Below are 114,154 nucleotides of genomic sequence, written 5' to 3'. Positions count from 1 at the left end.
ACTATATTAGTCATTCACTACACAAGCAAATGCTCTCTGGTTATGCCTACCTTAATTTCCTTCAAAAGCAGCGAGTTCCCATCTGTTTTAGGATGGCTCAGTGTGGGACAGCAGCTCCAGACATGAGAGCAACAGCTCTTGTCCAGCAGTGCTTTACTGTAATACAAGGCGTTTGCCTCGGTTTAGGTTGAGGGAAAATGTTTTGCTCTTGGGGGTGGGAGGGGTGGAAATCAGGTCAGATTGTCTGTCAGGCATAACTGAGGAGAGCAGTGCCCTTTGCGATCTGCTACTTCAACTTTTTAACAAGTTGGGTCAGCTCATTTTGAACCGCAGCTTGGGCAATTTTTTGCACTTGCCTTGCCCATTACATCACTTGTGGTCTTGGAAAAAAAGGATTTTCTGGAGCAGCTGATGCCAGGAGACCCTCATAGAACTTTCCGCTGCTTATGACCTGCTTCTCTGCAGCTGCCATAACTCTGCAGCTCTGGTATGGAGATCTAGCCCTGGGCACAGAACCTGAGCAGTCCTGCAGCTACCACCCAGCTCCAAGAAGATGATTGTGCCACCCGGTGCTGGACAACACACTGATGTTACACCAATACGGCTGCTCTGACCATACAGCCGAGCCAGAGGCCAGGGTACCACCGTCACCGTAGCAGGAACTGGTGTGCCAGGGTGCATGCCAGGACAATGTGACGTACTCGATGTTGGGAGTAGGGAGCAGACGGGAGGGCTCATGGAGGCTGTGATTCCTCTCCCATTAGCTGGGAGAGCTCCTCTTTTACAGCAAGCACCAGACTTGCCATATTGGTGAAATCAGAGCGGGGCTATGAGTCCTGGGGCAGAGAGGGAGAGGAAGGAGGTGCTTTGAAGAGAGGGAATCCTATACCCCGAGGCAGTAGGGGAGGAGGAGGATCTTATTGCTACTGTCTCCTGCAACTTCTTGGTGGCATGATGTCCCCTTAGGATGGCCCCAGTTGCCCCTGCCATGGGATTAGAACATCACCGGGTTAATGGCAGGAGGGAAGACCTTGACCTTTATCCACTGCCTCTGGAAACAGGGCTATGATTAAACACCCAAAAGACTTGACAGTACTGCGGTTCTCGGGGTACCACAGCACTTTGGTTTTCGGTATTGCAAGAATCAGATGGCCTCACCCACTGGTAATGCCAAACACAGAATGAGCTCAAACGGAGTAGGAGGATTTTGTGAGAAGGAAACTGTCTGAAGGACACTATATAGCAAGGAAATGAGCCCCGCTACTGCAAACGTGCACCCAGGATCCTCGGTCTGGACCCCAGTGCACGGCTCCCTGCTCCCCCAGCTGATGGTTAAGCCCTTCCATCTGTGGTGCTCAGGAGGCACAGTGAAGCAGGTGCTTGATGGATAACTCCTTTATCCAGGGGCTAGTTACAAGATAAGTTGCATAATAAAATCTGCACTGCTGCAGCCCATTTCCAGACTTCCTGTCTCCAAAACTAAGCTGCTTAAAGATACAGTTCTCAAGATACTGCCTTCCTTCCCCAGACAAAACATGCAAGTATCATTTCTATAGCTTGTGACCTCAAAACCTTACAGCCAAACAATTAACAATATTTGAAAAACTTCTGAGGAGCTCTGCACTGAAACTTGTAGTCACCATGGCATCATCAGAGCAGTTCTCATCGGGAATAAGAGAACCTGTTTTTCCTGGTAACGTTATGTCCCAGCATCTGGTTGCCTCACCATCCCCTTGTGCTGCCAAGTGAAGCTGTCCCAGGCTCAAAGACAAGCCCAGCACCCCTTACCTCCTCATCTCCCGGCTGCTGCAGAAGGTGCTGCCTGTTCTTCCTCCAAGTGTGTCTCTGGTTACACACACCCGGCACTCATGGGATCGTGAAGCAACTTTATGTGAAATAAATGCTGTTTCTGGCTACTGATTTTCATTGTATGTGTGAATTCGTGTTGTGTTCAGGAAGTGGTGGTAACCCCTGGGACCGCAATCAAAGTGCTGTCTGGTGTTCAGCTCTATGTCTGTGCATTTCTGCAAACCCTCAGCTCCTTGGGCTACGGAGCCCCACTAACATCCCAAGAGGCCTCCTTGCTTCATTTTATGCAAAACAGAGTATCTGCAGGTGGCCACCCGTGTTTTGTAGGTGCCAACCAGTCATTTAATGCTGCTAAGCTCTGGTCAGACCTGATTCTCCTTTTCAGTACGTATTCATTATTTTAAAGCCATTTCCTACCTACTTGTTGAATAGAGTCTAGTGGGAACTGGATGGACATTACTGTGAACTGCTCAAAATCCTGCCTGTCGTCTGTCAAGACCACGCTTTCTACTAGCATAACTCTGATGTAGGGGAATCATCCATTTAACAAACAAGGCTATCTCACAGAAATGAGAATAACAGTTCAGAAAAACATGTAGTCTTTTGTCATCAACATAATCCAGTCTGTCACTTCTAGTGGTCCTTTTTTCTTATGTCTCAAATGTGAAGCCCTCTTGCTGGAGTTGGCCTGTAATTTTGCAATGCCTGACAAACCATTATGAAAAAAATCTGTATAAATCTGTTTTTACATTGTCATCCTGGGTTGTTGCTCTAGGAATCATAGTTTTTACTTTGTCTGTTCATTTGCTTTACTTTTTAAGAGTCAAACTGCTATGACAAATGTCTGGGTTTGGGGTCTGCCACACTACAGTTTTGTCCGTCTGACACCAGCTGTCACCCAGCCTCACAGTCAGTTTGAAAATCATATTTCTATCCATAAAATAGTAATCTGGGTAAGTTTCATCTCTGCCAGCTCCCTTTCAGCAGCTGCATTTAGTGGTTTATGGGTGGTTTCAACCAACACAGGCCAAAATGAAGACACAAAAGTTTTTTTCCCCTGTGGATTATGGTGAAATATCCCTTCCCTGAGCACATAGACACACAGGGTGCTCGTAGGTACACTCTGGCCATTCGAGATGGGAAGATTTCAGCGTTTTCCACCTTTCTGCTCTCTGCCTTGTCCCTCTGTCAAGGGCTTGGCCTTCCCCATGCCACAGTCAGTAGGAGGGAGCATTTGCAAGCTCTTCAGGTGCTGCAGGTCACGGTTTGGTGTCAGATTAATCCCAAATGAATGGCAGCCCAGGTTAACATGCCTCCATCTGCTTAGTTCACCAAGAATCCACCTCTTGCCTGAACCTGTGCTTCAGCAAAAGCCCTTGTCCTTCCTACCAGAGCTGGTCCCTCTGTCCATTCTGCTCACTCCATGCACCTCAGAGCAGTGACACTTAAACATCCTTGACCCTCTGCCCCAAGGACTGAGCAATTCCCTGTCCCTTGAAAGTTGTCTTCAGAGTCCTCCTCACCCATCTCTGTCCTCTGCTCTTTCCATGAGGGCATTGCAGAGACAAGATCATGGGCTCAGAACATTTTACCACATTAAGCATTGTTCCTTTTTGATCAAATGCGATCCGAGCATTTATTAATCCACTTGGATAGACTGCATATTTCTTTTGTGGAAGTAAATTCATTATTATACATCTTGTAGTTCAGCTGTTCTTCTCTCTCTTCATATAGCTTTTTAAATTGTTGTTGTTGTTGGTAGCAGTGCTCACAATTATACGGTGACTTCATGTATTTGGAAATGCCCTTCTTGCATTCTGGCTGACAGTCCGTGTTTTTTGCTGCAGCAAAATCTGATGTTCCCATGAAAACTCTGCCTGAGCTCATAGTCTTACCATCATCCTCTTAGTCACCTGTGTACAAAAGCCACAGGGACACTGATTGCGTTTTCCCCTGCTCTGCCGTTGTCCCAGCTGATGGAAGTAGCCACAACGGTACGGCTCTGCTGTTGCTCCTGCTCCTTTGAGCCTTGCCTGCCACTCTGCCTCAGTTCTCTTCTTTAAAAGAACTCTTGGTGCCAGTCACAGCTTTAATGCAAGACCTTTAGTTATCTCCAGGATCTTCATTCCTGGAAAATTCTCCCTACCTTGTCAAGGGCTAATCCTGGCTTGTCTACCAACCCTTAACCGTTTTGCTTTGGTCTCAACTCCTCGCACTTGTTAAAAAGCTTTATTTCTTATCAAAGAGTCGTTTGAACTCCCAGAGTCACCCAGAGAGCAACCACAAGCCCTTCTGTAGTGTCAGCCTCTCTCTGTCACCTGGGTTAAAAGCCATCCCTGTGAAATGTTTTGGTTTTAGGTGGCAGACAGGTCCCTCATCTTCTGCATTAGGCTCCAAGAGTCAACTCTACTGAAGTTCTTGAAGGGTAAAGCCTCAGAGGTGGCTGCCCTGTCCTTGCTCGGGCACGGTCCTGTGCCATCATGCCTCTGATAGGCCCAGTCGGGGCAGAAACCAGCTCCAAAGTTGAATGAACAACAGAACTGTCCCTCTGCAGACCCCAACCGCTGTCCCAAGCTGAGCTCCTCAGAGGGAAGTGGTCAGCTCTCCCCCAGGACTTCCCTTCCCTACTGCTGTCTGGAGCACCCAGTCACCACCCCATCTGCAGGCTCTGCTCAGCCCTCTCCTTTCCCCCAAGGAACCTAAATTTTGTGTTTGCTGGCACTTCCAGCGATGGAAATGCCTGGTGACTACAATTCTGTGGCTGTACACATGCAAACCCTTCTAGTTTATGGCACATGAGACCTTTGCAGCTTTGCAGGTGGCCACCGTTCCCCCCCACTGAACTAGGGGTCCCCCCACAGTCACCGTTCTTGGGGAGTCTCCCAGCCTGCATCTCTCACAGGTCACTTTGAAGAAGAACAGGGGTGCTCATCCTCCTCAAGCCTTTGAGTGGGGCTGCGGACTGTGCTCTCCTCCCATGGAGGGAAGGGCCCCGGCAGCGACCAGGAAGCCTTTCTGGGCTGGGTCTCTATAAAATTGTCCTGCTGAACCAGTTCCAATTTGTATAAAATTCTTCAATATTCATCAGGGCCAGGAGCCCATTGAGCTGGGTTGACAAGGTGAATACATTAACTGCCTGTTTGTTTCTCCAGCCTCACTTTTCCTCCGCCACGAGGGTTCTTCCCCTCTTTTAGACAAAAAGGAACAACTTCCACAGGAGAAAGGAGCTCAGAGCTTGGTGTGGTCTGCTTTGAAGTGGGACCTGTTATGATCCAGCCCCACATTGTTTGAAGAGCACCCGGTCGAGCCATGCCATGGGTGCCTGGTCCCCATCGCCACGTTAGCCAAGCAGCTATCAGGAAAGATATATCTCCAGGCCCAGCGTTGGGTGGGTGGGTGGACATGGTGGTCTCTTGAGGGCCCCCTTTCTCAGGAGCTGAGGTTCAAGAGACCTGGGGCCAAACCAGGCAAGCTGTGGTGTAGGCTGGACATCAGGAGGGCATTGCAGTGGCAGATGTCAAACAAAGGAGACACTTCCCTCTGGTCTGGAGTTAGGAACTGCATTTTCTAGGAGAAATGAGACTGCTGCTCGTCTTCTCAGCATTTCTGGGGGACTGTTAGAGTTGGATGATGATGAGTTTTTTCCCCTCTTTCTAGCAAATGACACATTCATGGACAACTACACTTTTCTGCAGGTGAGTAGCTCTTGAATGTTGAGATATTCAGTGAGTATTCAGAAAACCCCCAAGGTTTCAGCTTTTGTAATTTGGAAAGCACTGAAACTTTCTGATCTATTAATTGATAAAGAAAACATTTAATTTCCATGCTACATGAGCAAAGCTATAAAAACAACTTTTAGCTCCCAAACTGGGAAAATAAAAGGAGTAAGAAATGACAAAGTGACCAAAACATATCATTTCACCAGCCTTCCCCTCACTGACTTTTTCACATCAGTTTGATTCCAACCAGATTTGTTATTTTTTCTTGTTACGGCAACAAGCAGTTCAAAGGCTCTGCTGTTTCTCTAGCCCTGTAGTTGTCTCAGAGAGCTCCCTGGGTAGGGTCTGGCTCTCATGTATCCCACTCACATGCGACTCGCTTCCCTCCTATTGACTTGTGTTGGCTGCTTGAATCCCACCTGGCATCTCCTGGGCACCCACGCAGAGTGTGGCAGAGCCAAAGCCAAACCCTTGCTGTCGGTTCAATCCACAGTTTCTCCCAAATGCAGCATGAGGCCTTCAGCTATAAAACCTTTTTCAGCAGAAATCGCCTTTCGCCGTGTGTTTGCACAGTGCCTGAATAATGGGCTCAGGCAAAAATAGAAGTAATTGTTGTCATTGCGGCTTCTACGGTTAAGGGGATCAGAGCAGGGCAGCAGAGTGGACTGTTGTGGTGGCAATAGCCGGCACAGGAAAACTAGGATAATTTCCACTGGAAAACCTGTGTAAGAGCAAACAAGGTGCTCTACTCTGTTGCTTTCAAGGGTATCAAGAAAACAATCACTCTCTCAGCTGTGATGTCCCATTCTCTGACATTCATGGCAGGAGAATTCAAAGCTGAAGGAATCTCTTGGCACAGTATGTAATTTGCCTGGGGAAATTAGTTTCAAAAAGGATCAGAAAGTTAAATACTATTGCTGAGCTTAAAATGAAGGCGAATAATTTCATAGCCAAAATAATATTTTTCTATGATAAATTATGTAGAAGGCAAGAGTAATAAAATGTCATGCTCCAGGGTATAAAACAATCCCTGTAAAGGTCAGGAAGCACTTTTAACGTACGTGCACATCACCGCATGCTAGTCCAGATGCATTTTAATTTGTTTGGCGTTTGTGTCCTTGATTGGATGTGATACTCTTCTTGCCTGAAGTTCCCCAAGGCCAAGCACCTTGTCGGCTGGACAGGGACAGAAACCTTCTCCGGCTCTCTCAGATTATCGCTCCATTCCTTTACACACGACGCCGGATTATTTTTGTTATGGATATTACACCTGTCCCATTCTTGCAAGGCTTGACGCACGGTAAATCTTGGTGTCAACTCGCCCTCTGATTTATGACTCTACAAATTTGCTGTTACAACACTGTCTCTAATTGTCACAGGATTAACTTTTCAAACCAACCTGTCCACCTTCTGTGTGCTGCTTACTTCCTACAACACTGAATTCAACAGGTTGGCTGCCCATGTGCGCAGCCACGCACATGCACCCTGCGCTTCGGGCTCGGATCATCCTAGGTCACTTGTTTTTCTGTTTTCTTAAGCCAACAGCAAATTAGGTATTAAAAAGAGAAACTCCCTTTTTTTCTTGCTTTTCTTCCTACCCCACATCAGCTACTAGATCTTGTCCCTGCCTTGTGCTTAGTGGGGGAGTAGAGCCAGATCAGCTCCAAATCGCCCAGCCTGGAGATCCCATCACTGTGATCCTGGAGATCCCATCACTGTGATCCTGGAGTGGTGCTTGACAAACTACCACACCTTGGATCTGTTCCCTGACTCCACCATATCCAGATTATGGTCACATCTGTTAAATCAGCCTGTAAGCAACCAGCTTGGCCCCTTTGCCAGGTCAGCTCCATTCCCCATGGTCCAAGCCCACATCTCTCTGCTTATCTGAAGGCTTCTCAGCTGCCTTCCAGGCTCTTCTACACGAGAAGGCGCTTGGTGCTCATTTAGGGAAATTTACCAGGCTGGTTCGAATTTGGGAGCTCTGAAATACACTTGTAAAATAAAAACAGACCCAACCTTTTTACAATGGCTTTCAGTGATGCTCACAGCATCCCGAAATCCTCAGGTGGAATTTGCTCGCCAGCTTTGTAAAATTATGCTCTGGGAGAGGGGAAATAGGGCAGAATTCAAGCTAGGAAAGCCAACTTAACATTACTGAAGTTTTAAAACAGGACAGAGCTGTTCTCTCAAACCCATACTATGAAAGCAGCCGGGGACCTCATAAAATACAGGATTTTGCATGGGTGGAGGCTCTGCCAGGAAGAGTTTATAACTTAAAACATCACAAAATGTACCAGAACCAGCACGAGCACAGTCACTGGAGCAAGTGCAGTCCCGTGACCCCAGCCCACGCACGGGGAGAGCGAAGCAATCGGGAAGAAGAGTGATGTGAGACTTCCCAGCACAGAGGTGACCAGCCCGGACTGACCCCCAGACACATGCAATGGCACTGGGGTTGAGCTTTGGTTGACAGCACCGACACCAGCTGCACACAGTGCTCTCCAGCCCCTCTTGCACCCTTGGTCCTGCCTCCTCCTGTGGTTATGAGGAAGGGGCCAGGCCAGCCCAGGCCAGCCAAGGCTGGGTAGCTGCACCACAAAGGGTGCAAACCCACCGCGGCGTTGCTTAAAAGCTTCTAGGAGGCATCCAGTGAAGAGGGACACCTGCAGAGGGGATGTGGATTTTACTCACTCACAACATGACGCTTCATTTACCCTCTTATGGCTCCAGCAGCTGGTGGGAACTCCGTGGTGAAGCCCAGACACCCGTTTCTGGGCCTCTTTGTGGGATGTCCAACAGCTGTTCCCTAGGTGGCTTCTTTTTATGTCAAAGCCAGAAAACATCCGAGCACGGTTCGGCAGCAGGTGGGCTCTCTGTGGCTCTGGACATGGAATTCAAATCCCTCCTGCCAGACATCTCAGGCTTTTTGGAGAGCTGCTGAAAAAAAATCTCCTTCTCATTTTTCTCCTCCTCTGGTCTATAAGCGGTTACTGTCGTGACATGGTCCTGGTTTCTCCTCAGTCTTCAATCAGAGATGCTCAGAATGCCTCTTTTAGGGCAAAGGCAGCGCCATCTCCGTCACCCCCACCTCTCCTGGAGCAAGCAGTGACCCTCTGCGCCCCCACTCCAGCACGAGTTCCCACCACAGCACTGGGACATCTTTACAGCTTTGGTTATCAATTTGGATCGTCGGCTGACTGTGCCCAAACCATCAAAAAGAAATCCCCAAACTGTCTGGCTTTGTATTTTAAGTCCAACTGAAACCATTAGATCATCTTTTCAGTATTTTGGGTGTCATAGGTCATTGTACAGGTGATTTCAGAAAGATGGACCCAATTCAAAGCAGTGTATTTCACGATGGCACCACGTTACAATTATACAAAAATTTACAAATGGTTTAATGAGTTATCAGGTTTTAGTAACGTTCTATAAATGCTCTATGGTCTTTGATATATCCCCACAAGAAAAAGTCATAGGGTGCAATTTCAAATTGGGTACATCTTTTTGAAACACCTTGAATTTCACTTGAACACTGAGCCCTGTAACTCGGGTCAGAATAAAACCCCACGGCCCTCGGGAGAGCGGAGCTGCTCTGGGCTGAGATGGGGAGCGACGAGGTGCCGGCGCGGCCAGGGAGGGTTTAAACACTCGCAGCACGAGCTTGTCCCTCCAGCCCAAAGGAAAGGGGACGACCCAGGCACCCCCGAGCCCTCTCCCTCCCCAGCTGGCACAGGGCACCGAGCTCTCGGCCCCGGTGATCCTGCAGCACTGGGACAAGGCAAGAAATCCTCACGGCTCCACCTCCCAGCTCCCAGCCCAGCCATCCCTCCCAGGAATGGAATCAAAAACGTGCAGCTGAAAATGAGCTAATTTTGCTTTAAAGGCTGCAAGCCCTGGTGAGTGTACCGCTCCCCTGGCAAATTGTCGCAGTGTGCGGTTACTGCCGCTGCGAGAGAGCTGCAGCTTATTTCAAGGTTGAATTTGTCCAGCTTCTCGTCCCTGGGACATTTACATCTCTGGAAATAATCTGGGGATGTCACAGTCTGTTATAGTGGAGCTGTTGCTTTCCTTGGTCAGATCTCTAGGCAGGAGCTCGGTTTTTAGCAGTCTGATGTCACTATATACCCCCTTCTTTACATTCTCTGATTTATTTAACATTAGGGAAAACATATATTGCATTTTCAAGCTTTTCTTTGCAATTGCAAGGACCAGATACTTTTTTTTCTAATGACGAGAGCTGAGAATCTCATGCATTTGCGTAACTGTGACCAATGACTTCACAAACTCATTTAACTAAATCGCTGCCCAGAATTTATCAAAGACTCGCGAGGCTGATGTACATGACGGCTGCTGACACCCAGCACAGAACATATGAGCCCCAAAGTACCTAAAATTATCTTGCGTTAGCTTTTGAAAATATGTCTCCACCCTCCATTCAGAATGACAACTTTTGGCAACAACAAGAAAACAGAAATGACAGATGGCAACAAAATCTGGTACACAAACATGACAGTAGGCAATATAATGAACATTTCACCCACTCGTTCATTTATGCTAATCATCGCTTTTGAGCAACCTGAATTGTTATGCCAGACAGCGGCGGATCTGAAGCCTGGCACAGCAAATCTCAACGGGCCACCAACCTGAAACCAGAATAAAACCCCTGCCGGGCAACTCGTGAATGAAATTAAAGTATTGTTAAACTACAGCCTGCTTTGATGGCTGCTGAAAAATCCCTCCGTTCCTAAAAGGCTCAGCAAACTCTCCTCCTGCCCCAAAACCCACCACTTCCACAAAACAGAGGTAGTTGTGTTTTCCTGCTACCCAAAGCTTCAGCGAAACTCAGATGAACCAGCAAAACTTGCAGGCAAAGGTGAGAATTAGCATCCTTGTGGTAAATGCATATTGTGCAACTAAAATGTATATTTTATAGCAACAACAAAAAAAATTTAAAAATGCTTTCCTCCCAGGGTAAGCTCCCTGGTAAGAATTCAATCCCTGTGGGAAAATGTTTACTCTTTCATTTGAAGCCCACTTATCTCATGCTGACATTCTCAGTGGAAGGTGCTATGTCACCCACAAAACTCCTCTTATTTCCTATAAAAATGTAAATCAGCCTATTTTTTCCCCAACAACCTTACGTAATGAACAGTATCCTTGCTTCAATTATTTTGAAGAAATGCTTTTAACCTCTATTTTATGCAGAAATCTGTAAGATTGAAACCCTTTCTTCCCTGATGTTTCCGTGTTTGCTCCCATGCTTGAAGATGCAAAGGTCTATTGACGTTCCTGTGGTGGGTAGGACCTAAAAAAAAATCTCAGAGAGCAACAGCAACACCATTATATTCTCCTGAAGGTAAAAAAATAAGTTTTCCCACAAATAAATTGCCAGTGCTTTCAAGAAAAAAAAAGAGGCAATCTTGAGCAATTGCCCTCAGAGCTGGCCAAGATGTGCAATTATACAAAATTGTATATATTTGTAATTATAAATGAGGCCAGTCTTCCATGATGAAGATTTCCAGACACTGCCCTTTACAAGACCCAATTTTCATTTGCTTACAACACTGTCAAACATTACCTATCGTTGATGAAATGCTCTCTTCTGGGGCCAGAATCACAGTGAAAACTCACAAGAAAGAAGTAAATTTCAGCCCAAACATTTCAGTTGCTTTTGAGGGGAAAAAAAAATACTATACGGTCTTGGTAGGTTTCCAGTAATGACGTCTGCAAGTCCTATGCTCAGCCCCAGGAGAAGGGATTGGAGATAATCTTTGTGCTGATGATGCATCTCGTATCCCCCTCATGAAGATCCACCCAGATTTGTCCGACCTGGGGAAAACTGAGCTTCTCTTCCCTTGTCATCTCCCACCCTGGATAAAGCATCCCAGCCTGTTTAGCAGTTCCTTGGGTGGAAGCCACTCAATTTCTTTAACTGTCCTTGTTGCCTGTCTCCACTTCTTCTAGCCCTTCTGCACAAAGAAACATATGTATTTTGAGACAAGAGGACGTCAACAGCAGGGACTGGTCAATGTACAAGCCCACCATGGATGGAGCTGTGACAGATCAAGGCTTTCTGTATTCCTCTTCGCTTCAGTCTCAATCATTCCTAAAAATAATGAGCCAACCAGCTCCCAGCCTTGGCAAAGCTGCTGCTGGAGAAACACTGATCAGCAGGGCTGGGGTCTCCCAGAGACCCCCACGCTGCAGGGAGTGGGTGTCCTGCACCGTGACCAGCAGCTCAGCCCACGCTCAGGAACGATGCTCAGGAAGGCTGTTTTTGGACTCATAACGCTCCTCAGCTGGTTCATGCCTGTGGCTGCTTCCCAGCCCATGCACCATCTCCATCGATGGCAAGAAGATGTTGCTTCATCTGATGTCCCCAGATCTGACCCCATCTCAGATCAACGCCCTTTTGGAAGTCCCTATCCAAGCAAGCACCAGACAATATCTCTTTGAGACACTTCTTCCCTACGCTTTTAACAAGACCAACCTCCTGTGTAGACCACTGATGTCCATGTAGACCAGGACACCAACAGACCATCTGATGGCTGCGGACACTGCTGCAGATTTGGGGTGACCCCAGCAGCAGGACAACCTGGGGCTGAAGATGGGGGCTCTGGCGGGGTGCAGGCCCAGCAGCACAAGGCAGCACCAGCAGCGCGTGCGGCTCCCCACGGCCGTGGCCGTCTGTGAACTCAGCGCCTTCTCCAGCCTCCCATCCGTCTGCTGCAAACAGCACGGACAAACGGACAGTCAGGCCTGCTGCGTTGAGTGTGGGCCCCATCACTCCATAGGTACAGCTGCCACAAGTTAGAAGATAAGCAAATCCTCAGGGTTGTCTCTGTTTTTAGGGTTTTTTCCACGGCTTTGCACACACACAAAGGCTTCCTATCCTCTGCCACCCGTACTCCCCCCTCCTCTGCCCAGTTTCGGAGTTAGGAAGCCAGAGGTGATGCTGCTCTGCTTTGCTCCAGGTGAACTGGCTGGCAGGTCATCTGGTGGGAAGGGATCTCCCCTGGGACAGCGTGAGGAGGTGGGAGCTTCTGCCTGTTTGTCATGGAAAAGGGATGATGTCGCATCCTTCTGACAGCACACGCAGCTCCTGAACCTGGGAACATCAGCTCCTGAGGACACTGCTCTGATGCCATGGATGAAGAAGGCTGAACTCCGTGTCCTCGGCCACCCAGCCGTGCGGGTCCCACAGCCGCGTCCCCGGGTGCCCCAGGGCTGCCTGGCCGTGGGTGCCTGGCTCTGGAGTGGGGTGCATGGGGCCAGGACGTGGGTGCAGATGCTCATGGTTGTTTTGCTGCAGCCCTGGGGCTGGGACCCCCGGTAGCCTCCAGCTCTGCCAGCGCCATCCCCATGTCTCCAGCTGGGGTTTTGCTGGACGTACTCAAAGTTCACCGTGCTATAAATACCCGGGAGCAGGGCTGCCAGCACCCTCCTGGCTGGGGGGGCTGCTAAAACCAAACAGGGTTTAATTGCAATTAACCCTTTGGGGACTGAAAAAGAGGAATCCTCCCATTTGAAATGTTTCTAAAGCCAGAAGAGTGCAGCAAACTCCTTCTGCAGGCTGATTCCCGCTGGGAACAGCCCAGGGATAGGTACGGGGAGTGGAGGAGCATGGGGGGCTTGTGCGACCTTGCAGGGGATGGGTGTTTCGTGGCCAGGCACGTGCACAGCCCCTATGTGACACCCTGGCTTGGGGAAGTTCTCACATTGGGGACAGGGCGGTGTGGGGCCAGCATCGCTCATGTGCCCCCATAGAGCAGAGGCTGCCTGTGCCCTCCGGGCTCCCCACAGAGCACAGCCCCACACCCTGACCCAAATGGCCCCACAGAACGTGACCCCACACCCTGCAGCAGGTGCTCCCACAGCCCAAGGCCCCATGCCCTGACCCATATGGGCCTATACACTATGGCCCTATATGCTATGGCCCCACATGGTGTCCCCGTCCCCATGTGCAGGTCTCACTCCTGGCCGCAGCCAAGCAGGAGGGCTAAAACACATCTAGCACCCCAAAGGGCAACAGACGCACACTAAATCAGGACAAGCTCTGTCTCCAGCTTGGGGACAACCCCAAAATGTGGAGTGCCTGGCACTGCCAGGCCACCCAAGGCAGAGCCCAGCGTGTTGCCCACAATGGGGTGCGAAGGGGCACAGAGGCACGATGCTCCCTGGGACGCCAAGCACCGGGGCAGACCCCTGCTACCTGCAGCCATACAAAATACAAAGCCTTTTCCTGGTGCCGAATGTGTCTTTTTAACCATTTCCCTGCCATGCACCTCACTGTGCTGGGCCGGCAGTCGAGCCAGTCTCCAAGGAACAGCCTCTTCTTCCACCTTCCCTGTCCGGGCTGCAGGAGACAGGCAGCTCGGAGCTAACGGCAGAGGACAGACCCGCACACCAGCCACAGACACCCGGGAAGCCCTGACAGGCTGCGTGCGACCCTGCGGCTCCTGCTGAGGGTGGGCACAGTTCAGTGCATGCATGGCCCAGGGACAAGGTGGGACCCACCGGGGTCCCTGTCCCCAGAGGTCCTGCAATGCCCAGGGCTTGTCCCCAGCTCCAGCGTGGTGCAGAAACCGAGCGGGGCTTGGCCTTACAGCCCCCCAGGGCCCCGCGGGCTGGGGACAGCCCTCTCCTTTCGCCCCAGGGACCCTCACGGCTGCGCTGAACCACTGACCTCACACCTGCACGGGCTGCAAAGGGACAAGTCACAATGTCCAGCAGACTGTGATACTGAAACAGCCTCATTTCAGCCTTGGAAATGTCACCTTTTGGGTACCTTTGGGCCAAGTGAAGGTGCCTTCATCACCTCCCTCTCCTCCCCATGACCACCGCAGTGCTACGCTCCCAGGACACCAAACACCCCCTTGGCACAGTTGGACACTGCAGCCATACACAGAGTTTGCTAAACCAGTTTTTTGGATTACTCAGGTCATAGCTCCTGATGCCAACATGGGTCCTGCCCCACCACGATGCTGCACCCCACGGCCCCCGCTGTGCCCAGACCCCGCACTCCCGGCACCGCTGGACTCTGTGCACCGTGCGGTGCCGCAGCAAAGGAGCCGGGCGGGTGGCACTAGGGGGAGATAAAGGCCGGGACATGCGGGGCGCTGCGCCTTCCCCAGCCCGCACTGTCCCTCTGTCCCCACCGCCACCCTGGCCCGAGCTGCAGGTTTCCGTGTGTCGCAGTCCCTTTGCTTTGCAGGGTATTTCCTGACATATTCGGTCTTTGGGAAGCACCTTTAGCGATGAGGGTCCTTTAGGCATTTACACCTTCGTGTAATAGGTATAAAAGCAGGAAGCTGCCTTCTGCCACGTGCAGATAGCAGAGGGGCACCCAAAAATGCACCCAGGAGGAAGAAAACCAGCACATGATGCACAGAACACGGTCCAGCGGTGCAAGAGGGTCGCTGGAAGCAGAGTGACACACGCTGCAAGAGCTCAGCTGGAAACTCAGCCCATTGCTGCCCTGGCTCCCCTTTCCTGATGCCCCCACAGCTGCATTTGGCATCAGCACAGCAGAGCTTCAGCCCCCGCGCTGGAGCATCAGCAACCTGGGCACCTGCAGGGCTGAAAACCAGTTCAGGGGGATCTCTGGCTCCAGGCACCTCCCCAGTGCTGTGCCGGGTCCTCTCCTGCCCTGGCTGCTCCCCTCTCTGTGGGCTCCCCGTGACCCCTCTCACTGGAGATGGGAGGATTTCACTGGGCAGAGTCTGGGGGAGCCCCTGGGAGAGAAGGAGCTGAACCAGCAGGACCTGACCCCTCGGGGCTGTTTGTGCACAGCCGGATCTCGCAGGCACACATGGGTGCAGCCGTGGGTCCCGCGGTGCGAATCGGCACCACGCACTGGGGTAAGCACAGTGTGACGGTGGCTCCAAGGGGCAGGAGCAACACAAAGGGGGCACTTTTCACTTGTATTTTCTACAAGTTAAAAAAGGGAAATCTTATCTCCCTTTTCCAGGAGGAGGGATTCAGAACCCGGCTGGCACAGCAGTTTCAGAGCTATAACCAAAACAGTATCAATAAAGGTTTGTACATCACCCTTGATGCCATCAAACCATGGTGCCATGTCTGTGCTCAACAGGCACATCCCCGAGCTCCCCAAAAACACTCACACAGCACCTGCCTCCAAACCCACCAACCTGCCCCAAAACCAGGTTTTCCATCCCCATTGCCCACAGTCTGGATTCGCAGAGGGTTTGGGCTCACAGCCTCCCCAAGCCCCAGGGCCAGAGGGAGCTGGACGTGGTGGAGGGGTTTCAGGCTTTGCTAGCAGCTCCTTGTGCAGAGCAAAACCCGTCCTTGGGTCTGTGCCGGCCAACAGCACTTGCCGAACCCATCCCTCTCCCCGAGCACGGGCTTTCCATCTCCTCCACCACGGCTCGGCACAGGCCCTGTGCCTGTGAACAGGTCCCCATGCCCCTGGTCACACCGTGGCACGCAGCGCCATGGCTTGCTGTGCAGCCAGATCTCTAATTTGAAAATATTTGGAATTATTTGGAGCTCCAGCTCTCAAGTTTTCAATATCCTCACTCTTGAAACTTCATGTCTGGCTGTGGTGGAGGGAAACGGGGAGGTTGGGGTGGCTGGTAATGCGATAGGGATGTTGGCCTTGGACCAGGGTGGCTGGATGCAAAAAGGGAGGAAGGCAGAGGGTGCCCGGGCTGGGTTGTTATCCGAGCCCCTGCGGGAACAAGGTGTCTTTGCCATGATGTGAGCTGGCCAGAGCAAGAGAAGGGAAGGAGATCCTCCGTCAGCGCTTTGCTATGTGCTGCACTGCCCATTCCCCGCTCACCAGACACAGGGACTCACTGCTGCGGAGGCAGGACGCCTGTCCCCAGGGCTGTGTGGTCTGGAGCTGCTGCACACCAGGTCTTTGCTCCCTCCCAGGCCTGGAAAAATCAATTCATGCCCCCTCCTCTGGAGCCGCTCCCTGTGCTCAGCCCCCACTATGGCTGTAAACTCCGTGGAGGCTCCCGTGCAAGTCTGGGATTTGCACTGTTTCTTACCCAGCAGATCTATGTATTTACAGAACAACCTGGAAGTAAAGGATCATTTTTTTCTGATATTTTTGAATAAAATTAAATAAGGACAAAAGCAATTCTCTGCGATTCTGCTCGTGGCACCCAGTGCAGCGACTGCAATGCAGCTTCCTCATTGCGATACACATCGTGTGCCATCAAGGGACACAGGTGCTGGATCTTGGGCTGCAAATGGGCAGAGCTTGGGTTTTATTTTAACCATCTCATAACATCCCATTGCCCCGGATAATGACCTATTCCTGTAACCCATCCTGGGACACAGCTCTCCAGGAGACCTGAAGCATTTGGACCCTCCATCTGCCCCTCTAAAGCAGCAGCACCCTGCGGACCTGGCCACCCCTGGGCACCTCCCCACTCACTGCCTGCTGGGTGCAAGAGGTTTCCCCGCATGCAGCCACGTTGGCTTCCGGGGCATTCAGTGCCATTCCCTGCGTGGAAGAGGAGCCGGCTGCCAGGGGAGGCTCTGATGCTCCACGTTCCCAAAGCCAGGCTGGAGCACTGACTGGTGAAACAGGCAGCTGGTCCCAGAGATTCAGCTTGGAGAAGACCCCACCAGGCTCCCAAATGCTCCCGTGTCTCTGACTCCTTTGCCGAAGCTGAAACCCGGGACCTGCTTGGCAGCGGAGCCCGGTGGGGCACGGCCCCTCGCCGCAGCCGGCTTGTCCCCCTTGCGCTGCCTCTCACTGCAGTGACGGATGCGGCCGCTGGAGCCACCTCGCTGTCTTTGAAACCATGCAAACGTGCCCAGCTTTCTGTCGGAAACCACACACATCATCCAGGCTTTCCAGCTCTGCCGGACCCCGCAGCTCCCCCACACCACCAGCAGCCCCTGCGTGCCAGACAGGAGGGAGCCTGACCCGGGCACCGGCACCAAGCTCCGCGGTGACCCTGACAGCAAACCCACCCTCTGCACATTGGCTTAAACCCCTCACCTAGAGCAGCCTCAGCTGGGACGGGTCCCTGCGCACAGCACCACAAGGCCAGGCCTCTCCTAAGACTCTCCCAAAGCTTTTCTATAGGGAACCCCCTTGGGCAAAGCTCTTGGCTCTGGCTCTGCCTTCCCAGCCCCGACCTCTCACCCATCAGGGAGCCTCTTGCCAGCATTTCTCCCCTTTTAACACATCGTAAAAGTTTCCACGCTGGTTTTTTGCTTTTAGCAAATCATTCCCAAGATCGCATCATCCTGCCATGCGTTTTACCCATTTGTTTCCAGTCCCCCAGCTTGGATATGGCCTTTAAAAAAACTACATTTCTCCTCCAACACGTGTCCCCAGCAGTAAAGCTGGTCCCTCGGCAGGGAGAGCCAGGCTCTCCCCAAAGGCTCCTGCTCGCAGCCGCCTCGTGCCAAGCCCGGCATGGTGGCTTGTCTTAAAGCGTCAAGTACAAAGCATATGCAGGACAGATGGATACGAGGTTTATAAGATAATTAAGCACGGTAATGAAGTTCATTTGCATCTAGCTCTTAAATTCCCATAAACTCCACAAAGCTGTGAAATGAGAATTGCCACTTGACACCACAAAGCAACAAAAATTCAGTTACCAAAAGCAAAACACCGATTAACAAGTGAGAACAAAAGCCGGCTGCGGCCCTGCCGAGCGAAGCCCCCGCAGGTCCCCGCTGGGACAGGTCCCTGCCACGCGGCACCACCGATGGCTGCGGCTGGGGCAGCAGTAACTGAGCACAAGCTGCTCACGGGCTTCGGCTGGACTGAAATTTTATGAAACCAGGGAGAGAGGGGGAAAAGAAATATCGTTTCAAAGAAGGATTTGGCCACAGAGATGGAGGAAAAGCCTTTTAAGTGGTGTGAAAATGCAGCCAGTGGGGACAGCTGTGAAACGTGTCCCTGAAAGATCTTTTGGCTTTTCTTGTTCCCAAAGATCCCACGTAAACCAAGCAAACATAAGGCGCATCTTTCAATATCCCAAACATCGGTGTATGATGTGTTCTTGACCATGAACCAAAGCACAGAAAGAGAAGAAACGTTAACCAGGGGTTACATGAGGAGAAGACAATGTAGAACTGAAAACAGGAAGACCGGATTTATTTGAAACGCCTCCATAAGATTTATTAAAAAATATCCCTTGGCAGTTGACAATCACCACGATCTACAACAGGAACCTGTCTGGATAACGCCGAAACAGTTTTCGCCTACAGCAGAAGGCGAACACCCAGAAAGCCTTGAGCACGGCTTACACACACCCATGGGCATTAAAAACCTGGGCTGGCACCGAGCACCCTGGTGCAACCGCTGCCTGCAGAGCCCATGGCACTGCACAGGCATTAAACGTGCACTGTGACACTTACCTCGGCTTTGGGAAAAACCTCCTACTTAAAATATGAGGGAAAACAATAAACCGGTGCCCTTGGAGAAACCCTCTGTGATTGCAGGAAGACAAAGCTCTCGCTCTGCTGTGACCCACGGGGAGGGCGGGCGAAGGGAAAGCTGGACCCGCACCAAAGGTCACGTCCTCGCTGTCGGCCCGCGCGACGACAAGGGTTTGGGTTGGTGCTGCAGGACGCGGTGGCGGCGGGGCCGCGGTCACAGGAGCAGGGCACCCGGGCACGGATCCGGAGGAAACCCGCGGATCTTCCAGGTCAAACCCTTCCCTCGCAAGGGCTCAGAATTCATTAGGCTTGCATTTTTTTTTTTTTTTTTCCCCCAGTGAAACCCAATGAACACGCAGTGCGATGCTGAAAAGAGACCCCGAGGGACACAGAGGGTGTGTGTATGCGTGACAGACAGAAACACAGACACAGGTTTTGCTGCTGGGCCACCTGCAGACATCCAACACCTTCAGCTGTTCCGTCCAGACAGGTTCAGATTTTGAAAGCACCGTGGCTCCTGTTCTCAGCCAGCCGCTCCTGCTCAGCCATTTCTTCTCCTGTGGACTCTTACTCCAGAGTAACAATGCCTCACTCCACTTTCCAAGTGGATTAACTTGAATAAGGCACTGGTATTCCAGAATAAACCATCCATGCTCTCAGCTAAAGAAAAAAAATCCCCTATTTTGGCCCAAGCAAGCTCCCCGTGGGGAAAAACTCTCTGCTGAGACCTCCCACCAAAGCCAGCAGCGACAGCACGATGGCTGCAGAGGTGCTGCTGGCCCGGCCGCGGCACAGCCCTTCCCAACAGCTTAGAGCAGCATTAAAACGAGGAAAAATTACGGAGAAGTTGTCTTCTCAACTGGCGTTGGGAACACGGCGGTCATTTACCACCAACCGACACATCAAAGTAAAGCCAGTCGATGTGACAAATTCCTTTCACATTTGAAACGCCTTCTAACTATGCACCTAATCAAAAACAAACTCGGTGGTTTCATGGTTTATCAAAGAAACATTGTAAAAAGCCAGATCCGAAACAAAGGGCTGAAAAAACTTCTGTTCCAAACTATTATTCTTCAAAACAATGTGCAAACGGCACGGGACTGCGTTTGAAGTCATGCTGGAGCAAAAATAAAAAAGCAAACCAATTTTAAGTTGACATAGTGTATTGTGAGTTACTTTCTCAGCTTTTCTACATCTAAGATAGCATGAAATGATCTGCCGTACAGCAAAATAGTTTAATACACAATTGATTACAGAGCCGTAGTAACGAGTCAAGAGATAATACGCATTTTATCTATATACATATAGAGCTTAATATTTTCACAGATACAACTTTTGTCCGTTTCGGTTTTGTCAACGAAGCAGAGGCAGAATATTTACAGTGAAGCCGCTGCGAGGAAGCCCCGTTCCCGCAAAGCCCCCGGCAGAAGCTGCAGCTTCTCCCAGCGGTGGGTGTAAACAGACCCGTTCTCTCTCTTTCTGCAAGAAGGTTGGGGAGACGGTAGCGGGAAAAGGGGCTTCGCTGGGGTGGGAGAGGAAGAAAACAGAGATATCATGAAGAAACAATTTCCAGCTAACCTGGAGACATTAAAAAGTTTTAATTTGCCCTTTTTCTTTTTTTTTTTTTCCTCAACTGGAAACTGTTCTCAATTAATGTTTAAATTCATAAATCAATAATTTTTCAGTAATGTTCTCAATTAACACTCTTGGTACAATCTCCACGTGCGCTTACGCGAGGCCAGACAGCGCTGACGTCCCGGGCAGTGCAGTGGGAGCAGATTTTAAAGCAAACGGGTCTGTCGGGAGCCCGCCCGGGGCCGCGGCGCTGCCCGGCTCGCAGCCGCTCCGTCCGCCAAAGCCAACCCCGCTTTGGGTTCCTCACTTCAAAAACAATTTCTGGCAGGGTGTTTGTCACCGGGTGCCGCAGCTCCTGCTGCACAGCAATGGCTTTTATAGGGTCGTGTGTGGGTGTTAATACTGTACAAACCCCGGGGGGACAGACCCCAACCCGCCGCGCAGCCCGGCCACGGTCAGACAGCAGCACCTCCATCTCTAGTGCGTTTGTAACAACCACCTGAAACTTGCTCCTACCAAAATGTGAAATGAAACCAACAGGCCAGGAGGGAAGACGTATTGAGAAAGGCATCCGACAGGCGCCGGGCTGACCGCGGGCCAGCTCAGCGAACGCAGAGCAAACCTCCCCGCAGCCGCAGCCGCGTTGCTGCCCGGGCACCGCGGCCCCTCGGCAGCTCCACGTCTGCTCCTTCCCGACTCACCGTCTTTCCCGTCACCTACATCCCGGCCTTCTCCATCTCAGTGCCATGGCACCGAAACAGCCTGGGGGTGGGAAAGGAGGAATCCAGCCCCTCCGTCAGAAAAGACAACATTTTGTGCTAAGTTAAAAACACTGTTTCACAAAAGGAAGGAGCTTTTCCGAGCAATGCAATATATAAACCATCACACCAACCCGGGGGAGAGAGGTGACCTTCCTGAGAGCACAAGGAGGGGGCCCGCCTGCCTGTTCCTGGGTAATTTGGTGAGGGTGGCCAAGGTCCTTACTGTTTTTGGATACTGCCACAGCCTCCTCACAAACAGGAGACACTTGCCATTGAGCAGAAGAAATTCCCGAATATTGAAACTGTCTCTCAGCAGATGTTCAGAGTTGTTAAGGCTCTTGGCTTCAGATAGCTCATTACTTTGGAAGTTTAAAGCTCTACTTGCAGTAGGGTATAACAAGTCGGTCTCAGCATATGTATATATCTCAACGTGGTCTCTAAAAACTAGAAGAAATTAAATTGGGGAGAAGGTTCCTCTGGCAACTGTGGACTCCTGAACACATGAAGAGGAACGTCTGCCGGTGCCGGTGGGACCGTGCCGGTACCTGCGTGCGGCCAAATCCAGGTTCTGGCAGCGGTGTAGAGCAGAGCACTGCAATACTGCAAACCCCCTCCTCTGGACAGTTTCTAGGGGCAACAGCAAGATGGAGTTATACAGCTAATAGTAGAAATAAATCACAGACGAAGCTCTGGTCTCACGCGAATAAAGGCAAAGTTTCAAAGACACTAAATAGGCATTATCGTGCTGGGCTCACTTGCAGATGTACCACACGCTGCATTTTCACTGTCCTGACCTTAAATCTTCCACCAATCAATCGATACAAACCATCTTTCAATTGCAAACTAATATTTAGCCAACGCATTAAGTTAGAAACTAGCGAAAACATGAGTGACTAAGGGAGAAAAGAAGGAAAAACTCAAGGAAGTCGCTTTGTTTCGACTTATCGAAAGATGATTTGAGAATCGATGCTCAAAGTGGGGAGGTGTGAGCGGCGGCACCGGCAGCGGTCACCCGCTGGGACGCTCGGCTCTGACATCGCTGCGCGCCGCCACTTATCACAGATGACAAATTGGTTAGAGGAGCACTGGTTAGAGCCAAAACTTAAAATTTTAGTAAGTGTTCCCAGGCATGACCTTCCCTGCAGTTCTTCAGATTCAGCAAACGCTGCAAATTCTGGAGATTAAAATACGTGTTGTTGCAGCGAGCCAGAAAACAGGGAGAGAACAGAACGAACCACGTAAGGGCTCAGACGTGAGCAGCCGACACGGCAGCCTCGGGGCCTTCCCACAAGTGTAAAACATCAACAGCTACTTCCTCGACACTGATTCCTGACTTGGAGACATGCATGTGAAACAGCTGCTAAAAATGATGTTAAACATATTGCATCTGGACTCGTTAAATTATTGCATCACCTCAGGCCGGGCAGCTTGGTTAGGTGAGCAAATATTTAGCAGCTAGAATAAGAGACCAGGGAAAAAAGCTTTAAATATCTTCTATTGATCTATTTTTTCCAAAATAATCTTCTCACAATCCAATGTTGGCTTTCAAATGTAAGTAACAAATATTTCTATGCATGTTGTACAGCCACTTATCTCTGCTGAAGACAAAAAGCTTAGCTTGTCTTAAAGACTCAAAAAGAGGTTTTAAGCAGGAAACTTTTTTTTCCTTATGAGAGCTTTACCCAGCATCTATAAAGCACCTCAAAACTCATCCCTGCAGCACCACTTGAACTGAGCTGCTGTTAAGACAAAGTATAATTCACTCCAATTTCAGTTTCTGCTTGAACCTCTTCAGAGCCCGATGTTTGATTTTAAACAAACTTGAAAAAGACAAAGGTAATGAGCTCCTGGTGTCTGATTTCCACTGACAAAACTCCTTCTCATCACTCTGGACAGAGTTCAGAGGGTGGCATTAAAGGAGATTAAAAAAAATAAGTCCATTTTAATGCTCCCTGATCCCACCACAGCAAACGCGCACCGCTCAGAAACCTTCCCCAGCAGCAGCCAAGCAAAGACATTGCACCTGGAAATTACAGATCAGCCGTAAAAACAATCCAAGGTCTCATTTAATGTTCCCCTTCTCCTTTTCGCACTGATTTCAGACCTGGAAGCACACGTTATCGTACAGAGCGTCTCCCGCGCCGTGTACGTTGGCACGGCGAGCCCAAACCTGCCGGCACCCGCGCTGCCCATGCTGCACTTCTGCGGACCGTGGCCTTCACCTCCGCGGTTTCCTTTACAATTCTGATATATTTCGCAGCCCTTAACTGAAAATCTTCAAACCATCAAACCACTGAAATTGAAACTGGACAACGACAGTGTCTTAAGGAATTAGCGTGTAATGGTTACAATTTCTAAGTTCCTTACAGGACTTTGCAGAATCCGGTCACCACTGCCTGCAGGAGATATTCTCAGCAAAGTGAACAGTAATTCAGGTTTTTCTCCTTAAATGTCGTCTCTCTAGAAATCCAAACAAGGACTGCTACAGCCCGTGTAAAGAGCTCAAAAGGAAAAGTGTTGGAGTAAGTGACTTTCCTGCCCAAAGTGAAGATCTGCATCCAGCTGGCCACGTCTCAGGGTTGTTCCAAGACCCCAACCTGCAGCCGCGTGGGCATCGAGAGATGGAAGCACCAGGGGGGATCCCCGCACCTCCACCTTGACTGCTTCTCTTTCCACATGAAAACCATTCTGTATTTACAGTCAAACCACCCCTGTGATGCCTGCAACAATTGGGAAAGACACATCAGTAAATAATTACTGCATTTTTAGCACTTTTGTAATATTTTACTACAACAGGACTTGCTTCAGCAAATCCCAACACTGACAGCAAACACTGGATTTTAATTCTTACCCCCTTCAGCTTTTGCACACTTACTAAAACTCAGCGTAATAATTTTTTTCCACTTTTGGTGTGATGAAAAAAATATTTTTTCCACAGAATTATTAAATTTAACTAGTGGGATGTACCAGTTGCTCTTCTTTATCTTCTGTCAAGCAGCTTAACAACAAACAGCAGAAAGCTACAGCTGCGACCGCACAAATGGACCAAGATACCAAACCAAACGAACTCTGTGTTAGGAAGCAGAGAGAGATGCGACCAGCAGCGAAAGCAGCACCTGAAGCGCCGACCCGGCAGCAGCAGAGCCCAAGCGCTGCCGTGCGGTACCAAAGATGCGCTTTGGCAAAGCCGAGGAGCCGGGAGGCAAGAACCACTCGCACGTCCTGTCCAGACGGAGCAAACAAGACCACAGCAGGGAAGGAGGGAGAAAATGGACACGGTCCTTACATTTGGCAAAAAAGCCCATCCCAAGCTGCACAGTTAAAAAGCTGATCGCCTTATAACCAACCTCAGGCGCTCTCAGCCTCTTGTGATGTTGCAAAATAAAGACATGAAGTTAATAACTGCTCCCTTTGTTGTATTCAGAATTAAAGTTTTAGGAACGGGTTAGAGTTAGCCATTTAAAAATGCTAGATACCCTGGAAGCTTGGCTCTTTAATCAAGAATAAGTCCTAATTTAGCTAAAAGCTGGTATGGGTACAGTGTTTGGTTTATAGCTCCTTTCATTTTTGCTCTGGGTGCCTCCTTTCTGTGTTTTAGCCCTGAAGTGAGAGCATCCAAATGCTTATTTTTTTGTAAAGCCCTTGGGGATTCTCTCCTCTCCCCACTCATTTTGTCACCTCAAAAATCCCCCTGCACCTTGTATAGGGACCCAGCAGGAGCCAGACAGGCAGCAGCACCGTCCCGGTGCTCGCAGCACTCGCGGTACCTCCAGCAAAGGGGAACAGTCCCAAATCCTCGGAAATAACAGGGAAATCTGTCTCTCAAAATCAGAAATGCCAGAAGTAAATCAATGGGAATGCCATTTACTTGTTTTTCAATGAGAAATCTGTCTCACAGAAGTAGCTGGGAGAAAAACAAGCACTTTTGTGTGTTAGCAGCAGATTAAGACAACACTGCAGAAAATATTCAGCACATTCCTTGTTACTCTAAGCTCTAGAGCAGCTCCTGCAAGTGAACTGTGGCAGACGACAGCACAGGGTTAGCAAATATTCAGCAATCGTTCCCCCCTGCTCTGGATAATTTTTAAATTATCACTATTAAAACACCCTAAAAAAGGAAGCGCAGCAATGTACCGACTATTCCTGCAGAATACAATTCCAAGTACCCAGCCAACTCCTGAACTTTTACACGGCGTTTGAATTGTGCTGCTACTAACAGAACAAGCACAAACAGTATTTTAATGAAATGAACTTTGATCAAGGCCTCCCACAAGCACACACGTGTCACAGCTGCAGAGAGGAATGCGGAACCGCACAACGCCATTAGAAACGCCTCCAGAGTAATTTTTTCGAGTATTGGGACATCTTTTCAAAGGCACAAAGGGAAGGTGTAAAGGTTCAGCTCCCACTGTTTTACAATAGAAAACACGTACCTCCTTGCTCCTTGTGCCTGGGAAAATCTCACTATTTAAGCGTACATTGAGAGCTTAGATTCTGATTTTGTTAGATTAAAGAAGAGATTTAAAAGCTCCGAAAGCAGACCTGCAGTCTCAGCTGCCCAACGCTTGCTGCTGTCCTGTTGGCCGTAAGCAAACAGGGCTACCACTAGTTACTCCGTTTTCACGACTCTTTTCCCAGGTTCAGAGTTAAGGCAGAGTAACACCGCCGGCAGTTCCCAGAGCAGACAACAGCCCTTGATTTCGGAGTCCACTAATACTTCCATATTCAGTCATTTTATTTGCTTAGTGCCAACAAAAAAGAGGCCCTGCTATTTTTTTTTTTTTTTTCGGTATTCTAATGTTACCAGAAAACCAACAATACTCCCCCACAGCACCATACCACGACAGCATGGGAGCGTTATGTACTTCATAGAGTGGAGGATGAGGCGGGTTTGTATTCCTGCAGCGCGTTGCTTGAATAACGCGAAGGAAGGTGCTCTGGGTGCGGGACCTTACTCCAGCACCTTCTCCGTTTGGGTTTAATCACCGGGTGCAAACCTCCCGCGGGACGCAGGGCTGTTGCGGGTGGAGGTTCAGTTAACGTGCAGCGTCTCACGCGAGAGAGAAGCCGGCACGTCTCCACTGAACTCTGCCCTGCAACCAGCTGATCAATGAGAAAGAAATGCTGGGTAGAGTCGTCTATAAAATTGGGAGAAAGAAAGGGAGATTTGAGACACTAATATAACACTAGAAGGCATGTAAACAATTCTGGACCACGTTAGCTCCTCTACTGTAAGAAAAGAAATACTGACATACACTTAACTGAAACAAGAACCCTAAAAATGGTTTCAAGAATACATTCTTCAGATGCAAGAGGTATTTGCAGAGTTATACTACCTGAAAGTTGGAAGTGCAACCCACTACGGGGAGAGGGGCAGAGGGGGCAAGTTTTAATCTACAGAGAAGGAAGGCTGCTGTAAAACTGTGCGCTAATACAAACTTTATACTGTGGCTTGTCAGGAACAGCCCCCAAACAGGCTACAGCATCTGTGGCAGAACGGTATGGGGACAACTATCCCCTGGTTTTTGTGTGCTGGCAGATTGAGCAAGTAAGATTAATTTTCAATAGCTTTCCTATCAAATGCAATTTAGATACGCATAAACAGCAGCTTCTGTGAGAACAGTGCGCAGAGTCTTGTTGAAGTAACTGAAATCCAGAAATCTCACAGATTTACACTTGACAAAGGCTTCAAGGGCTCCATGCTGACCGTGGAGTGTAGAGGGATCTGAAATAGCTGCATAGGAACTTCACAACATATGCATTTATTACTCAAACTCCAAGAATCACATGGGGAATAAAAAGAAGCATCAATATATCCTGACTTTAGCCCAGGCGGAAAGAAGTAAACCCCACACTAACAGCCAGACAGCCCAGCATTGCGTTTCAGCAGCTCTTCCCTGACTAATGAACTTATTTGGGGCAGATAAATTCTTTCATTTTATTTGGTGTCACAAGGAATTAGTTGAGCTGGGACAGTCAAGTAATTAATATTATCCAAAGCAGAGCATCAAACGTAATGACTGGCGATGGAAGCGCGCAGAGGGCAGAGGGGTGCAGCCTGAGGCGCCCACCCTGCAGGTCCCTCTGTGCTCCCGCAGGTCTCCGGTCCCAGGGACCTGCACAGAGTCACCTGCAGGACTGGGAAATTATTGTGCTTCTCAGCTCACTAGAAAGGACTCTTTTCCCTGTTCCTGCTTTCAGTGGCACGCAGGGAGCATGCTGTTTTATTCCCTGCTGCAAAAGCACAGTGTAGGGGGAAAAATCCTGAAAAATATTGTGCAGCACCATGGATTCAGTACAGAGGGAAGCTGGGATACTCAACTGTGTTTGGTAGCTTTGGAAGTTTCACCGGTTTTGAAACAAATATTGCCTAGATAACATCCTCACAGTGGTTGGTAGTTCAAAGAGGCTGAAACACCATCTTATTACTCTTATTAAACCAATTAACAATTCGTCTCTCCTGATCCCTTCCGCATGCACACACAAAAACCCCCAAACAAAATAAAAACAGGAATAAAATAAATAAATAAATAAAGGCATTCCCAAAACATTTATTTTGCTTTTCTCTCGCTCTCTCTCAAATCAGACCAGCATAGAGATACCAACTTCACCTACCTTCATAAATTTCGCTAGGGTACGGAGTAACATGAAACTGCTTTAGACTTGTAAGACCTGAATTGTAACACTCTTCATGGTCACTCATCTGCTTCTGGAAACCTGTCCTGAGAGCTGGTGAAGTCCAAACCCTTTTTCCATTCCCACATATCAGTAACTCATCAGCTATATGGAAAAGAAGTGTATCCAAAGCACACAATGGCACATTAAGGTTGAAGAAAGCATTGGTAAGAACAAAATTACAGCAGTTGTTCAGCCTACTCTAACTAAATGTTGAGCCACTGCAGAACTCCTCCTCCAGCCCAACACAAAGTCAAATTGTGTCACCCCCTCGCCAAGACATTCTTTTGTGGTACGTTACTGGCACTTTATGTCAGTCTCATATGGTAGATACATGCACATTTGTTTACATACAAAAGGTCTGATAACAGTAAAACATTGTTCAGAGAGATATAAAAAACCTAAGGAGTTGCATTAGCCAAAAAAAGTATTTTGTGAGAAACAACAATAAAAATGATATAACCACAGCTTTTCTTTTTTTTTTTTAAAATTAGATAAATACCCAAAGCTATGATTTCACTTGGGGCCTCTGTACCTCGACAGGGAGTCCAATGGAGTATATCTGAAGGCACTTAATATCCTCTACTCAGCTGTAAGATGGTTGCATGGGGAGCTGGGGAGTTTGGGATGTGATTTGGGGCATGGAGGAGAGAGATGGATGAAAACACCCCTGAAGAGCTGTGATCCACACAGCAGCAGGCGCTGAAATGAAAACAAACGTACAACCCAGGTGTTGAGAAGGTCTCTCTTGAAAAAGGAAACTGCCAATTGCAAAATGTCTTTGTGTTTCTATTGACAGAGCACTTCATGCAACTCTGACAGTGCATCATACACTCTTAGAGATATTTAGCTTTGTCAGTTCATTGACCTCCTCAGTTCCCACTTCCTCACAGTCAGTCTTCTCTGTGGCTGTGCCAAACCTGCACCTCTCCTCTGCTCTCACTGTGTCTTTCTGGAGCTTCTTGGTGGAAGGAAGGATGTCCTTGGCTTCTGAGTTATCTGTGCCATGGGCTATCTTATCAGAATTCTGTACAGAAGGCACCAGGTTGGCAATCTCGTCTGTCGGAGATCGCCCAATGCTGCCATCCACTTGAACCCGAATGTCTGGAGATATAGACAACTGGTGATGTGGCACGATCCCATTGTCCATGCATTTTGGGTAAAGGTAGGTCTTCATCTGACCTTTCCCCTTCACATTGACTGTCCCCCTGTAGTCAAAGTCATACCCCATCTTGTTGAGGATGCGGTAGCTCTCCTCACTCACCTGTATACGACACTCAACGCCAGTGGTGTCCATTCTGCTAGCAATGTTCACAGTGTCACCCCAAATGTCATACAACAACTTGGTGGTGCCAATGACCCCAGCAGTGAGGGGGCCATGGTTAAAGCCAATCCTAAGTTTAAAATTAAACCACAGCATGTTGTTGTTGAAGTCATCCACCACTCGCATCATTTCTTTGGCAAATTCAAAAAGGGTCTGCAGATGTCCATGGGGATGGTTGCTGTCCTGACACTGCGAGGGGTTCAGTCCTGAAGCAGCCATGTAGGTTGCCCCAATTGTTTTGATTTTCTCGATGCTGCTGTAATGCGGTTTGCTTAGAAGCTCATCAAAATCTCCAATCAATTCATTCAGGACTCTGTAGCACTCTTTGCCTCCCTCATAGTTCTCCTCGTAGAACTCGCTGAAGTTCACAATACTTGCAAAGATTACTCCACCGCTGTCGTGGTTTTTGGAATAGCTCTGGGAAACCTTCAACTGCTCAGCCACGTGGTACGGAATAATATTCCTCAGCAACCAGTCAGCTTGATCCCTCATGCTCTGAATTTTGGTGCGATGAAGATCAGCCTCCACATCTCCATGGTAGTGGAGACGGTAACTGACCTCAAACTCTCGATTCAGGAACCAGACCAGGAGGAGCAGAAGGAAGGAAACCAAAATCACTTCCTGACCGATCAGGTCTGCCGGCCTCTTCATGTCGTATGGCACCGAACTGTTGCATGGGCTTTTTCTGGAGCTGGAAGCAGAAGAAAGGGAAGAACATGAAAGGTGCATTTAAAACTACAGAGATAGGGCATGGCCATTTTTGCTCCATGGTTAAAAATCCTCTTCTAGAAAAAAGTGTAGGAAGTGTACGTTACATACTAAAATATAAAATAGGCTTTGATAATTTTATCTGCTGTTAAGCATGCTAAAGAATTAATTTAATTCTTAAACTCAGTGAGTGCTTCCTTAAAGGGATATCATGAGGTTCAGCAACACAGAACTTGCCCAGCCTTTATGGAAGCTCTATTTTCAGGACTTCAGCAAGGGAACGGTTTTCGTTATTTCTAAATATATAACTAAAAGCACCACATGTAAATATGTATATAAAAATGCTTAATAATGCCTGTGCATGTGTTTAGATATATGTGTGCACATGTATATCTGTATAGAAGGGGTATGTATGTAAGTTTTGTGGAGTTCATCTTTTATCTGTATTACTTCCAATATTCAGAAGCATCTGCTTTATATACATGTAGCACTTTTCCCTTGTCTCCTCATCAAAGACCAGTAACTTTTGCAGTGGGCCTTCAATGTTAACACATGATGGTTTTGGAAAAAGAACCCTGTACAAGACACTTGATGGAGAACTGCGTGTCTCCTGCTTGAAAGCAGAGAATATGGGGCTCTGGGTTGACATCTTTTGTACATTATAACCACTGAAGCTTTTTATGGTGGAGACAGAAAGTTCCTCAACGTGCCAAGATTAACAACAACAAAAAACCAGTCATGTCTCGCATACATGGAGAGTAGTATTTCAAATCCTTTTGACAATTCGTCAACTGCCTGTGCAGATTATGAAGCACTGAGGGCGGATGCTTCTGGTGCCAAACCACCCTTAACAAGGAGACATCTGCATCCCACAATCTCCACTTTCTAGAGAGATGCAAAGACACCAGTTTAATCTGAGAAGACAACATCTATGCAATCCTGGAAACTAAGTCTAAACCCAGACAGACTGGCGTGCAGTGATTTCTCAAGTCACTTCACTGCAGTTTTTTCTATGAAATTATGCCAAAGCTTAAGACTTGATATGAGCAGACACATGCTGAAGTTTTTCCAAGTTAAGAGATGGTTTGATGAGGGAAAGCATCACATCAACCTTTCTCCTTGAAAAACAGAAAGGCAATGTGTGTTTCAGTGTCTGTCTGTATTTCTCTTATGAAGGTATGTTGCAAAAGAGATTAAAACTCTAAGTACTACTGTGGCGATAGCTCGAGAAGACTAAATTTTTTTTCTGTATTTCTAAGTTAAATTTTATGTCCATAGGGGATGACCTTCCACTTCTGAAACTGAAGTAGACATTTTAGCAATTGAGCTATATTATGGACCCAGTTTATTTTTCCGGATGTTCATTCTCAAATATCTGATTGACAGAAAAGTGTGATGAAGCAAAAACATAGCACAGTTGTAAAACAGGTGAATGTGCACAATCTCTGAAAACATTTGTATGTGCCACGGTCTTTGTTCACATCTACTAGCTTTTATCACCGTAAGCCTATAGGAGAAAAAGTTTCCTGTAAGTAAAATATTTACAATAGAGAGCTTACAGGTTGAATTTCAGATTAAAGCTAAGACCGCATATTATGTTGGAATCACTCCTTTTGCTTTCAAATAAATAAATATACTTCTCCCGGGAGAAGCAGAAATATATTCATTTTATTGGTTCGATATTAAAACAACATGATGGAAGAATGAAAGGGAGCGCTTACTCCCAACTCACAGAATAGGTCCCTACAATCAAGTTCCTGTAATTGCTGGTCTGTTGCTGCACTAAGACTCCTTCCTTTCTCCCTTTTCTCAACAGAACCTCTGTTTTGAACCTACTCATTTTCTCCCTAGAAAGACAAGACAGAGACTAAGACAAAGGCCAAGTTATTAATGACTAGAATGGTAACAATCCCTGAAATACAAGCTTGCTACCTATTTTGCGGGTGGCAGAATATCCTCCCAGTTTGACGAGCTTATAGAACAAAATTAGGGGAGGATAAGTAAGAGAAAAGTTCTTAAGAGAATAAACAAGGCTGGAGAAGGTGAGGAATTAATCTGAATTAAGAAGCACGACTCAGGTTCTTTTCAGACCAGTTCGTTGTTTTCCGTTATCTTGTGGGAAGAGATCTGCTAGAGGATCTGAGCAATGACATGTTACTCCTTTGACAGTATGAGTCTGATACAGATAATCTGCTCTAGCATCAGACATCCCTGCCACAGGGATTTAAGTCATTAAAGGCTTTTTATTTACAGTATATTGTACAAAATACTCCTCGAAGTACTTTAATTCCCCTCAAATGAATCAGGGAAGCATCACAAGTTTTAAGTCTCAAAAAGTGGCTCATGTCAAATGCAAGATCTGCCTTTTGAGAAAAACCTGCTGCCTCCCATTCGCCGCTCCTGAAGTACCAGCATCTGCGAGCTCTCCATCATCTCCTCAAGCGCTGGCCTGACCTTGTTTCCCACGTGGGCGTACAATCTCAGAGATCTGCATGTGAAACGAGTGACTCACTCGCAAGCTGACCTGATTTCGTTAATAAGCTAATGGGTTAGTATCTCAAAAAAGAAGGTGCAGTATCTTTTCCAGAGTGTGGAGTCTTGATCACAATGCAGCTGCTACAAGCTTTAGTACAAAAAGCCACAATACCAGCCTGAAGGAGAGAGCAGTTACATCTTAATTGAAAATCACATCTCTGGATGTTGCAGCAACTAGGTCACAGGACCTATAGGACTATAAATCATCTTACACAGTCAGTTAGCAAAGATGACCTGAAGCTGCCCTCTGGGATGAAAAGACCCCTCCACACACACCCCTATAACAGAAAGGATCACGCACACCCACATCTTCCTAAGCTTTGCTTTTTATGAGGTGCTACAGCAGAACACTCATTTTAAAAATAATTCCAATTGAAATCTTAAGTTGACAATGTTCCTTTAACTCAAACTGGTGAAGTGCTTCCTGGCACAGATGCTGAACTATTAACTTGGCATCTTCATCCAGGCTGTGTGTTGAATATGGAACAAGTGAGAGCTCTGGAGATAGAATCTCCTTTGGCTTGATCACAAATCATCAAGATAATGGCTTTCCACTCAAAGATTTTTGGAAAGCCATTTTGCTTCTGAGCCAGTAACCTATGTTTGGATTTGTATATCTTGCTATATTTAAAGAGGATGCATGCCTCCTAAATCTTAAAAAGGAATGCAATGGTGGAACAGTGTGGCAAGGGGAAATCAAACTGCTGCTTTCGATGAAGAACATATAGTGGATGCATATAAAAAAGCCCCTGTCATCAAGTGAGTTTGGTCTTCCACCTCAAGTGGCCCATCACTGGTCTTCCACTCACCAACTAGAAAATGAAACACCCTACCTACTCCAAGATAAGAAATGAATGAAAACAAGAAATATTTCCTGCTTAATAGACAAAGTTTATGGTTTGAGCTGAAGAACTGGTCTGTCTGGAAAACAAGGCAAATTCCATATTTTGATTTATTGAGCATAGTGTGGACACTCCAGAGGTGAGCTGTGTGCTAAGACTCCATTACCATCACTCTTCCCATGCAACATTAATTATTATCTCAATTCTTGATCAAGGAAAGGGAATAACTTCATTAAATGCATGCAAAACAAGTAAGTTTGGCCCTCTTAGAATACAGGAAAAGCTCCTGTGCTGACTGGTGTGAGGAAAGAACCATTTTATTTATCTCACTGAGAAAGAAACAGCAAAAAAGTTTGTTAGGATAAGGGAGTTTCAACTTTTTACGAGTCCATCACCAGGAAAAAGGGGAAATTCTACACAGAACTCTAGAACTCTGGTATTCAACAATGTACATTAAAAGAGCCCTGAAAAGAGAAGCCAAATTCTCTTGCAAATTAATAGTAGAAGCGGAATAGGAATAACTATCTTGACTTCCAACACGTAGAAGCATTGTGTTAATTTGTGTGCCTGGGCAGCTTCGGCTCAGTGGAGCCCAGACTGGTAACAAAGATCCTGCTGGAAGGACACAGCTCTGCAAAAAAACAGCGACAGGGACCAACCAAGCTGGCCAAACTGCTGCAGAAAAGGCAGCGTTATGTAGTATTAACTCGTGCACAATACACATGCATTTTTTTCCCCCAACAGTGATGAACAAAGCACAAATCTGTACATCTCACGATAAAGAGTTTAAAATGAAGTTTAGAAATGTTTAATGAGCCAGACGTTTTGGTCACTGCCTTATTTGGTATTTAAAGCACAAACTAGCATTTGCAAAGCAGGCAGAGTGTGCTCCACGCCTGTTTGCAATAACATCTTCTGCATGGTCTGGTTTGTTATCTGCTTTTACCTTTATTTGGCCTGAGTTAGAAGTTATGTATTTATGGAAGAAAAATATTTGCATACAAGCAATGCTTGATTAGCTGTTTTTTTGCCAGATTTCTAATAAATGATGATGTAGAAATAGTAACCAACTGAAGACTGGGTTGTCAATTATTTAAGGCAGAATGAATTACTTATTAGTGATCAGCAGCTGTTCAGGAGCCTCCTAAGCTGTTGTCAGCACTGGGCAAGACGTTTGTAATTCTGAGCAACACAAAAGGTTCAGTGATTTCACAAACTAATAATAAACCACCTAAAGGTCCAAACTCAGGCTAATCCTAAGACATTACTTCAAGTGATCACCACGCTTTAATATTTTGTATGTTGCCTTTTCAACAGATTCCCTTCAGTGGTTCAGTTAAAAAAAAAAAAAAAAAAAAAAAATCAAGCCACGTCTGTTCTTTTGGCTTTAACTCTCCATTGTGGATTTAGTGAACTGGAATTCTGTTACAAAAATGAAGTTATCTTTCATGAATCAAAGCCATACAAAAAGGAAAACTCATGTAGAAAAAAATAAAATAAAATAAAAAACCCCCAACCAAACCAACCAAACCCTAACATTGTACTAAGTGCTAACTTCTTGGTGAATAAATATCTGACGTGAAAACACAGTGATCATCTTTGTGACTTAAAATCCATATGTCTTCTAAACTACCAGAGCATTCATGTAGATGACATTTTTTAAAAAGAAATTTTGTTTGGATACATGCTACCAGGAAAAGCAACATGCTCCTAAATACACATTTGTTTAGATGAATTATTAAGTCACATCTTCACAAGGTCATTAGTTCAGTCAAGTACAACATCGCCCCAGTATTGCTCCCAAATCTGTAATCAGCAAACACATACTTTTCTAACACCAAAGATCAATAAAACAATTGAAATAACCAATAAAACAAAAAACCACCCAGACTGCCCTCACAGCTGGCTCTTGCAGCTCCACTGCCCCAGGGAATTCTCAGCTGGCCAGCTGTGGATACCATCCAACTCAGCACACTTCTGGATGGTGCAGATCAACCAGGGAAATCAAATAAATAGCTCCTGATGTACAGACAATGCTTTAAAAACTTCTACTACTAGAAAAAAAACAGATGCTATTTTATATAGCTTCTCCATAGTCCTGTTTTCTAGAAATCTAATTTAAAAAGAAAATAGTACTACACAACTCTGACTGCAGCGTCAGCGCTCTGATGATTTCTGGTCATACCCAAGCTCTCTGTAAAGGAAATTACACACACAAGGAGCTTAAACACAACTTGCTGAACCAATTTGTTGAACTCCCAAGTGTATTACTGTGGATGCAAAGTTTTGCTACATATAATTGACTGAAAATGTTTCTATCCATAAAGATGGTAATTTTATATACAGCTTACCTAAAGTTCTGTGCCAAGTCTAGATGAAGAGTTTCCATGGAGCTGAAATAAAAAAGTATTGATATCAGAAGGAAAGTTAAAGCAATAAACAAAGCATCCTGCTGGAATTTCAGTTAGCATTTTAAACTTTTCTATTATGTAGACTGTAGGACCAATAATTGCATTCCACGCTTGATCAGCTTCAGACAAACTTTGAACGTGACTTATCTTCATTTTTTGCTTGGAAGAAGCAACCAGTCAGACAGATGCAAACACCTCTAAAGGATAACTGATGATAATGCAGTTGAGATGATGCCTGGAATGAGTAATTGTTAAACAATCCAGTCTTACCTTGGCAACGTGGAAAAGCAATTTCAGAACTCTAAAACCCAGTTATGCCTTCATCTTATCTGACCACACAATACAAGGATTAAACAAACAAAACCCGAACAAACAAAACCCAAACAAAAAACCAACAACAAGCCAAACAAAAAACCTCCCAACACCCTCCCAAAACAAACAAAAAGCCAAAAAAATAGAGAGCCTATTTTTGAAAATGCCATTACAGAAAATAAGTAGTTCAAGCAATTTTTGTGTTTATGAATTTACGATTTCTCTACCACAATCAAGTATCACAACTCCCAGGATTAGTTACTACTGGAAAAAAGTAGTAAAGAAATCTGCAGAATGGATTTGCCTGTGATGCACACTAAGCTGCAACTCTAACTGTGACAAAAAACATTATCCAGCCTAATGATAAGAGAGGAGTAAAAAAGTTGTTATCAAACAAAAGTCTCACTAATTCAATTTGTATTATTTTTGTTCATGATCAATTCTATAAATCACTTTTTCAGATCTGCAGTTTAAGTGTTTACTTTAAAAAGACTAAATAACAACATACTCCATGATTTCTGTACTTGGCCCATTAATGGTCACTGCTGTTCAAACCACAGGTGGAAATATGCTATCATTAGCAAAATTTCTTAAGATAATGTTTCTTTAACATTTATGCCACCCTTTAGTAGTCAGTGAAAGCTGATGCTATGAACTGATACAATAGCAAGGTCTCCACCTCTGTGCTCAGGAACAAATAATCCCAAGTTCTGCATCTTCCTTTCTGCACAAAGTCTCAATGCAGAGCTTATGCACAAGCCGGTTTAGTAATCACACATACCATTTGTTCTACAATTTTATCTTTGCATAAGGAATCAGGAGTTACAATTATGGCACCAAACCTCCCGATCGTCTTCTGTGACAAACTGCCTTTGACATGGACACGTGGAGGTCGGTTCAGTTGCTCAGGAAATGTCAACCGTGACACCTTCGTCATGCTTTGCCTGGGCTGCCTGCCTTTGTACGAAGGCTTTTGGTACCACGAATATATGATATTACCCTATTTTAAAAGCCTCTGCCATGAACCAGCATCTCGTGATGCTCCACGCAGATGCTCTAGCACACACGTAGCTTAACGAGCGGCAAGAACCCTGTTTGGGGAGAATCATGGAGGAATAGCAAGGAAGCCAAGAAATGGCATCAAGGGTTTGCTCTTCACTAACTTCCCAAAAAAAACCAAACCTGGGGCTGAATTCTCAGTGAGGCGGGCAGTTGGATAGTTTGAGTGTCAGTGTCACAGGGGAAAAAGGCAACAGATGGAAAGTCAATGTTGTTACTGGGAGAGGGTCTGTTAGTGCGCTGGAGTGGAGACAATGTTAGGTAAGATGGACAACTGAAACCAAAGAGACAAATCAAAGAGAAGGCATCCAGAAACTAAACACTACATCCTTCCACTGAAGCCAGAAAGAACTGCCCTGCACTTAGTGCCCGAGTGCTCTGCAGAGAGACAAAAAAGGAATTTGTCTTCAGTCTAATAAGATCTAGAAACCGCTTGTCAGCTGACTCTGGTTCCAAGTTATTTTTTCCCAAGGAAAGACTTTCTTCTGACATCCTTGCAGCCACTTCCAGCTGTGAACAGGTGTTAAGGAGTGATTTTTATTCTCCCTGTCTTTTTTTTATATCAATTAGATCAAGATTAAAAGAGACCATTGAAGATACCTGAAGAGAGGATTAAAAGCTAAATAATCACACAAAACATGTATCTGCAAACTCTTTGGTTTGTTTGGATTTTTTTCATGTTTTTCACTGTACGATTCAGCAGACCTCTGAGAAAGGGCTTTTGATAGCAACTAGAATAATCCAGCTTAAGAAGTCCTTGCAAAGCCCACACCGTAGTAAGAGTGCTAAAGGTTATGAGGTTTCTTAAGTCACGGAGAAGCGCAAGTTGATAAAATTTTGACAATAGGAGTGGATGGCTGCAAGGACTTCCCTTACTCTCTTGGCAAGAAAATAGAAGGAGAATACTGCAAACAAGTTCTCCTATGGGGAAAATTGGTTATTAGAGGAAAAACTGAAAAGCCTTAAGGTTATTGCACAGAAAAGGCATTAACTTGATTCCTCTGGTTACTGTCTTGCCGTGTCCTTTGAAGAGGCAGGAAAGGGAGAAAGGAAACAGGGTATTAGAATCCTATTAAATGTAAGCACCTGCCTTCCACAGTGGAAAACTCCTTGAGGAAGTAGGTAGAAGATTCGTGGTTCCTAAGGGCAAAAATAAATCCAGAGGGGTGTGTGGGAACAACTGGGCTCTCCGGCACCATCAAATGCCTCAGAAATTTCTTAATAAAATAGATTTTCAAATAAATGGTGAAAGGCAATTCTACGGGTCTGATGAGATTGTTTTAGAAACACATCTGTTGAGGACAGTGCAATTCCAAGACAGATTACAGAACAGGGCCCCTCAGATATCATCCTGAAATCCTTAAAAAAAAAATGCAGAATTCTTCCCAAATCAAATTATTAAGTTTTAGATGCTGGAGAGATTCATGACAGATACTAAAATCCCATGCATTAGACCCTCACTTCACTGGCAGAGTAAACCGAATTTGTTCATCCAAATGGCGGTCTCTGAGTGGTAAGGCGTGATGCTCACCTGTCCGGACACAAGGAGATGTAGAGCAGGACAAGCAGCACTGCTCCTACCACGGTTGCCAGCAGCGATCGCATCCAGGAGCTCAGCTGGCAGAAGTTACAGTACTGCACAATGGTGATCAGAATCGCGCAACACATGAACATGGTGTACTGCAACAAAGAGAGAGAGCGGGGTTAGCGTCTTCTTGCTGGCTGGAGCCCTTCTGCACATATATACCAGTGTAAACTAAAGAATGTGTGAAACGAAAGAGAAGGATCTAATTACATCTGTATTCTATGCACAGTCAGTAATCCCTCACAGTGTCTGTTCCAGGAGAGAGCACTTGAAGATGGAGGTCTTCCCTTCAAAGACCAAGAAAACTTTTAGCACAGGTAGTTTGTCACAATTCTCCCTAGATGGAGTTTTTTATTCCTGCATTACACAACTGTTATTTCAGTAACTTTCAATACCTTCAGCTTACCTTTGCAAAAAACTCAGTGCTGCCTCTTCTTAAAAAAAGAGGGAGAAAGGAGGAAAAAAGGAAAAAAAAAAAAAAAAGAAAAAATAAGAAAGAAAAAAAAAGAAGAAAAAAGATAAAAGAAAAATAAGAAAAATAAGAAAAAAGAGAATAAAAGGTAAACATTTATGGTAATCTCTTCTCATTTGCTGGGGTTAGACCCTATCTGTTTTAAACCGGATGTCAAAATTCCACTGCATTGAAAATGTGGAACACGTTCACCCTCAGAAACTTCATCCAATTCCCTTCACTTAAAAACACCTCGTAGAGAACATTATCGTACTGGCCAGCAGCAGGTGAAATCGAAAAGGAAAAAAAAATCTGGTTTGATAACAAAAGGCAGGTATCAGCCATTGTCAACTGATGCTCGGTAACCCAACCATTGTGTCAAATGGTGCCAATTTGAAAGGACAATTTTAGATTTTCTGTTCCAAATGCCCTATCTCAAAAAAACCTCAAACCTTTCCCTTTCCACATCTTTACTGGATAAAGAAAAGGAAGGTCAGGATGGATATGTTGCCCAGAATGCCTTCATTTCCCTGAGATACCATCTTACGGCGATCAAAACTCTCAAGCTGATGTGCAAATTTTGGTTTTATCAAGAATATGCATGGCCATCCAAGCTAAAACAGAGACTCCACAACTACATTATGGAGTTCTGTTCTAGCTATATACTGCATTTTACAGTATCAAATATTCAGTCTCTCCCATTTTAAATTTCCTTTACAGCTGAAATGCAGAGACTGCAGATTAGCAATACTGTAGCATAACAAATAAGCATGTGATTCAGAAGTAGACACAGTGTATGGAAAAAACCTTACATAATCTACCATTTTTAAACCACAAGCACAGATTTTTTTCTTTTTTTCCGAATGACTCAAAAATGGATAAAAGGAATTTCAGAAGTGTCCATAAAAAAACATAATTTAAACTTACTTTTTTTTCCCCCATTTCAGGTCTCCTAAAGTGGCAGAGCACTGGTTCTCCCTCCAAGTGATGCCCCAGCATGAAGCCAGCCTATAGAGGGTCAGGACGTGCTGTGTTTTACTATGTACGCATGGCTTTGGAAAGTTTTTTTTTTCATTCTTGTTTTCATTAATTTTGATTTTAATTATTTTATATCCAGGGAGGGTATAAAATGCTATGAATAAAAAAAAACTTCACAAAACCATGTCATAGTAAAAGATGACACTTACCTGACCCTCTATAGCTTGACTCCATTTCCTAGAACTCCATGACTGCTGGAACACTGAGCACAAGACGAGTTGGGACATCTCTTGGAGAGTGAGCCAACCGCTCCACGACTCTGGAGGACCTGCAAGAGGAAAGAAAGCCAAGTTCATTCTCAGTTGGTGATGAACACCATCATCTCCTGCTGCTGCCTGAAGCATTTGGACCAACAGCCTGATCCGGACAGCTATGGAGAATACTCAGTGAAAAGGTTCTTCCAACATTATTTTTAAACGTTTGGAGAGATGATCAAGGATGGTGATGAATGGGATGATATAAAAATCAGTGGACAGATCTGAGAGATTTGAAGGTTTTTCAGCTCCCTTCAGTGTGAGGAAAACATTCCTACAATTAGTTTATCGGTAGTCATGAGGGAGGAAGACCATCATTAAACTGAAAAAAAAAATTACAGCTTAAAAATAGTAAACTAAAATTCACAAAAGCTAAAAGCTGCAGAATGATTTTAAATATGAGATGTGAAAGAATATTAAATACACTCTTCTGTGACTCTGATAACCATGGAATAATATTTGCTTAAATCAGGAAGGACCGAAATATGGCTGGTCCACACGTTTCCATGGAACAAACACTTCCCAACATCCAGTAATAAACTGTGATAGGAAGAACAAAGAGGATCTGGTCGTTACCTACGCCTAGGGCCATGAAACAGCTAGAGACTTGTGAAACAGAATTCCCTGAACATCCTGGAAAGGAAGGATCATACACTGTGCTACCTAAGAGAAACCTGCAGAGAAACAAACTTTGATCTCTGGTTCCAGTCCATTTTATTCACAATTTTTAAGCATTGATTTTATACTACAATTAGTGTTTAAATTAAACTATTCTTCCCCTTTCTCATTATTTAACTTCTTGTTCCCTTCTTCTGAAAGTTTTTATTAAAGGAGACACCAATTTCCCTTTGGACTTTTCTGTAGCTGGGCTAAATATGCCAATTTCTTTCTGTTCCTTTTCAGAAGAGACCTATTGCTTTCCTTTAACCATTCCCACAACCTCTGCAGGGTAATCATTTCTGTGTACTCAGGTCTCTCTTCTTTGAGTTTCTCCATCTAACTCTGCAAAGAAAACACATCCACTGCTAATACCGTTCACGCTGTTGAGATTCACTAATGTGCATGCCAAGTTTTTAAGTATACACAGCATCTCTGACTGCAAACTATAACTCAAAACCAGAATGAACGCAGAGTCTGAGATACACTGCTCACATTATTTCGGATAAACACCTGCAGAAGTGTTTGGTCTAAGAAAAAATAAGTATGTATGTAGGCAGGCATTTATAGGTACCCCTCTCCTCTTTCGTATGACAGTTTTCAAACAAGCAAGTAACTGTATTTACATAACAAACCAGGCATTTCATCATACACAGAAGCCCTATCCCTCTACGGGATCTGTATCACACAGATGTAAAGCAGGAGGGAGGTGTTAGATCCAAAACATCAGATTATGAAACAGAGTTCGACAACTTACATGTATATTTGTTTCAAAATCAGAGGTGAAGTGCGAAAAAACTGCAAGAGCTGGGAGAGAAACGAGGATTGCACCGAAAAAATGTCGAGGCAGCCAGCCAGATATCATCTCCAGGAGACGCTTGGTACAAGTCATCACCTCCTCCAGAAAGAACGCCATTCTGGAACAAATGAAATCACAGATCCAGGCATTCATGTCAGCGCATCACTTCATACGTCTAATTTACTTGTAATAATATAACTTCAAATCCTTCACTTAGATTGTATGAGCAATCACAACACATTACATGCCACAGCACCTGTTGATAACTTCAGGAGAAAATCCACCTTTGCTGAAAGATGGCCAGTTGTTTGCTCCAGCAAGGGGTGTGAGAGCAAGCGGGACAGTGGGCTTGGAGAAAAACTGAAGGCCAAATTTCACTTACTTGGAAGGTAAACCCATGAAAGACTTCTCTCCATTCATAAATATTTAGCCTTAACGCCAGTGGGGAGAGGGGAAACTTTCACAAGTTAAAAAAATTACTTAACACCAGCAACGTTTGTATACCCTGCTAACAGATCAGTCCCCCAGCGGCCGTGCACATCCACACCGCCGTAACATCACACTGCAACCGAAACCAGTTCTCCCAGTTCCACCCGCCCCGACAGAAGCTCCCGTCTGCAGCCGGAGTCTGTTCCCTCCCGGGAGGGTCGGCAAGCGCAGCGTGGGCTGGGGAGCTGGCACGGCACAGCGGGGAGCGGGGCTGGGGAGCTGGCACGGCACAGCGGGGAGCGGGGCCGGGCGGCCGGGCCAGCTGGCAGCTCCTCCGCTCGCCAGCAGCGCCGCGGCCCAGTTGGCTCCGCGAGGCGCGGGGAGGAACGGCTCTCGCCTCAAGCTGCTGATGGAACGGCGGCCCAAACCTGCGAAGTGCTGAAGGAGCCAACTGGAAGAGCTCTGGAGAGCAGCGTAACAGAGATACTTCTTGAGTGAGAGCATTTCTAATTGCTAACGTGGATAAAGAAAGGTAAAAGGATGCTTAAAGTTCGAGGACACTGCATAGAAAACTGTTATTTATCTATGGAAACAAACCCTTGGGGTAACTTGCTTCTTATAGCTCAAAAACATTAGTCACTCAAGAGAAATCGCAACTGCTGTTCAAGTTTCTAATTATTTTTATGAAGACATCGAAAGGTAACACAGTAGAGTCAGCTTTGTTCAAAGCCGTTTTGTTGTGGACGTATGTAATTAGCAGAATTGGTCTGGGCACATAATTCTGCTATTGTAACAGTGGACTCCAGTAGAGCCCAAACAGTAATAATTACTTTTTTTTTTTTGATAGAGATCCTCACAGAAAAAAAAAAAAAAAAGAGTATAAACACAACATACACTACATATAAAATTCACAATCTCCCAAAGTTACACAAAGTATTCCATATTAAGAGAAAAACTATCTTCTGAGTTCTTAACACTGTTGTCTAAAATATAAGGTATTATGCTGGATAAAAGCTTGATACAAAACAGGATAAATTTAAAGTTCTTTATGTGAATTTGATGCTTATCCCACACTTTAAGTATGTATTATTTATGAATTATATTTTAACTTCCTGGTCTAGAATTTTTTTGAATCTTGCAACCTCAAGCATTTTTATTTAAGATTCAAGAGTTCTTCTCTAATTTAATATATTAAAATCTGGAAATTATACTTAAATGCATTGAAAAAGATAAATTTGGGGTAACAGAATTGAAGACGTTGTAATACATCAGGGCCCCACGAGAGGGTGCTCACAGATTTGTCAGTTCCTAGTTTAACAGACTTTCATTTACACCAAAAATTACAGCTATGTTCCATCACTAAAAAAACTTTACAATAAAGCACAGAAATTAACAAATTGTATATAAAGGAAAATAAAAATATTTTTAAAGCTCTACAGAGGAAGAACTGGGTTTTCTGAAGCGTTACATAGTGTCCTAACTCAGTTGCCTCTAACATCAATGACAGCGGCAGCCAAGTTTGCCCGGTATCGAGCACTTCTGAAAATGCCACCCAAGATCGTGCCTCTAAAAATAAAGTTCAATTCTCCCAAAGCCTACAAATTAGGATTAACATTTACAAGGCTGAACTGTGAGACAGGAAGCTGAACTGGGCTCCAAGGCAGTGCACCCGGGTTCCACCTCCCCGGGCAGCGGGGTGCGGAGCCAGGAGAAGGCAGGCAGGCTGTCTGTCTGTCAGGCAGTCCGTCTGTCTCCGCGACACCTCTGCCCACGCTCTGCCCGATCCTCCGTGTCGCTCCCATGTGGGCTGGCACAAAAGCCAGCTCCGTGGCACGCAAAGCATGGCAAGATACCCAGTGCAGCTCATGTCTCTCACCCCAACCCACACAACAGGGACTCCATGGTGCAGAAAGCTGCTTTTTACATTTTTTTTTGCCAAGCCTCCATGCCAGGACAAATTCTCGTGGGAACTATAGCAACAAATCCATCAGTGAACCTGATCAGTTAATCCTGTAATGAGGATATTTCTTTACTGAGGCAGCTGCAAATTCCAGCACAACGTCACATTTCTTCTGATAATGTTTACCTTCTTCTATTTTTTTTTTCCCCAGTCCAGTATTTATCGCAATGCTCTGCGCTCTGGAATTAAAATGATTGAAATCTCATCCTTCACAAAACAGCAAAAGCCTGTGAATACAGCACAACCCTCCCATTGCAGGGAGAAGTGCATTAAATCCAGACAGCAATGAGAGCTGCAGACAGATTTAATGGCTACAGGGCAGTATCGGTAAATAATGCAGTGCCAGTGGGCAGCTCAACAGGGCTTAAATGCTAAAGCATCCAAGATGTTTACACATGCTGGAGTTCAAATTAGTAACTTTGACATAAAAGATTAATGGGTAATGTTACCATCATTTCTGTATTTACTGGCACTTTTAAAATCAATTCCCATAGTTCAAATCAAAAGCTTTTGGCATGGGAGCAATTTGGTGGGATATTAAATACTAAAGTCACAGATGTTAGAAATAAATAAAGGCAAACAGAATACATTGCTCTGCCTTGCATCAATACTCTGTATCAGTCATGTTGTAACAGAACAGTTTCATTAAGCTCTAGTTGCAGAAAACAATTTCCATTCCTGGTCATTGGGAATTTAAGAAGATCCGACTGGGTGGCCGCAGGGTCTCAGCTGTGGACAGACCCCGGGGCTACTTCAGCAAGCCCTGGGAAGCCAAAGTATCAGGCAAAGGCCAGTTTTTCTCCATCAGACAACAGCAGTTTCCCATTTAACTGTTTTACTCGCTTGCTTTCTTCACCCAGAAGGTAGGTTGTGTGTTTTCCCTCCGGAAAGGTACTTCTGAATTCCTGAAGCAACTTACCGAGTGCTCCTACCTCTCACTCTTTTGAATAGGGTTGAACTATCCACTATTCTGACCTCATCTCTTCACCCAGAAGTCTTCACTGAAGGATGCTATCAAAAGCAACAGGGTTTTTTTAAACAAACTTATCTATAACAAGTTTTATTCAAGAACAAGAACTAGATGTCAAAAGTATCTAGTTAACAAAAATCCTGTTTTTACAACCAAAATAGTGGGCAGATGCCTTTTACCTGTATTCCTACAGAAGCACTAAGAATCCCAACTGAAGCCTCACACGCTGTCATATGTTCAGTGACATTTCCCAAGATATTTTTCTAAAATAGTAGAACTTTAGGACCTCTTACACTTCAGCTGAATTAATGAAAGTCAAAGTAGTCACATTTCAAGTGGGCAGGAGGAGATTCTTTGCACTACATTTACAGAACAGGAGATGACATGTTCCACAGGCTTCCAAATGAAGCACCATTTTTTGCGTGCAGCTTTATACAATTAATTTTAGAGTGGCACTTGCAATAACAGTGAGATCCTCATCCATAGATACTCCAATAATTTATTGTCAGACACTTGGGAGGAATCAAAACACCCTTCTCCCTTGAAAGCCTTAATCCATGAGGACTTCTTCTAGAACTTTAGAGTTTTAACTCGTTCCTTGCTGTACAGGCAGTAACAGTGCTCTGCTCTCCCGCTCCTGCAGCTGGACTAAAGGTCTTGGCCACAAGAGCTGTAGCGAGTACTTCCTAGGCTGAGTCCTGGGTTCAATTAAAAGTTAGACTGATTTAAAGACAGGGTGTTTCGCATCACGATAATGAAAATACAATGAGAAACTTAGGCAAGAATTTTGTGGTCCTAAAATAATCCCTTTTCCTGAAATCCTGGGATTGTGCCCAGCATTGTAGTCCAATCTCCTCCCTTCAGATATCTCGGTGGTATTCTGTGATTGTCATTTGGGATGACATTTCTGCACAGGAAGTTCCGCACCGTTTCTGTGCATAACGAGGGCTCAGAGTGAGCAGTCCTCACTCTGAAGAGGATTTGAAGAGGAAAAAGATGACTTTCTTCTTTCTGCTCAAGGGAACTGTACAGGAGTGTGCGCCTCAGGTTGTGGAGTGTATTTTATGTATTTACTATAAAGTAAAGCCATATTATGGATTCAAAACAAAAAAACCCCTCCAAACCAAAATACGTATCGTTTCCTAAGATGTTCCCCTCAAATACACCACTGCCATTGCATTTACAACCAAAAACCTACCCAGAAAGCTTCTGAGATTTGAATCTACAAAGACTGCTCTTTTTTGGTGTTATAGTATGAGGCTATTTTCAAGAAGGTGCCCTGGGTAAGATCTAGTCTGACCTCAGCTGATCCTGTTTTGTACTTTAAGAGATTTACTGAAGTGTTACCTTAGATGTGATGATCGGAACTAAGCCAAATACAAATTATACCTCATTAACAGAGGAAAGCTTGCCGATGACAGCAAGTTCCTGAGAATCAATTGCTTGTAACTGTGGAGTAAATACAGTGATTTATAGACACTTCCCTCCTACCAAAAGGAAGGAGCAACACATCTCTCACTTGCACGACAGGGGCTCCGGGCACCAGGGATACCTGCTGACGTGATTCCTACGTCCCTGCGCCCCAGCTGAGGTAGGGCAGGGGAGGGCAGCAATCGCTCATCCCACCCAGCAACCCGTTTCCCAAACTAACCATGAGAATTTGTGGGGTCTCAAGATTCATGGTCATCTTGATTCCAATGAATGCAGCAAGCACTGCTGACTACCGATCATCTGCGCCTGTCGTAGCTGTGCAGGAATTGCAATATTGCAATATCCCCTGCATGCCCAAACCTCCTGCATGCTGCCAGTACAGTGTTCACTGAAAATCTGTTATTACTACGCCAGGTGGGATGATGAGCTTTGATGGCTGCATACAGGTGTTCTCCACAGTGTGAGATGTTTCTTAACTTTTTTTTTTTTTTTTTCAAATCAGAATTAAGCACAAAAGAATGATTAATATTAAAAATTACGTATTTCTAAGACTTAGGAGTGATCCTGTAACACTTGCTTTTTAAATCTCACTGACTTTAAATGAGGCATCCCAGCTGGCTTAAAAAGTCAAATTCAGACTTTAAGCTAACTTAGTCTCAGGAAAATATTTTAAAAGTCAGGGGCAAAACAAAATAGTGTTAAGAAAACATTATAAAGCCACTTAAACTCACTTCAGTAATGGCCCAGGGTCACTATCAGAGAGCATGGCTCTCAACATAGTGCTGCAGTGAAGCTAAACCTCTGCACAGCTGTACATGGCTCAGAAAGACAAAACCACTTCGCAAATTCTTGACTATATACAAGGTGTTTCAAATAGATGGACTCAATTTGAAATCACTATAGCTTTGAAATTGGGTCCATCTTTTTGAAACATCCTGTAGAAAGCACATTGAAAACAACAATATGCCTTCTCCTTAAGAAACTCATAAACCACCAGTTACACAACAGGATTGAAACAAAACCTTATGTACCTACACATTAAAAAATTCCTAAGATTATAACAATAGGGTTTTTTTTAATAAATGTACAAAATAAGAAAAGACAAATGCAATGCAGCATTGGAAAAAAACAAGTGGGGACAATTAATGAATTAAAAAATACTAAAATGAAGTACTTTGATAAGGTACCTACAAGGTGAAACAACAGCAGAATTGCTTCTAACTTGTAATTATGAAAGCATTTTAACTTACACATACCTGATAGATTTGCGGAACTACAAGTGAGGACACACGTTTCCACACACCACCCTTGTAACATGCTCTTGTGTCAGAAGGAAGCGCAGTGAAAACGGGTGATGAGGAGGGCAGAAAAGACTTGCTCTCACAAGTATAGACAAACAAATTATTATTGGGTCTGTCATCTGGGTTAATAACAGGTTACACGTGGTATCTGTACAAATCGGACAACACGCCCAGGAGAGCGGGAGCTTTACTGAAAGCTGCAGTCTTCTGCTGCACTTGAATGTGTTAGTAGCTCCAACATGCCTGGGGGAAACCCCACATTACTAGGAACCGCACAGTAACCACTCACCAAGTAGTTACAAATGCCAGGGTAAGGCCCGTAAGTGTCTTAAAAGTCCAGAACCACATTCTGTGGCTGACTGGGCACAAGTCAGGAATGAGAAGTCACTGTTACGTATCGGGTATCTGCAGCCAAGCCTCACCCCCAGGGGCAAGGAGAGGCAGGGGCAGGGGCTGCAGGGACGGACAAGAGCTCAGGGACTGGGCATTCTCCGCTGCCGCTGTGAAGAGGCAGCGCTGAGGCTGACACCGCTGGGCAGTCCTGCCAGCTCACCCCTTCTGCAGCAGCGTGTCACACAGCCCAGGACTCGGGGGAAATGCTGAACTCCAGTTACGTGTCAAACAGAAAACACAAACTGTTTGAATATTAAACCCATGAGACTTGAAATGGAGATCATTCAGAAAACTAATTCTGGACAGATGTGACTTTTGCAGCCCACTCCCCCCCCACCCCCGGCCTTTTTTTTTGAGAAAAGAACTGCTCTTTGCATTTCTGATACATTCTTTCAGTTTTAACCCCAGAATGGTATACTTTTATCTAGGAATTTAAAGGCAGAGTTGTTGTTTTAGAAGGACAGATAAAACTTTTCTGTTTGAGTTCCCTCACTCTGATAGCCTTGTGAGGGGAGAAGATAGCCAGTTGCGTGTGGCATCCCAAGGAACAATAAGCAGGGGCAGGCATGGCATGCAGATTCTGATTCCTTAAGTGGCCTCTATGAGAGTCACCTTTCGCTCCTACAAATTCTGTAGCTTGACCTCTCTTTACACAAGATCTGCCGCAAGCCTTCTCAGCTTCACTAACACCGTTCTCTAAATAGTACAGACCATCCAAGTGAGTTCCTGGGGTGCTGTCAAACAAGATGTTGCCAAACCAGCCACCATTTCAGTTCCCATTGCTATTTCAATACTTTCTTATGCTTTATTTACCTAATTGAGATGACAAGGGACAGCACCTCTAGCAGGATGGCGATGACGAACACCACGACTGCTGCAGGAGGTGGAGGGGATGCGACCATCCCATGTTTCAGGAAACACGTGACAGACAGTATGAGGAAGACTATGGTGGAGAGGAACACGTCCAGGAGTGAGCTGAAGGTAGCACTGGCAAATGTCTTCACTGGAGCATTCCTTATAACCTGTGTGGAATCCAGGGATTGAGAGAAGGGATGAAAATTAAGAAATGCCATTTTGCTGAACTCAACTGTATCATAAACAGCAGCCTACAAAAACAAATAAAAGAATACAGAACTTTTTGCCACTTCATTAATCCAACATGAGTACTGCTTTGAAACAAGAAACAGAAGAGGTAGTTTGATGGCTATCACAGTTCCCTGAGAATAAATCTGTGTTGAAAAAAAAAAGTACTGGCAGTACAGTCCCTGGGTTTGGGGTGAATTTTACACAATATTATGATACTGAAATAAACAATATGAAAATTAGCTGTTCTGTGCAAAGAAACATGAAACCCATAATTACCAGCAGATAAAGCTATAAGAAGTTTTCTTCGAGGATTTTCATTTAAAATAATAATAGATTTTACAATAAACCTTTTAGATCCAATGGTTCTTTAAGAAAACTCTCCAAATACCACTCTACAGAAACAGCTACTTGTCTGTGGCAGAATTTACCTCTCCCTTTCTGACCAGTTTAAAAGCAGCAATTGGGACCCTCTGTAATCGGAACTGATGACAGCCCAGGACACCAAGTTCTGCTCTTCCGTAAGCCCTTACCACACATTCCCATCCATCTTGTCCTGGCCCCAGTGCTTGTGCAGCTGTGCTGTGCACTACTTTGGCCAGTCCAGCTGAAAACTAGATCATGAGCTCCACATCCTGGCTTAATCCAATGAGCCCAGTGTTAAGAGTGTTTGTATCTGCCTGAGGGACCACAGAAAGCAAGTTCCAAAGAAAAAAACCAAAAAGTATGTTATCAATGTCACCATGAAGTAGCCCAGCTTGAGTACGCTGGTTTGATTTGGAAATTTTGTTTGCTCCTCAGAACACTATCTGCACTCAGCTATACTGTGAAATGAACTTGTTCCTCATTTGTACCTCTCTGCAACCCAATAAATTCAGCTAGCATCATTTCAGTGCCAAAATCACCTTTTCATCTGAACTGTAACAGAATCCTGTTAGTCCACAGAGAACATGACATAAATTGAATTACGGGAAGCAGCACTGTGACAGCATTAAGGGTGCCCTAATAGTATTAAGTTGTGCCTTAATTTCCGAACAAGAACAGGCCAGCCAAGCTCTTGGGAAGTGGAGCTGCTTACAGAGAAGGATCGCAAGCCGAGTATGCAGCGGGCACTGTGCAATGAGGTGAACTCGGGTGTTGGAAGTGACTGTCAGCAACAGTTCCCTGCAAGGCAATTAAAGAACCAGCAGTGCTAACAAACCATTTCACTCTCCCAAGAGAAGATTTGTTGTTGTTTTTGACCCAGTGCTATGCTAATATTAAGGCTCAAACAGGTTTTGCCCCAATGCTGCAGTTACGAGTCCAGAGTGAAGATTCCCACTCCCAGGAAGTTTTACATAATGATCTTCACATTAATAGCTTGCCACTAACAAAATGCAGAGCCCACTTTCCTGCTCCTTCCATGAATTTCCCACATACCCACATTAATACGTCAATCTGTCTATGCTTGACTCTCATTGCTTCACTTCTCTTTCCAATCTTTCCACTGGAAATAACTCAATTTACTTTTTCCTGTATAGTTTATGCAAATTTTGCAGGCTGTATCCCATAAGAAATTTCTCCCCGCTGTTGCTAGATGAGCTTTATTCAGAGAGATGCCATTGGAATACAGTGCTGCAGGATGACTATGGAGTTCCTGAACAAAGTGAACAAACCAAACTGCAACACTACTATGTTTCCCTTTGTTATAAAAGTAAGTTAGGTCTCACTTTTAAACATTGGAAAACAAGTAACTAGGAGCTATTGCTAAGGTCAACGTGACAACACTGCCCAGAACAGAAAGCAGCCGATGAACAGAAAGCAACAAGCAGCAGAAGCAGAAATCCTGCCTGCCCTCAGATGTAGGGCATACTGGGAAGAAAATAAATCAACAGCTACATTTATCACGATGTGATTCTGCCAGACAGATGACCCAAACTAAGAGCCCAACACTACTGGAAGGGAAAGGCCCATTCCCCTTCCTACTGCTGGATACTTATCTTGCACTGGCTCTAGCATTTGCCAACCACTCTGTGAGCCGCTGGTTCAATACAGCAGAACACAGACCCAGACAGGAGAAAAGAAAAAAAAAAAGCCCCAAACAGAAATAGAACTCCATGAATATTTTATGCTAGGCTAGTAAAATGAACTGGCTCACAGAAGGGAAGGCTGATGAGCGCCAGAGCCCCTAGAAGGGGCAGGGAAGGGTAGGAACAAGGAGGGGAGAGCAATTGCCCTCTTTCTGCAGCAGCTTTTCAGCAACTTGTGGAAATGCAGATTCAGTTAGTGCTGACACCTAACATCATTACGTGTAAACATAAAACATCTCACCAGTTCATATCAACCAGGCAGGAGTTTCTATTGCCTTGGAAAGCTGGCAATACTATTAGCCCCAGAGGGGATTAAGGACTTTTTACACTCAGTGCAGAATCCTGAAGAGAACACCAAGTTCCTTACAACTTACTCACTGTTCCTTGCAGTTACTCAGTGTTTTGAACTGCCTGTTTCTGAATGCAGCACACTTAGCAAACTTACAATATTTGAGTTCAGAGCAGGTTTAGGTTCCACAGGGATAATAATGAAGCTGTGACATGAAGAAGAATCAAATTCAAAGTTATTATTCTCAAAGTCAGGATATTTGATGAGAAGACAAGTAGTAATTGGACCTCTACATTCAGCTTAGCATGGTTCTCTGGCCTGCCCAAAGCCTTAAAACATTAGCCTGAATATGGAGAAAAGGCAGGTAAAAAGTAATTAGTGTATCTTGGTGGACTGTGAAAATATATTTCCAACCTAAACACTGGACTAGACTCAGAGCATGGCACAAAACAGGTAAGCTGAGACTGTTTTCAGAGGCAGCAATACCAAGTAGTAAATCACATTCGACATTTAATGACCCTTGTCATTGACTGCAACGAAATGTGTTAAAAACAATGACAGACAGTTGCTTAGATAGATTACAGAAGGAAACCAACGTCAGGAGAAACACACCTCTTCCTGATAGCTTGTCCTGTAGGCCATCTCCAAATCCTGATCCAAGAAGTTCAGGCTCAGCTTGTTAATGGGTGGTTTAAAGAAGTAGTCCTTCATGAGGCTAAAGAGAAGAGACAACATCACCATCAGTTTATTCAGCTGTAGCTCTTTTAGAGCCCCCTGTTCTGTGGTTTCTGCTTCCAGGGATGCTGGCGCTTGGCTTCGAAGTTCCTGTCGCTTTTCTTCACTCGCTCAGTAAAAGGTAATACTTTACTAAAAAATGAGAGAGCAAACTTTTATATTTTCAGGAAGAGACTAACAAGTCCTTCCAGAAACTTAACAGTTGTAACCACAGATGACTACAGATAACTGTAACTGAAGCCAGCAAATGGTAAAGGTTAATTGCTGCTAGAGAGGCACAACCTTAGGAGACGTGTGGCTGCAGGATATTTGTGTCCTAGGGTGGAATTCTATCGTTCAAAGCAGCCAAGGATGACAAAGGTGACAAATTGTTAGAAAAAAACCCAAACAAACTTGTCCATTTTAGAAAAAGCACTTGTTATTTCAAAGACACTAAAATAACTCAGTAACTCAACTGGGAACATTCCGTTAATGATCCGGGCCACAGAGAAACAGAACCTGAGGAGATGGATAGCTTACATTTACTTCTGAAACAGAAGATTTGAAATCACTGGAATTACCAACAAAGGCCCTGACAAATAATGAAATTAGCTCACTAGGACTAGCAAACCAGAAGGCAGTATCTACCAGAGGGTGTTTATGCACTCCTTCACCTTATCTTCCAGCACCAGGTGCAGGAAAAAAACCAACCAAACCAACCAACCCAAACATAAAAAGAGGCCTCAATCATTAAAAAGTCGTTTCTATTCCCCACCCTCTGGAACAAAAATACAACATTTTTTTGCGTTTTACATTAGTTGCAAGAGGTTTATGAGGAAGTTTTCTAACAACATCTATGGCACTTGATCTGCAAACCTTGTCTTTCTCTAGTAGGTGTCAAAGAGCTGAAAGGATTTGATGGTCACAGAGTAAGGTCACACCTGCTTATACCATTTATTGCTGGTTTAGCCCGTCGTCCGCTCTGCTGTGCAGTCCTCATCTGAGACTTCGGAACACGCACTCTCGCTGTGAACCTCCTTTCATTTTCCAGCAACCCATTCCACTTGTTATTTATACTGCACTGTTTTAAAAATTGCTGTAGGATCTGAAATGGGGCTGCTTCTTTCCAAGTGCTATTCCCATTTTGAAAATTATAGCACCAGAGCAACAATTAGAGTGGGCTATTTTCAAGTTGATAACTCTAAGCAAAAATCAGAGAAATGCACAGGAGATCAAATTCTGAGCAGATGAGGAAGCTGAAGGATCCTACAGAACTATGCCCGAATTCTTTTATTCAGGGGTTTGTTTTTGTTTTTTCTATTTATATTTCATGAACACTTAAGCAAAGAGGTTTTTTGGAACTACAAGCTCCCCAGTACAAGATGACATGTGGCAAGTATTTTTCTCTTGAGATGCAAGACCAACCAAACACACATGGTGATGCTGTGCAGGAGCCGCAATGGTCTCAGGATGTAGGAAAAACAACCTGGTTTACCAGTGCAGCACGAAACAGAAGGTGTAAGATGGTGACACCAGGGCTAAGGCAGCGTTTCTGACGCCAGCAGCCGTATTGCGCCAGCCCAGCTCCATGCAAATAGTCATCTGTCCCAAAGAGGAAGACCCGGGTTTAGTTGACTAAATGCAGTCAAGTACATAATCTGATTCCGAGGGGAGGCTGTGCCTCCCCAGCACAACCAATTTCTGTTTGCCCTGAATCAAGCAAGACTGGGACGTGGGTGATGAAAGAAATAAACAGATTTTTAAAGTATTTAAAGAGGAAGGTGACCCAGGGTGGGAGATGAAGTGCTGCACAGAACCTAGCTGCTGGGGGAACTTCACATTGCCCTGGGACTCTGATCTGCAAGTCTAAAGAGATCATTTCTACATACTGTTCTGATTAGCACCTGAGTACTTGTTTCTTGTACTTCAAAAGGTTTATAACCTAAGGAATACGTAATTTTTCTTGGAAACAAAAATCTAAATAGTGAGAACCCTTTGAGGCTATCCCCAATGAAATTAAGTTTAAACATTTTGTACTCTTACACTATAGTTTTCTTTTAAAATATGCAGCAATATGCAAATGAACAAAGCATGGTATTTTTATAGTGGCTGTAGTAAGGTCAGACTCAAAGCTCAAACTATACACTGTTTGCCAAATATTTATAATCAAGTTGTAAGAAGATGCAAACCGATAACTTCTGTGAAAAGGATTCTTACATAATGCAATAATACAAACATGTCACACCAGCACTGGCTTTATTGTTGTTATTTTTAAAGACAACTGGAACCATGCTGAGACATCACCTCCAAGGTGAAATCTCAGCACGCCAAGAGACCAATGGCCACTCATGAAACTCTCAGTCACCTGAACCCCAGAAAGAGGCTGGGAAATGAAAAACATCACCAGTGTCCAGCATTTCAGCCTAGCTAACCCCAACCAGCTCCCTAATGCCACGTACCGGCTCCCGAACCCTCTCTCGGATACGTGTAACTCTTCCCAGGTGTACAGGGAGCCTGTGTGATTAATTTATGCACCTTATCACCATCTCTGGGTTAGGTACCTTCTGTTAACACAATTTTATATCAGAACACCAGCATCGTGCAGCACAGTGGAATCACCGCCCAGCACGGGGAAGCTCACGCTTTGCTGCTGCTGGGTTTGCAGTAACATAAAACAAAAACTGCAAAACTCTGGTACTATGATTAAGAATGGGGGTTTCATGCAAGATGAACAACGAGAAGTTTGGACTTCACCCCTTCCCTGGAAAAAACTCAAATTTCCCATTCAAACACCCTCACACATACTAGATTTGTTGAGATTAACAATATATTATGTTTCACAGTAGGAGATCCAGAATGTTTTTAAAATGACTTATTACATATAACTTCACATTGAGAAATGTTAAAAAAGATTAATGTAAAATAGTAGGCTTAAACCATTTTGCATAGACCTAATTAATCAGAAGATTATTTTTGGAAAGTTATGTTTACATGAACTGAACTCAGCAGAGAATTTTCCCTGGCAACAAGAAATGGCCCACTTAATATGGTAATGATGATATTTAATTGAGACCAAAAAAAAGCTAAGCTTTAGCTGATGTCAAATCATGGTCCTTCTTTTTCCTTTTGTCTGAATCAGAAAGAATTATCCATGTTCTAAGTGGAGGAAGAAAGCTCCAGGAACACAAGAGCTTGAGTTAGGTATCTTCAGCAGATTAAGAACACAAATCAAGCTACTTCTGCAACTTAAAATTTGCAGAAAGTTAGAAAATCCAATTTGTTCTTGCTGATTTTTTGCCGACATTTGGACTTTCTCAATCCGTCTGTCTTTTAATATTTGAAAATATCAGCTAAAACGCTATTATCAGCCACTAATGACAGATCACACATAGAGGGGGGAAAAAAAAAAAAAAAGGCAAAAAAAAGCGCGCTAAAATTTAATTTAAGTTGGCCACAGGAGAAAGGTAATCTGAAAAAATCTAGAGAAGAGACTAGAGAGGGACTGGTGTCCCCTCCTCTCACTGCTCCTGCTTTAGTCCTGTTTCCAGTTAAGATGACACCGTCCCTGTTCCAAGCAGCCTGGAGTCTATATGAGCATGCAGTTTCAAGGATATTTAGATAAAACACCGCTAATCTGAGTGAAAGGAGTGAAACAAAAGTAAGAAAATCCATAAATAATAACAAACTCAAGTTATCGGTTTAGCTGATCCAGTCAAGTCACTGCCATAAGGGAGATATGGTTGTGTGTTTACAAAAAAAAAATCACACACTACTGAATTTTGAAGAACCTATTTTTGTCTGCCCAAAATAAGATGGTGGGTTTTGTTTGTTTGGTTTGTTTGTTTTTAAACAGAGAGAGAAGCTAACTTTACAAAATGCTGTAGGTAGATAGTAGGTCCAGGAGAATTCACTCCTATTCATTCTGCTTTCAAGCCCAGTAGGATTTCTAGGTAGTAGTTAGTCACACGATGTTATCAGATGTCGTTCTTTTGCTATAGAAAAATGTGAGTTTTGTGGTTCAGATGCTACGTTACACTTTTAATTGCAGAGGAAGGTAGACGCTATGTGCATTAAGAGGACTTTTGAATGTAAAGATAAGAGTTCAACTTCATGACAAGTCATTTACAGACTATTTTTCCTTTTCAAAGATGACTGAAGAATGACTGTTCACCAAGGAAACAATTAAAAACCTGTCTTTACATATTCCTGAGCAGAATGTTTCTGATATCAAGTTTCTACTGTAGTTTAAGCATAATATAGACTAAGATTAGAAAACATATGACCTGTTGTGTGTTAACAATAAATACTGACAGTAGACAAAAAGCACACAAAGATTAAAGATATGAGACCCCTGTTACCACCTTCTCACCTTTATACAATTTTACATTGCACAGCTCGATTTTCCTTACCTGTCTTCTTTAATTACATCCACAAAGTGAGCATCTGTCTTTTCTCTGATGTTTTTGAACCTCAAAGGAAGGAGAGCTGATTGATCCAGACTCACTCCACCCCATCTTCCTTTCTCTTGCAACATTTCATAGAGTGAGGTTTGACTATTGCTGAGCTTTTCTTCCTGTGGAGGACTCAAAAGTCCATTCTGAGTCTTTGGGCTGTGTCCTCCTGGAGCCTGGATGACAGAAAGTAAAACATACATGGAGAACAGTAGTGGTTGAGAAAGTAGACTGAAGAGATTTCATGGAACAAAAGTTGAAACAAGTTCTTCCCTCAACATGCTGAGTTTTTACCTGCCCATGTTAAAGACTTAACTCCACCTGCCTCGAAATCATTCACATCTTCTGCAAGTACACACCTATTCAGGTGTTGTCTTTTTGCTTTTTCTGTACCAAGTTTCCAAAGAGCAGAAAACGAAGTACATTTTTACCCATGCAATGAAGACCTACCACAAGCACAAATTTCACTCATTCATCTTAAGGTCAAGATTCTTCTAAAAAGCTTTTTAAATACCTACTTAAGCTGTGCTATCTTTCCACAGGTCATCAGACAACCTGCTCTGCCAGCCCTTGCTGATGCATCCCCGACCGCCACAGCCCTGCTGCTTCCAGACAGAGCCTCCTCCTCTCTCCTACCTGTGGGAACAGCCCTTTTGTGCACCCCATCATCCCACGAAAAAATTATCCTGCAAATTAAGGTACATTTTCTTCACTATTATATACTTATTTCTGGCTTTCTTTGCCTTTGTATTAGTTAATACTGCATTTTTAAATTCTGACACCAGCTTGCAACACAGCTTAGGTACACTGTATTATCAATTCTGCTTTCAGTCATTTGAGAACACAAAGTACTTTGAACCAAAAGTTACACTATTTTCATGGAACCTGAAGTTCCTCCTTTTACATTTTGTTTGATCTAGACCAATATGCACTGAAGCAACTAAAAAAAAAATTAGACAACTAAGTATGGTTAGAATGAAAATGAACTGCAGTTAGTCAGGATCATTTCTGAATGCAAACATATATCAAACTTAGTGTATATGACTGTTCATTTCCCCCCTCCATGTCTTATCATTTATCACGTATCATTTATCCTCGTCCTGAAACCCACTCATGACAGAACTTTCTTCATTTCTGCCTGTACAGCAGTGACAAGCTCCTCCACAAGACTATTCTTGGATGCCACCACAGTGACCATAAATAAATACCACAAATATCATCACCACCCCAACCATGCACTGAAATATGTTACTTAGATCATAAAATCAACTTTGTTAAAGTTAAGAAATATCTGTTTTCTTGCTGCCCATGCAAAATTAATTCAACCTCCTTGTGTATGTATCCTGTAAAGCAAATGAGGCAGATGAGCACAGGCAGGTTTAATCAAAAGGTGCAGACACGATCAGTGCTGATACAAGACTGATGGAGCAGCAGGAGAATGTCACCTCGTGCAGGGCAGAGACAGAAAGCGTTCCGGCTTGGCTCCCTATCACTGCCAAGACCTCAACAGCTAAAAAGTCATAACGAGGTGTGTTGGAAATGTTCCCTGGAGCTCCAGGAAAAGCAGGAGGGAGGTGGCCTGTGCTTCCCCTTCCTCCCGGCCCAGAGGGACGCAGGATCCCGGCCGTGGGCTGCCCCGATGGAGGTGTGAGCCCCCAGAGCCACGTGCTGGGAGCCGGGAGGCGACAGGATTCCCAGTCCAGTCCAGTCCCTTCTACCACTCACAACAGCTGTTTTGGCAGCTTGCAGGTGTTCACAGCACAGTGACAGCAGCTGACGAAGTAGAATAGGAAATTCAGTAGTTACCTTGGTGTGCTGCCAATGTTTTGCTAAATAACATAATCAACAGAAGAGAAAGGTGATTTCAGCAACACGTACCTCAGCAAAATCCGAACAAAACCCCTTGGACCGCAAAGGCACTTGTGCATGGCAGAAGGGCACTCTCTGAGTAAGCCAGAGGCACAAGAACTCACATAAAAGGTCATCAGTTTCTTTTCTAAGGGAAAACATTCAGCATCTTCAGAGCAAGCCCCCCTGCAAGTGTACGGGGTTATCCAGCCCGCCCAGAGGGAACACGGCTACGGAGCACAGCCGAACTGCAGTGCCAGGGGATGCGCTCTGCTTGGGGATGAGGAGAACTAACAAAGGCAAACCAAAGAGAACTGTCCAGTAAGTTGCTAGAAGTGAAGGGTCTTCACTGTGCGGTGTGGTTTGGTTTTGTTTGATTTTATTTTTAAATTTATGTTAAAGATTATATTTGCTCAGAGCACTTCCCAGAACAACTTCAGGCCTCAAAAAAAAAAAGGGGGGGGGGTCATAGTTATCACCTTTTTTTTCTTTTTCTGGTAAAGAATATTTGTCCTTTTCCACACTCTTGCAGCAGATGTCGTTACTTGAAAAGCAGCAAGTGAGAGAACACAATTTTTGCTATTAATATGAGCAGCTCAAATAAAAGACATGGACTCCTCTGCACTGTTTGCTTTCCCTATCTGTTCTTCAAGTTCATCTGAAAAATGCAGCAAAAATCTCTGCTCTTTCAGAGAAGGTCAGCATGGACTTCGCTTGGCCTTTTCTCTTTAGCTCTTTGGCAAAGGCTCAAATCCCTAAGAAAATTCTTCTCTTCAGTCAGCTCAAGGTTTTTCTGCGCTGTCTCCATTCTGTTAGTCGTAACAGGAACGGATTACAGTGTAAAACTGCCTTTGCGTAAGGAGAAAATCCCGATTTATTAAATGATGTTAGGTCCAATGTTACTGTGGTTTCTGATGGCAACAGACTGTACAAGGGTTTTTTGAGTGCTTTGAGGCTTGATGCACCATGCTCCAGAGGCTGTTGGGACCCACGGAGGTCCAAAGACACAGTTCACATCATGAACATTGCCTAAAGACAGGGGACATGAGCGCTGTTGGGCCAGGCACAGCAACGTGGCACGGGAAGGGAACTGACTCCAGGGACAGGTAGAGGGAGCTTATGACTTTCCTTCCCAAGAAACCCGAGACTGCAAAGAAGATGGGGAAAACAAATGCCACTGCAACTTTGTTCATCTGTTCCTTAAGCTTTCAGTCAAACAGGCACTTGAGATGTACTGGTAGCCACTTAACTGGTCCAATTTTTGATTTAGTGATTACTAAACTAAATCAAAGTAGAACATGTGATTTGGTCTCTACTAGCATGTTTCTTCCAGTGCAGTTATGGACATTTTATTCAGTACTGTACAGGCATCTTCTAAGGATGACTTGCTGATTAACACACATAAAGCTAAAACAGTTGTAGCAGGAAAAAACTTAAAGGATAACTCTGATGAAGACAACATATGACACGAGACAGTCAATAGCTAAGGCAAGTCTCTGCAGTTGTTTCCTGGAGATCCCTGGCCCGTGGGCAGAGGCAGCCTGGTGAAGAAGCATCACACACATACCATCTTGGCAGCCTGGGCAGATCTCCCACAATGTTTTCTGTCTTAAAGATCTCATGCTGTTCCGAGACCAGCACCTGCTGGCCGCTCCGCTCTATCTCCCTCAGAGCTGAAGGGATTATTTTTTTTTTTCCTCAGGCTGTTTCCAAGGAAGCCAGCACAGAACATGGTTTTACTCTGTTACATACCATTTCAGTCCAGCACAGTAAGGCAGTTCCTGCTTCTGAGCTTACAACTTAGCATAGGAGACAACAGGTCAAACACAGGCAGAGAGCAGAGGGACACAGATTAATGTAGTAGCTCATCAGTAGAACAAGTGCTGGCAAATTTCTCCATTAGCTCTATATCCAAGACGAGTTGTAAAGACAGATGTGAAGAAAAAAGCAAGATAGCTATCTCTGAACACGTTTAAAAAATTGTCTCCACAAGGGAAACCATTAAAGTTATTTGAAAATAAAACAATCAGGTGATGAGCACTGGTATCCAGTCTGCATTTAGGCAGGAGCTTAATATTCAGGAAGGAGCGAGAGACAACAGGCAGAGCAGAAAAGCTACAAAGGCCACGAACAAAACGACAAATAGGCAACGTCTGGTATTGCAGAGGAAGTACATGGCTTCACTGAGAATATCTAAGCAACAGGCAAGGAAAGCAATCTTGGCAGCATGGTGCTGAATATGCAAGACGCTGTATTTGTCGGTCAGAAAAAGGATGCGAACTGACTTAAGATGCCTGAATTTCAGCTGTGTGCATGAACAGAAATGATTCCATCATAGCTTAGAGCTACGATGCAGAAGACATTGGCAAGACATCGATGTAACTTGTGGCAAGGTGACACACAGACACTAGCATAAGGGATGGAGAGCGTGGTACTGTTGTTTGTGCCTCTTGCTTTGGGTAGCCTCAACATAATTTAAAGAGTCCTAAGTTTAGGTCCTCCTCAGTATTACAGTGGGCCCATAAAATTACTAGTAATTTTGAAAATTGCAGGGGGGGGGGGGCCTCAACTAAATTTTAGAACACAACTGCTCAAAATCAAAACTGTTTCTGCTGCTTAAGAGCTGGAATAAAGGAATAGCAATAGAAAAATGAGAAAGCTAACTGAAGCAGAGAAATAGGGGAAAAGACAGGATAATATGATAAATACTTAAATTACCTTCGTACTGTTTTTATGCTCATCCTGACAACCATTTTGGATAGCTCCTTCATCTATGCTGACATCGCAGTGGGGAACAAGGGTGGTACTACATGAAGGGCAAGGCTGCAATGAGACAAAAAATTTTAGCCAGGAACATTCTGGTGTCTTCATAGTATTATGCAATTTATAATTCAGTCCACTTGTATACTTGCAGCATGGTTAGAAGATAAACAATGCTACAGAATGGGAAGCAGAGAGCAAAATTTGACTGGAACAGAATGCACCATTTAAAAAATAAATCACAGATTTTCTGTTTACTGAAGCTAAATCTAATCCAGGAAAGCTTTACTGGTGTAAGATCATGGACACACTGTAATCACTGCATACTAGCAAAGGATCTGCCCAAGAACAAAATACTCTTTAGTGAGAGAAGTGCAATTTTCTTGTTTAAAAACTGCCTGCAAAAGGGTCTGAATGGTATTATGAGTGAAGACTTAGCACAAAATACAGCAAAATTCAAAAAAAGCATGAAACATCACAATGCATTATGAACGGCACAGGGAAATGGAAAGCAACAAATCTGAAACTAATAAAGGGAACTACTTTTTCATATAGTGCTTTAAGACAGTAGAGTGGAGCTCAAGCTATCATACATTGTTGAAACCAAACATCCAGCAAATGTCACCAGAAACAACAAAAGCAAAGCCACCAGGACTTGTAATAGCTGCAGGTTATGCATTTGGGAAGCAACCTAAAACGTCACACTTCAGGTTTTAAAACGACCTAATCCCTTGGAGCTAAAATGTCATCTTCTTAAGGAAAATTAACCCCATATCTGTATCTTGCAAATTCTTCACACTTTTCTCCAGGCCTGGCAACATACAGGCTGGACCCTGCCCCCGAGGGCCCTGGCTCTGCTCCCTTTCGGCAGACGGGTCGGTGCTGCCAGGCTTGCAGCAGCCTGCTGGTGGGTATGGGGGCACCAGGCACGGGAGCGGCACACTAAATTCGGCACACTATCTACTCAATGGTGGTAGGTGGTCCACTAAGTATCTTGACAAATTTTCCAACAAGTATCTTGAGTCTTTTGTCCCAAACTCAACACCCCACATCTGTTTTATCTGTTTAGTTTGGACTCGGGAGGCACTTGCTCAAACCTCCGTAATTTATCATTCTGGTCCAAAAACACAACTACTTTTGCCTTCAGGTTCACTCTTTATTGCAGAGACCAGCATGTAAGTCTTTTCAGAACTGGCTTTTCGCCCAAAGCCCCTTTTCTGTCTCTGGTGTCACGTCTGAAATTGAATCACACGCATGTTCCATTTTCAGGTTGTTCCACACGGTGTTTCTCCCAGCCCGCTCTTCCTGCGGCTGCCAATGCCCTCAGCACTCAACAACGCCTCGCAAAGGCTTTCACAAAGACGCTGAGTCTTCTTAGCAGCCAGCAAACCATCACATCTGCTGCTCCACAGGAGCACAGTCCAAGCTGGGGCACTGAAACTACCGCAAGTTTCCTAATCTGGCATCAGATAAGCAAGTTACATCCAGTTCTGAACACATACAGTCTGAACAAATACCAGCACACTTGGAGAAATTATGAAGTTGGTTCTCAAATGGTTTTGTTTAAAAATAATCTAGAACTAAATAAAATGAATGCCTTAGCCACTTTGGGAAAGGCAATATCAGACTGCTTTAAAAATGAATGTGACAATGGGCTAATAAGCCTTCTGATGTGCTCCTAGACTGTTAGTAGATTTATCCATGGCAAAAGTCAGTTAATGGTAATCAAAACCAAATACTGCTAACAAAAAATAAAATACTCCCTGTTTGATCTTGCTAATAAATCAGCAAGACCACCTCAAACACTTGACTCCTGGGGTTAAACAAAACCACAAAAATCTCAGAAAATAAGCCTGAGCTTTAGAGAAGAGGTGGAAATCTGTCTTGACGTACCCTGTGTGTTCAAGTCAGTATAATTAACTTCATTCTCTGTTGCACACATTCACACAAGCTCAGTGCATATGGGACCTCATCACAACGAGTAATACCTTAATGCACTTTTGAAAAACACCAAGACAAGCAAAAGTACTTTCTGTTTTCATAGCAAGAAATGATTAAGACATTTTTACAACAGCTTATGATTCCCTGTCAAGTAAAGGATTTTATAAAATATGATCAGGAAAATAAACTGATAGCAAAACCGCGTAAGCAGGTTATAATGTTTTCATTGAAAAAACCCAGCTGCTACGATAGATTTACTTATAGTTTTTAGTTTCTGTCTTCATCATTTTAATTATGTACATGCATTTTATCAATATCCATACTGCAACAAGGCTTGAAATTAAATGAACAACAGATACACTGGAGGAGAGGAGGAAATCCAATTCCTTTCATGGATCAATAACTGCTGCATTCACCTTCCTGAGTTTTCGTAACAGATCTTGTCTGCTAGAACATCTGTTCAAGCCCAAAAAGTGAAAGTCATCCTTTACATCCAATATGGCCGCTTATTCCCTTTAAAACAAAAATATTTCAACTTGCCTCTAATTTTGCCCCTCCTACTTAGTCTCTCTTGCAGAGCTGGAGTCATCTCCTCCTACACTGACACTGTTTACAGCTTTGTATTTAAAACAGTTGGCATGTAAGTCATGATTCTTTTGCAAATTATTATCTCCAGACTCTACCAGCAAGCTGCAGGCTTTAAAGAAAAATTAAATAAAATAAAAATCACCCCCTTCCCCCCCCCGCCAAATCTGTAAAAAAGAAAAACACTCCTTTTCAAAAATTGTGCTTGACCTGTGATTAAATTGCACAGTTATTCTTTGTGGGGATTTTTATATATATGTATGTATATATATATATATTTTTTTTTTTTTTTTAAACACTGTAAGGCCTATTCTAGCATGGCTGGCAAATTAAACATTCCTTGCAAGCTTGATCCAGCCTTCTCGGCTCACAACTACTCCCACAATACCCAGCAGAGAGAAGTCTGGTGCACATTGGCACTTGAAAGCGTGCTGTGGGGTCTGGAATACCTGTTCCAAGCCATGTTGTGAGAAGCAAGTACACTTTGCATTCCTGTACTGCAACTACAGTGACAGAACATGTTTTTAAGTAAGTGCTCAGCACTGCCACGATTGCTTCCTCACTATGCTATCCACATTCTGACATGGTTTGTGACATGTATTGTATGGACGCGCATCAGGCAGCGGGGAAAGCTGAGTTTTGGGTCATTCAAAATTGACGCCAGCACCAGTGTATTGTGGTCAAGTCAGACACGCTATTTTCCAAGAGCTGTGAGGCTGCTTAGGAGATCACTGGCCAGATCTGCAGTGCTCCTGGCGATGAACACGAACAGGTATCTGTAAGTATAAACTCAATGCAGAAGCTTTAGCACAAAGGTAGACAGGGTATCCAAGAAGGCTGAAACTGAGCTGGCACTTGTCCTGGATGCTCTTCTGAAGCAGCTTCTTTTAGATTCTCCTTCACTTATTCGGACAGCCACGCTTGCACTTTTGCACTGTGCAAACCATCATTCAGCTTTTAAACAGCAATTAACACCCAGCCAAGATGGTCCCAGAGCACAAAAACTGGGGACTAGGCAGTAAACAGAACATTGTGGGCCAGCAGCTTGCCTCCACATTGCATCCTAGCTGCTCAGGAATAGCAGTGCCTCTGTATCTACTCTTCTGCGGAGTAAGTCACCCCATGTTTGAGAAAACACTTACCATAGCTGATCTTTAACAACAGATTTAATTTCGGACTTGGATCATTTTAACAAGAAGTACCATAAGTTAATAGATAACAAATATTATCAAGTCCTAGCTGCAGTCAGGCCAGTCCTGTAGTTCGCTGTAGTTTCACGGCCCTCTGGATACAGCTTACTTTGCTATCTGACACTAACAGAGCATCCTCGCTTTCTCTCAGAACAGCGCCCTTAGTTTTACGTTTTTAATCGCTCCTCTCTCCTCCCTGCTCCACAGACAGGCAGCTCAGTAACACTGCTCCACCAGGTAACGTTTGTCTTCCTTTACTACTTGAAATAAAAGAGTTTCTGCCCCTTACTGTCACACCCGTACCTCTGCATGGCCATGCACTGGGCAGCACAGACAGGCTTATTTGTACAGATACCCACCGACTGCTCTCAGATGTATTTTCCTACCTTATTCGCTAGTACCTTCACTGAAAGACAAGAGAGAAGTGCAGAGCTGGAGCCTGAGGGATGCAAAAAATATTCTTTCTTACACAGGAGAAGGAATAGAAAAGTATCACCCATAACCTGGATGCAGTCAAACCACATACAGTGCATATTTTGGGGAGGAATAGATGGCTACAGTTACCTTCTGTAGTTAAAGAGTCCTGCCTTGCTCTCTAAAGGAGCTCACTCAACTCAGATCATATCCTTGGGCCAGCCTTCCAGCTGATCCTACTTGTGATCCATTGTTTTTACTCCAAAACTTAAAACCGGGCACAGAGGCACAGTTAAGGTGCCCTACTCGTACTCTCCTAATCCAAACAACATACAAACCACAAAAATGGAGTAGCATGGAAGTCACCCCATATCCATGCTGTCAGGTCTATCTCAAAGCCCAGTTGAAGAGGTCCTCTCAGGACTAAACGCACGGGGACAGTGACTTGCAGGTGACAACCCACAGCTCTGACATTTGTGCCCACCTCAGGCAACCCAGGGCGAGGAACTCTCAGCACAAATGAAAATAGAGAATAGACATCTGTTGTTTGGGAAATCTGTTCTGAGCTGGAAGATGGAGAGTAACAGCACAGCTTCAAAGCAATACACATTGTTTCACAGATTTCCTTGTCAAGAGATCTTGTGAGAGGTGTGAACATAACAAAATGTCATCGTTTCTCTAAGCTGAATCCATACGAATCATGGCCCTTAGTTATAGATACAGGTTTCTAGAGCAAGCAGATCAAACACTATCTCATAGCCTACCAGAGCAGTTTCTCCCACAACACAAACAATCCCGTTATCATTCTGTGGGGATGCCTGTTACATACCCTTATGAAAGGGTTCACAGGTATGCGACATGCAGGAGAGGAACAGCAGAAGCAGGGTGCAGCAGAAAATCACGGAAGTTACAGTAGCTGCTTAAAGTATATTCTTTATTCCCCCCTAAAATCAAGGCCATTGAAAATGCAGCATTGACCTACCAGTCCTGAAGTATTAAAAAAATTATGTATTTGAAACCACATTTAAAAAAGTGTTCACCTTACTTCAGGGATTGCTTGTCAACTGGTGAGGCATTTCACCTCAATTTTTTTTTTCTGTCCCTCAAACTACATTTTGTCACTATATGTATAAGCACACATATACCTACATATATATATATATACACACAAATATATAAACCAGTGCCTAAGCAAACCTGTGAGGTTTTCCCATCCACACCTCTCTCCCTGGTTTGCACAGTTTGAGATCTACGCTGCTTGGCTTTGAAACAAGAACTAACCTTAGGTTTTTCTGCATGTTTGAGAGTCTTTGTCAAGTCAGTGGTGATCTCAGCTGACGACGCTCCCTGTATCCTGGCTCCATCTCCAGGTTCCGAGCCAGGCAGCAACGTTTGCGAGCAGCTGCAGTGGGGCTCCTTCACCTTCTGACCAGAGATCAGGTAAGTCTTCAAACCTACAGAAAAAAAAGAAATGAACAGTCAGAACCACAGAAAGACAAAAATAACCACCACCAGGAATAAAAAGATGCTCTGTGTAAAGTGGTGGCAATTAGGATTGCCCAACATCTGCTGCTGTCCCAGACACAGGAGACTAACACAGCAACAGCCAGGACTGACATTACTTTATTCCATTCTCACTCATGAACTTCTGAAAAACACAGCTAAGACCTTGTGTATCCACTTCCAAGCTGCAATTTGAGCTCTCACACTAAGTCTTTACTTCTGCAAAGGATTTTCAGCCTGTTTTTCAGTGGTATCTGTATAAATGTTCTACTTCTGAAAAATGACATGTATTCCTCCACTTGTACTCTCCATTTGTCAGAGTTATGTTGCAAAGATTGCTTAATGCTGGTAGCACATTGAGAAAGGAAATGGCGTTTAAGTGCTAGAAATTCTGATGGGTTTTCATAGTTAGTGCAGACTTCACATTTTTAAAGAACAAAATCAATCTCTCTCTCACATGTACACCCACACGCGCTCTCTGCAACTGTTGTACGAATTGAAGCGTAATTGGAAAGCAGATCCAATATTAAAGGCCAGGCTGGTAAATACCATGTTGTGTCAAGCTGAGCTGTATCAAAAACCTGTTCAAAAAATGTAAGACCTGAATTTCATTTAGAATATTCCTTATTTTACTTCCTTGAAACTTTGCATTGTGATGTTTTGGGTTATTTCTAGGCACAAAGACTAAGACGACTCACTAATCATGCTTGTTTCTGAATTCAAATGAGTTAATTTTATTGCCACTGTATGGGCAATCTCCCACTCGGCAAGGAAGGGCACTGACGTGCTCCGAAAAGCGCGGAGGTCATCAGCTCGCAGAACTGGAAAGCGCTGGTTGTTTTGTGATGCCGAAGCCTGTTGTCCCGTGTGGTTCTGCAGCCGACCTCTCGCTCACGGGGTGGCTGCTGGGCTTGTATTCGGGTCAGCTGCGCATCACCCCCTCCCTTGTCCTGACACTTGTCACCAGCCACCGCCAGACACATGACTGTCACGGCCATCGACTGCGCTCAATTGCCTCCGTCCATAGGAGGAAAGCTGGAAATAAATGTCAAGTTGCAGTCCTTGGAAGAGGGCAGGTTTCTGTTCCTTATGATAAGGTCATTCTCTCATAAGCTTCTTTACAGACAGAAAATCATATTCTATAAACCATTTATTTTGGTCTGTAATACGTAACACGGACAGCACTCAGTCTGTAACCTTTCCAATAAAAATAACTTAGACATACTAATAACAATTTTGCCACTTTTGTTTATTCCACCAGTAACTTAAAACTCCTGAACACTTCTACAACCAACACAGAAACCTGCATCCATATCGACCGTTTCAACCTCGGGCTCAAAAGCCTCTGGGAAAGCTACGGTGCTGTCACACAGTGCCCCAAACTCTGGAGCACTCGCTCGTGAATTTGAGATGTTACGCTATAGCCAGTCTTTATTTTTATACCATTTATAGTAGCACTTGGACTTTATTTGGCAGTGCCACTTAATAAAATCCTGAGCTGCTGCTGGCTTCCAGATGTAGGGCTGTCTCCTTCGAACTTATATTGATGGGGACTGTCATTTAAGGAACTCACCACAATCAGCTTACAATTGTATGTTTGCTGTGGTAAAAGCTAGAGCATTAAGGTTACTGTTCCTATTTTCAAAAGCTACCTTAAAGCAACAGGATTATTTTACCATTCCTATTATTCCTCTATTTTTTTTCTAAACAACCACTTAAATATATATTTTTGAAAAGGCACTTATGTTCTTACTGTGCTGCGTGGCATAATTATTTTGTCAATCTGTTGCATACGGTAAAATTATCTCCAGTTTGAGCTCCACACCGAGGAAAAAGGGTACAATGCGCCAGTAACTGCAAATGTGTTTGGGAAAGCAGAATCCACTCTTGCCCCAACCTGAAAGCACAGTGGCTGCAGATCCCGGGCTCCGTTGCTCACACCCGCTGTGTCCCACGGGTTTTAGCTGCAGGGTTTAAACTTGGCTAAAGCGGCTGATCTTTGGCACCAAGAACTGTACGGATCTCTTTATTAACTCCTTGTGCTCTCCAGCCCCACCACATCTGCCAAACAAGGAGCGTTACTCAAAACAGGTAATCTGAAATCAGACGAAGAAAAGCCAACACCTTGCAGAATCACAGCACATGTCCAGTGAAGTCAGCGGGGCTGCTCCCAGCGCTGAGTGCAAGGTCAGGGGCTCAGGACAGCAAGGAAGGAAAAGAGGTTATTCTGGGAAAATTTTGCAAAATTAGGTCGTGTAAAAATCTTTCATCTTTCCAGAACTTGACTAACATTGCCTACCTAATACTTTGTTTGTTATTAAATCCTTATTATGATAGGAAAATTCAATTTGCTTTAGTATTCCTTGTAACTCTGTGACACTTCACGAAGCAACTCCTACGTTCAGTCTGAAATATTTCGGTATTAAAAAAATGGTTATTAATTCAGTAGAACTGTATCGATATAACTAAAATCTATTATATAAGAACAGTATTCTTCCTCCTTCTACGTCTCCAGAGAATTAGTACAATCAACACTCTGCCATTTTCCATACAAATGGGGTACAGAGTGAAAAACATGCACACCACCATGTAGCACATTTAAATCAATTAGGTAACGCAACAAAATTAAATGAATAATACAGCTACGGAGGAGCTGCTATTTTATGCGAGAACCAGCACACGCGGTGCAATTTTTGGTGTGTGTTGCTGCGCAACGATGTAAGTCAAGACATGGCAATGAAGAAAGTGCTACAAGATGCTTATACTGCTATTTATAAAGGCAAAGCTCACCCTTTGTTTCTCTCCTGCCATTCCCAATCTTATACTCCCTTCCTTCCCTCGAATTTATTCAAAATAAATACTCAAAAGTAACACAACCTCAAGCTGCCTGATAGCAAATCTGTACTCTGGCAGGTTTTATCCTGCAGCGCATTTCTGCTTCTTCCAGAGATGGCTCTTGGAAACAAAGACGGGGAACTGGCTACAACAACCCAGCCCCAACATACCAATTTAATGTACATAGTATTTCTGCCTTGGGGAAAAAATGAGCTACATCATTTACCTTTCAGAAACACAAGCCATTTCCTTCGCTTGTCTTCAAGTTCTAAAAATCTTGAAGTGTTATAAAGAGTAACAGCTCCTGCATGCTGAGCTAAAACACTCACTTTTTGAATTCAACCATTTTGAATGTTGACATGGCAGTGTTTGTGAAGTGTAGTTTTGACAAAACAGTTAACAGGTGAGATCTCCACAGAAGTACAGCGGATTTATTAGTCCTATTACCACTGAATTTCAGAAGCATTTGGAAATTTCTGTACTTGGCTCCTTTCTTCAGTTCGATTTTCTTTTGACCAGTGGTACCCCTCTGAACTTAGACAAACAGAAAACCATCCCAAACGTTGAAAAATACTAATAACAATTAAAAAAACCATATGCATGCACTCACACACAAATTGTTTTCTCTATGCACAAAAATAAACAAAGGTATAAATAAGGCCGTGTATAAACATCCATCTTCAACCTGGTTTTGGTGGCCCTGCCCGTCCAGGTCGTACCCAGCTGGGTCAGGCTGGCGCGGCTCTGCCACCCCCGCTGGAGCTGTGTTTGCAGAGAAAAACTGTCCCAGGCCATTAGTGGGAAATCACTTACTGGGAAGGAACAGGGAAAGGGAGAGATGTTCTGGTGCTTCAAGTCCTTAATTAATTAGTCATTAATTTCCTTCCCTTCAGTTCATTTGTCCTCATGACTTCAGGACAGAAGCTGCTGTTAGGCCAGTCTAATCTGATTTGTACATCAGCAGAGGGCATCCCGCCATGCATCGTTTAAAGACGGGATGAGCTCTCCCCCAGGAGATCTCAAAACACGGGGGATTAATACAAAAGCCAGTGAGCAATTCCTTGGTAAGATAAGATCCCAGTTTCAATTTCCGATGCTCCACCTGTATGGAATCGAAACTTTTTAGCCCTCTATTGAAAGTGGACAGGAGAATTACTTCGTGGAAAACTTTTCACATCTCTAACAAACTTCAAATGCTTTTGAAACCCTTTTCAGCACTGATTCTAAGAGACACCAAAAACCAATGGCAATATCTTAGTCATGGTCTTACTGATTCATTTAATAAAAATATAATCTCACTCCCATTATATATTCCTGTTCTTCCTTCCATGAATCACTTCACTTTTTTAGTTGCAGTACAGAGAAACAGCATTTAACTAGCAGATGACATCCCTTTTCAGAATAACTGCTTCCTTCTGTTCTCTAAGACTAGTAACATACCCTGATTGATGTAACAGAATCCAAATTATATTAATTATGCCTCTTTTACCAAATAGCTTTATATTAACAATTCTCCTTCATTATTTATCTCTCCATCATTTCCCTTAGTGTCTACACAATTAAATCATTTAATCACATTACTTTCCAAATAATTATTAAGTATAAATTTCCAAACCTAATTGAGCTTGATTTTCATGGCCCTCTGCTTTTGTAGTATCTTACCTCACAAAGTTAGAATTTGCAAGAAAACTGTTTCATCGTGTAAAAACCAGTGACTGTCACTCCCATGTGAGAGCAAGCTGGACACAACGAGAACATGAAATACTGCTCCAAATACATGTGCACTAGAAACCGAAGGACAGACACTTTCACTTTGTATTTCACTAGAGAGCAAATCCGAAAACGATGGATCAGAAATGTAAAATTGTTCTCCGAGACAGACTCCGCAGCCAACGTAAGACAGATCAACTGAGGCATCTTCAAAAAGGTACCAGTGACCAATCTGAATGTTATGCCAAGAACCACGCAACTTTACATGTAAATAAGGGTCATTACTTCTATTTTTTTTTCTATTTTGCAGTCTTAAATTGGCAAAAGATTGTTACACTTAAGAAATAACTTCAGCATGTTTTTCTTCTTGAAGCTTCTAATAATGTAATGATTAAAACACTTGCTTGTGTCAAAATGAAGAGAAGTAAAACCTCAGAGGAATGTCCTTACCTAAATACAAACCGGATAATCAAATGGGCTGTGATATCCCTGCACCACACCTTTGGTCAACTGCACTGTCATAGTTGTGAAAGCAGAAATCCTCTGCTCTAATAGTTATTCTACCTCACAACTCGCTGGAGTCGCCCTGACTTCAAAGCTCAACTTTACGCTTTTGGTTTTCAGAAAGTTTGGCCCGTAAAGGCCTATAGGAACGTTTTGAATTTCAAGGAAGCAGCTACATTGTAATCGGATTGCTTGGAGAGAAAAAAATCACCACTGGGAAAAAAAAAAAAATAATGATTTGCTAAAAAATTAATCAGTTTTTGCTGGAACCTCTGAAGCAGCCCAGAACTCGTGGGACTGTGCAGAAAGAGGCCACTTACAGGACAAGTCCTCCCTGGAGAGGTGTGAATGGGCAGGTGACCGAACATCCGCTTGCCCACACTGAACAGAGTGCAGAGCTTCCAAGGCAGAACCTTCCAGGCTCCCCAAAGGCATCAGCCCAGGATGCACAGTTATTAGCCTGATCTTTTACTGCAAGAGGAACAGCTTTTCCAGCAGTTTACAAGATGCTCCAAGACTGGAAACACTTGCCTAACCCAGCCTGCCAGCGGTGCCTGCCAGGCTGTGCCCAACAGAGTTTACCCAATTTCCTGGAGGAACTACCGGCAGTTGCATTTAAACACCACTAGACACAGCATCTAAAGAAGTGCTGCTCTCCCTCACCCCTCAGGAAGATCCAAGAGAAAGGAAGGAGCACTTAACCTGATATTTTGTCTTTACATTTAAACTTAACTCCAGCTCCAAGGCTGTAACAGCTCCCACCCCACACACACCCTTGGGGCACTGCTTTTGTGTGCTTCTGACTACAAACTCACAGTTCCCTCATTTTTACTTTTTCTAGACCTTCACCTTTTTCACCACCTCCCCAGATAAACTAAATAGGATTTTCAGAGAGGCGTAGAACATATTTCCATAACCCTACAGATCAAATGCACATTTACTTTATTCTTTTAGACAACTTCCCCGGAGTCACTGAGAATTCCTTCTCTTTCAGACACAGCATCTCTCTTGCTGTCCTTCCTCCAGGTGCCAGGGGCAGGCCCAAAACGCCTGCACCTCTCCCTCGGCACACAGCCTGATCTCTCAGGGTCTGCAGGTGAGCTTAGTGCTGCCAGGTATCACAGTGGCAGAGTCGCTCCTTGCAGGAGACCCCAGACAGACAGGTCCTGACTCACACGGTCCCTTCCTCTTGTCTCCACACCCGAAAGCAATCTGGTCCCGCAGAGCCAAAGCCAGCAGACGTCTTCACGCACAACTAAGGAAAGACTTTTATGTTAATTCTTATAAGGCCTAAACAAAATGCTTGCACATTTCTACTGCTCCTGCATGATGTACGGTTTGTGTGCAACATTACACACCACAGCAGTTTACCAAACACTCCAATATTATTAAATACAAGCCCCAAAGCCCCACATTATGATATCCATCCTTCTTGAAAAATAGTGGTAGAAGTGCCAGGAAATTCAGGCACAACACAGCGTTTTACCAGACCAGTAGGATATGTAGAATGACATAAAAAATATTTCATGAGTATTTTTTTTTAAAGTCCTAAAAATACTCTTAAGAACCGTCCTGCTGTAGTCCTGAATTTCAGCTTTTAATCTCCAGATATTTTAGCAATATAGCTGTAAACCAAACCCACATCACTGTCTTTCATGTCAACAGGCATTTTCTGTCACTCACATTGCAGGACTGTGCAAGATGACATTGGATGATTTCACAAAAAAACCAAAACTAATTTTCTCCAACCTGCAAAGCTGTATTTCAGATAAAGCCAGTCCTACCCTTTAACCCGTAGAAACCACTTCCAGCTCCATAAAAAAACAAACAAACAAACAAAGCACATAACCCAAAACACCTGGATTCTAACAAACCAGCCTACCTAGAAAAGCACTTTGTACGTACGGAGCAGCATTTCCTGTGGCTAAAGTTAGAAAGGGAATTTATGAGCCAACTTGTTATCTTAGGTCTCTGGAAAGCAGAAACAATGATAATAAGAAACAGAACTTTATAGATTGGAAACACAAAAGAAACTCCAAAAAACAAAACCCCAAACCTATCTTCATAATCTCCAAAGATGAATTGCAAAAGGCCAGAGAAACCAGAGGCATCTTCTGTACCATGGAAAACCATTGCTTTTCTTTGCCTCTTTTGTTGAGCAAAATGTTTACTTTTGAGCACCTAACAGGTAACAGTGGGCTTAGAAAATGCTGATCAACAACATATGTGTAATTTCAGTATTTAACGTTTGCCAGTTTTAAGTGGGGAACTCTATACCCGATCCCACAAACTACATTTATAGCTAAACTGCAGAAATAAAGTTGCAGGCTGCTGGTCTATCCTCCTTCAGTCTCCTTTCTGTTCTTCTCACCTGTGTAAGGAAAAAAACAAACACAAACAAAAACCCTGAAAAATACTAGGGAGAGAAAAGCCTCGGCAAATCCAGCACAGACATCCAGCTCAAACACAATGGTCTAGCTACCGCTGTTGGCTCAGGAACATATTTACATACAGCTTTTTAAACTGTACTGGCAAAATGAAAGATGGGCTGATGAGTGAGACCGGTCCCCATCCTGGGGTTTACGATTGCCCGTATTTACTTTCTGCTCCACTGGCTTTGCCAGTGCCCACGTGCCACTGATCGTGGCCTGAAAACAAATGGCTGGTGAGTGTACTCACTGGAATTACTCTCCGAGTTTTGAACTAATTTTTTACTCAGTACAGTTCACAACTTGACATGTTAATAAGAGAGAAGAGTCCGTTTGATTCAGAAGGCAAGCCTGGGATTCTTCAGTCCTGCCAGGGCAAATAGCGCACTCCACAAGAGAAGCCTGAAGCCCAGCAAATTTAGCAACATGTTGCAGATAAAACATTATCTCTGTCTTAAGGATTCCTCACAAAATCTAAGAGATATAGGATGTTCCTACATGTAAAGCAAAAAGATGGCCTAACTCCAGCTCTAGGACTGTCTGGCTTTTACTTACTGCTCAGTCCTCCTGTAAACTCGCCTGCAGTCTTGGTCTCTGCAATACCTTTGTGAAAACGAATGCCATGGTACAATTACACGCACAAAAAAGCATCTGCTATTGTCTTATTGGCATTATTTTTTCCACATTTATTGACTATCCCTTTGCCTTCTGTGTTAATTTTAGCAGCTGGGAAGGAATCAGTATGATGAGGGAAAACAAAATTTTTGAACAATACAACTGCCAAAACAAGGGTCAACCAAGCACACACGGGCACGGCTCTTTCACAGGGTTCAAACTTCTTCAAAAATTACAATATTCCTACCACAGAATACCTTTTCTGAAAATATACCTAAAGAATAATGAATTAGAAATCAAATCTAACTACGAGTAGAGTCCGGTTAGAAATTCAACATTTGCTTCACTGGGTGGCGAATGAGGAGCAGACAGGACACGGCAGTGGGTGCGGATGGAGCAACCCCAGCCCCAGGAAACCCCCTGCAGCGCCGTGCGGCTCCCCGCTACACCCACGCACGCGGGAGCTGCGCTGCGGAGACGCACAGCCTGCTGTGCGCGGCTGCGCTGATGGAAAGCAGATGTCAATACATTTCAGTTATACAACGTGCCTGTTTCGGCACGCTAGGGACTCTGTTCTTTAAGAAAAATGATAAGGTGACAACACTGTGAAATCTTTTAAAGACATTAAACGTTTTCTTACAGTTTCTTGTTTAGGGTGCTGATGTGGGTTTGGGGTTCCCCCCCTGACTCATAGTTGACAAGCGCGTACCTCAAAGTTCAAGGCTGCTTAGCCTTCCATTTTAATAAATGCAGGACCGCATATCGAGACCCAGGAGTTCCTCAGTAACGCACCAGCATTATGTGCATCCCTGTACTTAGATTAAATTGCTGCAAGGGGCCCGGCCATAAGAGCAGCACGGGAGTGAGGAAGATGATGGAAGGAGCCCTTGCATGGAGCCTCCCCTACAGTCGCTTCAATCCAAGCTTTCAGTCACGCATCTGTCAACGTTTCCTTCCCTGGTGAATTTGCACACGTGGGAAGTTCTGACATTCCAGATCGCAATGATCCCTTGGGGATATGTGGCATATACTTCCAAAACTTCCTTTTATTATAAACAAAAAAGTGTTTCCAACTTAAAACTACATTTTACTGTGGGAGGGAAACAATCAGAAAACTGCACAGAGGATATCTCCAAGGCATGGACTTCAGTCAATCTGTTTAAACAACAGCATTATAAAACAGAGATCTACAGATAGATGAGGATTTTTCAAGAAAAATTCCACTCCTCTAGACAAGACAATTATACAAAGCCACAAGCATTCCAGGAAGACATCCTATATATTTTCTTCTGGCTGCCATACCTCACGAACTATGGATGGCCGTACCAGCTTCTGCTAAATATAGGCAGAATTTAATAAGTTGAAGAGAGAGAGGCTCCGAGTGAAAGTTTCACCAGCTCTAGGCTCTCGGGAATGGGAATTTATTAATTTTAAACTAAAAAAGCATGGCCAGATTGAAGGCAGTTAGAAGTTTTTAAGAAATCCCACCCAGGAAAATTTCTCTCGGGACTGGAAGATGCCACCTATCTTCCTGATCGATATTTTAGAAGTGATGAACAGCAAGTGTGCAGGATGCACAAAAGGATTCCAATTAAAAAAAACAATAGTCTGATGCAACTGAAGCCTGCTCCAGCCCTTGGTAACAGAGTGAGCTATTGTGGCTCTCGGTACTAACATTTTTTTAATAGACTCCAGACAAGAGCACGCACCAATTTAAACAAGACTTTAGAAGTCTATTTTGTTACACTGGTGCAATCTCTTTGTGTTGACAGGACTACAATCAAGCAAATTCTTTCCCTCTTGCATAATGCAGGTAGTCTGGATCTGACATGCTAAATCAGCATTTTATTTAAGCCAGGACAATCCTATGGGCTAATTAGGCCTTCACAAAGTGCCGTGCAACTGCACTGCTCTCTATGGACTTGTAGGCAAATAAACCTAAATCAACTAAGAAACACAGGCAAACCTACTAAGAGCTGGTGGGCTCCTCACGCTGGAACATTTTTTCGTTGGTCATAGTTAAAAATTGACAATCTGACATTTAAAAGGTAAAGTAAAAACCAGATGTCACACCGTCATTGGCAGTTTTAAGAATTTTTTTTCCAAGCAACTGATCAAACAATATTGAAAACACACAGCAAGCACCCACATCTTAAGTCAAAATGAAAATGTATAATCTCAGGCATCTTTGTGATCACATACAAAAAACTTAACTCATATGTTTCCAAATATCCATCACATACTGTTAAGAATGACCCTTCTCATTTAACCTTTCCTCAGTACTGGCTTGTGGAACTTGTCACCTCTTCCCATTACAAAAAGCAGTAACGAGGTAAAAGTAATTAATTGAGAAGGCATGGCAGGGCTTTGGGAAATGCACACCTCTGGATCTGCTATGCAACTTCACTGCAAACTTCAGCCAGCTTTGCTCCATGCCTGTTTATTTGCACTGGGGCATCTTAAAGGACAAAAGTAACTTTTCACAAAAAATACTGACGATACCTCAAATAACACTTCATTAACTTGATTAGCCCAAGTCACACTTGGAGAACATAAAAGACGTGTTCTTAAGGGACAAAAGTAAAAGAAATAAATTTGCATATCATAGATAATTCCTGCACTACAAATAAGAGGATATTCATTTTTTAAAAAATTACATCTCGGTTTTCAAAGTAAAAGATCATCATTTTTTTCTTTGTCATCAAAGCCTGCCAGCACAGTTTGAAGAATTAATGTTCAGATCAAGCATTTGGTAAATACATTTTATTGTTGTTAAATTGATTAATAATGATCTTTTCCCTCCCCCATCCAAGCTCTGTTGCTCTTCAGCGAACTGAAGAGCTACCTAGTGAGCAAGCACAGCTTCTGCAGAGCGTGCAAATAATGTTGCTCATCATTGTATTTCAACAACATGGCAATCTAGCAATCCCTGTCCCAGGCTGTGGGAATCATGCAAGCTTAGAGATATTAATATTTATTCAAATGGGCTACAAGAAATTCAATAAATAGAAGTTACATTGCACTACTGAATTCAGTCATGTCACAATTCCCCCAACATTGTGCCTTGTGCAATACAAACAGGTGGTTGTAATTCCAGGTAAGTTGTTACTCATAACTTATGCACCACTTGTTTACATGTGGTTGACAGTTCTAAATGGTTACTAATTCAGTACTGAAAAATAAAACTAATGCAAATAAAACTGCTGCAGGAGGCACTTCAGAACAACAATATATAGCAGTAGTATAAACACTGCTAAGGTGGTGAAGAAGAAATTCTTAAGTGCAGCCGCCACCTAAGTATGCATCACTATGCAGCTATAATTTTAATTTAATTGGCGAACTCCAGCCACTGAGTATTTACAGTGTTCCTAGCACAAAAGATAGATTAATTTGAGAGCCACTGCTGAGAACAGATACTGAGTGTTTTGTCTCCCCCAAGCAGAGAGTATCATCTTTTCAGTTTATTCCCACTCCTTGAGTAAAATCTATAAACAATCTCTCCCCAAAATAAAAAGAATTTATAAGCCACAAAACAAAGTTAAATAGGACATATTTCCAGGACTATGTTTATTCACAAAGTCAAAGTGTTTCTGAAATTCCTTCCATTTCCTCCCTGTATGACATTCAGACAATCTCTAGTCCTGACACGACACACTGACCGTCCTCTTCGGCTGCACGTGGCAGCCGTGGCTTCGGGCTCCAGGTCAGATCCACAACGCGGATCCCTTTTACTCAGGACACGGCACTAAACCCACCGTGGAGACAACCCTCAAGGACACGACGGCTCCTGTGATGGCTGGTTGCAGACAGAACCCACCACCCGGCGTGAAGGCGGCCGTGCTCTTGGCCGGTTACGCCGCTGAGACAGACCCAGCAGCCTCTCCACTAGAAGAGTCGTAGCCAACAGCTGACTCTACTTTCAGTTGTTTTCAGCCTGTGATCCTTAGACTCTGAATTCACGGAGTAGTTATTAAGGGTCTGTGAAGAAAAACCAAGGAAAAGGAGCCTGCTGAGAGCTGGCTTTGAGTCTATAAGCATGCCAAAGCACCCACACTCATAGGAGGCTGCAAACCAGAACAGGTTGAAAACCACCATAACAAGGGATCTTCTCTAGGGCATCTTCTACTGCCCTCTCCCATTATATCACTGTCCAATGGAGTACACCACACCTCTTATTACTAGAGGACGACATGACAGACAAGAAGGATGATGACTCCCCCCAACTACAAGGATGGAGAACAAACCTTCTGTCACCCAAGTAGCTGTTGAGGGTCTTCCTCCCATCACTCAAAGCTCCCCTCATACAGGAGCCAAACACCTGGCTCAAGAGACATTAAAGCAAAAACCAGGGATCTTGTGCTGAGACTAAAACCATGCCATCTCTGGTCCCATGCACTAACTTCAAATGCTCTATCGCTATCCAGTTTAGCAACTTGTACTTCACCAAATAATATGATAGATCAATTGTAACCTAGATGAATCATTCACATATAGGACATAATTAATTCTTTCATGTATCCAAATGGTAAATTGCTTGATGAAATTGAGATTTATCACTTGTTACTCAACAGATTTGCTTGATCATCATTATGTTATGTCACTAAATCACGTAGTGTGAACAACATTAGATAACATACAGTTAGATAGACGTTGTCCAAATGCAAGGCCGTTAACACGTTCCTTTGGCTTGTTACTATGTTTGAAATAGTTCATCCCCATACTACAAGCAACGAGTCTTTACCCAATGCTGATACTCAAACCTAGTTTTAAGACTGAAGGAGATACTAACACCACCGGCTGTAGAAGTCTTTCAAGTGAAATGAAACAGATGTGGGTAAAAATCAGCATTTCTGGTTTTCCAAGTTTCAAATATTCCATAAATCATCCATTATTATTCTCTACATTTGGACCAAACCTGGCAGCCTGCTTCATTCCAAAGCAACCCCCCAATAACCAGCTCCTCTGTCAGCTCATGTCCCATATTTGATTTCCTCCTCCTTTCCAAAAACATTCTCAGACTTTGTGCTAATAACTGGCTGATTACATTTCAAACTTCCCTCAGGCTAAAAGTTATTACTGGGGAGTACGGGAATGCGTCTGGAATGCAAAAACAACAGGGTGAAAAATCAGTGGGCTCTGAGCTGGTATAAATAGATAGTTCATTACAGAAACTCACCTCCTCACAAAAAAAACAAAACCAGAAGACAGCGGCCCACTATCTCCTCTAGTCAATCTGCTGGTGAACTGATTCAGCCAGTCTCCTAGCTCTTAGGAAGAAGCATCTCGTATCTACATAAAATACAAAATAAATAATGTTTCTGTGATGCCTGTATGCTAGACCCGTAACTGCTCTGAGCGATCTGTTGATAAACTGATGTAAAAGACAGTAGTTTTGGGATATACCAAATACTTCACATTTTAGAAAGAAATGTGGAAAAAGTTCTTTTTATAGAAGCTTTCTTTATGGTTAAATGATACCATGTAACAGGTTTATTGACAGAAAGTTTTTGTTCTGAAAGTTACTTTAGTCCATGCAAACTCCTGCATCACCCTGCACCTTGTAGTGCCTGAGTATCTTCAAGCGGAGCATGAAACCACGAGATCAGCACACACAGCGTAAAGGTCTGTTCTCTTTCCCAGCCTCCCTGCAAAGGGTGTTACAGCACATAGCAAGAAAGTAGCCCTGCAAGGCACCTATATAAACAGGCCCAGGTATGTATGGAAATGAGGGGATCTGTTGGGCTGGTGTTGTGCTGTACCTGCATAACTTAAATCCCTTCTCATTTAGCTGTGGAGTTATTAAAAGTCTATTAATCACTTTGAAGTAAGGTATAAAAGATACTGGGAAAAGTAAAAATCACACTTCAAGTCTCCAGAAGAAGATTCTTGTGAAAACTCCGTATCTCATTGCAGCTACACCTGTGGGGAGAAAAAAAAAAAAAAAAAAGCTAAAAAGAGACCCTAGAACACTAAAAATCAAGGGAAAGCACAAAACCAAAAAAAAAAAAAATCCCCTACCCTACCAAACCTTAAAAAAGGACTCTTGCCTGTACTTGGCAGAACTGAAAGAAATCTAAAGGCTCAATATTTCCCTGACCCCTGCATTTGCTTCTGTGCTGCTGCTGCCATTTGCTGCCAGAACTCTGTTAGAATTGGAAGGGGCACCCCCCTGGTCCCATTGTTTTGTAACTCTATCAAATCACTTGCCTAATGAAGTCTTTCACGATTTATTTGAAGATCCAAGCATTCAAAACCAAAATTCCTCAATGAAGAATGAAGTATTTTGTGGGATTACTCTTTTCTCTGAGGTTAGGGATCAAGGTTTCTGAGAAACATGATGAATCACAGTGGTTTTAGCTTGCTCATCTTAAAAAGGGGAGGTTTTTTTAATCGGATAACAAGCAATTCTTTTTTCGAAAATATCTAAGAAACACTATGAGCTTGTTTGAATGAGAAAGAGAATATGCTTTTTGTTACCCTCCCACTTGTATATACTATCTTATGTAAAGGGAGCATTTTATAACCAACTGCTGATACTTTCAATATCACGCTGAGATAACCAGTATTACCTCTCACTGGTTTAGAAGCAACAGCATATCTAGAGTATAGCAAGGCAGCTGCAAAACTCAAGAGATGCACAGAAGTTTCAAAACAGACAAATTGCCAAGTGTTAAAATTGCCCTTCAATTTGCAATGCCTTCCTTCACAAAAACTGAAACTAAACAACCAACCCAATGAAATTAAAGACACCGATACCATGAAATGGTTTTAAACAGTGTACGTGACTTACATGAGTTTGCAGGTTATTCGGTACATATATTCCCTGCCACTAATATCGGAACTTCAGTCTGTGCCTCAGTTTCACATCATTTTTGTGCACAGTGAGATCTCTACTGTTCATGGGCATTTTCCTCCTGGGCGGACTTCTGACTGCACTTCACTCCTCCTGTTGCTCTTGCGTACTCAGCTTCCATAACCAGCAATATAAAAATTATAGAAGAATTTGATGTTAAAATCAAGTGTACTCTCCCAAATGATTAAAACTAAAAAGCTTTGTTAACAACTTTTATTAAAGTTTACTTATTAAAACCAGTTAAAATTAAACAAATATGTTATGAAAATAATTTTGCATATAAAGGAAGACATGTCAATGCTGTGAGTATCATGTAAAAGTGAGAGATTTTTCCTGCCTTAGAAAGCATCACCGTAGGCTACCTTAGAAGCACCACAAAAATCGGAATTATATGACGATATATAAGAGCGTGCAAATATACATCACTAATACAGCAGTCTTCCACTGAAACTTATAGAATGATTGCTTCTTCTGCAGGGGTGAAAATAAATAAATAAAGGTGTACCAAAATGGGCAAGCCAAAATTAATTGCATTATGCAGCTAATAATTTTCGAAGAAGGCTTTGCTGATCTCCCAGCACAGAGCTGCAGCTCTCTGCTTAACAGAAAAAAAGCCCAATAGGTGACATGCCTGGGCAGCAGTTTTTGTTCCATTTGAGACACTTCCTGAGGCTGGAAAACTCCATTCATGTCTCTTAGGAAAACGAAACTCCAAAAGGAACAGCGTTATCTTCCTGCACAGGACAAAATACAACCTAAACCAAACTTTTTGCGCTAAACCCATAATTCAATGTCTTTTTTTCCAATTAGCTGCCTAGTCCAAGAAAGGACGTTTTAATTTCTCATTGATCCAGGCCACTGGAATTTCATGCAAGATTTCACTTGGGAAACTGGAACAGGAGTGTATACACTTACAACTGAGAAAGGAAATACTTTTCCAATAGTTACTGGAGGGCTCTACTGAGTCACAGCCATCTACCGAAGGTTATTACACAACAGCTGTGTGTCCTGTTTGTAGAATAGAAAGAATATATAGAACATGGAAATCATATAGTGTTTCTTAAAAATAATTTCTCATATGAAGCTTTTTTTTTTTTAATTTACGAAGCTGCCACAATCTTAAGGAGCAAGTTTCTGGTTTTAAAAGGAGGTGTGCTTTTCATCTTTTATGTCAGAAGGCATACAAGTTGTTTACTTTAGATTAAAACTGATTATTTTAAGTCTGCTCCCCCATTAGCACCAAAGCACAAGCAAAGCATTTGTCTTTTCAGCTGGAGCAGCATGGTGCACACATCCAGGGTAGCTGCACTTTCTCTCCGAGACAAACCAGCACACACAGAAGCTTGAAAGTAAAAAAAAAAAAAATTAAAAATAGAGCTGTGCTCAGTGAAGCCTGAATCTGATCTTTTGGTGTGAAGCCTGTGTTGCTTTTAGATTGCCACTCTATCTACTGGAGGGTACAGCAAGTTCAGAAAAAGATTTGCCAACTCAAACAGGGAACTGTTGTGAGGACTATCACAACAGCTACGCTTTGTTCAAGATAACAAGGTGATTTCAGGAGTTCAACTGAGGGGCCTGTAACAACATCAGAAACCAAATAAGATCTCATGGAAAAAACCAGTATTTCAGAAGACAGAGAACAGCCATTGCTCTCAAAAGCAAATAAATAAAAGCGCTGGGTACTGAAGTAAGGCTGAGCCCGTTTTGCCCGATGCACTGAAAATGCTGGGTGAAGATGCTGATCCCAAAAGAGAGGAGTATGTGATACAGAACCTGCCCTGAGAAACCAACCCTTCTAAAATGTTTCCATTTATTGTCTCTTTTCTGGGAAAAGAAACTTACGGGACAGCATCATCTTCTAGTACAAAATAAAGAATCCACTGACCTCCCCAAAGGCTCTTCATCGTCTTTATCATCTGTGACAGCACGTGTAACGAGAGCAGCGGCCCCATACTGTGCCTCCAGCACAACTGCTCACGCTCTCGCCAGCACCTGCAGGGCAGCTGCAGCTCAGAGCCCTGGCCGGACAGTCCCTCCTGGGGCACCCACAGTGTTCCCAGCTGAGGAACATGGATGGATGGACAGTCCCTCCTGGGGCACCCACGGTGTTCCCAGCTGAGGAACATGGATGGATGGACAGTCCCTCCTGGGGCACCCACGGTGTTCCCAGCTGAGGAACATGGATGGATGGACAGTCCCTCCTGGGGCACCCACGGTGTTCCCAGCTGAGGAACATGGATGGATGGACAGTCCCTCCTGGGGCACCCACAGTGTTCCCAACTGAGGAACATGGATGGATGGACAGGACATCCTGGTTGCAGTGGTTATGGTGAAAGGAGATCTCTCTGCTCATAACTGGCTCAACATGAAAGCAAGGTTTGGTGCTTCCTCCTCCACATTTTGCTGTGCTTTAGATATGGTTTGTTTTCTTGAAGCTGAAAAGGTAAAATACTGGAGTTACATGTCATTTGGTGCTGGTACACAGGTTTCATCTGCCTCCCCTCTACAACAAGCAGGAGCTTCTCAATTTGCAGATGTCATTTTGAGGGGGAAAACAACTCTATGTTATCACTGAGTTCATGGCCAATACCAAACTGGGGGGGACAGGACACGATGACATGCTGGGAGCAGTCAAGAGACTGGTACACCAGGCTGCTGTTCACTGGGACCTCAGCAATGACAGCATATCAGTGAGCACTTGAGATGGCACTTGGAGAACCAGGTTTTGGGTTCCCCAGACCAGAGAGACACCTGCAACAGTGGAACAAAAACAGCGAGGGCCACCACTATGACTACGGGACTGAAGCACACAATGTGCAAGGACAGAGGTGGGTTTCAGCAGCTTTGAGAGGAAAAGACTGTGACTACCTAACAGGAGGGTAGGGAGAAGACAGAGCCAGGATCTTCTCAGAGAGGCACAGCAACAGGACATGATGTGATGAGGACAAGTTAGAGCTGGGGAGATTCATAACAATCAGGTCCAATTAAACCTCTTTTGAGCAAGAACAGAGGTCCCTGAACAACCTCTGTTCTTCTGTGAAACCAAATGGCTGCCACACAAAAAGCTCTAGGAAAGGTTTTGTTTGTCCGAAACATCTGCTATGTATCTGTTTGGTTTAGATTTTCATTGGTCCAGCAGAAGACTGCATAGACTGGAGGAAGTTTTCCAAGTTTTTGTCATATTTGATTTAAAAATTCCTCTTCATGCCCTAATCTTCACAAAGAAAGGATGTACTAGATGAATTTTTTCAATTCAGGTAAATCTGAATTCATCATGAATTTTGTCCAATTGAAAAAAACCATGGGCAAACACCAGTCCATAACCATCATCGCCATTCAGAACAGCAGCCCTACAAACATACCTGCATCCTCTATAAAACTCTGGGTGCTGCAATAAACTTTAAAAACTCGTATATTATTTTTAGAAAAATAATATATATCTTTTACAGTTGAGATTTCAATGTTTGCTTCAGCATTTTTATTGTGGTTTCTTCAGAAAGAACACTGTAACATCAGGGGTATTAGAAATTCCCCCTCTGTTCTCTGGCTGAGGAATTTCCACCATAACCTTACATGCCCTTGGAAAATGCTGACCACATATATCAAAATTGTATTTATGCACTGAAAGCTTCATGGAACACCTTCAATGAGATGCCTATATGGAGCAAGATCTTCTAAATCACTCCTGATCTGCAGTGATAAACTGAATTTCAAGTCCTGTCGCTGGAAGAAGAAAGACTTGACATAAACTGGTTCATCTGACTCAAAGCATGAAGGTTACATCCGAAAAGCACCAATTTTAAATGCCAAAGTAGTTATTTTTATCACTCTGTCTCATTTAAATTTAAAGCAGGACATCACTAGTGATATTGTTAGGTGCTAATGTTGTTGAAATCCAACGGGAATCAATAGTTTTTTCAGGAAGAGAGAGCACGGAAAGGAGATGAGCAGTTTCAACTCTCCTTCACCTCTGCCAGCAGCAGCTTCAACCACATCCTGGATACTCAAAACCCAAATTATCTCCAACACCTTACTCCTGCCAAATACACTAATTTTTCTCTCATCATCTAACAAGTCCCTAGCTCTCACATTCTCAACAGCTCTTCCAATATGAGTTAACATGATGAATAAAAAATGTGGCATATTGAATTAAAAAAATCTGGGAACAGCTCTGAATCTGCTGCACAGATTTTATTACTCTCTTGCGCAGTGAGGCAGAGTGTCCCTGCAGCAGCTGCATACCTTCCAGTCCAGAAGAACAACATGAAGCTCTTATCAAGCAATACACTTGTTGAAGGAGAGTCCAGACCACAATTTAATGAAACATAATTCTGATTCTCACTCTCCATACATACCCCCGAAAATTTCCCTTTAAGACAATATTCTATTAGTAAACAATTTAGTTGTTGTGTTTAAATTGGTTTCCTTTAGAAACCTGCTTTGGGGGGGGGGAAAAAAAACCACCACCACCACCACATGGCTAAAAAAAACAGGGAACAAGAAAAGTGCAAACAGTGAAGTCATGTAAAGCCTTCATAGCAAAATCATTTTGAATTCAAATTTAATTGGAATATAGCAGCCTAGGAAATTACGGTTCTAAACCACAAACAACCAAGGGAATGTTTAGCAACCCCAAGCAAAAATCCCCTGGCCTCTCCAGCAGCACAGTTCAAGCTTAAAGCTTTATATCTATTTATAGACCTCGGGCACATATCACTACAATAGTTGATTGTGCTTTGCAGCTGTTTTGTGTATCTAGAAGGGCAGGAAAGAACAGACTGCACTTTGATCTTTCCCTTTTTTGGAGTATTAAAACAACAACAAAAAATGCCATTAGAAAGGACTCAATATTTTTGAATCACAAGGGTACATGTTCCAAAAGCCACAGCTTACACTAAACATGCAGGACTCAGAGCTAACATGTTCAATTGTTTACCATTATTATAAATACGGGCTGCAGAAAATATTTATTCTAGAAGCACGCAAACTATTTCACCTATCCCGGAAACATATGCCAGATCTAATTATAGGAGTCTTTATGCCCCAAAGCATCTGCTGTTAAGTGACACACACATAAAATTAAGATTCAATGTGAATGCAACTGCATCATAAATTAGCACTTAGCATTTCTTTGGCAATAAAAGAAATTAAGCATTTGCTCAAGATATCATTGTGGGATAAGAATTAACTGTAATACAACCTGTAAAACCTGTTGATATTAAAGTTTTATTAATTACGCAAATGTATTGGAGCTAACACTCCTAAAGGCAGAAATATGTATTAATTACAAAAGTCAAATCAGTGATTCCTACCTTAGGAAGTGTGCTGCCCTTTCCTGAGCTCTGAGGTCAGGGAAGGATCTATTGGCCACTCTTGCATTCTTCCTACGTTTATCACTCCAGCATTCAAATAGTGGGAAGATGGTCAGTACTATGGTGAGAAAAATCTGATTTTTTCAGCAATAGAAAGGAAACAAGCATAAAGCAAGCACCTTCAGAGACCTGACTATACCATATCTAGCCTCTCTGAAGAACATTTCTAATCAATTACTGATAGGATTTACAAACTGCAATTAAACATAAAATGGGATAGAAATTTACAGCTTACAATCGCTATCTAAATGAGTTCGAAGAGCTTGTTTCCAAATAGCCACATGGACTGAAGTACATGAATAAGTTTAAAATATAGCAAATGAGCCGTCTGTAGAAGTGATTTAAAAAAAAAAAAAAAGTAGCACCATGAGAGAAAAACAGAAGGTAAAAAGAACTTGTGGTGAGCCCTGCAGTACCACAACCAGACCTGATCGCATCTTCCTGCCGTACAGCAGGTGCCGGGCAGCCTCCCTCTCTGCTGTTGATTCAGGAATGTCAGACAGAGCAACTAAACAAATTACAGAATTAGTGAGATGGAAAAGTAGCAGTAGGCTGCATGAAGCAGAGCAGATCAAATGGAGGAGAGAACAAATCTGTAAGAGGGAAGTTGGCAAGATAAGACTTTTGTTAAGTGCTGAACAGCCTCAGAGTTATCTGTGTTACACAATCAGCACAGCACATTCGATGATTATTAACAAAGCTTTTAGACTTTTAAATATATAAGATAGGACATTAGATAGTACTTTTTAAAACCTCATTTGTAAAGAAAATGTTTAGCTATATTCATATCCTGAATGCAAATTTCTTTCTGCTGTGGCCTATATCTCTCTGTTGCATCTATCTTGTTTATTTAAACCAGAGTTCACAGGGCTACAGATTTTTGTTGCTGTTTTTGGATCACTTAAGAGAACATTCTTAATTTTCGTTAGCATTATTATATAATTATATATTAGATTAGAAACTAACATATAAAATAATAATTTACTAAATAAGTTACTTATATTAGGATAATAATAAAAATGCCACCACATCGCCCTGACCACAGGTACGGGAGCAGTAGAGCAAGTATTTATGGCTAAGTATATAACCATATTTCACTGCACATATTTGAACAGCTACTGAATAAAAAAAAGAGACTTTTCTTCCTTGGCCACAAAAGCTTTTACTAAGCATTTCTTTTTCAATGAATAAAAAATACCGATATGATTCAGTCAACGAATAACACAACTAAGAATGTGACTTGGGAACATGTTTGTGTCGTTCCCAGTTGCCTTTCCTAATGCTGCGACAACCAGATGACTTAGTTTAAGAGGAAGCAGTTGCCCTTAATCCCCCAGTTCCTCTTGCTGGACCCGCTTAATAACACAAAAACACCCTTGCCAGGAATATTATAATTCCATCACAAGGACAGCCAGGTAGAAACAGGAGTTGTCTGTCCCTGTGCTGCTATGCACAACTAATTGTGTGTTGGGCTACGCTGACTGGTGACCAAAAATTCCGCTCTGCCGTAGGACGGCAGGTGGTTCAGGAGGAAAACAAGGGGACGGGAGTTACCACCAAAAGAAGTTGCTGCTAGAGAAAGTAAAGCAATACAGCACTTCACCGGCGGAGAGCCCGTGGTCTTGGAAAGGAGCCTCCAAACCACAACTTCAAAATATGACTCAGTATTAGCAGGCAGTATTAGAGAAAGAATAAACAAGAGAAAGTATGAGCTGACCACAACAGCAGCAGCATCTGTGGAGACTATGATAATTAACATTTATAACTGTGCGTATCACTGACAAATTTATTAGTCTGGTCTGAGCAAGCTACATTTCAGAAAGGTAAGAAAACACTCTGAAAGACTCCAGTGTATTCACATTCTGCACTGCAATCCAAGACTGAATTTTTGCGTTTTCAACTCAGTATTTTAAGAGCTGGAAAAGATGAAATTTAGAAAAATCTCGCACACTATTCCCTTTTACAAAACTTTTAGTAAAACAAATGTTTTACATACAATATCTAAACGTTCCAAAGTGGATTTAGCTGTAATTACCAATGAAATTCCAGAGGACTGTTACCTGTTAGCATGATAACTCTTTTTAATAGAGGGATGTCTCCCTATAGTGTTATTTCTAAAGTAAAACATGTTAAACATTAAGTTCAAACGCCAGGCTGGCTCAGGCTGAGGTAAACTTTAGCTTTAAGTAGCGTACAGCTGTTGTGCAATGTCACAGCACGTTAAAAGCTTCCATCTCACTGGTTGCGTGCCCATGTGGAAGCCGGCCAGTCTTGATGACACAGATAGGATACAGTAAAGCCTGTATAATTACTGCTAAACACAAGAACTGTGCTGAAACAACACTCACAATCTGTCTTAAAGCTGTAAGAATGGGAAATTCAGAGGAGAGTCCCTCCAACAGAGGCTGTGGGACAAGGTACTTCAAGACACAAGGTACAATAAATATTCTTGCAAAACACAAGTGCTGAACATCAAGTTCCAAAGAGAAGGAGAAAAACCTAACTCCGCTTGGCTGTTGAGGTGCCTGATATAAGAACAGTTAATTCGCAGTATCTGTAAGGGACAGCACAAGAGTCCCCTACAGCGCTTCCCCGGGAGTGCTGGACACAGCCAGGCAGAACCACCGGACTTCGAGCTGACCCAACACCGGCATTTGAGCATTTTCCTCATTTTTGGATTAGACAGATAGCTCCAAATCCAGCCTGGGATATGGATAAACCTCTGGGAATGACAGCCTTAGCTGTCTGTTAATTTGTGTTTGCTGACAAGCAGATCAGACCTTCTCAGGAGACAAGTGCCAAACGCGTGAGGGATCCGAGGCACCACAGCTGTCAAAAACGTATTTGTGACCAATTTTAGGTATACTTTCCAAAATATAAATGCAACCTTTAAAAAACATTATCATTTCAGAAGCAATGGTGCATACTAACAGACCTCGAGAAATATTTTTACAATTGAAACATTCTACACAATAACTGCTATTTATACTTCAATATGTCAGTCTTAAACATTTACTTTTCCACTCGGTTTACATTGTATGCCAACAGAACAATTTCTTGCATCATTTAAAGAGCCTACGGAAATAAAATTCTCTGAGCAATAAGGGAAAAGTGTTATAAAGTAATCCAACTCAAATGATGAGGAAAATAATCTTTACTTTTTTTTTCAAAACTGAATTTACTTCAAAGATGCATTATTTCTGCAAATAATGAGTTTGTTTGCTATATTCCTCCTGATAAAATAAGAGACTTTTTTTTTTTTAAACAAACTGCTTTGAACTTTGAACCTCTGTCTGGGCCTTACATTGCTACATGGTGACCATTCATCAGTCGGCAGCACTAAGTTTTTCCCCTGCCCTGGGGGTTCTGAAAAGCCAACAATTCTAGTTAAGAGTAAGTAAATGTTTATACATTTAATCTGCACATCACAAGGCTGTATCAGCAGTTACTGGATGTTTTTCCCAGAAAGCGAACAGGCTGGGCAGCTGTATTTTGAGAAGAAATGTTGTTTCCTTCTCTGGCCCGAGCAGCCAGTGGCTGTGGCAGGCACCTCTGCTCCATCCAACGGCACGGTTAGCTCTGGGCAAGCCGCTCGTCCCATGGTCATCCCGACCCTTCCCTTCCTAGTCCTCATTTATTTTCAAGTGCAAAAGAGATGCTCCAGATAGGATATTGTAGTATTTACTTTCTGCTTTGCGCTATTGTAAATCCCCTAAATGCAGAGTTAAACCAAATTATATGGATTGAAAACTGTTTACGAGCACTTCCTAGCCCACCAGAGACGGGAACCAACAAGGGGTTCGGCTACTCTACCATTTGTATCTTTAAATTTTCATGTTATTAAAAACAGTTAAAAAGGATTTTGAAGAACGGACAGCCTGGATATTCACTGTTAATTCATCAGCACAGATTGCATAATGTTCTTGATCATAGCCCATAAAAAAATTAAAAGGATGACTATGACCCTTTCCAATCAAGTTTTTGGCTGTTTCTTCAGGAATCCCGTCCTGATGGGCACAGTAACCGGACAACTGCAAGGAAGAAAACAAGAGACTGGAGGATGTGGGAAACCCCAGCAGCGGATCTACTGCAGACTGGCAAGGAACACTCGAGCAAGTTTCCAGCCCTCCTGCCCCAGTTTCCATCGCTTCATCCACTCCCTTTGCTTCAGCTTTTCACTCTTTCAGTTGCACCAAACAACCAAATCAACCCGTTTTTGTGGCTTCAGTCTCAGAGTGGAAACCTGGAAGGAAGGACTGGAAGGAAGGGAAGGGGCATGGGGAAAAGTAAGAAGCTGGAGGCGGGGAAGGAAAACATCTCTAAGATTTTGTTGAAGAAGGTAAAACAAGTTTTCCAAATGGCAACCGGAAATGCAACAATCCTAATCTACACGGAGGAGGGAAGGCCAAACTCAAAGAGAGAACAAATTATTGAGGAAACTGCATACAAACATACAGTGGCAGCCTTTACATATTAACATGGGCCTGTGCAATTTAACAAAAAAATTAAAGAGATAAAAATTAATAAAACAGACGCAAAGAAATATTTAGGTAAGAGCCCTAGTATAAAAATTGATTAATATAAAAAATACAATCCCCTAAAACTTCCTGAGATCCTTAAAATGTAGTACTTCAACGCAACAATTTTCTTAGTTATGAAAATAAACAGAATTTATTAAAACACAACACACAACACAACCAACCAAACGGGGGGGGGGGGGCGAGGGGGGCGGACAGGGGAAGAGAGTCTCAAGTTTTAGGGACCTAAAAACAGCCTTTGGAGTGATCCTCCCCCAAGGATATTTTGATCTTCGTCACATGTCTTTTTCTAACATATTTTTATTTCATCTCCCTGTAGATAACTGCAAGGAGAGAACTGCTAACATGATATTAAATTAATTATTTGATGTCTCCCCTCATAGGTGGGAGAGGCATTAAGTGCGAAATATCACCAGTAAGTCATCAGCCTCACCGACCGCAGACAATGTTCTCACACACATGTATTGTTTCCATCTCTTGCCAACTCTGCCTCAATCAAAAAGTTTATTTTATCAATCTTTGATACAAGTACTTTGATATTTACCTGCTTATCAATAAGCAAGCCTATACAATTGTACTAGTAGATAAGAAAAAAAAATAAAATAAGAAGAGAAAATATTTGAGAATGTTTCATGATACATATGTACTCTTGTAGGGAGAAAGCCAAAGAGGAAATGGATCTTTTACTGTTTGTGGTCGATACTTTAACCCAAATCACTTCTATTTTTCCACTTTCATCCTGCTTTTTGAATATAAATTTGGAAAATATACAGAGAGAACAGCACACACAACCACCTTTCCAAATAGTTACGTCTGGTTTGTTTTTGCAAGTTTAGGCAGGGTGAGTGAAGTTTCCAGTTAAACAGATCCGGAAACGTTACGGCACGGCTTGCAGACCAGAGCGGAATGAATTCCAACAAGAAATAACACTTGTAATCACAAAAACTTATCATACAAGTGCACCCACAACAAAAACACCTTCAGACCAGGGATTGGCGGCGCTGCAGACCGAGGCCTGGCTAACTGGAGTGGAATTGGACTTGGCCGGCCAAGGCAACCACAGATAAGCACAGAATGAGAAGACATAACAAGCAGAGTCGCTCAAGTACGGGCAGTGCCGACCTGGGCCGTCACATCTACCTGCCAGGGACACCGGCTGACCCGCAGCACCGGCACCGCTTCACTGGCAGCTCAAATGCAGAGAGATATCCAGCTTCTATCTTGGCATTTTACACGGCTGCAGCATCCAAAAGCTTTCACATTAAAGGCAAAACAACCCCCCAAAACATTAGCATGCAATATTTATTTTCAGTTCTGAATAGAATCAAATAATTTATTTATATACCTATACATGTATCCATATAAAGATAAAACTGAATTCCATTGCATGTTGAATTTCTACCAATAGGAAAAGCTTTGGTAATGAGAAGCAGGGACTGATTAAGTGTTTAAAAAAGGGAAAGAAAAAAAAAATAAAGGAACACTAACCCTGTGAAGTACCTTGCTCTGTTCAGCAGCTGTCACTGGGATGTAGCACAAGTGCACAATTCTCTGTTCAACACCACGCTTTCATTCCAGAAACAGGTACCACGATCCCAATGTACATCTGGGTCACCATCCTGCAGCCTGAGTGTGCAAACCCGCATCCAGGTGCGCCCATGGGCCCCCCTGGGAACACACCATGGAACGGGCTACCAAGACTGATGGGTACTAAACCTTCACAGAAAGGAAAGGTGGAGCTTTAGCATCACTTTACCACTCCATGGAGCTTTTGATGACAGCAAAGATCATCTCTGTCTACTTCAAGCAGAGCAATCATATTTTATTCTGCATCCTGGACAAGTCAGACAGATCGCGACACAAAAAAAACCCCCACACAACCCAAAACATTCTCCACACTCCCCCAGTAAATCAGCAACGGTTCTATGCCAAACTATTCAAAAATAGGATTAAAATTCTTAATGCCATCTTGCTGAAATAGTTCATCTTTATTTACAGCGGCCCAGCTAAGCTGTTACAGCAGCAATCAATCACTATTCGCAGCCTTCTGATCCTTTCTAGAAGGTGGTACGTTATCTTCACAGAAGTAATAACTGATAAGGCTCACAGGACTGCTGACTAGTCCAGGCACTCACCTGCCCCAAGGCCAGACACTCCAAAGCGGTCTCTACAGATATTAATAGTTCCTTAACTTCTCCTTAGGTTGTTGTTCCCCTCGACATGCCTCGTGCTTTTGAAGCAATTTCAGTCCAGGGCTTCTTGCTCCGGCTCCTTTCCCCTCTGCCCGCAGCCCTTCCCCATATCTGAAGAATGTGGCTCTCTCTCCCATCCAGCTTTTTACTCTGGACCAAACCAACTGCAATTCCTTTGCTCTTTTCTAGACATCTGACTATCTTGGTTGCTCTTGTATGAACTCCATTTGGTTTGCATCTTTTTTGTTCATGTCTCTTCTATTACTGAAACAAAATGTATGAAATTTAAGGACTAAAGAAAACACACCACAAAAAGTGATCCAGGTTATTAGCTAATATTAGTCAACAGTTTTCTACAGATTTCAACTTCTTATAATCTCTTCCCTCGCACTGTCACCCACCATCCCTTTGATTTCCACTTCCTCAATGCCTCCCAGTTTTTCCAAATACCATCAGAAAATTCCTCTCTAATTTACTTCTCAGAAGATACAATCTAACGCGTAATTAAAAACACAAAAGAAAATGTAGGAATAGCTGTTTTCCCTTAACAGCTTCTATCCCATTAAAATATTTTGCTGCTATAATGCCTACGGGGCTTATCTTCAGTTGCAAGAGAACAAAGAAAACAAACACTGAAACATTATCTAAATAAGCCACAATATTTTGAGAAAAGCTACCATGGTGCTATGGGACCTTGGAAACTCGCTGCAAAATATGTGAGATATTGCTCAGAAGCAAGTTTTGCTCTTCAGTTCTATGGCTAGAAACCATAACAATACCAGTATCCATAAATCCTGCCTTTCCTATTTCACAACGTATTTCACATCAGCAAATTGCATTTGAAACACTATTACAACTCCCACCACAAAGTCCGCCACTTCCTCCACTTGTTTATTCCTTTGAATTATTAGTATTAGCAAACAAATATTAAAGAACATGAAAGTAAATAAAAAGGCAGAAATAAACTACACCATTAACATATGATTGACTACATTAAATTGTAAATAAAAGTACAGTGTCATTTTTAAGGGGGGGGGGGGGGGGGCGGGGAAAGGACTGCTAAGTTTGTTTATTAAGGAGGCTGGTTCTCTTCCAAGTTTCACGTTCCAGCCTGAAAATAACTTCTTAAAACAGCTGTCAGGTTTTTTTGGGCAGAGGGAGAGCGATCTATGAGCAAATACGTTCTTTAGAACAGCACAAGTTACCATGGGTAGTAGCTTGTGCTTCACTAAGAAAATTCAGATCCTCTGTGGCGCCTCAAATCTGCAATCAAGAATGTAAAGGAACATCCGGAAAGAAAACTGAACCTCCATGGAGAGACCCCAGTGTCTGAGCTCACAAAAACTGAGGAGCACCATCATCCCCATGCCCAGAAGACCGCAGGAACTCATCATCTCCCACTGGAACAAAAATCAGCTTTTAATCTTTATTTCACTTCAGGTTCTTTTAAAACATTTTTTCCCCCCAACTATCTTCTTAGTTAAGTAGATATTTTTTAATTACATTAAAAACAGCAATATAGTTAAATCTCAAGTAATTAAAGCTCCAAATCTCATAATAGTATGTTCTAAAGGCAAACATGAGGGAACTCGACAACCTACTGACTGTACTGTAAACATCCACATTAGCATTTACCTTTCAGATTTTCATATATTATATACACTTGGTCTCTCTGTTGTTGGCTGATAAAACTGCAACTAAAAATTTGTAATTCCTTTGTACAACGTACACTGATAGTTCAAAAACTCCAATTTCTCCACGCATGGACACACATTCACATCAGAAGATATATTCACAGAAACAGGCATGCTAAGTGGTCTCTGTATTCAAAACAGTCAAATATTAGCTGGGCACATCTAGTCATTCAATCACTTCTATACATGGGACAAGTAGAGGCTCTTCCATGTTTTAAAGGTTTTAGAATTTACTTTGAGAAGAGCTTATTACAAATGAGCATCCAAAAAAAATCTTGGCTAAACTGTTGCTGTTGCAGTATGCTCTGTCTCCAACATCCCAAAAGCTAAATTCTGTTTCAGGAAACAGCATGAATCTCCCCAAAACACAGCATCAGAAAACTTTAGACTGTTAAAGACTCACTTCCTTCCGCCCAAATAAGTGTCACTTAAAAATTCTCTCTCTTCTAGAACTACTGTAACATTGCAGTAAGATAAACTATTATCTGTTTTGTATTAAGAAAAACAAAACAAAAACAAACCTCACACACGCATACAAAAACCAAACAACACCGAAAAATAGAGTCCACGGCAACTTCTCCCATCTAAGTCTCAAGGCACAGCACTGCTCCAGCCATGAGTGCAGGAACTGCAAACCAAACAAAGAGATGCAGACAAGCAACTGGGAAAACGTCACTAATGAGCATCTGCCACCCAAGCGCAGGAGAGCAGAACAAACACAGGGCTGTAGGACGAGAAAGAACTTCCAGAGGGGATAACACGGACATTCCTCCTTACAGATACTGCACCTACCCACATCAGTGAGATTTCAAATGCTGCTGTGCTGAACACCTGCAATTCTTAATCCCGTTTTTAAAAATGACGACGCCTGGTATCCCCACATCCCCCTACCTCTTCTAATGTCCTAATACAGATTTACCTTTTTAAGACCTCAAATTATTTTACAATTTATTTATACTGCCATACTAAAAAGGAAAAGTACAATTCTCCCCTGTATTCCCCTTACTTCAACATCGAGACACAAATGCTATAGGTAGAAAATGGGGGACTGTGATGGGATATGAGAAAATATTCCCATCTCAGCCAAAAACAATATTTGCAGACAAACACTGTCTGAGATAGAATTATCAAGCAATACACCCCATGTCCCATTGAACAATAATAGAAATTTTAACTACTCACTATTTAGTCAGTTTACAACTGCTACAGTAGCAAGCACCTGGATTCCTGCACAAACCTCAAATACAGCATTTTGGGAATTGCTGTCAACAACGCATTAGCACAGCTTCTTTTTAATAAATGAGCTCATTACCTGACCTCAGCACATAACAGCACTTTGCGTCACGTGTTCTACTACAAATACATTTTAGAAGTGAACATATGTCTGATTGCTAGGGATTTAAACCTGGTTTTAGGAGTCACATAGTAGGATGTACAGTAGAAATCTCAGTTACAGCAAGATAACACTTCATCGTCACATTTTCAGGATGTGTCTGGTAAGCTTCACATTAAAAAGAAAAAAACTTACATTAGCAATAGTTAAACTTCACAGAACAGGAAGGTGAAGTAAACTATTCCAGAAGCTTTATTAGAGCAAGCAGGAACACCACAAAACACAAACATGAAGACACCTGACAACAGCTATAACTTGAGTTTGATTAGGGATGACTTACCTCCTCTGGCAAGTTATCAAATGGACATGTCAGAAGAATAATGCATTCAGCCAGGCAAATGTCTAACAATGGGTTTTCAGGAGTGGGTGACGCAGCTACAGATGAGAAGTTTATTCTTTAAGAAACTAAAGATAGGGATTCTATACAGTTTTCAAAGCAAGCACTTGGCTCACTCTTACCACAGTATCCATGTACAAGTGCACACATTTAATCCACACTAGTTATTCAAATACCTGGTGATCTCTCCAGTTTATGCACTGTGCCTATGTGGTAGATTTTTATCACCTGACAAGGGAAAGAAAAGAGTAAATACTAGAGAGTAAAATTTCATTCTCCTTTTGTTATGGTTCAACTATATATTAGTATAAAAATATCCAAATGTATATAAATCAATAAATGTATTTTAGGCTTTCTTGAAAGAAAGGAAATGTACACGATATGGCAAAGTCACATCACGGATTAAAAAAAAAAAAGCTAACTATGCTCAAAAAATGGAAACCTATCTATCTGTCCTACAAGGTTCTAAGAGAGCCATCACCAACTCAAGCGTAAGGATGGGATCCTTGCTGGTTTTGCCCAAGGCTGAATTCGAGCTGCCATCCCCTTCTTTCTTTGCGCACCCCCTCTGCCGTGGGGAGCGGGACAGCACAGCTGGAATAAGTTATTGGTGCTACCAGCTCCCTGCTCTCCGCTGTCGCCGCGTGAGCGTGAACCTCGCTGGGGCTCAGCACCAGCTGGAAAGCACAGGTAGCAGCACAGGCTTCCAATTAATTCCATACCACTTCTTCTCTGAGAAGTGCCTCATTTCATAAATAAAGATCAAAGGACCAACCCTTTCAATGACCATCTAATACCAGCTACACTTTTCTGGCTCATTTTCCGTAAGATCATCTAACAGTCATTGCAGTCGAGTTATAATTTTTATATATATATATATATATGCATATATATATATATATATATATATACACACATATAAATAATATATAATGCATTGAAAGGGCAATGAAAACTCTTATAACTACTCCTACCATCTTACATTCCCAAGTCTGTGTTTATAGCTTTAACTCTTGTACTTTGTGTCCATTTTATACTGAATCACCCAAATACAGCAGCAAGGACCTTTACACCACCATTTTCCTTTACCTATATTTGTGAGTCATTTGCTACATTTAAAGTTGAAATGTAGTTTATCTTATTTTGATAAACTATAGACATATTCAATGTATTTTAACTGCAGTTCCTGAATTGAATATTATGTATTTCTCCTACACAGACTGTTGTGTCACCATAATGTCCCGAAGATCATATTTAACACACACACAGAGTCCAGTTATTTCCACAAATCAATAATTCTGCTATCAAAAACAACTGGCTCTTTGAAACGAACAACTTTAACCGTAAAGTTTAACAGAGTGCCATTTGAATTAGGAAGATTTAGTGCTTAAAAAGCTGCACCAGACATCGGTGGGGCATGGTCCAATTCCTGGGCTTACTAAACAGCGCAAGAATTAACAAATCCTTTACTCCAAACGGGTTAGACAAATAATGCACTGTCAGCGCAATCTAACACCGCAAAGCCTTCTCCATTACAGCAGCAGCAGAACAACTCACACGAATTTAAAACCGTATTGACTGCACACTTGTCTATGGCTGATATTAGGCTCATACAAGTCAAATCATAACTGAGGTCCCAAAACGCATATGTAATGCAGTGTATTTAAGTGTTTATCAAATACGCTACTCCGAAGAAGCACTGGTAAGTGTGGAAGCCTAGCAGGCAAATATCCTAACTCGGAAAAAAAAAAAATCTTAATCTAAATTATAAGACAATTTCCAACTTCATCACCTCCTGAAATCTTGGAAAGAATTATATGCTTAACAGATGTACTACATTTTAAATATAGCCACATCACATACATATTTTTTTAAAACACTTAAAAAACACTATGCCTGATCAAAAAGTCTTCCGTATGGTCTGATTCACTTTCAGTACCTGATGACGGACACAAAATCATTACCAACTCCTGAACAGCAAACGGCCATTGCCACACTGTCCCTGTCTCTGCACAGGGGTAAGCGGCAAACCACAACAGTCCTCCCAGTGCTCACAAACTCAGGGCTCACAAACTTGCACCTTCCCCTCGCTGGCCTTTGCCTGCACATTAAAAAAAAAAAAAAAAAATTAAAAAGGCATCCCTTATCTCCTTTTTTCCCCATGCCCTACATCAGACAAAGCAAGAGGCCGCAGGCTCAGTTACCATGAGCGGCAGATTGGATTCAAAGACATCTCTGCCATAGTGGCAACCACCTCCTTTTTCCAGATCTGGCCTCCCACGAGCAGCGCTGTGAGCTGGGCAGGTCCCATGCTGTGCCGCAGCCATCACAGGGAGAGGTTTTCAAACCTTCTCTTATCAACAGGTAAATTTTGTGATGCTCCCTACTAAACACAGAGAGCTAAGCAAAACTTTTATTTAAAAAAGCCACCCACTTGATGAACATCTACTCATTCGTGCTACAAGAATTAAGCGCACTTTCCGAGCTCATTAAACATGATTCAAGCATTTGATTTTTCCAAAATAACAGACTGCAAAGACAACTCAGAGTATTTTCACATAAGAAACATCTTAAGGATGCACATGTTTACTGAAATGTTATATATATACACATATATATCTATCTATAAAAAACAACTCACAACAGCTTTCTGTAATTAAGATTTTTGAATTTGTGGAAAACTATAGTCAAAGACCAAATTAAAGTATCTGACACCGGTAAGAAAATGTGACTTTGGTGAAGACTGGCAGACCTTTTGTTTACCTCTGTATCCACAGCAAATTCCAGCAGCAGCAATGTTTCATAACCAAAGACGTATATGTTATTTTAACATCGTCAGCAGAAAAATTCAGATCATTTTGGATTCCAGAACCTGGGGTGAGGCGTGGGGTGTGTGTGTTTCTCTTAAATGGTTTACTAGGGTTATGAAACAACTTGTAATACATTTTCTCATCCTCATGTGGTATTTTTAAGAATGATTTCTGCTTCTAGTGAATGTCGCATTGCCAAGCAGCAAGTAAAACATTAAATATTATTCAGATTGTCTCATTAGTAACTCATACGTATATATGAGATAGAATCTCTTTCAGAACCTGTATCTTAGTAGCAAAGTCAGTCCTAAATAGGGAGTCAGAGCAGACAAGTAAAATCCTTTTGCTTTCCTACATAGTGTTATCAAATCAGAACAAATTTTTAAAAACTGGAAATAGATAGGAAAAGTTTCAAAAGTCTGGGATCAAAGTCTCATTGTCTGCTGGTGTCATTTCACTGTGGACGTGTGTGACACTACAAAGTCTCCACCTTTCTTCTGGCAGCCTGTGGCCATTTCTTCTCTTAGTGCAGTCCGAACGCAGACCTCCCAGAAACACCAACAGCTCTTACTAAGCATCACGCTGCCAAAACAAAGGAAATTTGCAGCTAGTGGTGTACCTGGTCTCTTAACAAGTAATGCCTTTACAGGAACATTTCCTCATTACATCCTGTGTTTAACATCAGTCTTGTCAAGTCCTGAGCATTTCCAAAAGATTTATCTGTTGCACTTTTGTCCAAGTCGGTCAGAGGTTAAAGACACTTCGTACCTTACAGGACAGACTTCACATGTCCATTAAACAAGAGGTAAAAAACACAAGGATTTGATTCCAAGAACTACTGGGAACAGCTATGCAAGAGCTTTCCCGGGAAGTCTTTTGAAAATAACAAGCCTAATGTAGTATTCTGTAAAGAAAATTAAAATCTATTCCATATATTAAGCATATGCATCTGAGTTAAAAAAAAAAAAAAAAAATCAAAGCTGCACATTTTAAAAATAAAAGGTTCCACTTCTGACTCAAATATCCTTGGTTTATCTAATGAATGTAAAGAACTAAGCATCCAGTATCAGAAGTTTTCTTACATTTCCTGTAGGTTGAATCAATATTAATGGCATCTTTGATCATAGACTTTTTTTTGCTTATTGTGCAGTTAAGCACAGGCAACCAAATCACAGCCACTTCGGCTCTTAAAACATATCAATAGTTATTAACATAATTGTTATTGATTATGGATTAGCTTTGCTTTCCACTTTCTCCTCCTCCCTCTCTTTTCAGGAGGGGAAAAAAAAGGATATTTTCTCTTGAGGTCTATAATTAACAAGACTGGAAGAAAACTAAGACTCTCTGCATGGCCCCTCTCCTCCCCTTGCATTGGGACCACCTCTGGTTTAAGGAATCACCTGGTCAGCAGGAACCTTCAGCCTATGACAACATCCACACAAGTGAATGCGAGTTAAGTTCAGTTGAAGGTTAAAAAAAAAAAAGCAGCAAAAGGAAAGCAAATTGCTCTTTCACTAGCAGCTATTCAAGATGCTATACGTATAGCAAGAGTTTTTCCTTTGTTTGCAGGTTTCTGTATACGTTAAGCAGCGGACAGAAGGAAAGGTCCATTACCAAGCTAGTGGATTTAATTCCACTAGTTCCTCTGCACTGTTCCAGTTCTGGAGATTTTATAAGTAACATTATTTTGTGACAATAATGTGATTTCTAAACTTATCAAGCCAAGTTGAAGACAACAGCTTTAGAAGTGCAACAAGAGGAACAGTAAGTGCTATCAGTGAAATAAAGACTTGCAATATAATTATTGTTGTTTATATGGTTTGCTAAGAATTCACACATTAAATTACTGTTGCAAATAACAAAGGCAAAAAGTTTTTGGGCAATTGTAAAGAGGCGTTTTGAATCTGATGAATGCTAGGTGAAGAAATATATCTAGAACGTTTTGTTCCTTCACAGGTAATTTCAGAACCATGAAAAATATCTGTCTCTAAAGCCATATATCTAGTAAGTCTATTGCTCTGTGTTAAAACATTTGCAAAGAAAAAAAAAAAGAGAATATTCATTTGATGAAAACAATTTGGCTTGAAAGGGCAGTACAGATTCCTAGTATAGTCCAATACTGACGAATGTGAGATAAGCCTGACCAGCCAAATCTGTCCTATTGCCCAAGACAGCACCAGTGCCCCAACATGACATTTGGGAAAAGAAAAAGCTGTAACACTGTGGCACAACCTCCAGTCTATACTTCACTTCCAACTGCCACTTTATATTTCCACCAATTATTACTTGGGAGCAAACAGCTATACTTTCAAAACCTGCATAGTTTTGCTTTAAATCCAATTCCAACATTTTCCTACAAACCTATGAAACGGCCATCACAATTATGCAAACTTATACAACAGAACCTGTTAAATGAGTTAAATGAGGCTATATTGACGAGCTGGCTTCTTTGCAATAGCAGCTCCCACTGGAAGTTAAAAATTTAAAGGCTAGGATTTTTTCCTTTCTTTCTTTTCAAAGGACAGAAATGAGATTGAAATTCTCTGCTATTTTTAGATGATTTTTCAAGTGTCAGCTGTGACAGAAAGAGGAATGGCTGTCTCTCCTTACAGAGCCAAGATGGATGGAGTGAGCTTGTGATTCAGGATCAAGAGAGAGATAGCTTACACACAAATTGTAGATGGTAGAAAATAGTTTTAATTTACTAATTTTAGTAATATTCCCGGACAATATACAGCAACTTGAAATCCAATGAAACTGTACTTTGTTTTAAAGTGGTGAATGTTAATTCTTATGTATCTTGCCTGCCAGAAGGAAAAGTGAAGTACATATTGTGAAATAACTGCCAAAAGAGTTTTAAACAACCCATTCAAATCATGCATCCTCCTCATGACAGAAGATTAATATAAATTAGGTGTCTTCGACTTTGTTTTGTCTTTTCCATCAATCTTTTTCCTCTAAAAGCCACAGTGTCAAGGCTCTTTTTTAAAGAAGAAGTTCTCTTGCATTTAAATAGTCCCCCACCTACCTCTGAAGATTTATTGATGTAAATGGGAAGAAGAAGAGAGCTCAGACCTGTTATTTGTAGGGTACCTGTCTACACTGCAGCACCTACGTTTTGGGTAGCTGAAGAGAAAAACATAAATTAAGGACTCTGCAGATGACAATCACTGAATGCAGCCAAAGACATGGCATCCCTCCAATATCACGGGACCTCAGATTTCAGCATTCATCTTCCCCGTGTTCCAGAATAAAGCCCCACTCCTGCCATGCTCACTTCAACTCTTGGAGGACGTAAACATCCTAAGGTCTATTGAAACCGTTACTTCACTCTACAGTGCTCACAAAGGGCTTAAACAGGCAGAGCTGCAACACTTTACAAGCAGACTGTCAGAACTGCCTTGATTTATTTTTTTAATTAGTGTCAGGATGCACAATAAATTGAAACTGGAACTCACCCTGTTAAATAAAGTATATGGTTAGAATCACCCTCCATCCCGTACAAAGGGGAGAATCTTACAAAGATACTAACTATGCTTGTAAAATATTTTTCACTGTGTGCAGTCAAATTAGCCCTGAAGCACGTTATCGAAACTCAAAGCCTCAAAACCCAACGTCCAAGTTTCCCTTAAATAATAAAAACAACTTAAGTGTGACTGTTTTTAATTGAGATATTTTTCTACTTAAGCTTACACAAATAAAACCAAGAGCAACTCGACAAATCTTCCTCAAAATCTGGAGAAATTGTGACCTTCCTGTCATAAAACCTACCTGGCAGTAAAGCTGACCAGTGCTAAAGCATAAATCTGTAGGTTTCCTTTCAGAAAAAGTCATGTCATTGCATCATGTAAAATATTTGGAAAGCTCAGTAATCACTAGTTTTTCATATGAAGTTATTTCTTTTGTTCATAACTATGAAACACATCTTCACTGAGTGAAGACTTGACAAAAAATAGGTTGAGCCACTATATTCACTATTTACCTCCTTTTCTTTTTACTATAACATGGTAAAATTACAGATCACATCAAAATGTTAAATCAACGTAGAATTTACTTCTTCCTAGCAATGTACCTTCATGCAACTTACCTCTAATTATAAGTCTTCATCTGTCACTCACTACTTTCCAATTTTTAAATACAGGAGTGAAGTCAACCTGTGTATAGTATTTTATTTTCAGTCTCACACTTGAAAATATGATCATGAACCACTACCTCAATAACACCAGTTAATAGGTCAGGTTAGGTAAAGTTGATAAACTGACAATTCATTAAAAGGTTCTTTCTCAGGACTCTGAATTTCGTTTTGTGGGAAAGGGGAAATGTGTACATATGCTTATGTCACTACCACTGAAAAAAAATTAAAATTTGTTCTATCAGCTGTTGCCTGACCATCAGATTAGTACTAGAACACATGAAATTCAGAATTACAATGTCTGTTACAAACGAGTTCAATAAATATAAAAACCCAGTATCTAAAGTTTTACATTTACGGAACACGATGAAAGTAGAGGTTGAATGGGAAGACCCGCACAGCAGCTGGCAACAGACAAGATCAGCACCCTGACCTCCTGCTCTCACCCCAAAAACGCTCACTACTCAGAGAGTAAAGCTGCTCTTAGCCAAGCCACAGAGCAAAGCTGAATCTGCACAGAGCTCTCTGCAGAGCTGTCCTGCTGGCACAAGCACAAACCTTCTCCACTTACGCGACACCCAGCAAGCTGGGCTCAAAAAGCTAAGGAAAACTTTCATCTTATCTTTCATCTACCTGGGAACTTTCAGAAGCACATGACAGCTCCAGGTCCTCTGCACACAGGGCTGGTAAAAGACAAAGATGGGATAGGCAGGAAAGACTTCCCTGCTGTAAGGGTATAATCATGGTCTTCCCCTGACCAGCTGCAAAGGGAAGAAAAATTCAGTGGCTTATCTCTTCATAACCTTATCTTAGACTTTTGTCTTTCAGGGACTGTGTTCCCTGGAACCCAAACCCAAAGAAGCAGCAGAGTATCAAGTCACCAGGTAGAGCTGCATCCCACGGTCTGCCAAGGGAAAAGCATCCCGTGGGTCGCAGGTTGCCACTGTGTCAAGCGCAAGGCTATTTATGGAGAAATAATAGCCTTAAATTACATTAAAAGGTTTCAATACTCAGTAAAATGGTGATTTTTATAACAGATTTGCTTCATTTAAAAATGTTTAAAAGTAAAGCAGATATTAAAAGAAACATGGAGAACAGGGAAAGACTATACAGTAAGCTACAGATCTTTGAAATGCTTTGTCAGGAATGGCCACCAGTTGCCACAGGTGAACTGTTGGATTTTCAGGCAACAAGCGCTGTGAGAGCGGACCTTCCCCAGCGCCATCACCGACACGGTTCGGTTGGCCAGGTAACAGACTACACCAGATCCACCTACATTTTCTCCACGACGAAGCAAATGGCAAAAGTCAGAGAGAAAAACATGTCTGTATCTTCAAGGGCTTCAAACCAAAGTTCAGTGATAAAGCCATTCCTTGAGGCAAACTGAACAAGGAGGTGTCTTGCTGCAGAAAGTTCGGGAGTCCTTTATATTTTTTTAATTTTTTTTTCAACAGGAACTTTGATAACAATGACTCTAATAACAGTATCATCCTACATACAGATGCCCAAAATGAAATCATGGTTCTGCTGTACTATGCTCTATAAACAGAGAGAAAGCATTCTTGTCCCCACATGCTTATGTATTTTGAGCACTCAAAAAAAAAAAAAATGCTGGTGACCCTGGTATTTCTGGAAGAGTTGCTGGCTGGCTGGCAAATAGCAATACTGTGACCTCCTAAGTAACAAGAAAGAGAAATGCAAACAACTGAGAAGAACAGGGCAAAACAAAAATATTTCCATAAGCAGAACTTTTTATATCCTGAGAAGAGATCTCTGACTCCACCAAGTCCAGAAGGGACACATTAATATGTATTATGTGACTCTCAGTATCTCATAGTCGACAACGAATATATTTGTTGGGAAGTTTGGCATGAAAACAGAAAAAGTAAATTGTCTGAAGTCCTATGGCAATTTTTTTATAGCAGATATAATTGAACCGTTGTCTAGGGTTTATCTGTGGACCTCAAAAAAAAAAAAAAAAAATCAGCACAGCATTGCTCTCCTGCACTCCCCTCATATCCAAGGAGATCTGCTGCTGCGAAAACAGATGGCCTAAGCAATCTAAAAGCAAACGAGCAGAAACAGGCAAAAACATTGTAAGGCCATGAATGGCTTGCCCTCTTTGTTGGTTTGTTTCAAACACCATCTACTTAATTCAGAAGTCAGAAACACAAGGGAACATAGCAGCATCCCACTTTTTGCAATAAGGAGCCAAGGAAACAAAGGTAGAAGAACAGATATTTCCATCCTAAAAAATTTAAATGAACCACAAAAGAGCATGGGGAGAGAAAAATTGCCTCGTCTATTCCAAAAAACAAGGAACAGCACTAGCATAACAGGAGGTGCACATACATTAGTATTTCAAATGGAACAGGGAGCGCCGTTTTGAAACAACTGACCCAGTTCGCTCCTACATATCCTGCTTTGGTGCACACTGTAGAGTTGTACCTGGATTCCTTCGGGTGAACCGAACCAAGAGGCTCACTCCAGGAGCGTGCCCAATGTGCTCCAACCACAGAGGTACTTTTGTTCAATGATCCAGTGCAGAACTAGTCTTAGGTAGAAGTCCTGAAATGTGCGTAACGGGGGCACTGAGTTCTTGGCACCTCCCATTCTGCTCTATGAAGAGTTTGCCTGATCATGTTGACTTAGTCTCAGAAAGATGGCTGAGACTACTGCAGCAGCTCAGACCATTAAGAGATAATAAACTAGACATACAACATAAAAAAAAAAAATCATTAAGATACCAAGGGTTGAAAAGAAGCTGAGAAGTGAAGTAGGGAAACAAAGCTTCTGTCTATTATCTCCACAGCACTTTCATACTTGAAAAGAGTATGATGTATGACATAATTAAACAACCACAAACTTCCTCTTCTCTATCACTACTATCAATGAATTCTCAGGGAAAATAATAAAACAAAGCTTCCTAAAACAGCACCTCCATTCACAAAATTAGGCAGGTGCTTGGCAGAGGACAATTAATTAAGAGGTGAAATCTCAGTTTCCTCTATTAAATCTCAGAGCTGCTCCTTAACAAAACCCTCCCCTGCAGCAGGTTCCAGACACCTGCCTCTGGCACTGCTGTTAGATTGCTTTTATCATTGCCTTTTTTTTTTTCTTTGATGCTATTTACCTACCAGCCAAGTAATCTGAATGCAGAACTAAGTATTGAGGAAACAGGAAAAAATGGGCAACTCTGTAGCACCCACCATGTGTCCCAAGGGTCTGGGCACTGGCGGGATAGGGACTGTGAGTGCCACTGACCTGCGGATCCAGGCGGTCACGGCATCTGCGTGGTTTAGAAGTACACACAGACTCCACTTTCTGTAACTATATAAGACGTTGACAAGAAATGGAAGCTAATTACAGTTCCACAACAAAATATAGAAGGGAAAAAGGAAAAAACTCATCCCATATTCCTCGTTAAAGCAATTCTTACCACATGCTCCGATTGCTTTGATAGCCAGGTTTCAAGGTAACAAAAGACTGTTAAAATGTCGGTCTACAAAGCATACTTCATCTTATCTAGATTGCATTTCAGTTTGTTCATCCGTAGTGCCCTGGCTAAAGCTGGACCTGTGAAAGGCATTCAAAGCTGCAAAATCCAAACCACTGTACTGATGAGACACAGCAGCCTACGTATGCCTGCTCGCAATAAATGTAACCAAGGACAGAAGTCCGAGAAAGGCCATGAAAAATACACTCCTGGCACGGGGTATAATTGCTCTACACAGTGCTCTTGCAACCTTCTAGAAAATATAAACAAATAAATAAAAATATTTAAGAGCAGTACCCTCAGTCTCCACAAATAAGTTTATGTCGCTTTGTGATTAGTGCTATCAAGTACAGCTATAAATTTAGCAAAAATACTTAATTTCATTTGTTGCCACAACTCAGTCTTCACACTGCATCTGGCTGTAAAGGTAGATGCAAGAGGGAAATTAGGAACTTAGATATCATGTGGTTGTTTCTCTACAACCTATTCACTTTATTTTCACTAGAACAGCAAGATTCGGCTTAGAGTAACAGAGAAATAATGTCTGATGCTTTTTTCTTGAAAGCACACTTCCACTGAAATACACCAGTGTCAACAGTTTTCAAGGAAATTAACTGAATCTGTATTTTTAGAAACTAAACAGAAAGCTGAAGCCCAGGGACACACATCTGCTTTAGTTATAAGGCTTCCAGCCACCAATGTCACTGTCGATATTTTTTCTCCCCGTAAGCCTCTCGTTTCAGCCCTGTTGCCATATGCATGTGGACAGCCAGCTCACCAAAAATAAGTATTTGTGTCACATCAAAATAAGCACCTGCCACAGGCGAGTGGCCTGCCATTACCACTTCCACCGCTGTTTTGCAATACTCTCTCCCCGTCCTTACTCACTGACCCTTCTCCAACCATCCTGGCTTCCTTTTGTATTTGTCACAACAAATATCTCCTTCCTCCATCACAGCACTGTCCTGTGACTCCTTCAGTTCCTTCCACTCAGTCTTCAACATTTTCTTTATAAAAATGCATACATTTATAAACGGAATGAATAGGCTCACACAGCATAAAAGGGTTTGCAACATACTCCACTCCCATTTTGATTTGTCTGCTCCCCACCTTGGGCTACAAGCGCTGCAGACAACCCAATACGTCCGCCAAAGGCACAGCACTGGAGACACAGCTTTTGCTAAAGAGACAATTAAACCCTCAGCATGCACAATCCTCCTGCACGTGCTCCTGAGTGCAGCTAGAAAGCAGCCAAGGGTTTCATTTCAAAATGAATACTGTGTAGAAAAATGAAAATCGGATCCCCAGCCAAGCCATAAGGGGAACTAAAGGATGCCTCGTTTTCTTTTCCGAATGGCAAATTTACAGTTTCATCCCCAAATCCTTAAAGCTGCAGAAATGAGCCTCTGCCAGCTCACTCAACCACCTGAGTAACTTTTTCCAGCCTAACTTCGAACTGTAACAACTTGCTATATCTAACTGCCAAATCTACAGTGCTCATTTCTTTCTGTGAATCCAGCTGTCATTTTCCCTAAATGTCTTCGCAGTCCCAGCTCTACCAATGCCAAAAAAAAAACTTTTCACAGATATACATAATTTTGCAAAACACATATGCTCTATGTATGGCACATGAAGTCAATTAACAAGTTTACTTACTGAATTAAAGGATGACACACAACAGTAAAACAAAATCCTCTTGGAGACAGCAAACACATTAACCTTCTCCTCCCTATGATGTGATACTCTCACAAGGAACACTGAGGAGTTTTGAAGTACATTTTGAGTACCCCAGAAGATCTTTCATGCTTATCTCCATGGCATCATTTATTCCATATTTCCCATAGTTTGTGATCATCAGCACGCAGACTTAAATGTAAAATGTGCTCAACTTGCAAGCCAGCAAGCACAAAACACGCACTAGGGAAAATATATTCCCACAAAAGGAATTAAAAAAAAAAAAAAAAGAGTGAGCACAAAATAAAAGCACATACCTTTTAACTGGTCGGCTACCACGCTCTGACCAACTCGCTCCATCACCTTTCCATCCTCCATTTCGTAACGATCATCCAAATATTTTGCAGTAGCTTCCGAAATATGGACTTTTCCAGCCACCCCAAGCTGCTCCATCAGATTGGCCAAATTGACATCATTGGACCACACATCAAACTTGAATCTCCTCATTCCCAAAATGCCACAGAGGACTGTCCCGGTGTGAACACCAACTCTCATGTTCACCATTTCTTTTTTCTCTTGGCAAAACTGCTCAATGGCTTTAATCATACCTAAGCCCATCTCGATGCAGCAGTAAGCGTGATCTGCCCGGGGCTCTGGGCAGCCAGCTACGCAGTAGTAACAGTCTCCCAAAGTGCTTATCTTCTCGCATTTAGTGTCCTCGCACAGACGGTCAAAACGTCCAAATAGGTCGTTCAGGAGTCCCACCAGAGCGTGGGCAGATTTATTGGCACTCATTTTTGTGAAGCCAACAATATCTGCAAACAAAATGCTCACTTGCTCTATCTGCTGCATTTTAAAAGGACGGAATATTATGGGGGTTTTCTGTATAGAGGGCTTCTTCTTCCTGTTTTTGGGGCTTGAGGTGGAATGACGTTTGATGGAGTTTTCACTTTCATCATCCCCCTGCTTCATTAAGTCATCAGCTATTATTCTTGGCATAACAGAATGAATCATCCTCTCTTTCAGGGCTTTTTCTACTTCCAAGTCTTTTCCATGCATGATGGATTGCCCCACTTTCAGGAATGTGCTTCTCGATCTGACTTCGGACATGATAAATAAATGAATACCGATGGCGTGGATGCAGATGTGCAGAAAGGCTTTACTCAACAGCTCCCAGTAAACCGCACCAGCTCCGACAAGTGTAAAACAGTTCTCGTCGCGGAAGTGATAACCGAAGGTCTCGAAGAGGACCGAGTACGACAGTCCCAGAAACAAGCTTAAATACAAGGGTAAGTGCATCACCGTGTAAAGCAACAAGAGCACTTCAATACACATAGAAAAACTGCCCACTTGAGAAAGACAAGTGTCTGTGGGATCTGCCGGGGAAGTCTGATTGGACATGTCACCACTTCCTGAGACAGGTTTCAGAGCCTGGAACTGCGGAGCGAGAGTCAAAGCAAAAACCAGGAGGGTGAGTATCAGTGAAGTCCATACATAATGGCGAGCGTAAGTCTTAGTGAAAGTGAACACAAAAAAGGCTACACATACCAAGAGAAAGCACAGAGCCGGCACCATGAAAACAATCCGTTTCTCTCTCATGTGTATGCCAAAGTAGATGCCCCAGAGAAGGCAGGCCACGCCGATGTAGAACAGCGCATAGCGAAACCTGCGCTGCGTCTGCGGGAAGCATCTCTCCATGCAAGCCTCCTCCAGGTTGTTGGAGTCGAACTTGGGATTCCACCACTTGGACGAGGCCCTCTCGAAGAGCTGCGGCAGCTTCTTCTGCCGGCGGAGGCCGGGGCCGCTGCCGCCAGCTCCGCCGGCTCGGCGGGTGCCCCCCGACTCCCCCGAGCTGCAGCTGGAGGAGATGCTGTACTTGCAGTGCTTGGCAGAGGAGCAGCCCTGGTGCTGCTTGGCGTTGATTTTCACGGTCACGCTGTTGCTGTCCCCGCTGGAGTCGCAGCTCACCTCGGTGCTGTGGTGATGCAGCAGCTGCTGGTGCGGTGGGGAAGCCATGTTGTCAATTCCTCCCGAAGAGCCCGCTCAGGAGTTGGGTCCCTCAGGCTGCGAAAGCCACCGGGCTCCTCGGAGAATCGCCTCTAGTCTCCTCCCGCCGCCACCGCCGCCTGCGCGGAGGGGCGGCCGGGCAGCGCCGCGGCGCTCCGCCGCTCGCCGGGCTCGGCACACGGGGCGCTGGGGCGCGGGCAGCCCCACATAGTCCCCTCGCCTCGCACGTCTCGGCCGGCCGGGCAGGGCCGCGCTCCCGCAGCCCCGCCGAGGCGCGGGGCGGGCGGCCGCTCGCTCAGTCCCGCGGGGGGGACGCCGGGCCCCCGCCGGGAGGGGACCGCTCCTCCATGTCGGCTGCAGCTGGCCCGCGGCTTCCTCCCCTCGCGGCCGCCGCCAACGGGCCGGCTCGCGCCGCGCCGCCCCTCTCGCCCGCCCAAGCGGGACGGCACCGGCGGCCGCCCCCCAACGGCCTGCGCGGCCCCCCCGCCGCTGCCCGCCAACGGGGCCTCGGGCCCCGCGCCGCCTCGCGCTTTCCTGGCGCCGCGGGCAGCGCCCGGGCGAGAGAGCGAAGTGCCCCTGCGGCGCCCCTCGGCCCCCGGCGCGGAGCTCGGCTGCTCCCTCCGCCTCCTCCTCCCCGGCGCCTGGCCGCGGGGCCGGTCCCGGTGCCGCCACCCCTCCCGGCGGGGTGGTGCCGCGCCGCCGCGGGGAGCTCCGTGCCCTGCCGGGAGCCGGCCCGCCCGCCTGCGCGCCGCCGTCTGAGGGGAGGGGAGCGGCGGGGGCGCGCTCAGGCGCGGGCGGCCGCCGCCGCCACCATCTTCCTCACGGAGGCGGTGGCGGGGGGGCTGCGGGCACGCGCCCCCGCCGGCCAACGGGGCGCGGCGCCGCGGCGGGAGCGCGCCCCCCCCCCCCCGCTGCCCGGCCTGACGGGCGCGGGGCGGCAGCGGGTCCTGGCGCACGGACAGCGGCCCCCGGAGCCCCGGGCGCGCCCCTTTCCCCTCAGACACGGGTGCGGGGGGCGATTTATCCCTCCGTGAGGCAGCGTCAGCCCCTGGCCGGCAGCGGGCGGGGAGGGCTGGCAGGGCAGGGGCAGCGCGGCCGGAGCCGGGCGGGTCCCTGCGGGCGTCCCCGGGCCCGGCCTCTCGCTGCCCCCGCGGCCGCCCCCGGCCCGGCTGACAGTTGCCATGCGCAAACAGCGCGCACTCCAGCGAGCACTTCAACCTTTCCGCAGCGCGCTGGAAACTTGCGGGCTGATTTTTCTGCCCTTTCTTGGCTTGTTTATACCCGACGCTATCTCGCCCGCGCCGCTCCCTCGGTGTCATTATCTTTTCCTCCCAGGCGGCCCCGATCCCTCCCTCCTCCGCGGGGTTTCTCGCTGCGCTCGCTTCAGCCTCTTCCCCGCTGCCCGTCGCGCACCCCCGCTCGCAGGTGATGTTCCCGAGCGCTCGCTCCTTCCTCCTCGCCCCGCTCCGGCGCTCGTCCCGGTCTGTCCCCGCGGTGCCTCCCGCTCCCCTGAGCCCCCGTCGCTGTTTCTCCAGACGATCCTTTCCCGGCCGGGAGCCCCCAAAGCGACTCCCCCCAGCGCCGAGCCCTTTCTCCTCCGAAAACACCGCGGCTCGGTAAAACGTACTCTCTTTTTTTTTTTTTTTCCAAATGGTAATAGAAAATATGTGGCCAGTTACTGGAACTGAAACCTGTTTTGGTTTTTTTTTCATTTCCTTTTTAAAGATACTGTGCGGTAACCAGGCTGTAAAATGGGGGTTTATTATTGTTTTGAAGAAATTTGTATTTCCTGACGTGCTCAAACAGCAAAACAATCTCTAATAAAAAATTCCAGTTAATAGTAGTAATTGTTTTCGTTTTGCTAGGACACAGACATCTCTCGAATTCCAACTAATGGCTCGGGCTGATCAATATTTCATAGCGAGAGCTGCTTACCATGCCACTCCTGCATTAACACTGTTGGGAATAAAGAAACCCCTGAGCTGACAGAGCAGAAAAGAGGGATGGCCTCCTGGACTCGCCTATTAATTGATAAATTTACTAAGACTTCTTTGCAACCTTTTATTGATTCACCTAAATGTACTTTAAATTACATTTTTACTTCATAAAGGATGATGAATTTATTTAATCTGGAGAATTAAACAAGTGTGACAACTTCCAAGCATTCAAAGACATTGTAGAAATTTGGTGGAAAAAGGAAAAAAGATTTTGCCTCAATGGCAAAATATTTAGGGTGAAACTGCCTGTGTTTTTTAACTTTGTTATGTAAACCTGTAAGACTTAGAGATAGGTGATTTGAACTTTGAGATGTAAGAGGTACTCAATTTCAAGCATAATT

At 43.5% G+C, this 114,154-nt stretch overlaps 1 protein-coding gene across 4 annotated transcripts; it reads right to left on the bottom strand.

The window, feature by feature from the left end:
- Positions 1-18,893: 18,893 nt before the first annotated feature.
- On the bottom strand, positions 18,894-111,832 carry ADCY9 (adenylate cyclase 9). Of its 4 annotated transcripts, none has more exons than XR_010607018.1 (11): positions 110,127-111,832; positions 67,004-67,176; positions 61,551-61,655; positions 56,943-57,160; positions 52,432-52,534; positions 49,192-49,400; positions 41,853-42,012; positions 38,642-38,790; positions 35,680-35,721; positions 27,860-29,934; positions 18,894-26,382 (listed from the first exon to the last, which is right to left on the bottom strand). XR_010607018.1 is itself a non-coding variant. In XM_065645287.1 (10 exons), the coding sequence occupies exons 1-10, from the start codon at positions 111,823-111,825 to the stop codon at positions 28,746-28,748; spliced, it is 4,047 nt and encodes a 1,348-aa protein (XP_065501359.1). In that variant the 5' UTR covers positions 111,826-111,832; the 3' UTR covers positions 27,780-28,745. The 4 variants fall into 4 exon arrangements, 2 of the variants coding, with proteins under 2 accessions (XP_065501359.1, XP_065501361.1); XR_010607019.1 differs by having other exon boundaries at positions 18,894-23,964; XM_065645287.1 differs by lacking the exon at positions 18,894-26,382 and having other exon boundaries at positions 27,780-29,934.
- Positions 111,833-114,154: the final 2,322 nt, after the last annotated feature.

The sequence above is a fragment of the Caloenas nicobarica genome, chromosome 14 (assembly GCF_036013445.1).
Source record: "Caloenas nicobarica isolate bCalNic1 chromosome 14, bCalNic1.hap1, whole genome shotgun sequence".
NCBI lineage: Eukaryota > Metazoa > Chordata > Aves > Columbiformes > Columbidae > Caloenas > Caloenas nicobarica.
This window is presented reverse-complemented; position numbering and strand designations above follow the sequence as displayed.

What these genes read in the sequence shown, in the direction of transcription:
- ADCY9 (XM_065645287.1), bottom strand. Translation starts at nt 111,825, where the DNA reads ATGGCTTCCCCACCGCACCAGCAGCTGCTGCATCACCACAGCACCGAG. An exon ending in GATGTAATTAAAGAAGACAG is followed by an intron (nt 52,535 to 56,942) that starts GTAAGGAAAATC and finishes TCTTCTCTTTAG; the next exon opens with CCTCATGAAGGACTACTTCT. An exon ending in ATCTCCTTGTGTCCGGACAG is followed by an intron (nt 35,722 to 38,641) that starts GTGAGCATCACG and finishes TTTTTATTTCAG; the next exon opens with CTCCATGGAAACTCTTCATC.